Source organism: Garra rufa, chromosome 19, assembly GCF_049309525.1.
Source record: "Garra rufa chromosome 19, GarRuf1.0, whole genome shotgun sequence".
Taxonomy (NCBI): Eukaryota; Metazoa; Chordata; class Actinopteri; order Cypriniformes; family Cyprinidae; genus Garra; species Garra rufa.
This window is the reverse complement of record NC_133379.1, coordinates 29,115,691-29,229,086: the sequence shown is the minus strand read 5'-3', so window position 1 is coordinate 29,229,086 and position 113,396 is coordinate 29,115,691. Positions and strand designations below refer to the sequence as shown.

Below are 113,396 nucleotides of genomic sequence, written 5' to 3'. Positions count from 1 at the left end.
TGATAAATAGTTATCACACTCTTTCCCAACTAAATTTGCACAGCAGGTTTTGATTACACAATCTGTTTGTCTGAAGACAAAAATACTGATAGTATTTCACAAACAAGAAAGAATGGAATTTGATTAAATATGTAGCATAGAAACAATATTTTCTAAATTAGCAATTGTAGTAACATTAATTTTGATAAACACTTAAAGGAACACTCCACTTTTTTTGGAAATAGGCTCATTCTCCAACTCCCCCCGAGTTAATAAGTTGAGTTTTACCGTTTTGAAATCCGTTCTCCTGTTCTGGCGATATCACTTTTAGCATAGCTTAGCATAGATCATTGAATCCTATTAGACCAATAGCATCGCGTTCAAAAATGACCAACGAGTTTCCATATTTGTTGTATTTAAAACTTAACTCTTCTGTAGTTATATCGTGTACTAAGACCGGTGGAAATGCAAAGCTGCGAGTTTCTAGGCCGATAAGATTAGGAACTACACTTCCATTCCGGCGTAATAGTCAAGGAAGTTTGCTGCCGTAATAAGGCTGAAGCAGGAGCAGTAATACCACGCAGCACATGTGCAAATGCTAAACTAGTTGGGAACTCATTTCTGATAATACTCCGCCTGCTTCGGCCATATTAAGGCAGCAAACTTCCTTGACTATTACGCCGGAATGGGAGTGTAGTTCCTAATCTTATCAGCCTAGAAACTCGCAGCTTTGCATTTCCACCGGTCTTAGTACACGATATAACTACAGAAGAGTCAAGTTTTAAGTACAACAAATATGGAAACTCGTTGGTCATTTTTGAACGCGATGCTATTGGTCTAATAGGATTCAATGATCTATGCTAAGCTATGCTAAAAGTGATATCGCCAGAACAGGAGAACGGCTGAATGGATTTCAAAATGGTAAAACTCAATTTATTAATTCGGGGGGAGTTGGAGAATGAGAATATTCCCCAAAAAAGTGGAGTGTTCCTTTAATTCAACCTCTAATAATATTGCCGAAAGCTCAAGAGGCGTGAAAGGAATTCAGCACGCTGACCAATCACCGAGCTCGGTCAACAGGCGTCTCTGTCTTTCAACCAATCAAAGAAAGCGGTTTTTCACAGGGAAGCAGAGCCACAACGGGACATTCTCACACTGGTCAGCAGCAGTAACAGTTAGAATGCCGTTCATAAATGTAGAAACCAATTTACCTAAAAGCAAGTTCCCAGAAGACTTACTGAAAAGACTATGTACTACGTTGGCTGCAGCTTTGGGGAAACCGGAAGACGTGAGTATTGTAGCATTAGCTAGTCTATGCAATAGTTTTCTCTTTACGTTAAATGACCTTGATCATCTCAGAGTTCCGCTGTGGTGTAATGCAATGGTTCATGTCTTCAGAGGATGAATCTGGTGGTGAAGACTGACCTGCCGATGATGATCGCGGGATCCAGCTCCCCGTGTTTGCAGATGTCCTTGTCAGCCATAGGAGTGACTGATACCGCGGAGAAAAACAAGGAGCATAGCGCCAAAATCTTCCAATTTCTGACAAAGGAGCTTGGACTAAGCGATGACCGGTAAATGAATAAAATAAAAACACAGGGTTGAATACACTTTGAATGTACTGGTTGCTTACCTATCTCAATATATGGTGACTTGGTTGAAAGTTATAATGATGTGCTTAAAATCTAGTGAACAAAAAGTAAACATACACATTTAAAAGTTAGTCTTTCTGTTTTAAAGACAGACCAAAATATAGAGGGTTTGCACTCAAACTTGGAGATACTCGGATGTAAACAACAGCATGGATTGCACAGTTAATCTACTACTGAATATGTTGTAATGCTAATTTCTGCTGTCTAAACCACAGAAAAAAAAGACTTGTGTAAGCTGCTAAATCATGTAGAGAATGACTTAGTAAGCAGGAAAGGTTGTGATATTTTGACAAACTGATGTTAGTAGATGGTAGAGATTCTTATGAGAAGTATTAAGGTATTAGCCTAATATTTCAGCTACCTGACCAGAAATGCTAAGAACAAACACGAATGTTGTCGACATTCTTGCCCTTAAAATCCTTTTTTGAGTTTGGCCAACCACAAACGTTTTGTTCCTCAGACAGTTTTTTACACTCTTCTCCTTTATTGGTTATTCTTTTTTGCATTCTATAGTACACCACTTTTTTTTTTTTTCCTGGTCCGATCGATCAGTACAGCCCAAAACATGACAATAATTGATCATTTTCAGGAGCAATAATCCGCAAAATTTGCACGTTCTGTTCAGTTCAATGGTATTGTTTACGTTCTGTGCCACCAATATGGTTGATTGATGACGCGTCATGAAAACACTCTGTTGTTGATGATTGACTTTACAAATAATGGACGTGCTTTTTGTCCAATAAAACACCTAATGGAATGATAACGTCTCTCCCCTTTAAAGGTTGTATCAGCGATTTCTAGCCTGAAACATAAAGTGTCAATTTCAGCTGACCTTTCATCACGATCCGCTCGCTGCCTGCCCCATAAATAGTCTGTGAAAAAACCGCGTCTCTCTGGTCAGCCTAGGGTCCGAGATATGCCAAAAAAACAATCGGCACTACCAACCTTTCCACAGATAAACAAACAGTGTTCCAACCAATCAGCGTCAGGGGTTTGGTGTTGTGGACTTTCGCTCCGCCTCCCTCACATCCCTGCACCAGTAGGAAAGTCCACAACACCAAACCCCTGACGCTGATTGGTTGGAACACTTGTTTGTTTATGTGTGGAAAGGTTGGTAGTGCCGATTGTTTTTTTGGCATATCTCGGACCCTAGGCTGACCAGAGAGACGCGTTTTTTTCACAGACAATTTATGGGGCAGGCAGCGAGCGGATCGTGAAGAAAGGTCAGCTGAAATTGACACTTTATGTTTTAGGCTAGAAATCGCTGATACAACCTTTAATTATAAATCCCACCTGGCACTGTAGCAAATCTGCATTCGTTTTTTCATAGAGGCATTGCCTCAAAATGGGCATGAAATGGCTTAATTTGCTTGACATGGCACCTGTGATCAAGCCATTTTTTGTGTTATAAAATGCAGTCCTCTGATTTTCTTTCTCTTCTGTCTTCTGTTGCAGTATTCTGATATTGTTCTACGCTCTGGAGCCATCGCAGATTGGAAAGAAAGGAACCGTGATGAGCTTCTTATAAGACGCCACATTCTTTTTTGAAAGTGAATTTTCAAAAATGTTTGGGATTCAACCATTTTGTTCTCATAGGATTAAGAATATTTCCTGATTTTCTTGAATAGTATTCTTTGATTCAAAAATAATCACTTTACTAAAATGAATATGAAATGCATTTTGATAGCAAATCATATAGTGGTTTGGATGTGTCTATTTTTAGACAGTACGGAAAATAATAAGTTGTAAGAGTTAATTGTATGAATTGAATGATGTATTACTTTAGCTCGGTATTTGTCACTTAATCTTAATCAGGTTATCTACAGGTCAAATCAGACCATAATCACCAGCTTACAAAAGCCATAGAAAATATCCATAACCAATGTGAGTGAGTTTTGATTTGCACAGATATAAGTTGCATAGCACAGAGTATACAAATTGCTTTTTTTAACTAATTGTTTTTATCATCAACTGTGTCAAGTATATTGATTTAGAAATTTGCTTAAAAAAAAATTAATGGGAAAAACAATAAAAATGCTTGAGTAAAGCATCTGTGTAATTCATTCAGGGGGTTTGGAGTGATGTAAAGGGGCAGTAGACACAGTTTGGATCTATATGTTTCATGGTTCAAGAAGAAACTATTACAGAAGGTTCAAACGCTCACTGATGCTTTAGAAAGGAAAAAATTACGCATTAAGTGCCGGGGGTGAAAACTTTTTGAATTTGAAGATCAGGGAACATGTAAGTATCTTCTGTAACTTCTGAAGGGCAGTACTAAATGGAAAAATATATATGATATTTAGGCAAAATAAGAAAAATATACACTCTTTCCATTCAAAAGTTTACACCCCTAGCTCTTAATGCATTGTTTTTTCTTCTGAAGCATCGGTGAGCATTTCAACCTTCTGTAATAGTTGCATGAGTCTCTCAGTTGTCTTCAGTGTGAAAAGACGGATCTCAAAATCATACAGCCATTTTTGGGAAAAAAAAAAAAAAATGCTAAAAACCCAAAGAATCTGTGGGACCTGAAGGACTTTTAATGAAGAACAGCGGGTTCATGAACAACTATCACTAAACAAAAAAAAAAAAAAAGAAGGTATTAAAAATCACTTTTGAACAGGGTCACTGTTATGAATTCAACTATTATTTTCTTGTGTAGATATGTAAACGCCTTTAATGTGAATTATCTTATTCAGGTCAGTATTACATAACATGCATTTTGTATGATCCCTCTTATTTTTGGTAAAATAATTAACGTTTTGCAGATTCTGCAAGGTGTATTTTAACTTTTGACTTAAACTGTGATACGTTAATTATTGTTAAATCATACAAATCATTAGTGTATACTATAAAATGATTATTTTGAAGATTACGGATTATCTTTCACACAAAAAATGTGATTAACTCAGTGTGGTACTTGCTGGTTATTTGTAATATGTGAAGTTTGCTATCAGTTTCTGAAAATCCTACACATTTATTTTTCAATGTATAGATAATTTCACCACCAAGCACGTTTTCTGAAGACTTTTTAAAGTCAATATCAGTATAATATTACGCGTATGTATGTCTTTGTTTTAGAGAAAAAAAATACTGATAAAACATGATCTGTCACAATTAAAATACCCTCAAGTTCCGAAAGATGGCGCTAATTGCATAAGAGAAGAATGAAGAAAAAATGATTTAAAGTTTATGGCAAAACACAAAGTTGTCATTTCATACTCGCTTTGTAGTGCGTAAAATCCTGATTAATTTGATCAATCAAACAATATTAGGTAATCCCGTGTCCTTTGTAATAAAATTCCACCCACTCACGATGAGATCAACCTATTTTCCCCCAGTTGGCTCAGGGTTTTAGGAACAGAGTTCAGCGGGGTGTGGTATAGTAGCGATACTTGTGAAACAGTGCACGGTCATTTCATTGCAGTTTTCACTGGGTTTTGTTTTAGTACAGAAGTCTGGTACTTGAAAGAAAATGTCTTTGGAAATGTACTTGGATCTTTTCTCGCAGCCATGTCGCTCGGTTTACATCTTTGCCAAGAAAAACAACATCCAGTTCGACTACAAGAAGATTTCGCTTTTTGAAGGTATAATATCGTGTTATCTATAACCGTGAGAAGTGTAAGTGGTTTACTTTGATTTTTGCAGCTTCTTCGAAAGCTTAAAGACTTTATATTGGAAGTTCTCCATTTTATAATAAAATGCAACTGTTTTTTCCCCTTTTTCTTATACTTCTGTTACGTGTGAGGAAGTTGTGGTCAGAATACAGAATGCAAACCTTTATTGATGTAGGCAGATTTGGCTACATGATTTAATGCTGAGAGTCACGCTAATCTGGCAGACTTATGTTTCTGCTAACTGTTTAAAAGATCACCCTAATATTATCATGTGTGTTGTCCAAAACGTAAATATGACATCTGTCCCTCAGGCTATCAATATAGTGAAGAGTTTGGGAAAATCAACCTGCTACGAAAAGCACCAGCAATCAAAGATGGAGACTTTTGCTTGGCTGAAAGGTATGTGGTCTATGGACAGCAAGTTCAATTTCAAAGTAGTTTTAAGAGTTTTCCTTTGATTTGTCCACAACAGTATTCTAAAGTCCCTTAGTCCTATTTGTTATGTATTGTGTAACAAGTAACTAAAATAATTTAAATATACATTAGTTTTTTTGCTGTTGTTTATTTAAGAACGACTAATATGTATTTTAATTAAACCCAATTTAAGTGTTTTTAAGCTGTTTTAGTTTATTTTTTGCATTTAAATTAAGTAATTTTAAAGGAGTAGTTCACTTTCAGAACAAAAATGTATAGATAATGTACTCACCCCCTTGTCATCCAAGATGTTCATGTATTTCTTTCTTCAGTTGTAAAGAAATTATGTTTTTTGAGGAAAACATTTCAGGATTTCTCTCCATATAATTGACTTCTATGGTGCTTCTATGGTTTGAACTTCCAAAATGCAGTTTAAATGCAGCTTCAAAGGGCTCTAAATGATCCCAGCCGAGGAAGAAGGGTCTTCTCTAGCGAAACTATCAGTTATTTTCTACAAACATTTAGAATTTATATACTTTTTCATCTCTACAAAGAGTACACACAGAGCTAGACAAGACAAGCAATTGAGATTTAAAAAGTATATAAATTGTCTTTTTTTTTTTTTTTTTTTTAGAAGATAACTGATTGTTTTGATAAATAAGACCTTTTTTACTCAGCTGTGAACGTTTAGAGCCATTTGAACCTGCGTTTTGGAAGTTCAAACTCGGGGGCACCATAGAAGTTCATTATATGGAGAGAAATCCTGAAATGTTTTCCTCAAAAAACATAATTTCCTTATGACTGAAGAAAAAAAGACATGTTGTACATCTTGGATGACAAGGGGCTGAGTAAATTATCTGTAACTTTTTGTTCTGCAAGTGAACTACTCCTTCAAGTCCCGATAGAAATTTGCTAAATAAATATGAGTGTAAGAATCGAGTTTCACCTGTTTGTTTTGTGCCTCTTGTGAAACTGTTCATTGTGTAAACGAACTGTTATTTCCTGTAGTGTTGCGATTATGATGTACCTGGCTGAGAAGTTCCGCACTCCAGACCACTGGTACCCAGCTGACTTGCAGAAGCGTGCTAGAGTAAATGAATATCTATCCTGGCAACACTCTGCCATACGGATACATGGATCCAAGATGCTCTGGTTCAAGGTGAGGGAAGTGTATTCATTCAGTGACAAACAGAATGATCCTTGTGTGTTGCACCTTTTTTTGGGATTGTAGCCTGCCTAGTCTTTAGAATTGCTACACAGTTGACAGTGTAATTCTTTATAAATGCAACTAAATAGTTTTCTTGTATTGCTATAGCTCTTGATTCCAAAAGCTTTAGGAGTTGAGGTCCCAAAGGAAAAGATGGACAATGCAATAGAGGATCTTAATGCATCCCTGAACATTTTTGAGGAGAAGTTTCTGCAAGACAGACCGTTCATTGTTGGTGATCAGATCTCCTTGGCCGACTTGGTAGCTATTGTGGAAATCATGCAGGTATTTATGCAGATTATTCTGTTTTGGATGAAGCAATATTATTACCAGAGATAATATCTGACAGTCGATTTCTACTTGATGACACCTTTCTGTTTCAGCCTGTAGGTGCTGGTATGGATGTGTTTGAGAACCGACCCAAGCTCAAGGCATGGAAGGACAGAGTCAGAGAAGAAATTGGGGCTGAGCTTTTTGATGAGGCCCACCAGGGAATCCTCTATTGCCAGGAGGCAGTAAAAGCCATGGATCCCAAAAAGCTAGAGCACTTTAAACCCAAAATTTTGAGATATTTCCTATCATAAATAAACTGGCACATGTTGTTGGTTAAAACAGCCAGTTATTCACTTTACATTATTTTGTTTAACCACTTTGAATTAAATCAGCTTAAATTGTTTATGACATTTTAGTCTTTCTCTTATTTCACTGAATGAATGCAATAATCATCGATGTTTCAGTGTGTGCGTGACCTCGTAAAAAAGCAAACTGTGAAATAGCACGTTTCCAACTGTGTTCGCTATCAAATTCTGAATTGCTGTGCTCACTGTGACCACACAGACACTCAATACAGCATTGTTTCAGAACATTACTTAACACCCATGGGAAGGAGCTGGGAGGAATGTTTCCTCCCTCTGTTTATGCAGTGTAATCAGATATTGTATGGTTTCCTGCAGAATACTTTGCACGATAAGGAGTGGCACGTTTTGTTAACTTCTTGTAGAGGAAAAGGGTACATTCAGTTTCTATTAAATCTCTCTAATACTGTCAATAAAGATATCTTTTGTCAACAGTCTCTGTGGTGTCATTTCTTGTTTTTAGATTTATTTATCATTTTTTTTATGCTTTTCATTTCATGTTTATATAGTACTACATTCAAATTAACTCTTGGGCTTTGTGGTTTTCTGTTAAGAGGAACAGATTCAGTTGAAATCAAAAGTTTACTTAAGTTTAATGTTAATTATTTTACCAAAATAAGAGGGATCATACACAATGCATGTTATTTTTTTTATTTAGGACTGACTTGAATAAGATATTTCACCTAAAAGATGTTTACATATAGTCCACAAAAGAAAATAATAGTTGAATTTATAAAAATGACCCTGTTCAAAAGCTTACCTACACTTAATTATTAATACTGTGTTGTTGGCTGAATAATCCACAGCTGTGTTTTTTATTAAGTGATAGTTGTTCATGAGTCCCTTGTTTGTCAGTTAAACTGCCTGCTGTTCTTCAGGAAAATTCTTCAGGTCCCAGAAATTCTTTGGTTTTTCAGCATTTTTGTGCATTTTAACCCTTTCCAACAATGACTATGATTTTGAGATCCATCTTTTCACACTAAGGACAACTGAGGGACTCAAATGCAACCATTAAAGAAGGTTCAAATGCTCACCGATGGTCCAGAAGGAAAAACGATGCATTAAGAGCCAAGGGTATAAACTTTTGAACAGAACGAAGATGTGTACTTCTTTTGCCTAAACATCATATTTTTTTAATTTAGTACATCCCTTCAGAAGCTACAGAAGATACTTGCATGTTTCCTAGAAATCAAAATAATAAGTAAAATATTTACCCTGATCTTCAAGAATCAAGTATATGTAAACTTTTGAAGGGGGTAATTTTTGTAAATTGAACATACACCTCTTTTATGTGAATTATCTTATTCAGGTCAGTACTAAATAAAAATAACATGCATTTTGAGTATGATCCCTCTTATTTTTGCTAAAGTCTTGCAGATTCTGTAAGGTGTACGTAAACTTTTTCAACTGTACTTGAACAATAACTTTTTTTACTCAATTTCCTTCACAACGCTATCGTATAGCATCAGAAAAGCTAAAATAATAAGCTGTAAATAATAGTTGGATTTCTTCTTGCTATTATATTGTTTAACTTTGAGAAGTAAAACACAGCATGTCTATACAAAAATGGGTTGAATTCATTTGTGGGCAGTTTCTGCGGTAAAATGATGTTAAGTTTGAGAGCTTCAAAACCTTGATTCGATAGACCAAAACATCAACTTTTTCCTCTGGAAACCGTTCACTTTCGTTGTGTGGAAAACTAGCAGCGTCATTATTCCACTAAACGTGTTTCATGGAACCAAGGAAAAATCTGGAACCACCTTAAATGTAAAACGTGGCCAGAAACCAACTGTTCCTTTAAAAGTGTTCTTATGAACTCAAATCTCAGAAAGTGAAACGACAATTCAGCGGGAAGAGTTTGGACCGCACTGCGGCGTCGTGGGAAGTTAATAACCTACAACACTTGTGACTGAGTGACTAGGAAGGGAAATAAAACTTTTGTTTGTTTTAACTATTTCTTTTCGAGCGATCAAAATGGTCGAAAGGGGTTGCTGTGTTTCAGTAGGTGAGTGTTTTTTCGACTACTACACGTCAAAAATATTGGTGATAAGAAGCAAGAAAGTGGGAACGCTGAATCGCTTCACTCAAGCTTTAGTTATAGCCTATGTCATCGGGTAAGTTGCTGGTAAAATAAATACATAAAGAGCAATGTTTACACTCCAGTATAATGAAACTGTATTCTTAGATAGCTTCCTTATTTGATTACAGGTATGTGTGTGTTCTCAAGAAGGGCTACCAGGACACAGACACCGTCCTCAGCTCTGTCACGACCAAAGTGAAAGGCATTGCTCTTACAAACACCACTGAGTTGGGGGAACGGATCTGGGATGTGGCTGACTATATCATCCCACCTCAGGTAGTCCGTCGATTTGACGAAGAGGAGGTACAGGCTAGATAATTTAAATGGCCATACATCACTGGTGCCACAACCACTTTCCTGGGTTATGAGGAGGATATGACTTCACCTGCATGCTCATACTCATTGTATTGTGTTCACTGTTTCGTTTACTCAAGGGCTATGTGCAGTCTTTGGCATTAATATAACAATGTCTCTTGGACAATCAGTGATGGGTGTAGTTTGCTTTGAACTTAAACAAGTGGTTTTCAACCTTTATAGGTCCAAAGTCATTCAGACTTGTTATAGTCAATATTCAAAGCCTCTCTACACAGGCTGTGATATTTTCTCTTATGCTGCAACGTAAAGTATACTTATTTAATGACAGAACTAGGGCTGATTAACCTAGAGTCATTTCAAATAGAAAACTAAATGAATATATACTTACAATGTTTTCTTCATTTTCTGAAAGCAGACTTTTATTCAAAAACTGGTCACACTGGTTGACTAGTAATTAACATTTCAAAAGAAACATAATACGAGTAAATAGGTTGTTTCTGAAGAGTAGCCTACGGAAACCACAGAATTTGTTTACACAAATTTGTTAACAGTTGTACGCTGCATTAATAATGTCAACACAGTGGTGCTGAGTTTCTCCTAATCTTCAGATTTAGCGTTTGAATGACTACATTATTAAAATAATCAAAAAAATTTTTATTTGAACTAAGGATAGACATTTGTTTGAGAAATGTTCTATAAACATTTTTTTAATCAAAACTGCACAATAAACATGTGACCATACTGTTTGCTTAACAGCGATGAACGTGATTTGCCAGTTTACACTGTCTCTAAGGAAATTAACAGTGTTCGTGCCTCTGGCATTATTCAATTATGAGGAAGTATATTTTTAGGTATTACTTGAAATCACATGCTTTTTGAATGTTTCAGGAGGATGGATCATTCTTTGTGCTGACCAATATGATCATCACCCCAAATCAAACACAGTCAAAATGTGCTGAGGTAAGTCATTTAGAGAGACATAATTCCTTTTTTTCACTTAGTAAAAAAGAAAGTGATTAAAACAAACTTTCCTTGCTGAAATCAAACACCGAATACTTGATACTACTGATTTTAATGTAATTGTACTTTTTTTTTTAATAATAGAGAAAAAGCTGAATTAATAAATAGCAGAATTAGAAAATGTTGCTTGGTCAGTATCTTGTATCATGTATCTAATTTTATTTTAACTTGTGTAACTTAGAATCCGAGCCCAGCATCCATATGCCATTCTCACAAGGACTGCAAAAGAGGCTTCAATGATGCTCGTGGAGATGGTATGGGTCAAAACGTACATTAAATGCAAGACGACACTAAAGCCTGGAATACACTACATGATTTTTGCCCCGATTTCCTCCGATTTAGAGTCTGAAGAAGGTGATGCTAGTTGCTGAAAGTCAGAGCCAGTCTGCAGATTTCATTGAAAATGCGTAGTGTATGATGGTCAGACTGATTTTTTGCTTTAGACTCTGATTCCACCCAGTCGGAGGATATCAAACAGCATATTTTCAGCCGATTTTAGAACATGTCTTCTAGCAAAAAAGTGCACGTTTCTGCATGAGTTTGTTGTGATCGAAACAACATACAAAGCCTGCTAGTGTATGATCCTCAGTCATCTGTAGTGATCCTCTGTCACTATTTACAAAGTCGGTAAGTCTATGATGCCTAGTGTTTTCAAAATCTGTTCAGACTTTAAAAGTTGTGTAGTGTATTCCAGCCTTAAATGTGACTTGTCATATGTGACCCTGGACCACAAAACCAGTCATAAGGTTAAATTTTACAAAACTGAGATGTATACATCATTTGAAAGCTCAATAAATAAGCTTTCTATTGATGTATGGTTTGTTAGGATATGACAATATTTGGCCGAGATACATCTATTTGAAAATCTGGAATCTGAGGGTGCAAAAAAATCAAAATACTGAGAAAATCACCTTTAAAGTTGTCCAAATTAAGTTCTTAACAATGCATATTACTAATCAAAAATTACATTTTGATATATTTACAGTAGGAATTTTACAAAAAAATCTTCATGGAACATGATCTTTACTTAATTTCCTAATGATTTTTGGCATAAAATAAAAAACGATAATTTTGACCCATACAATGTATTTTTGGCTATTGCTACAAATATACCCCAGCGACTTAAGACTGGTTTTGTGGTCCAGGGTCACATATTTGCAATCCTATCGGTTTGACAGCAAACACCATCTTTTTATATACATAAAACAATGCATTTAATTTTTTTCAGGTGTTCGGACAGGCAGATGTGTCACTTACAATGAAACAATGAAAACTTGTGAAGTTCTCTCCTGGTGTCCTTTAGAGAAGATTGTTGAACCCCCAAGGTAAAATCCTATATATGTATATATTATACATATGTGTGTCATAAATGTGTCATTTTTAGGGGTTCAAGCACGGATCAGTGATCTTCACCTAAAACTGACAGCGCAGTTGGCGCCGATAGCCTTGTGGGCCGTTGCGCTCCAGGCGTCCCGTGTTCGAATCCCGACTTGAGGACCTTTTCCGATCCCACCCCCTATCTCTCCCGCTTCGCTTCCTGTCATTACTGATCTGTCCTATCACAATAAAAGCAAAAATGCCAAAAAAACAAATCTTAAAAAAAAAACTGACAGTGCAGACCAAACCATAAGTCGTAGAAACTTGAAACTTTGAGGGATGTAGTACTCACACCGCCTACAACGTGACCAAGTCTCGCCACTATCAGCCTGAGGGGGGCGCTACAACAAACAAAAGTATGAAATCGCTTGTAACTCCTAAACCAGGGTTCCCCAAATCTTACCCTGGAGGTCCAATGCACTGCAGAGTTTAGCTCCAACCCTGATCACACTCACCTACCTGTTATTCTCTAAGGATCCTGAAGACCTTGATTAGCATGCTCAGGTGTGTTTGATTAGGGCAAGAGCTAAACTCTGCAGGAAAATGGATCTCGAGGTCCAGATTTGGTGATCCCTGTCCTAAACCATCGGTCGCAGGCTCAAGTGTCTTATGTTGTTGGAACTAGTCCTAGGTGCAGAAAGATTCTGTGGTTAGTGAATATCAATAATTATCAAAAAAGTTGAACTTTCGACTCACCATCGCAAAGGGACTTTCGAAACTTTCGCAGGGTCACTTTTTAGTAAAATGCCTGTGACTCCTAAACCGAGTGAGATGTCTTCACCAAATTCAGAAAACTTAAATAAGAGCTTAATCTGAGGTCACAGCAAAAAAATCGCTGAGCTTGGCCACTTGGTAGAGCAGTTAGAGAGAAAAAAACATAAAAATGGCTATAACTGCACAACCATTTGTCTTTTCAACATGAAAATCGGTGTGCATGGTCTTGGTCCAAAGTGGCGCAAGTGTCTTTAAGGACATTTGCCTATCGCAAAAAACAGAATTGGCTGACGAAGTCCAATTCTCTGAAATATATAATAATAAAAAAAAATGTTGGTATTTACCCTTTGGAAGCTTTAACGGGGTAGTTTAGAAAAGGGGCCTGTCCAAATATACCCAAACTTAAAACTTCACAAAACCTGGTGAGCACATGAGATAGGTGATTCTAAACAAGCATGCAACGTTTTAAGGAGATCGGACCACAGCTGGCGCTTTAACAGTCATAAATGTTAAAAACACAATATTTCTTTGGTAAATTACCTGGATTTGCCAAAACTGCTTTTTTAAATCATTGATTTAGGTTTACAAGCTGGCTAAATATTGTCTTTTTTTATGTGCTCACATGCCTTAAAGCACTTGAAACCTGGTTATCACTGCTTGCATCTATATTTTTCTTTATATGCCTTTAAAAGCCTTAAAAGCGCTTGAACCCTGGATATCACTGTTTGCAACTATATTTTTCTTTATATTTGATGGTAACTATGTTGGTAATTATGTTTTTTTTTTCTTCTTGACATCTCAGTCCACCACTTCTGGCAGATGCTGAAAACTTCACTGTGCTCATAAAGAATAACATTCGTTATCCCAAATTTAACTTCAACAAGTAAGCTTTTTTCCATTTTACTTTAAATTTTACTTAGATGGCTGCAAGAAAGTGAACTGAAAAGTGAATTGTCTGCCAATGTTTTAACTGAATGAAACCTGCTCCTTATGTCCTTACAGAAGGAATATTCTACCAAATATAAATAGCTCCTACTTGACGCAGTGTGTGTTCAGCCGTAAGACAGACATTGACTGCCCGATCTTCAGACTCAAAGACATTGTCGAAGAGGCTGAAGAGGATTTTCAGACCATGGCAGTCCATGTAAGAGACTTAATTTATGTTTATCTGACATTGCTGTTTTAAGAATTAAAATACACTTAATGCCAATATTAGGAAATGTTTTAATTGTCATTTCTCATTTTGTGCATTTTTTGCTTCTTAGGGGGGAGTGATGGGAGTGCAGATCCGGTGGGACTGTGACTTAGACATGCCACAGAGCTGGTGTGTGCCTCGCTACACTTTTCGCAGACTGGACAACAAAGATCCTGAAAACAACGTGGCCCCTGGGTACAACTTCAGGTAGGAGGTGTTTGCAGTTAGTAAAAGTGATTAAAGGTTGCATTAAATGAATGTGGTTTGATTAAAACTTTACAGATTTGCTAAATATTACAAGGAAAGTGATGGCACAGAGACAAGGACGCTTATCAAGGGTTATGGTATTCGCTTTGATGTCTTGGTATTTGGCCAGGTGAGACACTTTAACCTTTCTAATGTTATAAGTTATGTAGGTTAGCATTAACAGTCGTTTAACACATACTAAGTACTTTTGTTTCTGATACAGGCAGGAAAATTCAATATCATACCAACGCTTTTGAATATTGGTGCAGGCTTGGCACTTTTAGGCTTGGTAAGTATGTCTGTTAATCATTGGAATACAATCATTTTAAAAAATTACAGCTGACATGGTAAACATTAATTTAAAAAAAATGGGAAATCCCATGGTGTATACCGTCAGGAATATACCGTTGAAGTCAAAGTTTACATTCACCTTACAGAATCTGCAAAATGTTAATTATTTTACAAAAATAAGTTGGATCGTATAAAATGCATGTTTGTTTGTTTTTTAGTACTGACCTGAATAACAACTTCCACAAGAGAAAATAGTTGAATTTATAAAAATGACCTAGCTCAAAAGTTTACTTACACTTGATTCTTAATACGGTGTTGTTACCTGAATGATTCACAGCTGTTTTTTTTTTTTTGTTTAGTGATAGTTGTTCATGAGTCCCTTGTTTGTCCTGAATAGTTAAACTGTCCCACATTTTTTTTTTTGTTATTTTAGCATGAACCCTTTCCAACAATAACTATATGATTTTGAGGTCCATCTTTTCACAATGAGGACAATTGAGGGACTCTCATGCAACTATCACTAAACAAAAAAATAGCTGTGGATCATTCAGGTAACAACACAGTATTAAGAATCAAGCGTATGTAAACTTTTGAACGGAGTCATTTTTGTAAATTCAACTATAATTTTCTCTTGTGAACTATCTTTTATGTGAAATATCTTATTCAGGTCAGTACTAAATAAAAAATAACATGCATTTTCTATGATAATTTTAGTAAAATTAACATTTTACAGATGTAAAAGTTTGACTTCAACTGTATTACATTGTAAAATATATTCAAATGGGAAAAAAAAATCATTTTAAATTCTAATAATATTTCACAACATAACTGGTTTGGTGAGGATAACAGACTTGTGGTCCATTTCAGGTAAATGTTATCTGTGATTGGATTGTCCTGACATTTATGACAAGAAAACACCACTACAAAGATCAGAAATATACATATGTTGATGACTTTGGACTTGTGAGTATTTATGGCCTCATTGAACATCCAAATTCTTGCTACTTACTTCTTAATAAATGTATTTGCTATTTTAACATCATCCTAGTTTGTAAAAAAGTAGTTGTTTTGCTAATAAAAAACTAACATGAGATATTTTCTTCAATTAGTTATCCAATGAAGAATCATAGAAGATCTCCAGGCTACCGATTCAACGCTAATTCTATGCAAAATTCATCATGAATTTAATGTATTTCTCAGGTTTACAAATACAGTTACAAATTAACAATTCAAGTAATTCAGTGAATAAAAAATATATTTGGATAAAATTATAATTGTGGTTTATTTACTCACTAGCTTTGGGGTCATCTGTGTTCTGTTTGCTTAAAAAAGACGGTCAAAAAAAATAAATTCGATTTTATGCTATATATTACGACGTTTGTTCACCCTTGGAAGTTTACCGAGGACCCCTGGTGTTGGTCGACAGACACTACGGGTAAAGCTTTCATCCAGTAGGGGTCAGTAGAGAAACACACACCTCACTATTCCACGTTCAGGAGGAAGATCACTGCGACCTTTTTCCTCCCGTTAGTTCATGATAGCGGCCGCGTTGAGAGGGAGTCTGGTAACATTGGCCAAGGTGAGTCTTAAAAAACGATTCTGTCATTTGCTCATAGTTTACAATGACATATCCCTAATTTGTTTATCTGCGTCTCACGGCCAAATACAAAGATTAACTGGGAAACGAACAGCGTTGCTTAGATGTGTAAGGCAAGTCTAAACTAGAACACATTGGGTGTAACAATGATACATGGAAAAACATGAAATATCAGCTGACATCTCACAGGAGAGGTCCGTTAGAAGTTGTCTGGATGTAGTTGCTTTAAACAATTTACATAGGCTTTCATTATATCCCTTACACAGTGGTAGTACCGTGGTGAACTGTTGATATGTGGTAATACTTTGATATGTCATTGAACATGTTACATATATTATTATTTTCCATTTCGGATATACCTGGATGAGCAGAATGTACTCTTCACGTTGAGGAAGCTTAAAAAACTCGAAAAAAATCATATATTGTAAGAGCTGCCAATAGTTTTGGGAATTGATGCAATGTTTTCTGTTTACTAGTAAACTTACTTTTTTTAATATTGCCTGATTTATTGGCTTGGTCGACATATTTTGAACTCTCACCATCTGTATAGTTAGAAAAAGAGCTTTACTGGTGGTTAGAGTTCAAAATATGTAAACATGTTTGTTCACACAAACCTATTTCCAATGACTGGATAGTCTTTAAACTGTCATGTGTATGAAAAGTATCTGTGACACTCCAGAAACTAGAGTTTTGAGTTAGTAGCCTATAATAGTACTTGACCTTTGACATTTTTGACCCCTCAGGGTCTGAGTGGTGCCCGGTTGCAGCCGTTGTGCGCCCGCTCCCTAAGTTTGACCTCCAGTCAGAATTTTTCAGAGTCTCCCCCGGCACGGGCTGACAGTACCTTCAAGGTTACCATGGTCCCTGGAGATGGGGTTGGACCTGAGCTGATGACTGCTGTCAAAGAGGTTTTCAAGGTACTGATGCGCTTTCTCCGTCTTTTTTTCAGATGCGAGTAAACTTAACCCGCAATATGACGTAATAGGCTTTATAGGGTTAAACATCTAGGCTTTAGTGGCCACCGCCTTTTGCTTGTTCATGCCTTATACCTTGTTCATCATTACCACTTGTTTCTAATACCTTTTTTACCTCGCCCTCTAGGCAGCTGATGTTCCTGTGGAGTTTGAGGAGTTTCATCTGAGTGAGGTGCAGAACATGGCCAGCGAGGAGAAACTGGAAGAGGTGTTGTCCTCCATGAAGAACAACAGAGTCGCCATCAAGGGTAACTTTTCTAACTGCTGATCATGCTTTAATATTTTGGCTGTCAATTTAACACGTTAAAGAGATAGGTTACCCAAAAAAGAAATGTCATTAATTACACAACCTCTTGTCGTTCCAAACCTGTAAGACTTTTTTTTTTTTTTTTTTTTTTTTTTTTTCCTTCGGAAGTCAAATTAAGACATTTATGATGAAATCCGAGAGCTTTCTGACACTGCATTAACAGTAATGCAACTGATATGTTCAAGACCCAGAAAGTTAGAAAGAACATTGTTAAAAGAGTCCATGTCACATCGTTGGTTCAACTTTACTTTTATGAAGCTGCGAATAAAGTCATTATTTTTGTTTTCTTTGTGAACAAAAAGCTTCATAAAATTAAGGTTGAACTACTGATGTGACATGGACTGTTTTAATAATGTATTTACTACCTTTCTGGGCCTTGAACGTGGTAGTTGCATTGCTGTCTATGCAGGGTCAGAAATATCTCAGATTTCGTCAAAAATATCCTTATTTCTGTTCTGAAGATGAGCAAATGTCATACAGGTTTGAAACGACACGAGGGTGAGCGATTAATGACAGAAATTTCCTTTTTGGGTCAACTATCCCTTTAAATAAGTGCAGGCTTATTAGCATATTGATGTAATGACAAATACTAATTTGGCATTTAAAATTAATTCTCTCTGTGCTTAGGAAAGATTCACACTCCTATGGAGTACAAGGGTGAACTGGCATCATATGAGATGAGACTGAGGTACTTCTTTAACATATAATTGCTGCTTTGTGCTGGTCATGATTCTCCTGCTAGTTTTTGATTGATCGATTATTTCTTCTGTTATGATGTACAGGAGAAAGCTGGACCTGTTTGCCAATGTGGTTCATGTGAACAGCCTGCCTGGATACAGCACCCGCCACAATAACCTGGATCTGGTCATCATACGGGAGCAGACAGAGGGAGAATACAGCTCTCTGGAGCATGAGGTACATGCTGTGCTCACATCGTTTATTTCTGATTGAGGTAGACCTTTTACGGTATTCAAATGATTGATTATCTCTTTCTGTTGGATGTTGACTAGATATTTGAGACATTGAGTTGAACTTGAGAATCTGTGTTAATTTCTTGAATTAAACTTTATTTTGAGCCAGTTGTTCTCAATGAAATAGTTGATCCCATTCACATATTGGGCTGAAAGAATCAACATCTGGAAGAGCATTTATATTTAGGCCTGTCACTTACACACAGCTGACAATTTGCTTTGAAATATAAAAAGCCTCATGTTCTCAATGTTGAACACAGTTGAGCTGCCTTATATTTTTCTGGAAAGTGTAAGATTTTTTTCAGGATGGTTTTGATGAATTGAAAGAACAGCATTTGTTTGAAATGTGTGACCCTGGACCTTAAGTAGAAGGGGTGTATTTGTAGCAGTAGCCAAAAAAAAGCAGTAGTCAAAATTATTGATTTTTTCCTTTATGCCAAAAATCATTAGGATATTGAGTAAAGATCATGTTCCGTGAAAATATTTTCTACCGTAAATATATCAAAACATAATTTTTGATTAGTAATATGCAATGCTAAGAACTTCATTCGACAACATTAAAGGCGATTTTCTTAATATTTTCAAATAGTTGTATCTCGGCCAAATATTATCTTATCCTAACAAATGATACATCAATGGAAAGATTGTTTGTTCAGTGTATAAATCTCAATTTCCAAAAATGGACCCTTATGATTGTTTTTTTGGTCCAGGGTAACATAACTTTTTTGTAACTTTTTAAATGTTTTTACTGTCACTTTTGATCAATTTAATGCATTTTTATTATTGCTTTAATGCATTAAAGGGATAGTTCACCCAAAAATGAAACTTTGATGTTTATCTGCTTACCCCCAGGGCATCCAAGATGTAGGTGACTTTGTTTCCTCAGCAGAACACAAACGAAGATTTTTAGCGAAAACCGGTGCAGTCTGTCAGCCAAATAATGGCAGTGGATGGGCAGCAGACCTTTAAAAGTAAAAAAAATAAAAATACCAAGACAAATCCAAATTACACCCTGCGGCTTGTGATGATACTTTGATGTCCTAAGACACGAAACGATTGGTTTTTGTGAAAAACAGTATTTATATCAATTTTTACCTTTGATAAACAGCCACGTCCATCCGGCTCATTACACGTGTATGCGCTCTGGCGTAGTATACGCAAACGCCATAAGCGATCTGTCGCTTGAATACAACACTCATTGTTTACACAGTGCACAGAGATTGTGGGTATAGCGGCTATTCAAAATGGTAATTACTTGCGCTTATCCTGATTGTTCAAACCGATTTAAAGCTAAAAGATTACGTTTACTTGCACAAACTCATCCGGGACTTTTCACCGATTTCCCCTTACGGCGTTTGCGTATATTACTCCAGAGCGCGTACACGTGTAACGAGTCGGATGATAAACTCGTGCTCAGAACAGATGGACGTGGCTGTGTGGCTGTTTCTCGCAAAAAACGATCGTTTCGTGTCTTAGGACATCAATGTATCGTCACGAGCCGCAGGGTGTAATTTGGATTTGTCTGTGTATTTTTTATTTTATTTTTAAAGGTCTGCTGCCCATCCACTTCCATTATTTGGCTGTCAGACTGCACCGTTTTTTGTTAAAAATCTTTGTTTGTGTTCTGCTGAGGAAACAAAGTCACCTACATCTTGGATGCCCTGGGGGTAAGCAGATTAACATCAAATTTTCATTTTTGGGTGAACTATCCCTTTAATAAGAGTATTAATTTCTTAAAACTCTAGTGTACATCTGCATTATGAGCACCTTTGTGTTTGTAGAGTGTTTCCGGAGTGGTTGAGTGCCTGAAGATCATCACCAGGGAGAAATCTCGCCGCATTGCTAAATTTGCATTCGACTATGCCACCAAGAAAGGCCGCAGCAAAGTGACCGCTGTCCACAAAGCAAACATTATGTAAGTGTGACAGAATTATTCCATCATACAGTTTTGAAGCTAAACACATAGACTCACTCACCTTGGATTATCTTCACAGGAAACTTGCGGATGGTCTCTTCCTGCAGAGCTGTGCGGAACTAGCTGAACTTTACCCTAAGATTAAATATGAAAACATCATTATTGATAACTGCTGCATGCAGGTATAGTTTTCAGTCTTTTATTATCAATGACTAGCATTAAGAATTTTGCCTATATATATATATATATATATATATATATATATATATATATAATTAAAATATTTTCCTGTGGCCCACAGCTGGTGCAGAATCCTTATCAGTTTGATGTGCTGGTGATGCCAAATCTCTATGGCAACATCATTGATAACCTGGCAGCAGGGCTGGTGGGCGGAGCCGGTGTAGTTCCAGGCGAGAGTTACAGCGCAGAATATGCTGTGTTTGAAACGGTTGGTGTATAAAATCTTCATTCATTATACAGTTGAAGTCAAAAGTTTACATACACCTTGCAGAATCTTCAAAAAGGTAATTATTTTACAAGAAATGGGAGGAATCTTGCAAAAAGCATGTTATTTTTTTATTTAGTACAGACTTGAATAAGATATCACACATAAAAGACATTTACATATAGTCCACAAGAGAAAATAATAGTTGAATTTATAAAAATGACCCTGTTCAAAAGTTTACATACACTTGATTCTTAATACTGTGTTGTTACCTGAATGATCCACAGCTGCTTTGTTTTTGTTTAGTAATAGTTGTACATGAGTCCCTTATCGGTCCTGACTAGTTAAACTGCCCGCGGTTCTTCAGAAAAATCCTTCAGGTCCCGCAAACTCTTGGTTTTTCAGCATTTTTGTGTATTTGAACCCTTTCCAACAATGACTGTATGGTTTTGACATTGACTTTTCACACTGAGGACAACTGAGGGACTCGTGTGCAACTATTACAGAAGGTTTAGGTTTCACTGATGCTCCAGAAGGAAACACGATGCGTTAAGTGCCAGGGGGTGAAAACTTTTTGAACTTGAAGTATCTTCTGTAGCTTCTAAAAGGCAGTGCTAAATGAAAAAAAAATATATATTTTGGAAAAATAAGAAAAAATGTACAATGTTCAAAAGTTTACACCCCTGGCTCCTTAATGCATCGTGTTTCCTTCTGAAGCATCAATGTGAATTGCTATGCAGTCTTCATGATGACTTAACATTTGATTTATGTCTTGTATTTACAATCATTATGTCTTGAATTTACAATCAGGGTGCCAGACATCCCTTCGCTCAGGCTGTTGGCAGGAATATCGCAAACCCTACTGCTATGCTTCTCAGTGCATCCAACATGTTGAGACACCTCAAGTGAGTCTTCCACTGTTATTCAGCATTGATATTCTGTATTTAATTTCTTTCACAGTCATATCTTGTGTTTAACCTTTAAATCGCTATGTTTAGATTTTATGTTCACATTAAACATGGTTTTCAGATCTAATTCAGGCAATTTGTCATCTGAGTTTGCCTTTTAAATAACATCCTTTTACATTACAATTACATTAAAACATCTATTTAAATAAAAGTGGTAATATTTCACAATACTACTATTTTAACTTCATTTTGATCAAATAAATGCAACCTTGGTGAGCATTAGAGACTTAAACATTAAAATAATCTAAATTATGCTAAACTTTTAACCAGCTTTAGTGATTGTACTGATGCAAGTGTTTTTTTTTTCTTTCAGTCTTGAGTATCATTCAAACATGGTGTCTGAGTCTGTCAAGAAAGTCATTAAGCAGGGCAAGGTAAGAGATGATTGTGTGTGTGTTGATGTCTGAATGGAAGAGAAAGGTGTAATGTGTGGCTGATAGAACCTCATGCATCTTACATGCTATATAGAGAATGTGAGTATGAGTGTTAGTGTGTTTCAATGTTTTTCTATGAGTTCAAGATGCACAATTTGTTGTTGATGGACATTAATGCATAAAAGTCTGTATCGTCCTGGTGGCATTGGTTTTCATCCTAATTGGTAGTTTCCCTTTGCACAACTGGGTTTGGATGAATGACTCTAATCACAACATGGCACTATATCTTGAAAGGGATAGCTCACACAAAAATGAGAATTCTAGCAAAAACCTGCATGTTGTTCTTGTTCCAAACCCATAAACCCACCTTCAGAACACAAATTAAGATATCTTTGATGAAATCCGAGAGCTTCTACCACGTTCAAAGGCCAGAAAGGTAGTAAGTAGTCTATGTGATATCAGTGGTTCAACTTTAATGTTATGAAGCTACAAGAATACTTTTTGTGCGCAAAGAAAACAAAAACAATATTTCTGTCTATGCAGGGTAAGAAAGCTCTCGGATTTCATCTAAAATATCTTAATTTGTGGTCCAAAGATGAACAAAGGTCTTACTGGTTTAGAATGACATGAGGGAACTGAGAGTAATTAATGACAGAATTTGCATTTTTGGGTGAACTATCCCTTAAACCATGAAACACTTTTAATAAATAAATAGCTTTAGCCCTTCCAGTTTTGTTTCTGCATTACACTTTTGTTGAAGCCTTCTGTGTTTCATGTGGATAGTTTGGGCTTTTTGGTTAGTTTTGTGGGTTGAAGTTCCGCTAACTATCAAACTTCATCTTTTCTTATATTTTATGACTGTCATCTTATTTAAAGACCTCGTGAAATAGTCTGACTAGGGCCGTTTCCTTTTACGTCATGACACTTTTGTTAAAAGTATGTTTAGGTGGAACGTATCAAAGGGCTTGTCCCTTTTTTTTTTTGGTGAAAATACATCATCCTTTAGTTTATGTAAATAAAAAAATAAAACGCTTTACAATAAGATCTAATTTGTTTACTATGAATAACTACATAAGTTATCAAAAATGATGATACTTCAGTATTTTTTTAGTTTAATGTTAAATTAAGCTTAATAAAGTTCATGTTAGCTAATGCATAACTAATGTTACCTTTTTGTAAAGCACAACTGAAGAGATGTATGGTTTGCCGTTAAGCTAGCCTAAAGCACATGGTATTTATAATGGAGGAATTGCGCTGCGTTGAACAGACAAGAACTACACGTTTACCAAATCTTATTTCATGGGGTCTTGAATTCATTATCATCATACGTTCATTTCACTGACACAATGTCCCTCGGTGTATACATTCAGCTTCAGCTTTGGCTCAGTCTAGCCAGCTCTAGGCTTCAAGTTTGTGCTTGTCCATAAATTCTGATGTGGTCTTCACCTTCCCTTTCTCCACTTTTCCTCCTCCGCCGTCACATCCCGTTCCGGGTGTTGTGACCGTCTGTGTGTATTTGTCTGTGTGTCCCAGGTGAGGACTCGAGACCTAGGGGGTTACAGCACCACTGGTGACTTTGTCCGTGCAGTTGTGGCCAACCTGCGCCATCGAGCTGTTTGAAGATGCTTGCCAATATCTATCCAGGATCACCCTATATGTGCCACTTCTGAGCTAAATGTGTTTAAAGACAGCTTTGTCATATCCTACTATAATTTTCTCTCATTTTTCTGGCAGTTTATTTATTTTTCTTTTAATGCATCCATGTACATTTATATTCATTTCTGTTTGTCACCGAATGCATCTTTAACCTGACTTACACTTTTGTTTAAAAGTTTGGGTCGGTATGATTTTTTTTAAAAATGTTTTTTCTTATGCTCACCAAGGCTGGATTTATTTAATCAAAAATACATTTAAAAAAGTGAAATACTAATACAATCAAACATAACTTCTAATTTTAAAGGAAAAAGAATTTCTGTGATGCAAAGTTGAATATCCTTCATAAATCACATGTTCCTCCATAAATGGTTCTAATATGCTGATTCGGTGCTTAAGAAACATTTCTTTGTATCATTTTTAAAAACTGTTATGCTGCTTGATATTTTTCTGGAAACTGATAGTTTTGTCCAGGATTCTTTGCTGAATAACAAGTTCATTTATTTGAAATAGATGTTCATGTGACATTGTAAGGTCACTTTTGGTCAAAATAATGTGCCCTGGCTCAATAAAAGTATTAATTTGTTTCAAAAAAGAAGAAAAAAAAGCTTACCCGAACCTTTTGAACGGTAGTGTATGTCTGATCATCAGTGCTTCACTGAAGTTTTATAGTTAACTTTAGTTTCTGTATGGCTCAGTTTTATTCCTGCTTTTATATAATTTCTGTTTGGGGCTGGTCCTCGTTGAATTGCCTTCGTGATTCCAGGACCTCAGTGAATTTGGTTATAAACACTTTTTCAGAAGCTATTTTTCATATTGAGACTGAAGTGCCAGCAGCGATACCTAATGATGTTTTTCCCCCTTCTTCATGTTACTAATGCAAACATCACTAATCAAATGCTGTTGTCGTATCTCAGGTGGGGAATTATTGGTTTCATTTCATGATGCAAATGTTCATTGCAGGAAGTCTGCTCCGTGCCATTGCTGACTAACTGTGGAAATAATGACTGATTGATATCAAAGGCAAATGATATCGCTCTGCCTCTCAGGCATTTTTGAACGTACCTCAGTCATTGCGGTACTAATCTAGTTGTCTTCATATTTTTCTAAACTCATCACCTGCAGTATTAGTATTTTCACTCATACCTCTTATCTTGGTTTGGGAAGGTGGAAACCACATTGCAAGTTACACAGATTTCTCAAGATGTATTCATGCTTTAAATGAACTGACTGACCAATGTTTTGTCAAAATGTGAATTTTTATTTCTTTTCAATGGCAAAATAAATATGTAAAACCAAAATGATTGGAAAGTGTCACTTTGTAGTCACTGGTATTATGTGGAATGCTTGCATTGTAAATGTTTGCATTTAACATTCTCAAAATCAGTATAAGAAACATGAACTGAATGTTTGAGAAGTGTGTATGTGTGAAGAAAACCTTTTTTTTTTTTCTTAGGTGCACCATATATCCTTGAAAATCAGAATATATTATATTTAATAGGTAAAGTGCATAAATTAATATATAAATTATTCTATGTTCTCTTTGGTGTAGGTTCGCACCCCAGACCTGGGAGGATACGCGACATGCGATGAGTTCACCAGGGCTGTCATCTCTAATCTGGCTGTCTAGACCAATACCAGAACTCCACAAATATCATTTTAAGCACAATCTGCAGCACTGGTTGTCCAGTGTCAAACTCCAATTGTTCAGTATTTCTCAAGCCTTGCTACTGGCTTTTAGTTTATCACATAGTCTACAATAGAGCACAAGCGTTAGAAGAGTCCTATGTTGTCTCTGTCCAGAACCAGTGACATTCCAGACAGTACTGCTTTGATGCTGCTTCAAAAAAAGGTGTATTTATTCAGCTATTTATTGCTTAATTGCAATTGCAACTTGTTCGTTACCATTAATAAAATGTTATATATTATTCTGGCAAGTGTGTTGTCTTTTTAAGTAATATTAAATAAAAACTGCTAAACATTGTGGTGACCCTGCAGGAACAGAAATGTTCTATTAGTCAACCACTATGACCATACATGAAAAAATGAAATAAGAATGAGAATGCCACTTATTTAACAAAATAATATACCTACTTTGTAAAATTACAGGTTCTTATCCACCACCTTCTTTATACCTCCATGTTAAAGAACAAGGTGGATAGCTTTTATCTTTCAAAGAATCAGGCTACTTCTTTTTAAAAATGTCCTTATTGTTATAAACAATCAGAAAACTTTATAGTAAGATTCCATTGTAAGTTAATGTATTAACTAAAATTAACAATGTGCCATTATTTCAGTATTTATGATGTTAGTTAATAAAAATACAGGTGTTTATTTTTTGTCAGCTCAGGTCCATAAATAATGTTAACTTGCAACTTTTGATTTTCATTATGTATTAGTAAATGTTCGAATTAACATTAAGATCAATAAATGTTTTAAAATTGTTTAACAAATATTAATTGTTAATTTTCTGTAATAGAAAGCCTAAGATGTTTTGCTGATTTTTGAGGTGTTTGGAGTAATTTTACCACATTGCGTAGGTTGAAGAACACCTTAAACCAGTTAAACCAGCAAAACATCTATAAAGACTGGGATGATTCAGATTAATACATTAACGTGTTTCTTTTTTCAAGAGTGATCTTTACAATGTTTGGGTTAAATGAGATGAAATACATTTCATAAAACAGACATAAATTCCTGAACACTGAAGCGAACCTAAATGAACTTCCTGCAGTTGTCATAATCTACAGTTACAAATTACAAATGTTAATTATTTTACCAAAATAAGAGAGGCCATACAAAATGTATGTTATTGTTTATTTAGTACTGCCCTAAATAAAATATTTTACGTAAAATGTTTACATATAGTCCACAAGAAAAAATAGTAGCTGAATTTATAAAACAAATACTCGGTTCAAAAGTTTACAACCCCTTGATTCTTAATACTGTATTCTTACACGAATAATCCACAGCTGTTTCGTTTGTTTGTTTGTTTAGAGATAGTTGTTCATGAGTCCCTTGTTTGTCCTGAACAGTTAAACTGTCTGCTGTTCTTCAAAAAAAAATCCTTCAGGTCCCATAAATTCTTTGGTTCTCCAGCATTTTTGTGTATTTCCAACAACAACTATGATTTTGAGAACCATCTTTTCACACTGAGGACAACTGAGGGAATCATATGCAACTATTACAGAAGGTTCAAACACTCACTGATACTCCAGAAGGAAAAGCCATGCATTAAGAGCTGGGGGTGAAAACTTTTGAACCGAATGGAGATGGTACATTTTTCTTATTTTGCCTAAATATATTTTTTCATTTAGTACTGCCCTTCAGAGGCTATAGAAGTAGTTACATGACGATAGTTATTTATTTTGGTAAAACTATTACAATTTTTAATGATTCTGAAAGGGGGATGTAAACTTTTGACTTGAACTGTGCAGTCTCTCCAACACGCAACACCACAACCGGCCGCAGGGTGGCGCATTGCACCTAAGCGCCTCCTGCACATTCCCCTTTCCTGGAAGCAAGTCGTCCGCCAGATGTCGCGGCGTCTCTGCGTGGGAAGAGGAGAGGAGGGGCCTGGCCTGGGAATCTGCTGCTTCCCATTCCAGGCGCAGGGGCACAACATGGCGGATTAGGAGGTGAGCGACGCGCCCGGATACAACGAACAAATCGTGGGATTCTGATTCCCCGTGTCGCGGAGAAGGCAGGAATACAGGCTTTTCGGAAAGCTTACGCACGCCTTCAAGACTTCCCGAGACATGCATTTTGGATATCAGTAAGCGCCTTCGTCGCTTTGCCCCACTCCAAATTGGCTGTCTGTCCGAGATCATTCCTATCACCCAGGCCCCCCACCCCGAACACACTCTTGGTTCCTGGGGTGTGGAGACAGGGGCCGGGGAAGTGGAAAACAATCGCACTTTATCTGGAACATCAAGCTCCGTGGTGCGGGACAGGGCTGTCAAGGTAAGTTACATCGCTGCTTCTCTGAGTATATTAACAGCGCAAACTTCTGTTCATCGCCTCAGTTTGATATCTAACCCTTGTGTCACTCAGGTTTTGTCACGTTAGTGGGTCGTCTAGCCAAAGAAAGCAAAGCCCTTTGTGGCACATCCGAGACCCAGGCGCAGATTTATGTAACGTTTACGCACCGCGCACGGGTGTCTTGGGAGCGCACCCAATAATGTTTGAAGCAACGCGAACATTTGCCGAACTAGCTGGGAGGCAAGGAGGGAAAAATGAGGGGGTGGGGTGGGGGTCTGCCGAGAAAAGGGAGGGGGAGAGGAAGAGAGACACGCATAGCTTTTAGTGGAAGTCAGGGAGATTGTGCGCCAGAACGCAGGCGTGATTTCTGACTGGACACAATGAGACGTTATGAAAGATTATTCACTTGATACATCGTGTCAGTGTTAGTAGAAACTGGATACGCTATGAAAATAAAAGTGATGTCTGACAGAATTTTTAAAAAATTATCCCAAACGGAGTACTTGGTAGCAATCTTATTTCTAACTTAGTACATAGTAGCAACTGGACTAGATACATTGTAACAAAATAAACGTTTCTAGGCTGGATACATAGTAAAATAGTAATGCCTTTGAAATGTATATTTTACTAATATTATTAATTTACAACTTGATACATTGTAACAGGATACATGATTTCGGTCTCGGTAAATAGTAATATTGGATATTTCTAGAATGGATGCACCAGTATTTATTTCTGACTGGATATATTTCTGGACACCTAGCAATATCAGTGTTCACAGATTGGATATATTGTAACAGTATAAATGAATTCAGGCCGGATACAGGTTTCAATATCACTAATTTGTTATTGGATATATTCTGTAACATTAATTGTCTCAAACTGGATGCAATAGCAAATAATTTCAGAAATAATTCTGACCGAGTATATTGTAACAACATAAATATTTTCTGGCTGGATAAATTACTACTGATGATTCCAGATTGGATAAATTGTGGCTATGTGAATGTTTTCTGACTGGAAAAATTGCGACTATTTATGGTTCCAGACTGGTAATCTGTAGCTATGTTAATGATATCTAACTGGATGCATTATAATGTTAGGAGTGAGTAACACTGTTTATGTTGTAGCAACATGACTGATTTCTGACAGGATAAATTTGAACTATTAATCCCTCCAGACTAGATACATTGTAGCTATGCATATTATTTCTGTCTAGATACATTGTAGCAATATTAATCGTCCCAGACTGGATACATTCTAAACATTGTAACAGTAACGGATGGGAAGACAATGGGAGTCCAGTGCGTTCGCGTCACGCGCTGTGGTCGCTGAAAGTGAACATATTGATCAGCGCTTTGTCGCTACATGTTTTTAAAGGGTGGGCTGTGTGGAGGGGAGGAAAGGGGGAACGCGAGGGAGCTTTTGTGGACACAAACACAGGAATTATGCCGCTCAGACGTCCAGTCAATTGCCCTATCCATTGTCTGCACTTGCTAACAAGTTGTCATGCGAATCCGTCCGTTTTTTACATTATAAATCGGAGTTTGGCTTCATCTCGATCGCCACTGCAGTGTTAGCATGCCTGGAGAATACTAAATTGAGAATCTAGTCACTCACTACACTAGCTTTATAGCCTCTCTTTCACTGGTTATGTGCTTTGTATGAATGCTCACATGACAAATTATTTAAGGAGCTTATTATTTAAGAGACTTTCTGTATTGTTTTTGCGTTTTGAATGTGAGAGAACGTTTGGTTAGGTGATGCAGTGCACCTAACCATGTGATACATTGAGGTATTTGCTGGTTATTGTTAAAGCATGTAGAATGTGTTGTACATGGTAAAATTAGACTGTTAAAAGATGAGTATTGATGCAACATTGTGACTATAGTCCAGTCACTTTTATTAGCTTTATAGCAGCTTTACAGTAATAAGCAGGAAGGTGTTAATGTTGCGAAATTCATCAAATTTCAAAACATCTTGAATTTTGTCTTTAAAGCAGCTCTACGGAAGACAATTGTGTCATTATGAAACTCCAGCGGTTTAAGTTTTTGTGTTCTCAACTGAGTACAGTACAGTCGGATAATTAAGATTTTCTGAATATTAATTATCTTTTAAGTCTGAGTATGCCAAAGGTGGCTTGGACACACAGATGTCCAAAACCTGTCTAGAATTTAATCAGTTAGCTCCAAATCTGCAAAATATATTTTGTACATTTTGTTCTCTGCATTCTTAACTATTCAGCTGGTGTCATTATATATTTGATGTCATCGGTCTAGCCTCACTCGGCTTGGGTTTCTCTATCGACTCGTCCTGTTTGGACCTGTTATTACTTCTTCCTGAAAGCAATGAGGTTATGAAATAGACCTGCACCTTCGGCAACCAGAGAAACTAGAGATGACGCCCTGTAGTTCTCCCACAGCTTAACTTTGTGATGATCCAGTGGTCTAAGTGAGTAGTTAAATGGCATTACAGCACCTGCAATACCTGTGTGGGTTTTTGCAGTGTAATTATCACAGGCATTAGATGTTTTTTTGCATACAGTCTGACACAATTTAAACAAAGTGCATTTCTAAAGAGATTATTTTGCAACAGTATGAATATGCCCATTTTTGGTATGTATTTTGTGTGTAGTGTCATCATCATAATCATAATGCGTCCATTTAACATGCACTGTCAAGTAAAGCAAAGTAGAAATGAATGCACTTGTGTTATGTTCTCATTCCACTGGTTGCAATGATTTGTGTTGTGTAATAATCCAGTCAAGGCGTCTTAAAGGTATGCTGAAAATTTATGATCAGGCTATTCAAGATGTAGATGAGTTTGTTTCTTCATCAGAACAGATTTGGAGAAATTTAGCCTGGATGGACTAGAGTTGTCTGCATACTTGTGGATTATTGTGTTTGGGCTCTCATTGTGATGGCACCCATTCACTGCAGAGAATCCGTTGGAAAGCAAATGATGTAATTTTGTAAAATTTGTCTAAATATTTTATGATGAAGAACTCATCTATATCTTGGATGGCCTGAGAGTGAGTAATTTTTTAGTAAATTAACATTTTTGGGTGAACTCTTCCTTTAATAAGCTATATTTTTGTTAGTTTTTTTGCAAAAAAAAAAATTTGACCCTGGACCACAAAACTAGTCTTAAGTAGCAAAATGATTGATTCTTCTTTTATGCCAAAAATCATTAGGATATTAAGTAAAGATCATGTTGCATGAAGATATTTAGTAAATTTCCTAACATAAATATATCAAAACTTAATTTTTATTAGTAATAGACATTGCTAAGTACTTCATTCGGACAATATTTATAATTTTTTGCGCCTTCAGATTCCAGATTTTTCAAAAGTTGGATCTCTGCCAAATACCATTAAAAATGTACCCTTATGACTGGTTTTGTTGTCACATTTGATAAACATTGCAAATTATATTAAGTTTGTTTGCAGCATAATAATGTGTTCTATAAGTCCCGCAGGCTTTTTCTGCTATGATGAACTTCTGATCCAGTTTCTGTGATTAGTAATTTTTCATCTGCTTTTTGATGCGAGACTTTTGAAGTCCTGTCCTCAGAAGCAGTTTAGCCAATTACAGATGTCAGAGAGGATAAGCCATTGGATCAGTGGAGAGGGTGGCGTCTTGGGCGTTGTTTTCCTCCTAACTTTCAGTAAGCACAAGGGCCTGGGCAGAATGCATGCCAGTTTATATTAGCAAAGGATCCTGGGAGTTTTTGAGGCTGACAGGTTTGATGACTTGATATGAAGTGAATTCTGTTGCTTTAAGTAATGAAGTCAATCAAGTTTGTTTTCTTAAAGGGACAGTTCACCAAAAAAAGTCATTTACTCAAACTATCTTTCTTTCATGTAACTGAAAAGATTTTGAAGTTTTAAAAAAATCAAACTATTGTTTACAAATCAGACAGAAACGTTAACAGATCACCGAAAGTGAAGATTGGCAATGAATATCACACAGAAAACCTGAAATATAAGTCCTGGGAACCACTTTTATGATATGTATATGGTGATTTAATGTCCTCTTTGAAGCTTGACAGCCCTAGTTCTCATTCACTTTAATTATGTTGAAAACCGAGCCAGGATATTGTACCTTTTGTTTAAGAAAGCATGTCATACAGGTTTAAAATGACATGAGGGAGAGTAAATCATGACAGATTGTTTTCACATACGTTTTTTCCCCCTCAGATTCTGTGTCAAATTCGAGAGAGAAACACATGAGTTGTGAGAGAGTGTGCTTTTTCGGATGTCCACTGTATGTGTGGACTCACTGTGTGGCTCAGTCTGACTGTGTGCTAAATACTGACCTCATCTTTGCCACTTCCTGCCCTCTGTGTGTGATGTGGCTAGACCAGAGCATTCTCTGGGAAACCCTGACACAAGACTGCTGGCAATAGACCACACCATCCCCTTCCCCCCTAGATGGGTTAAAGTTATCCTTTTAACCTAATTTCAGTTCTTGGCACAGAATTTCTCAAGTCATATTGTGGGAATGATGAAGTATTTCTATCTCTAGATACTGTTTGTGACATTCAAATATTAAGATATGATATTTATAGGAAATTAGGCCTAGGAACTAGAAAACAGTTGTACAAAATCTAGGGCTGTCACGATTCCTCAAATCAAAAATACCGGAAGTGGTGCATTCCACGGATGAGAATCCATGAAATGCATTATTAGACCGTTTTCAAAGGCTGCATAATATATTAAACCCATTTAAAAATCATAATAAAACATAATGCTGGTCTGAATTCATAAACGCTATGATTCGATTTGGGTAAATATATGCAATGCATGTTTATAAGATGAGCTTTAATTTTTTATATGAGTGTAGGTTATGTACGTGTGTGAAGCGTCTGTGATTATTATATTATTATGTTATTATTTATTATATTATGTTCGTATGGGAACGCAGCGTGTGACATTTCATCAGATTTGTAAGGTAAATAATTTATAGACCTATGCAAACACATAAGAATAGTGTTTTCACAACGCCTCATCAGTCGGCCATATTGGCGGCAATAAATGTAAACAGTGCCACTGAACCGTACGAAACTCACATATTTTGCTGATTATTGCTGCTGAAAATGGTCAATTATCATCATGTTTTGGGCTGTACTAATCGGTCGGACTGGGAAAAACATTTGGAGTATTATAGACTGCCAAAAGTTATAACAAATCAAGGAGAAGAGTGGAAAAAACTGTCTGTGGAACAAAAGGCATTTACGGTTGGCCAAACTGAAGCAGCATAACCAGGGCAAGAATCTTGACAACATTTGTGTCTGTTCTTATCATTTTCGATCAGGTAGGTGAAAACATTAGGCTAATATCTTAATACTGCTTGTACATATCTTTACCACCCATTAACTTTAGTTGGTCAAAATATTGCGCCCTTTTCTGCTTACTAAGTCCTTCTCTATATGATTTAGCAGCTTCCACACATTTCTTCCGTGGTTTTGACAGCATAAATTAGCAGGAAAACATATTCAGTAGTATGTTAACCGTGCGATCCATGCTGTTGTTTACATCCGAGTATTGCTACTATGACCACGCATCCAGGTAACTGATCAAATCGTGACATAAGTGCAAACCCTCTATACATCCCTCTATATCTTTTTCAATATGCTAACTGTTCACCATGATTTCAAAATTAAAGCTCAAAGCCTCACTCTGAGTTTGCATGTTTTGATGTCCACATATTCAAGAAATTACAACAGCTGTAGCATTTCTGTCGAAAAATAATGGCCAAATATTAAAGATTATGTGGACATTTGGATTAAATGTTGTTTAGTCAATATTAAACAAAGATAAGATTGTGCAGTAAAGTGTAAAAAGAATTGTCAGGCCGTTGGCACCATCTGCAGTCATTTGTCATAATGCCTAATGTACATTAGCTCTTTTGTTAATAATACATTATGTATTTTAACAGTTTTGTTCAATAAAACCATATGATTACTTGCTTTTGACACTTTATTTGAATTACTTATAATCACCACATTGCTATTATATATGTATTTTTAGGGCTGCACGATTAAATACATGATATTGTGAGGCGCGCTTAGTCAATGAAGCCGGTACTTGTGATTAGTAGTAAATCTCCATCACGTGCGTTCAGCTGGAGCGGCAATTAATATACAGCGCCGTAAATCACTGACAAGCTAAGCACTGACTAAGCACGCCTCACAATATCATGAGATTAATCATGCAGCCCTATGTATTTTAAGTCATTTTAAAGGCTATTGCTCAGGTCTGTTTTTATTACCGCAAAAAAAATAATTAGACTACTCGATTAATCGTCAAAATATCCAACTGATTACTCGATTACCAAAATAATCGTTAGTGATAGCCTTACAAACATCATGCTAAGCCATCATGCTGATATCTTATGTGAGCATCTCAAACAATTGCATCCAACTGTTCGATTAATCATCAAAATAATCGACCGATTACTCGATTACCAAAATAATGGTCAGTGACAGCCCTACAGACATCCTGCTATCCCATGTCAGTATCTTAAAAAAATTTAATCCGACTACTCAATTAATCATCAGAATAATTGACCGATTACTCGATTACCAAAATAATCATTAGTGACAGCCCTACAAACATGATGCTAAACCATCATAATGACATCTCATGTCAGCAAAAAATAAAAATAAAAAAATGCATCCGACTACTCAATTAATCATCAGAACAGTTTTGTTCAATAAAAGCATATGATTACTTGCTTTTGACACTTTATTTGAATTACTTCTAATTGCCACAGTTGCTATTATATATGTATTTTAAATCATTTTAAAGGCTATTGTTCAGGTCTGTTTTTTACGTTGGCCGACAGAGGCCAAACGCGCTGCAATCAAGAAAACACATGCAAACAGAAAAAAACGACAACAAATTAAGAAAACATCTTCATCAGTTTGACAACACAGGCGCTGCAAATCCTCGCAACGCAAACACAAATACGGAAACGCGCTGCAAATTCTCACAACACAACCAAACTCAGAAACGTGCTGCGAACACACGAACGCGCTGCATATAGCTCGGTCCACAACGGAAATGTTTCAGGGGGACCTCAAAAAGTGACGAACCCATCTGGGACCTGATTATTTTTTCAGTGGCTGTTGGTCAGAGCAGAGGTGTTATCGGTGAACTATCACCTTTTAGTGATAGTATCACTTAAATGTGATAGTGATATAAATAATCAGGTAATATAGTGATATAAATAATCAGGTCCCAGATGAGTTCGTCACTTTTTGAGGTCCCCCTGAAACATTTCCGTTGTGGACCGAGCTATGTGCAGCGCGTTTGTTAGTTTGCAGCGCCCTCGTGTGTTCGCAGCGCGTTTCTGAGTTTGGTTGTGTTGTGAGAATTTGCAGCACGTTTCCGTATTTGTGTTTGCGTTGCGAGGATTTGCAGCGTCTGTGTTGTCAAACTGATGAAGATGTTTTCTTAATTTGTTGTAGTTTTTTTCTGTTTGATGTGTTTTCTTGTTTGCAGCGCGTTGGCCTCTCTCGGCCACCGTAGTTTTTATTACCCCCCAAAAATTAATCAGACTACTCGATTAATCGTCAACATAACCGTCTTGATTACCAAAATAATCGTTAGTGACAGCCCTACAAACATCATGCTATACCATCATGCTGACATCTCATGTCACCATCTCAACAAAAAAATGCATCCAACTACTTAAATTAATCGTCAGAATAATCGACCGATTACTCGATTACCAAAGTAATCATTAGTGACAGCCCTACAGACATCATGCAGTAGTTGGATGCAATTTTTTTAAGATGCTGACATAACATATCAATCTTATATCAGCATCTCAAAAAATTGCATCCAACTACTCGATTAATCATCAAAATAATCTACTAATTACTCGATTACCAAAATAATTGTCATTGACAGCCCTACAGACATCATGCTAAACTGTCATACTGACATACCATGTCAGAAAAAAAGTAATCCAGCTACTCAATTAATTGTCAGAATAATTGACCGATTACTCGATTACCAAAATAATCATCAGTGGCATCCCTGCAAACATCATGTTAAACCATCATACTGACATCTCATGTCAGCATCTAAAAAAAAAAAAAAATGCATCAGACTACTCGATTAATCGTCAGAATACTTGACCGATTACTTGATTACCAAAATAATTGTTAGTGACAGCCCTGCAAACATCTCGCATAGGTCGAATTTTTGTCAACTGGTCAACAAAAGTAACTTTTTTTGCATTTTCTATTCTGATATTGGCAGGGCGTATGTAAATTAGAAGTAAACATGGTAAATATAGCATTAAATCAAAGCTGAAAGTTGATTCTGTGTTTTATGAGATCAGCATTTTTTGGTTTTGGTTTACCAGAGAATGGAAATTCGCCATTAGCTATTTTATAATCAAGTAACTTGAGTAATCATTCGATCCCTCTTCTGAATGAGTTGCTGGAAGCGGTGCACAGGATGTTATGCAGGAATGGTGGGTTATGTGTGTGTTGTGAAACACCATCAGGGTTCTTCTTGTGACGGCGGCAGATGCAGTGTCATCTTGCCTGTCCGCTGGGCTGTCCCAGTTTGAGGGAGATGAAGAGGGGCATTGAGATTATTCCTGTCACACTGCACACTCCTCCAGGGTGCAGAGCAGCGTATTAATAAACTGTGAATGGGGACAGACAGATACCCATTATCTCTCCTTAGGAAATGCCCTCCGGCTACAGAAAGGACCTCCATTGCATTGATGTAGGACCAGTTTCCCTGACCCGAACTCAACTGCAGTGTACACTGAAAAACAAATTAGTGTAGAAACAGTTTTCACTTAAAAATTGCTGGGAAGTTTAACAAAAGAACTTGCAAGTAACACATTGTATTCAATGTGAAATAGAAGTATAAAGACAGATTTTCTTGTAAAATGTACTCCAATAATCCTTGTATTGATTTAGTTTGCAACTCTTTATTTTCTAAAAAGTTGTGGTTTCTAAAGGCATACAGAAAGAACACTACACCTGTTTAAGGCCTAGCAGGTTGGTAGTTCATAAATAGCTGTACTGTTTATTGTGATGGTTTTGCCGTACTATAGAGGATATAGTAAAGAGGAAAATGGCTGGTTTATTTTCTTTTGAGATGCCCTTAGGCTTGAGAGTTAGACAGATAAAGAGAGCAGAAGTGTGTGCTAGTGTGGCTGTATTTAAAGTCTGACTCCTCTGGTATGTGTTTAGGACTGTACAATCACAGTCATCAGTTTTGGCCATTGCAAGATAGAGGAAGTGCACATGGATTGTCACTGTGGTGTTAGCATGTTGCTGTGTGGTTAAGGTTTTCTGGTAAGAACACCTGGTTCGAAGAACCTCAAAGTGTTCTTTCTTGCCTCAAGATGTTCCTCTGGTTTCTCATTGTATCCACTTTATTGCATGTTTTTATAATTCCTATAGTAGAAAAACAGGGAGAGTAGTGCACTAAAGGGATCTGAACAAAACTTTCAACAAAATTGTCCATCTACATTCAGATCTAATTGAGCTAAAATGACTTTGCAGTGTTTTTTCCTTCCTCATTTCAACCGTAGGATGCATTCTTGTTGCTCAAACAGTCAACCTTTGCACTGGCAATGCCAAGATCATGGGTTTGATTCCAAGGTAATGCATAACTGTTTAAATGTAGTATTTTTAATAAAATACCACAGCTGAGGTGAGTCCCTTGAGCAAGGCACCGAACCCCCAACTGCTCCCAGGGCGCCACAGCAATGGCTGCCCACTGCTCCGGGTGTGTGTTCACGGTGTGTGTGTGTGTGTGTGTGTGTGTGTGTGTGTGTGTGTACCTGGTATTCATCACGTTGTGGGGACCCAATGTCCCCACAAGGATAGGAATACCAGTAGATTTTGACCTTGTGGGGACATTTCTTAGGTCCCCATGAGGAAACAGGCTTATAAATCATGCACAATGAGTTTTTTTGAGGAAGTAAAAGTATGCACAATCTCCTGTGAGGGCTAGGTTTAGGTGTAGGGTAGGTGTAGGGCCATAGAAAATACGGTTTGTACAGTATGAAAACCATTACGCCTATGGAATGTCCCCATAAAACATGTAAACCCAACGTGTGTGTGTGTGTGTGTGTGTGTGTGTGTGTGTGTGTGTGTGTGTGTGTGTGTGTGTGTGTTCACTACTGTGTGTGTGCACTTGGCAGAGCACGAATTCCTAGTATGGGTCACCATACTTGGCCTCACGTCACCTTTCCTTTCCTTTCCTTTCCTTTCTTTTCTTTTCCTTTCCTTTCCTTTTATGAATGAAATTAAAACTTTATTCACCAAGGATGCGTTAAATTTATTTAGTGACAGTAAAGGCATTCTGTTACACCTTCTGTTTATCAAAGAATCCTAAAACATTGTTTTATGGTTTCCACAAAAATAGTAAGCTTAACAGCTTTTCCCAACATTGATAAAAATATGTTTTTGAGTTCCAAATCCGCATAATAGAATGATTTCTGAAGGATAATGTGATACACAGGGTCTTATGAAATTTGTTGTATTTATTTTTCCCCGTTTTAATTTTTTTTTCTAGACTCCGTTTTGATGGTTACATAACATTTTATTATTCAAAAAGCAAAGTCTAATTAATTGAAATGATGACAATTACACAGTTTAACATAAATGTATTTATAGTTTAGCAAAAATTAAAAAAAAAAATGTTAAGGTCCTATGAAATGTTTTATTTTTTTCTCAAATTCAAACTTTATTTTTTACCTAGTTAATCTAAATCATCTATAAATAATTGATTTTATTACAAAAATTGTGTATTTATATATTTTTGGTAAATAAATCCTAGTAAATACATTTTCTGGTAAATATTCTGTGAAAATTTTAATAAGTCTTAATTTTATTATTAGTAGTAGTGCTATCTTTAATTAATATATTTTTGTCACAGATTCTTCAAGATAAATCAAACCTTTATTTTGACCGGTTTCTGTGAAGAACTTTAAATTAATGTTTGTATAATATGATTTTTTTTCTCTAAAGAAATAGTAAAATGTAAAACGTAAAATGCTCATTAAGTGACTCAAAACTATGGAAGCCCGTTTCCGCCACTGAATAAAAAATAAAAACTTATTGCAACTTACCTCACAATTCTGACTTTTTTTTTCTCAGAATTGCGTGATACAAACTCGCAATTCTGACTTTATAACTTAAAGAAATAAAGTTGCAATTGCATGATAAAAACTAGCAATTGTGAGAAATATAGTTGCAATTGTGTGATATAAACTCCCAATTGTGAGAAATAAAGTCAGAATTGTGTGATATAAATTCACTATTGCGAGTTAAGTCATAATTCTGAGATATAAACTCGCAATTCTGTGAACATATCAGTCTTTTTTTTTCTCCTCAGAACTGAACTTTATAACTTGTAATTGCGAGTTTATATCTCACAATTCTGAGAAAAAGTCAGAATTGCAATATGTAAACTTGAAATTGCAAGAAAAAGTCAGAACTGTCATATAAAAAGTCGCAATTACCTTTTTTATTTGTATTCAGTGGCGATAACAGGCTTCCATACAGAACAGTTCTAGATATCATGTTCATGTACTTGTATATTTTGAGGCGACAGATTCTGAAAACACCGTAGTAAATGAAACTGCGCTTCTGTGCCGCTCATTCACACAGAAGTGTAGTATTAGTATAGTATTTTTGATGCTTAATATTCACAGACACTAGTCCATATCGCATTTTGATTTAAGTGTACTGACCTACTTTTAATTTTTTTTATTTATCCAAAATTCCCTAACATTCTGCATTGTACAGTAAATTCCATTTTTATGACTGGATTTTGTGATTCTGTCCACGTTGTCCACATTATAAATTTTTGCGTGAACTGTTTCTTTAACAGCAAGATAAAGGTCAAGAAACGTTATCTGGACTCAAATCTGCTGCAACGTTTAACAGGAACCGTTTGTGCAAGAAAGGAACGTGCAGCCTCTGCGGTATTATGTTTTCGTGTTATGAAAACCCTCTTTGACTGCGAGGTGCGATTTAATGCAGTTGAGATGTAACTCTCCCTATAGGATGCAGATATTCTGCACACGCCCAACTCTGTGTTTTGATTTGCCTGGAGAACGTGAGACTCCTTGCAGGCTCGTCCTTAAGGAACAAGCCTCTTGGTGGAGCTGGAGACGGGCCATTTGTGCACTTAAAAATAAATGATGTCAGATCTCAGAGGAAAACCCCTATTATGGGTGTCATCTATTAGAGGTGCGCCATTTCCTCTGTAATGCAAGATAATAGCTAGGCCTGACTCATCGGTCTTAAAACAAGTAGCCGGGCCAGTTTGCATATGCATATTTGACTGATTCAACAAAAAAACGAAAATTATGCAACAGCCTGGCACTTTTCCCAAAATACCGTTTTGCTTTCAGTGATGTGTTAGTTAGGTGAGGGTGTGGCGGCGTTTGCGCTGAATGACGGATCTGGCAGGCAATCAGACAGGCGGCGAAGGAAGGAAGGAAGCAATGTGCTCTCTTGGGTTTACGGCTTTCCTGCCAACTCCAGAAAGGGAGATGGGAACAGATAGAGGCCGACGATGAATGTATAGAGAGCGGGAAAGGAGAGACCAGACCATCTGTCCCTCCCATCTGAAGGATTTCTGCAGGCTCAGCCAAAAACAGCTCAAATCGTTGCAGATTTGCCCTCCACCTGAAGAATGCTCAGCCATGTGCATGCTCAGCCTTTAAACAAATTATATTTGACAACGAGCTTCTAGAATTCGTGCGGTTGGCAGTAGAATAACGGGCCTGTGAACAGGCGCTGTGGTGAGGCTGATTTGATTAAATTGTCAGAGATGGATGTGACTGTGAGTGTAACTTCTTTGTATGGAAATGGTCAGCTGTTTGCATTACCTAACTGCAGACTTCCATCCCAATTAACACGGGAGGGACACAGATTTACATGTAGCCATTCATAGCTCAAAATGAGCTAAGGCAGCATGACGAAATGAAATGATAGCTGACAAACAAAGACACTGTTTGGGAAAAATCACTGACGTGATGCTATCACGCTATTTGTGGTTGCCAGGGCATTGATGCTCAGGTGTTCTGAGTTGTTTCTAGGTTACTTCTAGCAGCCTCAGGTTCCTCCTTCAGTATACACTAATGTTCAATGTCAAAGTAATACTTTTATTTACTCTTAAAACAGAAATTGTATCACATTTTTCGAAAAGTATAATATAATATAAAGTAATAGTTCACCCAAAAATGAAAATTCTGTCATTAATCATGTCGTTCCAAATCTGTTCATCTTCAGAACATAAATTAAGATGTTTTTGATGAAATCTGAGAGCTTTCTGACCCTGGATAGACAGCAACGCATCTATGTTCAAGGCCCAGAAAGGTAGTAAGGACATTGTTAAAATAGTCCATGTGACCAACCGTAATGTTAGAATACTGTGAGAATACTTTTGTGAGCAAAGAAAACTAAAATAATGACTTTATTCCACAATTTAATTAAAAGGCGTTTGACGTAGAACTCAGATGCGCTGCGCCTTGTTTACAACTTATCTTTGAGTAATATATTTCAAACTTTTATTTTGATGGGTTGCTGTGGAGAACTTTAAATTTCTGTTTGTGATATGACAATGTTTTTTCCTCAAAAGAAACAGTAAAATGCTCATGAAGTGGAAGCCTGTTTCCGCCACTGAATAAAAAATAAAAACTTAATGCAACTTACCTCACAATTCAGACTTTTTTTCTCAGAATTGTGAGATATAAACTCACAATTGCGAGTTATAAAGTCATAACTCACAATTGTGAGATATAAAGTCGCAATTGCATGATATAAACTTGCAATTGAGAGTTATAAATCGGAATTGTGGGATATGCAATCCTGAGAACTTAAGTCAGAATTGAGTGATATAAACTTACAATTGCGAGTTAAGTCAGAATTCTGAGATATAAACTTGCAATTCTTTGAACATATCAGTCTCATATCAGTCAGAATTGCAAGATACAAAGTTGCAGCTGTGCGAAAAAAAAGAATCGTGAGAAAAAAAAGAATCATGAGTTTATATCTCGCAGTTCTGACTTTATTTCTTGCAATTGTGCGTTTATATCTCACAGTTCTGAGAAAAAAGTCAGAATAGCGATATGTAAACTTGAAATTGCAAGAAAAAAAGTCCGAATTGTCATATAAAAAGTCACAATTACTTTTAAAATTTTTATTCAGTGGCGAAAACGGGCTTCCATACAGAATAGTTCTAGATATCATGTTCATGTACTCATATTTTGAGGCGGCAGATTCTGAAAACACCGTAGTAAATGAAACCGCACTTCTGTGCCGCTCATTCACACAGAAGTGTAGTATTTGTATAGTATTTTTGATGCTTAATATTCACAGACACTAGTCCATATCGCATTTTGATTTAAGCGTACTGACCTACTTTTGATTTTTTTTTATCCAAAATTCTGTAACATTCCGTGTTGTACAGTAAATTCCATTTTTATGACTGGATTATGACAATTTAATTAAAATCCGGCGTTCTGACGTAGAACTCAGATGCGCTGCACCTTGTTTACAAGCAGAAGAAGACACACGCTGTACATAAAACAGTGTTCGTAAACATGTCTGAAGATTTCGACAGAGAGGATGACTTGCAATTTTTTCTTAAGCTTTCTTATTTGAAAGCTACAGAAGATGAACTAGTGTTGTTGGTACTGAAATGTAAAAAATGTAACAATACCACCATTTCCCACAAGCATTTTAAGTGCTGTTGCACAGATTTTTAGGCACCTCTGAATAGGTTTGGGCGATATAGGCTAAAAAATTTATCACAATAATTTTATGGTATTTATTGCGATAACTATATCAATTACGATAATTCAGAGAATTCTGTTTCTTTAAAGAAAAGTATTATCTTTCCTATTTTTACCCAAAATAGGGTGTTGAACATTACTGAGTACACAGGTTATGTAATGACTGTTTAATTCATACTTGAACTCCACATGTGCATAGCAGAAGTAATTGCACTGACGACGCTCCTGAAAATCTCAAATCCATTTATCACTTTTGCTGAATAAAATGCAGATAGAGAAATTTTGACTGAGGAAACTTGAAGACAATAAACATACGATTGCTACAATATATGGTTTGTCTGGGTTCTTCAAGCAATCATATTATCACAGAAAGAATAATTCTTATCGTGGGGTGAAGTTTTACCGGTATATCGCAAACGATAATATATCGCCCATCCCTACTTCTGATTGGCTGTTGTTTTCAAACGCTCAGCAGAAATGTCTGTGATTGGCTACAAAGATTATTGCTTCACGCTCTTCACCGAGCACTTTAGGGCTGTCAAATAAAAATTTGAATTTTGAATATTCATCAAATTTAAAATAAAAGTCGAAAAACTAAAATAAGAATGCAAAAATCTTGCATACGAATTTTAGGTGTGCGTTAAGGCAGCCTCATCGTCATCAGTGGTGCGCGATGACGATTTAAGTGTTGTTGCATAATTATAATGTTTTTGTTAGTCTATCGAGTTAAATCCGCTAGACATGGTGTTACTGCGTTGTTCATTTGAAATATTGCAGAAAAAGAGAGCATCGATGCGAAGAAGATCTTGTTTACGTCAAACCTGAAACCAAGCTGTTCATGCAGAACACATTTTTTGCACATTTCCTACAGGGACATCTATCACCGTTGCTGTTTAGAAAGCCATGTAAAATTAATGAAAGTTCAACTTTGGAAAAAAAAAACATCTTGAGGCTTTATGGCGGGTTTGTTTCTTAACCCATGTTTTTACATGAAAAAAGTACTCGTGTGTTTGGCTTGTTTATAGTTGTTTAAGCAACTTATGTTTGGTTTATAAACATTATACGTGCACTTTTCTTTTTCACAGATAGTCATGTTATTGTATTGCTTTGAATTATTGCGCATTATTAATATTTTGCTTGATGCGTCCTCTTGTAGCCTCAGGAGAGAAGACAAAAGCTTTTTTCACCCTAACTGAAATTCTGCCTTTTAAATTTGAATATAATTTAGGGATGCTCATTTCGGTTAATTTTCCTGACCGACAACCGCTGCTCGTTATCCGAACATTAACCGTTAACTGATAAAATTAGAATAATAATAATTTAAAATAAAAATAGAATGCACGAGTATCTGTGATGATACATTAAAAATACAAGCAAATGTTTTATTTTAACGTGCAAACAGCAGCATACAGAGCAACAACAAAAACTGTATTGACATATACTCAAATTATCACGCAGCGGTTCTGAGAACAGAGAAAATCTGAATGAAAAAAAAAGAAGAATATAAATAGGCCTACACTAAATATGTATAAATTAAATAACTACCTAATTAAGATGACAAAACTAAAACACACTGAATCCTTTTATGCGCTTTGAAGAACTGTACCGGTCTTATTCTTCTCGTCGGACATAAAAATATATAGCAGGCCAGCCAATACCTCAGTGTGCCTAGTTTTTAACATGTCCACATGCTGTACGGATAGGCAGGACCGCTGCCTGTTAACTTTTAGATCCGCGAAAAAAACACCATCACAAAAACCCTTTCAAATTGCGGTTCGGGACTTCCATCCACTGTCATATGCGTGTGGAGAAGCGCGTGTTTTACAGCGTTCAGCAATAGCCAATCACAGACATGTATGTTGATTTGATTATCACTGTGGCCAATCAGAGGAGGCTATGTTACAATCCACTCACCAACCAAAGTGCCGGTTTCAGTTTTGCTGACTTCTACACTTTCGCGAACTCTCTTATTAAAACAAAGTGTTGGCATTATATAAATAAGAGATTAATTGTGCAGTCTAAAGGTTATTTTATTACTTTTTAATAACTTTATGAGATTGCGATGAACTACTCTAGGATGAGCGATAGCTTTCCAGTGATTGTAATGGGAGCGCCTATTGCGCACTTTCTAGACTATAATTCATTCAGAATTTGAATACATTCACTCACGGATTCACTCTCTGATAACCCAATAACGCCACTTGCCATTGAGTTGCATATACTACATCAGTTTACTAAGTAAAGGTGAAGCGAAATATGTCTGTACAGCCACACTGCACGTGTCGACACGCGCGCGTGAGTAAACAGATAACTTACAAATAGCATTATTTCTTTCACCATGCAGCAAACATAAAAAAAAAAAAAAAAAGAATAGAAAAAAAACCTTTTAAACCGTTTAACTGATAGTAATAATCGGTTAAAATTCTTACTGTCGGTTAACGGTTAAACGGTCAATATGAGCATCCCTAATATAATTCAAATATTGATGCTATTTAAGTACAAAATTCAAATTTAGTTTTTCAGCCATTTGACAGCCCTAGAGCACTTACACAGATACACAAAGCCATGTCTATCAGCGGGAAATGCTGGTATCATGACGTTTTTAAATTTCAATTCCGACTGTTGGTACTTTTGACAACGTTACAATGAACTTAAGAGTGATTGAAAAAAAAAATTGTTGAATAAAGCTGTTTTCTTTATGCACAAAAATGTCGTTACTACTTTTCTGGGCCTTGAACGTGGTAGTTGCATAGCTGTCTATGCAAGGTCAGGAAGCTCTCAGATTTCATCAAAAATATCTTAATTTGTGTTCCGAAACACAATGTCTTACAGATTTGGAATGACATGAGGGTGAGTAATTTTTGGGTGAACTATGCCTTTAAGCAGCACAAATGCTTTCAATTTTGATAACAGGAAAGTTTCTTGTGCACCAAATCCGCATAGTAGAATGATTTCTGAAGGATCATGTGACACATGTGAAATGTATTCAAATAGAAATCCGTTATTTTAAATTGTAGTATTATTTCACAATTTTACAGTACTGTGACTTTCTTCAAAACATAAAAATAGTCACTTTTTTTGCCCCTTATTTGACATTTGTTCAAATCCTTAACACCAAGTAAGAATGATACTAAGAGTTTTTAGCAAGAACCACAAATGAGTAGGAAAAATATCATTGGAAGGATCAAACATGGTTTAAAAATTTGCCATCACACAATTAACTATGACAACCAATTAAGTTGGTCGGTTTACATGGCTTGTTCCCCAGAAAACTGGGTTGTGATTGTGGACATCTTGACACCAGTGATTATATGGATGCTATGTAGATGTACGGAAAAACAGAAGCGAGAACCATATTTTTTATAAATTCACAGTTTTAGTTACTTCAAACAAAAATTCTAAAATAAGTATTTTTATTACTATCATTTTTGATAAAGGAAAGCTTTAGGTATATCGAAATATTTATTGAAACTTATAAATATTAAAGGGTTAGTTCGCCCAAAAATGACAATTCTGTCATTGATTACTCACCCTCATGTCGTTCCAAACCCATAAGACCTTTGTTCATCTTCAGAACACAAATTAAGATACTTTTGATGAAATCCGAGAGCGACAAATATTCCATGAAGCTACGAGAATACATTTTGGGTGCAAAAATAATGACTTTATTCAACAATTCTGGTTTGTAACGACATGAGTTGGGAGTAAATAATGACAAAATGTTCATTTTTGGGTGAACTATCTCTTTAATTATAAACATTTTCAGATACATATAATATGGTAAAAATATCATGGTAATTGAAAATACATACTATAAACATAATGAATCATTTTTCGTACAAGGGCCAATGACAATGTTGGCAGGGTATGTATAAATCTGAACTACTGACTCGCATGGGCCGGCAGACAAAACTCTCATTGTTGAGCCCTGTAAGACTTTCGAACAACATGAGGGTGAGCAAATAACACAATTTTCATATTTTGGATGAGCTATTCCCCATATGAAAGGTTTCTTTATACAAGTCGGCGCAATGTCATTTTTTGAATTGCAATGCAATTATAAAAATTCTCTTGTAAGCAGCTCAGACTGACTCTTGATGATCCACTAAAAGCTCTTGGCGGATTATTGGGCGGAGCCTGCTGATGATGTTTGGATGCTCATTGGAAGCTGATTGGCTCGACTAAACACCAGTGGTACCACGGATGCTCTTGTTTGATGAGTGACAGACGGGCTGGATTATTTCAAGGCCTGACCCTTTAGAGTGGCACGAGGATTATCATGGTTTAGTCATGGAGACAGCGTTGAGATTACAGCACGGGTTAGTGGTCAAACTGCCACCCTCTGGATCTTGGCTTCAGATGCTGTGATTATATTTTCACTCCTCACATCAAACCATCTCACAGCTAAGAGCTTAATCCCTTCGGACCAAATCTGCAGGCAATCTGCTGGATGAATAAAGACACTTGGACGTTGCCTGTCTAGTATCTGTTGCTCACGTCTATGTGGCCATGTTTGGCTCGCATTGATATAATGACAGATATAATGTATATCTTTTCCAAATCGTCTAATCTTTGTCAGATTTTTGTTGTTGTTTTAAAAAGAGGGTGTTTGTTTTCATGAATCTAAAACCCAGTCTAATCCGAATGTATCACATTGACAGCATGTGCTTCACATCTCTGCTTGATGTGTTAGTCTGAGAGCAGTGACTCATTTTCTGTCTCAATTTAGAGGTTGTGCGCACAATTATGAATGGACGGAATGTGTTCATTTATGATTGGCCGAACAGTAGGGTTGTAACGATACTAAAAATCACTTGTTGATACTACTGCTAAAAAAAAGAATTAAAAGGTGATTCATTATTATTATCCTGTTATATTATAATATTTCCCAGATTAAAAGTTAATGTAACAGGGGTGTTTCCTCTGAGGAGGCATGAGAGGCAGTGCCAGTAGTTATTCTATATATAAAAAAAAACTTCTCCAACAGCGACACCAGCAGATAAAGTTATAGTTGGAGTCCACGTCTCTCTTGTCTCCCCTGAGCCCGTTGATTTTTAACAGACCCCCTAAAGCATGCGGTGGGTTTGGTGGGGGGTAATTAAGAATAAATAGGGGAAAGTCAACCGTAGATATAACTACTTTGTTACATCAAAATGAGATTTTGGGATGAGGGAATGATCTGTGTGAGTGTTTAGTAAGTAATAAGCTTGGTGAAATTTAAAGTAAATCTCTATCTCTGTGACCAGTGTTTACCAAGCATCAAAACTAGTTAACTACTAAAATGAGTAGCTGAACATAAATTCACAAATAAAATATATTGTTTAAATTGTTACTGACATGAATTGGGACATTAATTTACATTTGATGAAAAATAAAAACTCAATTTCAGAAAACCACATCACACCACTGTAATTTAAATATTAAAAAACAAACAGTTGCGATATTATTTTTAGGTAAACAATTAGTAGTAAAGACTTTTTTTTCTTTTACATTCCTATGTGAACAATATCCTAAATATATGTGTAAATGTTAATGTTGTTGCTGAGTTTTAACAACAAATTCTCTTTTTCTTTTTTCATCTACAGGAGATCATTGTGCGAATGAGTGAGTGATGCAGGTTTCGTTTCTCCAGGTAAGTGTATTAATTTGATCCTTGACAAGCGCATTAGTCTTATGGGGACAAACCTTTCTTAAAAATACTTTTTGGATTTTGGAAGCACTGGATGATTAACCCGAAAATGAAAAATTGCTTTTGCACCCTCAAGCCATTCAAAATGTAGGTCCTTAGCGATATATTGAGGCACTTATAAAGTGAAATAAAAATTCACTGCAAGAAATTAAACATTATTTACAACATTATTAAAGTCTGATTTGGTGAACTGGTTCATCCAGTTCACTGAAAAAAAAGAAAAGAATGATTCGTTCGTAAACCAGAAAACACTCAGGGAGAAACAAACCTTTTTGAAGCTTCGAATCAATTAAAACAATTGCTTCGCAAAATGATTCACTGTTTCGAAGCTCTCAAAACATCACACGCTAGTGATGCCTGCTGGTCAAAAGTGTGTAAATGCAAATGTTTTATTGAAAGTATAATACATTATATGCATTAAATATAATAAAATACCATTATATATCAAATGTAGGTAATGTGTGATTTTAATTTAATTAATTTGCAGAACTTGTTTTATGGAGAGCTTGTATTTAGAGTCCAGTAAGAGACAATTAACTAACTCTCATCCTTTTAATTACACAAATGCCTGGTAAAAAATGTCTATAAAATGATGAAAGTGATCCGAGAACAGGTAAAAACCATAGACGCTGGTTTAGTGGTTCGCAGGTGGGGGGCAATCTCAATGAACTCCCATAATTCACAGGTTTACAGAGATCGCCCCCCAAAGGCAAACCATTGAAATTTCTAAACAGTTAGGACATAATGTAGCCTCATTTTACTGAAATCACATGACTTTGGGAGTTTAATACGTGCTCTGAACCACTGTTTCGAAACAGTTGATTCACAAAAGTTTCGAAGCTTCACGAAGCAGTGCTTAGAAAGCACCCATCACTTGCACAGACTGATTGTTTCACTTTATAAGAGCTTAATATATTGTCAGGATAAATACAGATTCTCTGTATATTGTTTTTTGACCCTCAAGCGGGGCCTAAAATTAACAATCGCCAAATGCAAGTAAAATTAGCTGTTTCTGATGTAAGCGAATAAAAGAACCTTTTCCGAACATAAGATCATTGTGATTAGCTGTTCTGTCTGTCATAAGCGTCAAGAGCGAATCAAATGATGGAATACAAATGGGCTGATAAGGTCAGAGCAGTGTGATGGCCAGCTTGTTCCTAAGGTTCTAATAACTTTTAACGGAGTAGATATTGCTGCTTCGTTCCAGAAGATGAAATATTGAACTTTTCCTTTCTTTATTCTTTATAACCTGAGAATGTGGCGACACATACCTGGGATTACGCCACCTAAACAGTGCAGTAAAGTATAGTTTGAAAGGTTGCGCGTTCGGCTGTACACATAGGCTGAGCCACTTGAGACAGTGCACCAGTAGCGCTTCTACAGACGAAAACACAATTATGTCAAAATCAAGCGGCGACCTCCTGCTCTCTCTATTGAAACCAACACGGAAGTGACTTAAACTGCAATTCATGAACTGGCCGCTAGAGACTGGCTGCAGAAGAGAGTCAGTCCCATTGACTCCCCATGTTAAAATGCCCAACTTTACAGCAGAAAAAAACATGTTTACAGCCTGGTTCAAAAAGTGGTTTTAGACTATATAGCTAATTTCGCCCTTCATGTCAACTGTGAGGGGGGTGAATTTTTTTATAACTCATCCGTTTAAGTTATATTAAGCCGTGAAGTTCTGCATAATTAAGGGCGCGGCTACTTGAGTGACAGGGGGATTGCCGCTGCTGTCACCACTGGTACGCTAAGTGGGTGTGGTTTCAGCACCCAGCTCCACCCACGTCCTGCCTCTTTGCCCATTTTCGATTATCTGGGAGTGACGCGCGATGACGCGATTCCAAGATGGCGATGGGGAATCCCGCCCACTATAGGCTTCAAAATCACTCTGCAGAAACCTACGGGTGACGTCATGGACACTACGTCCATATTTTTTTTACAGTCTATGGTCAAAATGCGCAGTTTTGGCGAGTTACCTTGTAAACATAGTCTTAAATGACCGTAAAGAGTTGTGAGAAAATCGGATGTGTGTCAGATCCGCGTCATGTGCATCAGGTTTTAAAGAGACCGTGCTGCTTTTAAAGTGAAACTTGCTGAAGTCTGTCATAGATGTACATAAAAAAAAGAGAGAGAAGTCATCACTCGACTGCTTTAGTCTAGTCTAATTTTGTGTCTTAAATAAAGATTAATCTGTACAGTTTATACATATACAATTTATAGTTTAGGTGAAGATTGTTTTAAAATCACTTAAATCTTGTTATACTGTATATGTCAGTGCCTAAATATTAGAAATAATAGCTTTCAATTATACTGGAATGTTGAATGGCTATAATTAATAAGTAAAATTGAGGAAAAATGCATTTAATAGACACCAGTAGCAGGACAAATGAAAAATATTATTTTACAAATTAAAAACAATGTAAATATGTTTAGTCATTGTAGTAGTAATAACTGCCTGTTTTCAAAATTTTGGCCGGTAAATTTTGTCACGCCACCGGCCATTGGCAGGTGTGGCAAAACGTTACTTTAAGGCCCTGCCCTTAAGTGATGGTAGCTGTTGACTTGCATTTAATGAATCACTAAGTTTAACATTACGCAAGTTCAACTAAAACCCAAACATTTCATCAGATTCCTATTTTGTGCTTCTGTAACCGAATCTGAATTTCTTTTCCCATGTATCGCATCAGCCATGATCCCACACTGGTTTAACACTTTCTGGCTCATCCTGCTACAGTAGTTATGCCCCAAACTCTCGATATCCACTTTATTTTACCCGTAAGAGCGGACACGGCCATTTGTACATTTTATGGGTCTGGCATCTGGTCTCATCCGCATCCAGCTATTTTTATTTTGCTGCTTGTTATTGCAAATTGGTGTGTTTTATCATATTATTTTAATGTATTATCTTAATTATGAACACACTGGTATGTAGTGCAAACAGTTTCCAGTTTACTGCATGTTGTTATTCTTCTCATTTATTTCTTACCACAGCTAATGAAATGAAAGGCTTGCCCATAGGATTACTTATAAGGTGGATAGGTTGAGTTGGACAGAGATTGGAATTTGGATTGCTAAATGTTTTGAAGCTCAATTTACACTTTTAGGGGAGATACAGCCATGAATGGTGTACTTGTTGTAGTCAATGGACAATAAAATGGGTTAAGAGAAACTTCAAACTTCAAATTTAAATAGTGCTCGTTTATGAGACTGAAACATGGCATAGATTGTTTTGGCTCATGTTTTGTTTACTCTGTTTCAGGGCAGTATGGGTGTGTATCCCCTGCTCCTGCTGCTCCACGTGGCCTTTGTGGCCCTCAGCACGGCCCAGACACTCCCTGACCCTTCAGGTAAGGCACCGTTATGGAACACAAAAGCCTTGGTTAATGCAGTCGCCTTGCCTCCATTAGAAAAAACAAACTAATTACTCTTACAAGGTCTAGTTATTCTTTGGCAGTGATGCATTTCCTGCAGAGTCACTTTTACCCCAGACTGGCCTTGGCTGGTGATACTTTCAGTAACCTGTTATGTCAGCTTCTTAAAGGAGTAGTTCACTTTGAGAACAAAAATTTACAGATATTGTACTCACCCCTTCTTTCTTCAGTCATAAAGAAATGATGTTTTTTGAGGAAACCATTTCAGGATTTCTCTCCATATAATGGACTTCGATGGTGCCCCAGAGTTTGCAGTTTAAATGCAGCTACAAAGTGCTCTAAATGATCCCAGCTGAGGAAGAAGGGTCTTATCTAGCGAAACGATTGGTTATTTTCTAAAAACATTTACAATTTATATACTTTTTAATCTCTAAACAGAGCACACACAGAGCTATACAAGACAAGCATTTGAGGTTAAATAGTTTATAAATTCTATTTTTCTTTTTTTAGAAAATAATCAGTCGTTTTTCTAGATAAGACCCTTCTTTCCTCGGCTGTGATCGTTTAGAGCCCTTTGAAGCTGCATTTTGGAAGTTCAAACTCGGGGGCACCATAGAAGTCCATTATATGGAGAGAAATCCTGAACCTAGTTTCCTTACGACTGAAGAAAGAAAGACATGAACATCTTGGATGACAAGGGGGTGAGTACATTATCTGTAAACTCCTTTAAACGTAGGTAAATTGTTTATAACCTGGAATATACCTATACAGGAGGAAAAAGACAAGCCTACTTTGAAAGTATGTAAAAGTAAAGTTGTACCGTTGCAGTCCATCTACTCCCACTGAAAAATGTAAAACATTTAGAGGCCCAGAAAATTACCCAGGAATTGCCTGGAGGAAATGGCATTTCCTCACACGCCTAATTTTGTTTTGTGGGATACTCAACGTTCACCTGTTAGCGTCCCAAACTTCCTTTAAACATAGACTACTATTTGAAAGTCTGAGGTTGGTAGGAATTTTAAAATGTTGAAAGAAGTCTCTTATGCTCACCTAGGCTGCATTTATTTGATCATAAATGCAGTAAAAGCAGTAATATTTTAAAATATTTTAGTATATTTAAAAAGTAATTTATGTAATGCAAAGATGAACTTTCAGCAGCCATTACTCCAGTCTTCAGTGTCACATGATCCTTCAGAAATCATTCTCATATTTTCTCATAGTTGCTGCTTTAAAATCTCTCTCTCAGGTGCAGTCCTGACCGCCAAACCTACACACCCTCCTCCCACACCACCCTCTATAGTCACCCAGGCACCCCCGTCATCCACCCCATCTACGGCACCGTCCCCTGAACTTGTTGTCACAACAGGACTCAATGACACTGTGGGCGTGGTGACCCCAGAGGTTCCTATAGCCCCTCCTGTCGTCACCCCTCCTACTGTGGTGGTCCTTACCGAGGCACCGCCCGTGCCCCCAACCCCATCTGTCGCGTCCCCGTCCCTCACCACACACAAAGCTGGAGATGGCGAGACTACAGTTTCGGCTACAGCAGAGCCCCCTACACCTGATCCAACACCCACTCAGTCCACTGTAGAGCCTGAGACGGACACTCCGTCTGTCCCTACAGATACCACCATAGCTGATATCAGCAAGCCTCCAGGTACCATTTGAGTTCATTTCGAAGTAGATAGAACTGTTCTTTTATCCTAGTCGTAAAAGAGTTGTTTACACTTTCCAGTTTTTTCATTCTAATCGATTGCTGTTGTCTTTATTTCATGTAATGAAGATGATGGTGGGCAAGGTAAGTTTCCGTTACCCTTATCACCCTCATCACCCTCATCAACTTTCCATGCAGAATAAAGCTTTTTTTTTTTTTTTTTAAACAGTTTACTAGTAGCCATCTATTACATATGGAAGCCTGTTTCCAGTACTGAATACAAAAAAAGTGCACTTGCAACTATATTTCACAGTTCTGACTTTTTTTTTCTTGCAATTGTAAGTTACATCTTGTAACTCAGAACTCTTTGATATAAAATCGCAATTCTGAGAAATAAAGTCGCAATTGTGAGTTATAAAGTCAATTTTTGATTATTATTAAGTCAGTTGTTATAAAGTCAGAATTGCATGATATAAAGTCACAATTGTGAGTTATTAAGTCAGAATTGGGAGATATAAACTCACAATTCTGAGAACATATATATTTTCCCCCTCAAATTTGGACTATAATGTTTTGTATCTCATAATTCACAATTCAATATTCTCAGAATTTGCAAGATATTCTCAGAATTGTGAAAAATAAACAATTTTGAACAATTTTAAAGTTCAGTTTTGAGTAGGAAAAAAAGACTGATATGTTCTCAGAACTGCACCATTATATCTCACAATTCTCGCAATTGTGAGTTTATATCATGCAATTCTTACTTTATAACTTTATAGACTTTATAACACCCAATTGTGAGTTTATATCTCACAATTCTGAGAACTTTTTAACTCATTAGTCAAAAAATAGTCAAAATTGTAAGTTTTATGAAATTCTGACTATAATTCACAATTTTGAGTTTGTATCACGCAATTCTGACTATAAATTGCAACCGAGTTTATAGACTTTATAACTCACAATTGTGAGTTTATATCGCACAATTCTGAGAAAATAGTCAAAATTGTCTGTTTATCTCGCAGTTCTGACTTTATAACTCACAACTGTTTATATCTCAATTCTGAGAAAAAAAATCAAAATTGTAAGGTTGTTACGCAATTCTGACTTTATAACTCACAATTTTGAGTTTATATCACGCAATTTTGACTATAACTCACAATTGTGAGTTTATATCTCGCAATTCTGACTTTATAATTCACAATTGTGAGTTTATAGACTTTATAACTTGCACTTGTGAGTTTATATCTCACAATCCTGAGAAAATAGTCAAAATTGTCATTTATCTCGCAGTTCTGACTTTATAACTCACAATTGTTTATATCTAAATTCTGAGAAAAAAGTCAAAATTGTAAGTTTATATTACGCAATTCTGACTTTATAACTCACAGTTTTGAGTTTGAATCACGCAATTCTGACTTTATAAATTTCAACTGTTTATATCATGCAATTTCGACTTTAACTCGCAATTGTGAGTTTATATCACGCAATTCTGCCTTTATAACTCGCAGTTGTAAGTTTATATCACAATTTTGACTTTAGAACTCACAATTGTGAGTTTATATCACACAATTGACTGTAACTCAATTGTGCCTTTATATCACACAATTTTGACCTTATAACTCGCAGTTGCAAGAAAAAGTCAGAATTGTCAATTTATATCTCACAATTCTGACTTTAGAACTCGTAATTGAGTTTCTATCTCGCAATTCTGATTTTACAACTCACAGTTGTAAGTCTTTATCTTTAATCTTTATTCTGACTTTGGAACAGTTGCGAGTTTATACCTCAATTTAAAAAAAAAAAAATTTAAATGGCCATTGCCAATATATTAAGGCAGCCGTAAGTTTTAACTACACTTTAACAACTCGTTTTGTCCTCAATGCAGATGACACTGCGATCATGGCGGTGATGGTTGCCCTGTCCTCTCTGCTAGTCATTGTCTTTATCATCATCGTCCTGTACATGCTCAGGTGAGTCCCAGTATTCAGACATTTCAGCTGTTCATTAAGTACAAGTGGTCACAACATAGACTCCAGCTCAAAAAACTACATAAAGACAAAGTTATAAGTTACAAGCAAAGCATAGAAGAACCTGCAAACACGAGAACACTCATAATAGAACAGATGAGAAAAAGCGTTCAGAAAGCTCCATTCATCAGGAAACCTACAACGGCAGCAGGGGGCCACGGGCCTGAATTGTCCAGTTACCATGGTAATGATTGGCTTTTTGTTCCGCTCCGTTGTGGCAGGTTTAAGAAGTACAAGCAGGCAGGGAGCCACTCCAATTCCTTCCGCCTGACCAATGGCAGAGCTGACGACACAGGTAGGAATAAGAGACAGTGTGTGTCTCTCTATGACCGTTCTTGGGAATTTTTGTCCTTTTGAAAGTAGCAAATTGAAGTTAACATTAAAAGACAGTGGTGGATGCAATACTAGCATCAGCTTTTTATTTAATATTTTGACTGAGTGATTTGTGAATTGTACTGTGTTGCCCCCTACTGGTTGTCCCGAACACAACATTGATGAAGGACAGATTGCAAGTCATTCCTTAAATATATGTATTTTTTAATTTTTTTATGTTTAACATATATCTTTAATTTTTTTTCTATTTACACACGCCTCCCTTCCTTGCACCATCTCAAAGAACTTCAAAGTGTGCCGCTATTGGCTCGCTCGCCTAGTACCAACAGGAAGTACCCGCCCCTTCCTGTCGACAAGCTGGAAGAGGAAATGAACCGCCGAATGGCTGATGACAATAAACTCTTCCGGGAAGAATTCAACGTAGGTGCACAAACAAACACAGAGGAGCTATATGGCACAAAAACAAAAAATGGCATCTAAAATACATAAAATTTCTCAAAAAGACTACATTCAGGCAGATACCTTTGTGGTGTTGGTGTGTTTCTCACCGTCATATTCTCGGCCCATGTGAACTTGTAGGATTGACTGTTTCTTTGCTCTGCAGGCGTTGCCTGTATGTCCCATTCAGGCCTCATGTGATGCTGCCTCGAAGGAGGAGAATAAGGAGAAGAACAGATATGTCAACATCCTGCCCTGTAAGACTTTCCCACAACTTATCTCCAAACCAGAGCTGATAAAGCATGCTTTTACCAGAGCTACAAGGCCTACAAAGAAGTTTATTATGTGAAAATGGCTGTAATAAAAGTAGCGATAGTGCTGAGCGTTATAATCTTGTTTTAGTTTATTTGTCTTTTTTCTTTTTCTCACCTGTGTTTTGTTTTTCATACCTTTTCTCAGATGATCATTCTAGGGTGCACTTGACATCTCTGGAGGGTGTTCCTGACTCGGACTACATCAATGCGTCCTACATAAATGTAAGACCCCAAATGCTAGTAATTGTAGGAGTGTACAGTTAAACAATTTCTAGTTGATTATTTTCATTTTATTGTCAATATTAAAATTTGATACAATTTTGTTAAGAAAAATAAATACATAAACTAATACATTTTAGAACTTTATTTACTTTGTTTTTAATATATATACTATTACAGTACTATTAAGGCTTTGAATTGAATTTTTGTTTTATATATTTAGTTTTAAATTTTTATTTAATTTTAAATCTAAATAATTTTGTAATGTTCTCATTACAATTCCTTAGTTTTTGTTTTCTAGTTTTCTTTCATTTATTTTTATTTGAGTTTTAGTTTTAGAAACGTTACTACTTAAACTTAAATCAGTTCATTGCCAAAGCAGCCTTTTTAGTTTTCATTTAAATTAAACTTTAAAGTTTTTATTTTATTTTATTTTCAGCTTTATTTCAATTGACACAAATCATTTTTATTATTTTAGCTTTTAGTTTAGTTAATAATAACAGCATTGAATGTGGGCATCACAACATTATAATGTAAAGGAAAAGAAAAAAATATATTTTTAGATTTGTTAAAATTGCAATTAACTTTTTATTACTAGTTTTAGTGTTTTTAAAGATTATTTTAAGTTAGCATTAGATGAAAAGTCATCAAAATGTAAAAAAGTTGATATGAGAATGTACACTACAAGTCAAAAGTTTTTGAACAGTAAGATTTTTTTTAAAGAAGTCTCTTTTGCTCACCAAGCCTGCATTTATTTGATCCAAAGTAAAGCAAAACAGTAAAATTTGAGCTTACTTTTATTTCTATTTGAATATATTTTAAAATGTAATTTATTCCTGTGATTTAAAAGCTGAATTTTTAGCATTGTTAATCCAGTCACATGATCCTTCAGAAATCATTCTAATATTCTGATTTGTGCTCAAAAAAGTTTTTTTTATTATGTTGAAAACAGCTGAGTAGAATTTTTTCAGGTTTCTTTGATGAATAGAAAGTTCAGAAGAACAGCATTTATCTGAAATAGAAATCTTTTGTAGCATTATAAATGTCTTTGTCATCTTTTAAAGAATCTTTGCCAAAAAAAGTAAGAATTTCTATAATTTCACTCCCAAAAAAAAGATAAATTCTGATCTTTGAATATTTTTATTCACCAAGGAATCCTGAAAAAAATACTCAACTGTTTTAAATATTGATGATAATGATAATAATAATAATAAATGTTTCTTGAACAGCAATTCAGCATATTAGAATGATTTCTGAAGTATCGTGACAATGAAGACTGGAGTAAAGATGCTGAAAATGTAGCTTTGGTCACAGGAATAAATTACTTTTGACTGGTACTGTATGCTTAAATTTCTAACAAGAATCCCTTGTAAGAAGCGTTAATTCTCTAATAAATAGGACTTTTTTTTACAACTTTTTCAGCTTTTTTTAATCTTTCAGGGATACCAGGAGAAAAACAAATTTATTGCCGCACAAGGTAAAAATGTCTTTAATTATTGACTTAAATACTTTATGCAACTTTATTAATCCACATATAAGCTAAACTCAAGGTTTTTCATTGCAGGACCAAAAGAGGAAACGGTCAATGACTTCTGGAGGATGATCTGGGAACAGAACACTGCCACCATCGTCATGGTAACCAATCTGAAAGAGAGGAAAGAGGTAAATGCCACAAGAAATCTATTAGATGTAGTCTAGTGTCAAAGGAGAAGTAAGCTGATCTTTGATTTTACAGCCTCAGCTCTTATCGTGGTCTCGCATAATGGATTTAGAGTGCAACTTTGAGGAGGATGGCCATTAATAAAGATGTATGATCACTGCGGCGATGATGATTATGATAAATTGTGCTTCATATCCGCAGTGTAAATGCGCTCAGTACTGGCCTGATCAGGGATGCTGGACCTATGGAAATATCCGCGTGTCAGTGGAGGACACGATGGTTCTGGTGGACTATACCATCCGCAAGTTCTGCATTCAGCAGGTAGGCAGAAGAAAAAATGACAATCGTTAGTGGTTGACCAATATTAGACAGGTTGATTAATAAGTTATCAGATTTTTTTTTAAATAATTGGAACTTCAGTGATAAATGTGCTTATTTGGCCAATTAAAAGAAGTGTTAGCTCCCTCTTGTGTCAAAATATACCAACAGTCTTAAAGGAATAGTTCCCACAAAAATGAAATTTCTGTCAATAATTACTCACACTCATGTTGTTCCAAACACATAAGACCTTTGTTCATTTTAGGAGGCTTAGATTAACATAGCATGAGCCACATTAGATATCAGATTATAACATTTAAAAAGGCCTTTTCTTGTAACCGAAGAGAGCGCTGTTATTTCAAAGATTATTGTTGAAATTTTGTTCATGACAGACTTTTTTGTGTGTGTTTCTGTATTTAGGTGGGTGATGTGTCTGGAAAGAAGCCCCAGAGGCTGGTCACACAGTTTCACTTCACCAGCTGGCCTGATTTCGGGGTTCCTTTTACTCCTATTGGCATGCTGAAGTTCCTTAAAAAGGTCAAGACCTGCAACCCACAGTATGCTGGAGCCATAGTGGTTCACTGCAGGTAACGGGCTTTATTATCTAATGTGTATGTGCATGACAGAGTAAAGAAGTTTGGGGTTTTATGTTTGTTTAGCAAAGATGCATTGAATTAAGACAAAAAGTTACAGTAAAGACATTTATAATGCTCCAAAAGATTTCTATTTCTATGATTTCCATAAAAATATCAAGCAGCACAACTGTTCTAAATATTGATGATAACAAGAAGCATTCTTGAGCACCAAATTAACATATCAGAATGATTTCTGAAAGGATCATGTGATCATGTTTACATATAGTCCACAAGAGAAAATAGTAGTTGAATTTATAAAAAATGACCCCGTTCAAAAGTTTACATACTCTTGATTCCTAATACTGTTGTTACGTGAATGATCCACAGCTTTGTGGGGGGTTTTTTGTGATAGTTGTTCTTGAACTTGTCCTGAACAGTTAAACTGCCTGCTGTTCTTCAGAAAAATCCTTTAGGTCTCATAAATTCTTTGGTTTTTCAGCATTTTTGTGTATTTGAACCCTTTCCAACGACTGTATGATTTTGAGATCCATTTTGTCACACTGAGGGAACTATCACAGAAGGTTCAAAAGCTCACTGATGCTCCAGAAGGAAAGACGATGCATTAGGAGCTGGGGGTGAAAACTTTTTGAATGTGAAGATCATGTTAAATTTAACTTATTTTTGTCTTCTGGGAAACATGTAGCTATCTTCTATAGCCTCTGTAGGGCACTACTAAATGAAAATATATGATATTTAGGCAAAATAAGAAAAAATTACACATCTCCATTCTGTTCAAAACTTTTCACCCCCCGGCTCTTAATGCATTGTTTTTCCTTCTGAAGCATCAGTGAGCGTTTGAACCTTCTGTAATAGTTACATATGAGTCCCTTAGTTGTCCTCAGTGTGAAAAAGTGGGTTTTAAAAACATAGTGTCATTGTTGGAAAGGGTTGAAATACACAAAAAATGCTGTAAACCAAAGAATTTGTGGGACCCAAAGGATTTATCTGAAGATCAGGAGGCAGTTTAAATGTTCAGAACAAACAAGGGACTCATGGAAAAACTATTACTAAATGAAAAGCTGTGGATCATTCAGGTAACAACACAATATTAAGAATCAAGGGGATGTAAACTTTTGAACCAGGTCGTTTTTTTTTTTATAAATTAAATTACAAAACTATTATTTTCTCTTGTGGACCATATCTTTTTTGTAAAATATATTATTCAGGTCAGTACTTAATAAACAATAACACGCATTTTGTATGACCCTTTTAACATTTAGCAGATTCTAAAAGGGGGATTCAAATGTATATGTAGCATAAATGAGCAGTTTTTCTGAAGGTCTAAGATTTCCAGTAACTGATTCTCATCTGTTTGTCTCAGTGCGGGTGTTGGCAGGACAGGGACCTTCATCGTGATCGATGCTATGCTGGACATGATGGGGGCAGAGAGAAAGGTTGACGTCTTCGGATTTGTCACACGGATCAGAGCCCAGCGCTGTCAGATGGTCCAGACCGATGTGAGCTCATACAAAACGTCTCATTAAAGTCATAATACAGCTGTATTAAGTATTTTGTCTCAAAATACTCATCTCCGACCATCCCCTTCTCCCTACAGATGCAGTATGTGTTTATATTCCAAGCTTTGCTAGAGCACTACCTGTACGGGGACACAGAGTTAGAAGTGACGTCTCTGGAGTCTCACCTGAATAAGCTGTACGCTCCTTTACCTGGAGCCGGCTGTGGAGGCCTGGAGGCTGAGTTTAAGGTAGCACAAACAGCTTTTTTGATGTCTTTTTTTCTTATTTGTGGGGTTTTTGGAAAGTATGTTGTTCTAGAACTATCTTAAAGTGTAATAAATGTTCTGTTTATTTATTATCCTTTTCTCTCTTTTAGAAACTAACCTCCATTAAAATCCAGAATGACAAGATGAGAACAGGGAACCTGCCTGCCAACATGAAGAAAAACCGTGTTTTGCAAATCATTCCATGTGAGTTGTGTATCAGTGTTTAATAATCAGACTGAATTGTGAGAATATCTTTTGAATATTTATTTTAATTTAAACATTGATGATAAATATTTGAGCATCAAATCAGTATATTAAAATGATTTCTAAAGGATCATTTGACATTGAAGACTGGAGTAATGATTCTAAAAATTCAGGAATAAATTACATTTTAAAATATATTAAAATAGAAAACCGTTATTTTAAAATTGTAAAAATATTTCACAACATTACTGTTTTATTACTGTAGTTTTCTAAAATAAATGCAGCCTTGATGAGCAGAATTTTAGGCATTTTGAAAATCTTACTGACCCCAAGCTTTTAAACGGTAGTATAATAATTGCTAACATGTTCTCTGCTGGAAAAAAACATTTATCTAGTTTATACTTTTGCTATTATATAATACGTTATACTTTTGTTATTTGGCAGCTGCTTTAAATTTAAGGTGTATGTTCCCTGTGTCTTCCAGATGAGTTTAACAGAGTGATCATCCCTGTAAAACGAGGGGAGGAGAACACAGACTACATCAACGCCTCTTTTATAGATGTGAGTAAAATCTGTCTTGACCTCAGCCAACATTTACTCCCAACTAGCCGAGATATTGTTTAGTGAAGCCTGGAGGTAATGCTACGATATTCCACGCTCTGCTGAAAGACCACACAGCATGCTTTTCTTTTCTTTCGGGAGTGGTGTAAACACATTTTTCTGTCATGAAGTTATAGGGACGCCCATACTGAGATTAGGAGCCTGGGACGGTAACCATTTCTCTGTTCCAAAACCTAGCGACAAGCTCACTGGAAAAAAAAATATACTAAATGAAGATTATAAATATATTTCTTTTTATTCTGTACTAAGTTTAGATCTGTCACTTATGAGATTGCATAACGATTAGGATGTCGCCTTAGAAGAAAGCTGCATAAGTAAGCAGTAGGCAGTGAGGCAGCTCACTAGGTTTTGGAACAGACCTCATGTGTTCATTCCCCCCAGTCGCAGATCAGTGAGAGTGGGGGCAGCTTTGTTTTGGCTAAATGCCCTTTCACTTCCTCTTCTTTTTGTGTGGCTAAAGCACTTAATCAAAAGGAAATCAAACTTCTTCAGGGCTGCTATAATGGAAAGTCGCTTTGCACTCTGGGAGATAACTGTACTGATGAACAAAAGCCTGTTTTGTTGTACGTTTTGTGCCTTCTCGGTGTACTTGCCCACCAGCAAAAGTAAATCCACTTAGTACAGCTTAGTACTTAGTTGCAGCTGGAAAAATGCCTGGTGTATACACCTGTAGCAGGTTTGTTTCCTCCTAACTTGATAAGTTGGTAAGACTTGATGGGATTCATACTTGGCTTTAATAAATAGAATATTTTTTTTTTCTTCTTTTTCTGATAGTGTAAGTAATGTTTAACCAATAAAATGTGACTGGGATATAAATTTACTTTTGATTCAAAAACTTTGCCTCCTCATTTCAGAACACCACCGCACACCACTGAAATGTAGACATACTTTGTGTGTTTGTGCAGGGTTATAGGCAAAAGGACTCGTACATGGCATGTCAGGGGCCACTGCAGCACACCATTGAAGACTTCTGGAGAATGATCTGGGAGTGGAGAAGCTGCTCTATTGTTATGCTGACTGAGCTGGAGGAGAGAGGACAGGTAAGTTCACCTGCTTTCTGTTCTCTTTGTTTGTAGCATCTGTGAACTTGCTAAATCTAATTTAAGTGTTGTCTTGACAATTTTGTGGTATAGCCTTGAAGTTAAGATATGTGCTAGTTACAGAAACATATTGTTAATAAAAAGCATATTCAACCCCGCCTGCTGGGGCAATATAAAAACCTCTTTTCCATCTATCTGCAGGAGAAGTGTGCTCAATATTGGCCTAGTGATGGTGTGATGGTTTGTGGGGACATGTCCATTGAGTTGAAGAGGGAGGAGGAAAATGAAAGCTATACTGTTAGGGACCTTCTCGTCACCAATAACAGAGTATGTCTACTTCAGAAATGTGATTTCTATCTGTTTTAGCCCTGTATTTTCATGTTTGCCATCGATGTAATTGACATTTACCTTTCTCTTTGTCTCTGCAGGAAAATAAGTCTCGTGCTGTGAGGCTGTTTCATTTCCACGGCTGGCCAGAGGTGGGCATCCCATCTGATGGGAAGGGTATGATTAACATCATCGCTGCAGTTCAGAAACAGCAACAGCAGTCTGGAAATCACCCGATCACTGTGCACTGCAGGTAAGCCACTCCTACTCTTCCAGCGAACCAGGAACTTGAAACATATTAATATATATTTGTACATTAAAGGGATAGTTCGGCCAAAAATGAAAATTCTGTCATTAATTACTCATCCTTATGTCGTTTCAAACATCTAAGAACTCAAATTTAGGGTGTGTTCACAATTGTCATGTTTGCTTTGATTAAAACGAACTCTGTTAGTGCAGTTCATTTGAGTCGGTGTGAACGCTGCCATCTGAACCCTGGGGTGCACCAAGCAAGTATTTGGTCAATGTTGCATTCATATTTCGTTCAAACCGCACCAGAGTTCGCATGGAAGTGGACTGAGACCCATCTTTTTAGTGGCCTCGGTCTGCTTCCAAGTGAACGCTGGTGCGGTTCGAATGAAATATGAATGCAACATGGACCAAATACTTCTAAATGAACCAAAAATGGGATGTAATGACAAGATGTGATTCTGTGCAACATGATTTCACAAAGGGAACAAGCGGTGTATCCAAAACAAAACAAGCAGAGGGCAAACATGGAGCAACGAGGAGGTAAAGTGCCTTTTATGAGCTCTTTGTGAGTTTGCAAGTGGTAGGGATGCACCGATACGAATCGGCCGATCATGCTTGCGCGTTTTGTCAGTAAAGCCGGTTCTGTAATCAGCGGTAAATGCCATCAGGTGCGTGATTTCACGTTGAGCCGTATATACTACACACAGCCGTTGTTTACCGACGAGCTGCGCAAATCAATGTTCATTATCAGTGTGAATGTGCGCAGCTCGTCAGTGAACAACGGCTGTGTGTAGTATATACGGCTCAACGTGAAATCACGCACCTGATGGCATTTACCGCTGCTTACAGAACCGGCTTTACTGACAAAACGCGCAAGTGATCGGCCGATACGGATCGGTGCATCCCTAGCAGGTGGTGAAAATAAAATGATATGCACGCAACAAGTGAGCGTGCTTAGTCCTGCAAACGGCATTGTGGGTATTCGACTTAAAGCGACGATCAGCAAACCGATCATTGAATGTCATACACCTGCAATGCCGCTTTAAGTCGAACACACCTTTTGTTTGGAGTGTTCGGTGAGTTCGTCACAAAATATACGTCATTCAGCCTGATTAATCAGGTTGTGAATGTATTACTAGTCCTTTAGGTTCGCTGTCAAAAATTCAAGTGTGGACGCTAAGCGGACCAGGATCAAATGTATCATTTTCCTAACCATAGTGTGAACACACCCTAAGATACTTTTGATGAAATCCGAGAGCTTTCTGACCCTGCATAGACAGCAGCACAATTGACATGTTCAAGGCCCAGAAAGCTAGTAAGGACATCATTAAAAAAATGTCCATGTGACATCTGTTTCAACTGTAATGTTATAATGCTAAGAGAATACTTTTTAATGCATTTAAATGCATTTAAATCTTAATGACCCCTTTGAAAGGTAGTGTATTTTTAACTTGAAAGTCTTTAGGCTTGTCCTCTTTTGCTCCAAAGGGAACCTATAAAACAAAAACAGGAAATAAGTTATTTAATGCTTTTGTGGTTGTTACAGCAGCTTATTACATAAGTTATTCAACCTTACCATAAATCTTCTAGTGTGGATACAGGACATATTGGTTAGTCAGGAATGCCAACTTTAATGGGTTTCACTGGTTTGGCAGCTCAAGTAAGGTTTAGTGGTTTTGTAATGCTGGAAGGAATCCACGAGTGCTTGGTATGACCAGAACCTGTCCATAATTGCATCTCCAAAGCACTCGGTAATGATCAAACAGAGATAGAGTTGCTGTGTCCATTGGGATTTCAGGGTCAGCCAATTAAAAAAAGTAGAAACAGACTCATTAATGTCCACAGAGCGGTGGGTAATTGATGTTTGTGTGTTAACAGTGCCGGAGCAGGCCGCACAGGGACATTCTGTGCTCTGAGCACGGTCCTGGAGCGGGTGAAGGCGGAGGGCATTCTGGACGTTTTTCAGACGGTGAAGAGTCTAAGACTACAGAGACCGCACATGGTGCAGACACTGGTGAGAAAACAAGTGGCTTACGATGCAGTGTTACTACATGTCAAGTAACGCAAGTTACATAATCAGATTACTTTTTTCAAGTAATTAGCAAAGTAATGCATTACTTTTTAATTTACAAGAAAATATCTGAGTTACTTTTTCAAATATTATAAATATTATTCACTGACAGCTGTCGCCATGTTGAGAGAAATCTATGTTCTCATTAATTTCACTTTTTGGTGTAAAAGGGTTTTTACATTTACCAAAAATATAACTTTTTATATTAAAAACAAACAAACAAGCCCTACCGAGATTTGAAAAGTAACACAAAAGTAATTTAACAATTACTTTTCATAAAAAGTAATTTAGTACCTTTTTTTCTGGTTACTTTTTAGGGAGTAACGCAATATTGTAATGCATTACTTTTAAAACTGTTTTGGTCTTGTTTTGGTTTTAAAGTGGACATCGAATGGCCATTTTCCACAAGTTGGTATGATTCTTCTAGGATCTATTGTCTTCATAAAATGTCAGCAGAATACTTTGGTTAAAATTCCTCAGTGGTCGTATAAAAAAACAACAACACCCTTTTTACCTTTGTCAAAAACAACTCTGTTCACAGCGACCCATTTCGGTGCATAGCTCTTTAAATGATAATGAGCTCTGCTCACCCTGCCTCTCTCTTCATTTTTTTGTGTATTTGGTGGTGCACCATTAAAAACAAAACTAATCCACTGCGTCCTCAGTGGCTCTGATGTCGGGAGAAAATTAAGACTCTTAAGTTCACTTTTACATCCAACTACAAAACACCTACATTGCTTACGGGACGTTGTTGTCGCTACAGCTACTCGAGCATGGGGAAAAAGGCGGACAGTGGACAACTGGCTGAGGGGAGAAATATGCTAATATGGAGGTCATGGGTGGGGTCTAAGCAGTATGGCATCATACTGCTTAAAGAATCAAAACGCCTTGACAATTGAGACTGTTTAGGTTTTTTGGGGATTAAAAAATGGAGTGAGGATTTTTATTATTTTATCACACACATGTAAAAGTGAATTACGCATCCGATGTCTCCTTTGATACTTTAATCCAAACATCTCAAGTCCATCTCAACTCATTACATCTTGCTTTTCTCACAGGAGCAGTATGAGTTCTGCTACAAAGTGGTCCAGGAATACATCGATGCCTTCTCTGACTACGCCAACTTCAAGTAAAGCCACGCCCACCTGCAGAAGATCAGACAAACTTTCCCAGTCATGCACTCACGTCCACACTTTCACAAAAACACAGCCGAACGAAATGGACTGCCAGCGCAAAGCAAAAGGGAATGAAAATCCTTTGGCCGGCAAGCACGAGAACACGGTGCTGAAGATGGAAAGAAAACAAGCAAAGAAAACACCATTAGAGATGCCTTCTTGAATATTTTGTAATATTGCTCTTGTTAATAAGGCCCTTACCCATTTTTCTCAGTGTAAATATGCTCTTAAATGTGTTTCCGTTTTGTTTCATTAGTTTGGTTTTAGAAGCCATTCTGTTGCGGTTTTTAGAGTGACCTTAATATAGTTTACTGGTATATAAACGCATACATGAATGGCGCTATAGAGACAGATGTGAAAGAGCGGTAGCAAGATGAGGGTGCTTTTTACTGGGTGTTTTAACAAGAACTTCCTTCTTTCTCTGCAGTTGAATGACTGAAACCTTTTTGAATGGCAGCTCAATCCTACTATGCTGTTGCCTGTAGCTACATAACGCACAACGTGGCAAAATCAACCAATCGTGGCGCATCAACGTCTGAAAACGCGTGCGTTCGCAGAAAACACTTCACTGTGCTTTTCGATTGTGTTTACTGGAGTGACAGATTTAATTTTGAGTGTTTTGACACTCTCATTGAGTCCAGGTTTTGGGGTGCGACTAAGGCGTTCTTTAGAATTCCTTAGATGTTAAGTATGTCTTTGGTGTCAGTTTTGTTATAGTGTTCCAGGCCCAACTTGGTCCAAACTAGACAATGGTAGAGGAAGAGACAACTTAAAGAGATAGTTCGCCCTAAAATGAAAAAATTCTGTCATTAATTACTCATCCTCATGTCCATCCAAACCCATAAGATCTTTGTTAATCCTCAGAACACAATGAAGATATTTTGATGCTATCTGAGAGCTTTCTGACTCTCCATAGCAATGTAACAACTGTGTTCAAGGGCCAGAAAGGTAGTAACTACATCGTTAAAATAGTTCATGTGGCGTCAGTGGTTCAAGCCTAATTTTATGAAGCTGTTTGTGCGCAAAAAAAACTAAAATAACTTTATTTAACAATTCATGCATGCATTGTGATATTCTCGTCAATAGGAGGCATGGACTGACAACGAAGAGAAGATGTTTTTGAATAAAGTTATTTTTGTTTTCTTTGTGCACAAAAAGTATTCTTGTAGCTTCATAATATTGTCACATGAGCCATTTTATCGAATTCCTTACTACCTTTCTGAGCCTTAAACAAGTCAGCGTTGCTGTCTATGCAGGGTCTGAAAGCTGTCAGATTTCTTTAAAAATATCTTAATTTGTGTTCCAAAGATGAATGAAAGTTTAACAGGTTTGAAATTACATAAAAGTGAGCAATTAATGACAGAATTTTCATTTCTAGATGAACTATCCCTTTAAAAAGAGAGTTAAGACTGGAGAAATTCAGTGCAGCAGATTCTTCACTTTTTCTTTTGTGTTTTGTCCCCTTTTTGAATCCCATGTAGTTTCATTCCATGCTTTTTTCCCCAAACATCTTTTCAAGATCGCTCTAAAAGCACCTTCTCTATTTGCGATTGTAAGTGATGTTTACTTTCCCGGATGTCGGATAATTGGCCTTAAAACTGTGCTTGACAAAAAGGTTTCATAAGGTACAGGCAGTTACTTTTCTTTCATTCGAAGTATAGTTATCTCGCCAGTCCGTTTGCTTGCAAGGTACTGGTGCAAACTTGATCCAGAAAGTTCTAGTAGAAATGACACATGATCATCCAATCATCTGTTCCTGCCCATGTAAAGGACTTCAGCCGATGTGCCGAAGTCAACGAGCCCTTTCCAGCTCCACTGAGCCAGATCGATATGTAACGCTTTCAGCCCTTAGTGGTGAGTACTTTTGACTTCTCAAAGCAAAAAAAGAAAAGGTAGATGGTATAAATAAGGACATTTTAAGTGGTGAAAACATCTAAAGCTTATTGTCAGTGGTAAGCGAATGTTTCATGTAGGTCAAGCCCTCATTCCATACTGCCTTGTGTTAGGAAATGTAAGTTTTATGAACTGTATGTAAACTCAATAGGTGTCGTTTAAAATCGCTCACCCATCTGTCATTCCATGTTAACAGGGTTCTCGATGGAAACTGTTTTTATATATATTATTTCAAATCCACGATGTTCCGAATGATGAATTACGGATTACAGCTTCATCTTAAAATATTCCATGAAATGCTGTCGGATTTGCTTGAATATTGTGTGAGTCGACTCTTGTGATTTGCTTAAAGTCACACTAACCCTTTCCACGTGAGACACTGTGCCAATAGCAGCCTCTCAGGGGCAGGATCCTTCTTCAGAGGTGGGAAAGTGCCTCATTACGTTCCTGTAGCTTCAAGCATATTCCCGCCTGCTCTTTTGTAGCCCATGTTCTCCAAGTCAATGGGATGTTGTGGCCTGTATGGCGTATGATAATCTATAACGGAACCCAAATGGTTACTGGTTGGTTGCTCTTCTTTTTTTGGTGTGTTTTTAAGCTGTTTTTTTTTTTTTTTTTTGCTCACATACCATATAAAAGCATACTGGAGGAAGCACCAGACTTCAGGTCAAGACCCTCAAAACCCAAGCTCTTAATGTACGGAGAGCAGTCTAGTTCTTCTGGTCAGGAAGGAAAGCCACATGTCTGGAGGCTCACTTCATTCTTCTGTTGAATGTCGAAAGGACAAAGACTGAAAAGTAAAGACTCTGCTCTCCAAAAAACCCTAAATTGTTTCTAAATTTCAGACCATCTTGTTTTCTGCTCTATAAATCCAAAAAATGTTCCCCTTTCTGATTTTTCTTCTGTTTATGCACCCTTCTGTACATAATGTAAGGTTATTTATATTTCATTCCTATCTGTTGCCTTGCTTATATTTTATTTTCATCCTTCTCTCGCTTTTTTTAATACTTGTATATTAAACTGTACTGGGACCATTTTGAAATGTATTAGATTTTTTTTCTGTTTTTAATTCGGTATTATTGTCTTAAAATCTTATTTTTTAATTTACATCTGTTTTTTGTTTTTTCTAGTGTTTTGTTATTCAAATTTGAGTATATATGTATATATAATTATATATATGATGCAAATTATATATAATTATATAATGCCAAACGGCCTTTCTAAACAAGATACTGTTCAAACCTAATAAAAGTGCTTAAGATTTTATCTATGGTTATTTACTTGTTTTTACAGTTGAAGTCAAAAGTTTACATACACCTTGCAGAATCTGCAAAGTGTTAAGTATTTTACCATAATTAGAGGGATCATACAAAATGCATGTTATTTTTTTTATTTAGTACTGACCTGAATAAGATATTTGACATAAAAGATGTTTACATATAGTCCACAAGAGAAAATATTGGTTAAATTTATAAAAATTACCCTGTTCAAAAGTTTACATACACTTGATTCTCAATTTTTTTAATGATGGTTGTTTAATGAGTCCCTTGTTTGTCCTGAATGATTTAATTGCCCGCTGTTCTTCAGAAAAATCCTTCAGGTCCCACAGATTCTTTAGTTTTTCAGCATTTTTGTGTATCTGAACCCTTTCCAACAATGACTGTATGATTTTGAGATCCATCTTTTCACACTGAGGACAACTGAGGGTCTCATATGCAACTATTGCAGTAGGTTCAAACACTCACTTATGCTTCAGAAGGAAAAACTATGCATTAAGAGTAAGCGTAAACCTTTGAATGGAAATGAGGATATGTACATTTTACATATTTTGCCTAAATATATATTTTTTCATTTAATACTGCCCTTCAGAAGCTACAGAAGATGCTTACATGTTCCCCAGAAGACAAAATAAGTTACATTTACCCTGATTTTCAAATTCGAAAAGTTTTCACCCCCCGGCGTTTAATGCATCGCTTTTTATCAGCATACCCGAATGATTTCTGAAGGGTTATGTGACACTAAAGACTGAAAATTCATTACAGTAATAAATTACATTTTAAAATATATTAAAACAGTAAACAGTAATTTTAAACTGTAATGATGTTTTACAATATTACTATTTTGACTGCATTTTAAACAAATGCAAATTTAGTAAGACTTCTATCTTGGTAAGACATTCAGGGAGAGACTCACGTCACAATGTGTCACCTTGTCTCCTATCCTTCCTGGCCCTTTAGACCGGGTGTCAGACCTGAGATGTGGATGGATTATCGCCAGAGACCCCTGTGCGTGTTTAAACACCATTTGACAGGAACTCAATCAGAACTTGAAACTCTGCGATGAGTCAGTCGTACGTCGTCCGTCACATTCTCTGCTCCGATCACCCCGAGGGAGAACTTCTTTGTAATTAAGACCACAGTCAGGCTGGAGTGTTTGCACAGTGCTTTCCTCTCTGGGGCAGCGTGCATTTTGTGTGGGTCAGGGGGTCACAAACAACAAATGTGAGGTCACGCTGGCCACTTTTTACAGCTTAGAGGAAATGAGCTAGACATTTGCTTTTTTAATAAAACATGCTCATCAAGAATAGGAGATATTGGGGTCACTGGAGTTGACATGTTTGCAAAAAAAAAAGAAAAATTACAGAATTATATACATGTTCAATAAATATCGACAATGATCCAATTTAGATGTAGAAAAATGTATTATTCCTTGAAAATACAAATAGATATACATTATTTTAGTATTTACAGCAGTTCTTTCTGGTCCTCGAATCTGATTGAATGAGAGGAGTGTGATATGCTAGTGATATCAGAACCGTTTCACAGTTTGTATCACTCTCACAGCGAGCGTCATGGGAGATGCCCAAATCCATTATAATTTTATAAATAATACTGTTTTTGTGTCACGACATGTAGGTTTTTGGTTGAGAATGTACTTGTTTACACTTTAAATATGTGGTTTGTTAATAAAAATAACGCAAATTTGAGAATTTGCTTCAATGTTTTCTGAGATGTGAGCTCAAGCTGCCGTTCAGCACTCATGAACCTGCCTATATCAGCCTCACCTCGGCCAGATCTTCTGTAATTTACAGCTGGCTCTAATGTTTCTATAGTGGTTAAACATGATATGTGACCCTGGACCACAAAACCAGTCTTAAGTCGCTGGGGTATATTTGTAGCAATAGCCAAAAATACATTGCATGGGTCAAAATTTTAGATTTTTCTTTTATGCCAAAAATCATTAGGAAATTAAGTAAAGATCATGTTCCATGAAGATTTTTTGTAAAATTCCTACTGTAAATATATCAAAATGTAATTTTTGATTTGTAAAATGCATTGTTAAGAACCTAATTTGGACAACTTTAAAGGTGATTTTCTCAGCATTTTGATTTTTTTGCACCCTCAGATTCCTGATTTTCAAATAGATGTATCTCGGTCAAATATTGTTCTATCATAACAAACTATGCATCAATAGAAAGCTTATTTATTGAGCTTTCATATGATGTATAAATCTCAGTTTTGTAAAATTTTACCTTATGACTGGTTTTGTGGTCCAGGGTCACATATATAAATAGCTTTTTGTAAAATAAATAAATAATATCACATATTTGGTGCTTATTTTCATCTCTTTTTTTAATTAGCACTTCGGCACATGTTTGTCCATTGTTTTGAAGCTGAAAATCCGAATAGCGTCAAATTTACGCACATGTGACGTAGTTGCCAAATGTGTCTGGGTGTAACCTGTGATGTGTACATCTACATGTTTTTTTGGAAAAAAGGACATTATCTCGTGGGGGTCAACAGTGTTTGGAGATGATAATTGGAATTGAGCACATCTTCTACATGCTCTGCTCCCAGTGGAACCGCAATGACCAGGCGAAGTGTTTGAGAACTGGGGAGGTCAGTGTGTGCGTGTGTATTTAGGCAGGGAGGGGAGATCTGGTGTGAGACATAAATTGTGAGGAAGAGGAGGAGGAAGATTTCAGAGAATGAGTGGCAGACGTATCACAGAAGCTCACTGAACCATTCACTTGAGGGAAAGGAGACCATATCAGGATTAACGAGAGCAAGACTTCACAGTAGAGGAACTACTTCAGAAGATCCTTCGAGAAAAGACGTGCCAGTTGATACAAGGTAAAAATAAAGCTTTGATTTGTTTAGTTTTGTATCGATAATTCTGAGATAACTCTTTAAACTTCATGGTGTCCATTGTGCTTGATTGTCTCCTAAACATCATCGCCATCATGCTTTTCAGTCAGACATTTGTCCTGAAATCGTTAGGCTGGTAAACCTAAGACCTGACTGACTTTTAGACGTGTCAATGTACCTACTTGCTCTTTGTTTGTCTTATCAGTCTTTGTCCTGTTCCCTCAGTTATGGTGCACATCTGCAGGCTGTTTGTGGTGATGGGGATGTTGCTGTGTCTAAGTGCCCACTTTGCCAGCTCTCAGCACTGGTCTCATGGCTGGTACCCTGGAGGAAAGAGAGAAATAGACGTTTACGATACCTCAGAGGTGTGTGAATATTAGCTACTAAAAAAAATAAGTCTGTCAGAAAGAACAATACTCCCAGTGAAGAACTGTCTTTTTGCAATGTGATGCACAATGGATTTAAGAAAAAAGAAACAACAGCATTTATTTGAAGTAAAAAGTGTATGCAACATTATAAATGTATTTATGGTCGCTTAGGTTATGCTGTTTAAATTTGACCCTTGACAACAAAACCAGTCGTAAGTAGCACGGGTAACGTTATATTTGTAGCAATAGATTAGCCAACAATACATTGTATGGGTCAAAATGATCAATTTTTCTTTTAGGCCAAAAATCATATGGACATTAAATAAAAATCATGTTCCAATAAGATATTTTGTAAATTTCCTATCGTAAATATATCAAAACTTATTTTTTGATTAGTAATATGCATTGCTAAGACCTTCATTTGGACAACTTTAAAGGCGATTATCAATATTTAGTTTTTTTTAGCACCCTCAGATTCCAGATTTTCAAACCGTCGTAGCCTATCTCGGCCAATATATTGTCCTATCCTAACAAACCATACATCAATGGCAAGCTTATTTATTCAGCTTTCAGTATGTATAAACCTCAATTTAAAAAAAAAACCTTATAACTGGTTTGTGGTCCAGGGTCACAAATGTGAATTGCTTTATTTTAGCGTCGTGTTTCGTTTATTATTGTGTTTGCGTATAAGCACCGTACTGTCTTTACGTGTTTATTAGCATTTGTTTACGAAAAGGTCTATTTTTATGTGCTTCAAGCCATCATGTTACTTTCTATTTTACTTTAAAATCAGGTTTCAGAGGAAATTAAACTTTGTGAGGCAGGAAAATGCAGTTACCTGAGACCGCAGGGGAGAAACATTCTGAAGACAATACTGGTGAGTACAGGTGTTGTTTTGGCTCGATTTTCCCGTCAGTCGTTACATAAGCTAGTCATGACGGGATATTGTGAATATTTCTCTGAAACTTGACTTACTTAACTAACTTAATGGCTTCAACAGCTGGATGCCATCATACGGGATTTCCAGAAGAGAAAGTGACACCAAGATGACGCAACAACAGCCTGTGTCCAAAGAAACATCCTTTCCAGCAAACACATTAGGCCTGCATATCCTTCCAAATTATATCTATTTTTGTTATTCTGTGATTTTTTTTTTTTTAAATGTTCTGGATTTTGTTCTGTTCTCATACTCATTGTGACTGTACTGCCAACACTATGTAACCATTTGCAGCAGTTCATACAATAAAGGCTTTATTTTAGTATTTTGTTTTAATTGTTCAGTGTCTTTTTTAATTAGTTATAGGTATATTCATTCGTTTCGCATAAGACAAGGGAGAAACTGTTTCTAAACTACGTTTACACATTAAAAATTAAACTTTTTGTTCGATTCGGCCGTATTTTTATTTAGCCACGAGATGGCGCAAATGTATATGCTTATCAAAATTCATTAAGCCCAGGAGGAAAGTTAATTGTATTGTAACAGTATTGTAAAAACTAAAGAGTGCAAGACATACGTTTTTAACGCTGAAGCAAATGTGAACTTGGACCACAAAACCAGTCGGGTCACTTTGAAACCGAGAATAAATAAGCTTTCCATCGATGTATGGTTTGTTAGATAGGACAATATTTGCCTGATACACAACTATTTGAAAATCTGGAATTTGTGGGTGCAAAGAAATCATAATATCGAGAAAATCGCCTTTAAAGTTGTCCAAATTAAGTTCTTGGCAATGCATATTACTAATCAAAAATGTAGTTTTAATGTATTTATGGTAGGAGATTTACAAAATATTTTCATGGAACATGATCTTAATATCCTAATAATTTTTGGCGTAAAAGAAAAATCGATAATGTTGACCCATGCAATGTATTTTTGGTTATTGCTACAAATATAGCCTATACAGTGCCTTGCAAAAGTATTCATACCCCTTCATTTTTGTTGCAGCATTATGTTAAACTGCTTTAAATTAGTTTTTCCCCACATCAATTCACACTCCATACACCATAATAAAAATTTTACAAATTTATTAAAAATAAAACACTGAAATAAGTACATTGCATAAGTATTCATACCCTTAACTCAGTACATAGTTGAAGCACCTTTACAGCCTCAGCCTTAATTCTCAAATGACCCTGGTACTGAGGATGTTGCTATTAGGAGATCAAGGATGTCGTGTAATGGTTTGGAGGAAAAAATATCCACTAATCCAGACAAGTTCCTCTCAGAGAAAGAGACGGCTGAGACCTCAGTCAATTCCTCAAGTTATTCTGAGCGTGAAAGCACAATGAAGCTGTTATTCGCCATCATGTTCTCTCTCTCTCTCTCTTGAGCACACATACACACAGTAATTTGTGACGGCCTACAGGGCCCACATTCACATAGAATATAATGTATGTTCTCTTCTAATCTAGAAAACAGCACTGAACACAACTTGGACAAAGGCATATTAAGTTTACATAAATGTTTTTGTCTGTTTAGGCGGTTCTCCAATCAATGATTCAAGCAACTGATGACATTCCCTAAAGGAATAAAGATCATGCAGCACAAGACAAAATGTGCATATTTTCTTATTCATCTAATAACTGTACAATCAGTCATTATTTTTGTAATACAAGTGTAACTCTGTATGACAGAATGAAAAATGAAATAAGCAGGAATTAGTCACTTTAGACGTGGCAAGCACTCAGCTTTCATTTCTGCTGGCTGCAGGCACAGACCTTGAAAAATGAAAGAGCGTTTTGTTCACTGCTGGTAACTAGAATTATTATTGCAGTAACACATATGATGTTTCTATTTTTTCTTGTGTTGTATGTGTGTGTGTGTGTGTGTGTGTGTGTGTGTGTGTGTATATATATATATACATTTTTTCTCAAAAAAAATGGGTGCAGCTGTCTGTTAATGTTCGGGTGTGGCTTTCGATCACATCTGCCTCCAGCTATTTTCATTTTGCAAATTGGTGTGTCATAACATATTATATTTAGGGATTTGGGGTTTAACTATTTCACAATTAAAGATTTAATGGTTTGAAGTTTAAAAAACGTATTACTTATGGCTGTTTTTATCAGCTGTTCAGACTCTCATTCTCACTTACTGGTGAGCAAGTGATAGTGCAAAATTTCTCCAAATCTGTTCTGATGAAGAAACAAACTAATCTACATCTTGGATAGCCTGAGTGTGAGTAAATTTTTTAGCAAATTTTCATTTTTGGTTTAACTATTTCGTTAAACATCCTAAGTCATAGTATTTCTTTTTTATTTGTGACGCTGGACCTCAAAACCAGTCGTAAGTAGCATAGTAGAAATAGCCAACAAAATGATCGATTTTTGACAAAAAACATTAGAATATTAAGTAAAAATCGTGTTCCATGAAGATATTTAGTAAATTTCCTAATGTAAATTTATCAAAACTTAATTTTTGATTAGTAAGATGCATCGCTAAGTTCATTTGGATAACTTTAAAGCCGATTTTCTCAATAATTTAGATTTTGTTGGCACCCTCAGATTTTAGATTTTCAAATAGTTATATTTCAGCCAAATATTGTCCTGCATCAATGGAAAGCTTATTCAGTTTTCAGATAATGTAAAATTCTCAATTTTCAAAACTCACCCTTATGACTGGTTTTGTGGTCCAGGGTCACATTTATTTATATAAGCTTCACCTCCTGAACCATAACTCAAATTTGTATGGTTTAATTCATCCTCCAGGTTTATCAAATCCAAATACATTTACCCATAGCTACCAGAACAATCAAAACAGTCAAGCTAAAGCTGTTTAGCTAGATACTATTCTTGTGTGTAAGACTTATGTCAAACACCACATGTGGTTAATCAAGTGGAATAAGTGGGAGGGACCAAAAAGCAATGACAGAAGAACTAACCTCTCATTTATTGTTCTACATGCTATTACACCATCAAACAGATGTTGAACAGTTGTCATTTAGCTTGCGTTCTTGCTATAGCTTTTGCCAAAGAGGTGAGTTGCAAGGCCAGAGATTTTCTTCCAGCTTGCTGAAACTTGGTTATAGATCACAAACATAGTGTCTAAATGAAACTAAAATAATTGCTGATGTTTTACAGCGATAATTTTCCATAATAGCAAAGCCATTCTGAACTAAGTTCGTGGCATCGTTGGGGAATTTGTGTCTGCATTTAGCGTTGTGTTTTAAATAGATTTGGAAAGGGGAAGCCTTGTGTGAGATGTCAGCTCACCGAGTAGACTAGGTCCACTTGAATAGCTTTTTCTTGGGCTGCACTGTGTTTTTTTGGGATTTATGTCAATCCTTTCTTTCATCAGCATCAAATCTCCAGATTTATCTTCCTCGCGGATGACATCCATGTAACAGCATAACTAGGTAAGTACTGTAGTTTAGTTATATATCCATTTGTTTACACGTTTGAAACTAGAAGTACGCTAGTAATAACGTTTCATGTAAAGAAATGTGTGATTGTGACACTAAAGTCAAGTAAAAGTTTTCATACTTTTCCTCCGACTACATTTTAAGTGTGCGAATTCGATCAAATGTAGCCTATATACTGATATAGAGTTTCCGGTTTCTTTTTAATGAAGCACTTTTCCTAAAGGAGCATTGGGGTTGTCATGGGAGAACAGATCGATATTACGTCAATGATGAAATTAAAACCACATGAAACTGTTAAATTAGGCAATAGAGATAACTGAGTCACTTATGATTAGTGTGAACTTCTGATGTGGGTGTGCGAGCTGTAAAACGTTTTCTCAATAGTTATGCACGAACATTACAGAAATAATTAACCATGAACGAGAAATCTTGTCAGCATGTTCACACCCTCGTGTGGTTCCCTGCCCGTACGACTTTCGTTCTCCGAGACAAAAGGCAGGATTTTAAGGAATGACAGCCGTTCTGAGAGAAGCTTTACCTGTTTTACATACGATATGAATGAATGATGGAAGAAGGAAAGTCAGACGGGGTTTGAAGAACGACGACAGAAGTTTCATTTCCGAACGAACTATGCAACATGACCAAGCCAAATCAATCTGGATTATATACTGTCAAATTATAAAACCGGATTCGCATAAACTGCATGGATTCTCACAGACTCTGACTCAGTGGCAAAAGAATGTGTGGTAACTTACATTTTTTAATCATAAAATACTTGTTATGATAAATTAGGGCGCTAATAGTTTACAATAGTAAATTCCGATTGTTAATCTCTTGTTTTTGTTTTTAACGCATTCACTTAACTAGTGACTCAATAATAAAAGGATGTCTTGTGACTAACATTTAAAAAGACTTACATTAAGATTAAATCATAAAATACTTGTTATAAAAGCCTAAATTAGGGTTCTTGTAGTTTATAAGAATAAATTGCGATTGTTAATCTCTTGTTTTTGTTCTTAACGCATTCACTTCCTTTTGAGGAAAACAACAGTGTCTAAATATTAGTTTCAATGTTTGTGTTGAATCTGATTACACAAAAATATGCAGGTTCACTTCGTATATTTTTACACAGAACAAAACAATATTCATTATGCATTTTGGAATATTTGAAAACTTGAATATTGACCAAAGTATTAACATTTTTGTCTATTTTTTATGCAGATAGCTGACAAACTCATGTTTGTTCAGAGGATAATGTCTATGCTGCTGAAAAAGGTTCATCTTAATACCTCAAAGCATTGTGAAGGTATGGCTGCACTTTCTGTATGGCGCATTCACCATCAAATTTTTAGATACATCGCAGTTGCATGAAATACTAACATGAGCTATCATTTCTCTTTACAGAATGAAACGCTTGCGGCTCCACCTCAAACTAAGAAATGTGATATTTCTCTTTTTAGCACTGGTCCTTCTGGCATGTTGCTTCCTGATCACACTTTTAATAGTAAATGAAATAGGACTCTCTGAGAGTCCGCGGCTGACAGAGAGATATGGCATTAATTGCAAAGCAATATATGAAATGGAACCAGTGGAACTGGGCAAAACTTTAGTCATTCGCAAGGAAAAAACCTACGTAGGGCCAACCGATGAGGCTGTTGTGAATGCCACCTCTGATTGTGAGCAATTTGTGTCACAAGGTTATGCTGCGATACAAGGCTCTGAGTTTGAGCGTGAATTTCCCCTTGCTTATTCTTTAGTTGTTCACCAGGATGCGGCTCTTGTGGAGAGGATGCTAAGGGCCGTTTATATGCCGCACAACATATACTGCATACATTATGATCTGAAGTCCTCGGATGAATTTATTTCAGCAATGAAAGGTCTGGCCCGCTGCATCCCCAACGTCTTCATTGCCTCAAAACTGGAGAGGGTGCAGTACGCAGGCATCTCACGACTTAAAGCGGATCTCAATTGCCTGTCTGACCTCCTAGATTCTGAGGTCAAATGGAAGTATGTTATCAACCTGTGTGGTCAGGACTTTCCACTGAGGACAAACGCTGAGCTGGTTTCGGAACTAAAAGATCTGAAAGGCGGGAACATGGTGGAGAGCAAGTGGCCTGGAGGAAAGAATGAACGCTGGACTTATCAGCATTTACTCAAAGATAGTAATTCAGTTTACTATGAGGCTCCTGTAAGCACTTCTGAGGTGAAATCTCCACCTCCTCATGACATAGAAATGTTTGTGGGCAGCGCATACTTTACACTCTCAAGAGAATTTGTGGTTTTTGTTAACCAAAGTTCCCTAGCCAGAGATTTCCTGGCTTGGTCCGAGGATACATACTCACCTGATGAACATTTCTGGGCGACTCTGGTTCGTGTGCCTGGAGTGCCAGGGGAAGTGCCAAGATCTGATCCTGAGATCACAGAGCTAAAAAGTAAAACCCACCTGGTGAAGTGGTCATATTTAGAAGGGTATCTTTACCCACCATGCACTGGAGTCAGTATACGAGCTGTGTGTATTTATGGTGCTGCTGAGCTCAGATGGCTCCTAAACTACGGCCACTGGTTTGCTAATAAAGTGGATCCAAAAGTGGATCCTATTCTTATGGAGTGTTTAGAAGAGATACTTTCAGAAAAACAACTGAGGCCAAAACTGTAGTGTAAAGGTGTTTTAAAAAATACTGTGCTGTTTTTAAAAGGGAAATCAATATTAAGTAATTTATTTGGGGTTTCTAGTAAAAATTTTATACTTTGAAAATGCACTTTTTTTTTAAATGTATGTGATCTAGAATGAAGTTAAATCCTTTGGCAATAGTTTTAATAGTTTTTATAGCTGACATGCCAGTCTTCTAAATCTCGTAAGTGAACACTTGTTTCTATTGTTTATGAGACATGCAGTAACATAATGTGAGACAAAATGTGAATTTTATTAGAGCAAAGTGAAGAATCACAAATATATTTGCCCGGTTTATAAGAATAACGTGACTAAAAAACTATTTTTTTTATCTCTCTAAGCAAAAGTTTTGAAGGAATAGTACATTTGTACTCACCCTTAGGCCATCCAAGATGTAGATGAGCTTGATTTTTACTCTGAACAGATTTGGAAAAAAAAGAGCATTACATCACTTCAGTGGATCCACTTCAGTGAATGGGTGCCCTCCAAACAGCTGATAAAAACATCACAATAATCCACATATAATTCACATAAAGAAATGAAAAGCTAAGTGTTTTTGAGAAACAAATCCATCATTAAGGCATTTTAACTTGAAACCATTGCTTCTATTATCCATAATAACATTTCCTCCAGTGAAAAAGTTTGTCCAATGTTGTCTTCCCACATTAAAAACCACTGTTATATTTTTCTGTTATACATTTTCACTTGCTTGATTTGTGTATATTTCTCTTTTGATTCAGATGAGATTGCTTTTTTACTGGAGAAAGCAATATTTTGGATAGGGGACTTTTTATTTTAACTGAAAAGTGGAGAAATTTTAACTGGAAACAACAGTTTGAAGTTAAAAACGTCTTAATGATGGATAGATTTTGATCAGCTATTTGAATTCTTATTCTGATGGCACCCATTCACCACAGAGGATTCTTTGGTAATTTGTTCTGATGAAGCGACAAATTTTCAGCAAAAGTTAATTTTTACGTGAACATTTCCTTTTAAAAATATTCTAGAATGGCAGGGGGAAAAATCTGTATATTTTTTAAGCCTCATGTTCTTCTCAAATGAAGAAGACTTTATATTGGCTCAGAGCAATGACTCAGAGAAACGTAATAATTTACTGAGAATTAATTTACATGTGGTTGCCACTGGTCCAGATTCACAAAAGGAAACATGCAAATCAAGTAAACACAACCCCAAAAGGAGCTAGACACTATTTGCATGTTGCAGTTTCTCATCTTGCAGGCCAGTTTTGAAGGATTGTAAGAATGCAGACGACGTCCCATGATTTACTCTACTGGGGTTAGTGAGTAAGTTCCAGGTTTTGTTGAAAAACCTGTAAAACCATATGCAAACTCTTGGGAACTTGCCCCTGAGTGTGAAACGGTTTATGATGATTGTATCAGAATGTAAATACTGAAGAATTTCCTCTCGTAGAGTAAAATAATGTATTCTTTATTCTCACTTTGCTTCCTAAAATGTGTATTTTTATACATTTTATACCTAATTTTTGCACACAAAGTGAAGCGTGGGTTTACAGTTCACAAGTTTTTATTATTTTTAATCCATTTAATAATCATCTGTGGTTTATTGATGTATTAATTTAATTCCATATTTCATACTGTCTTTTTTTAATTTAATGGTAATCACTTTTCACCGTGCATTAACCATTATTACATTTTTTGTCATATGTCATGCTTTGTTTGTTACATGCAATGTGTGTTTTTGAGTAGTAACTGAAATGCAGTAGCTGTTTAGTTCTTTAGTCTGGCTTTGGAGAAAAGACATGCACTGAATAAATATATGTATTGTTTAACTGTTAAACCTGTTACACCCGTATTCTAGATCCTAATAAGACTCAAGATTAAAGAGGGAAGATATGGTGTGATTACACAGAATATTTAGAGCAATAGGATTCCAGAGTGATTCCACATTTATGACCAACATATACAAATGAACATTATTCTTCTTTTACCATGTGAGTCAACTTGTCCGTGTAGGCATTTGCTTACTTGAATGTGTACCAAAATGAAGTGCATTATCAGATGCAAAATCTTTAGCAATATCAACACAAGCAATGCAGTGCCATTTCTTATTTGTATTATTTGCAGTTAGGATTGTTTTTACCGGATGTCCAGGAACCTACATGCAACTCATTTTTGAGGTTGTGACCCACTTGTTAAACCATGCACATAAAGCACCCAGTCATGTGTAGTCTGTGTCTAAATCAAATGTATTTATTGTGTTTCAAGTTTGGGAATAGCACTTGAGACTTGCTGAGGCTTCAGTTCCTTTTTCGTACTTCTCCTTTATTGTTCTTTCTATTGCTGCTTCAGGAAAACAGTGCACAGATGGCTCATGCATTTAACCCTCTGGTAGTCTGGTTTACGGTAACATCAATGAAAGAGTTTTTCAAGAACATGAAGAGTGTAAAACAGATACACACACACACAAAGGAAACACACTTTGGTAACATTACAGTTTAATTTGTTAACATTATTTATAAGAGTGTTTATATAGCATTTATTATTGTTAGTTAATATTAAGTTTCAAATTTACTAACACGTTCAAATTTAAAGTTGTTTGTGTTAATATTAGTTAATGTAATGTGTAACGTTAATAAAGATTAATAAATACTGTAAATAATATAGTTGATTGTTAGTTCATGTTAATTAATGCATTAACTGATGTATAAGGAGATCATATTGTAAATTCTTACCAAAACGTTTAATGATCTTTAAGAAATTGTGAAATAATTATATAAACCTATATATGGTGCGTATTAACTGATCCTACCTATTTATTTGTCATGCTAACTGATGAAAACTGAGTAGTAAAGTATTAGTCTTAATAGATTTCTTATGATATGTTATAGTGGACAGACTTAAACTTATAATTAGTATTACAGTCTTTATCTGTCAGCTAAAAGCATCAGAAATGCATGAAATTAAGCATGTTTCCTCAGAATGACTTGTTCTTTGTTACTTTAACAATTTGCCATGGCATATCCAACATCCGTTTGCAATTTAGCATTCTCAGTGTCTTAAAATTACATTGACAAAATTTGGTGAATTGCATGAATCCCTAAGGAGGAGAATGCAATTTTTCAAAAAATCAAACCAAAATAGCAGACTTCCTGTTGGTTGTAGCTAATGACTGTAAATTAGAAAGTTGTCTGGCTTCATGAGAAGAATATATGTCCCGAGTTTGGTGACTGTAGCTAAAACTAACCCCCCAACTTTTGTCAAAAAATGGTACTTTAGAGCCCCTCCTCCACACCCATTTGGGAGCTTTTGCCAGTGTCATCATTAATACTGATGTGTGTCGAAATTCAAAGCATGTTAAGTGCCTCAAAACACCTAAAAAGAATCTTAAAATTGAACACATTGTTATGGCAACACTATTTAAAGGGATAGTTCACCCAAAAATGAAAATTTGATGTTTATCTGCTTACCCCCAGGCCAAGATTTTTAACTCAAACCGCTGCAGTCTGTTAGTGATCTAATGGCAGTGGATGGGCACCAAACCTTTGAAAGTAAAGAAAAACATGCACAGACAAATCCAAATTACACCCTGTGGCTCGTGACGATACACTGATGTCCTAAGACACGAAACGATCGGTTTGTGCAAGAAACTGAACAGTATTTATATCATTTTTTACCTTTGATATACACCAATGTCCAACTCAGCTCGAACCTGTGTACACGCTCTTGCGTAGTATACGCAAACGGCAGAAGGGGAAAACGGTGAAAAGTCAACAGTCCCGGATCAGTTCGCGCAAGTAAACGTAATCTTTTAGCTTTAAATCGGTTTGAACAATCAGGATAAGCGCAAGTAATTACCATTTTGAATAGCCGCTATACCCTTAATCTCTGTGCACTGTGTAAACAATGAGTGTCGTACACACGCGACACATCGCTTCCGACGTTTGCGTATACTACGCCAGAGCATGTACACATGTAACGCGCCGGATGATGAGCACGCACTCGGGACAGTTGTTGGACATTGCTGTATATCAAATTTTCATTTTTGGGTGAACTATCCCTTTAAGATATCAATAATCTTTTCGCAGTTTTACTCTACCCATGTCTTGATTATTCAGATGAAGTATGAAGCAAATTGAGTAAACATAAAAGGGTGATTTTTAATCATTTTAAAATGACACACTTCCTGCTGCCAGCAACTTTGACTCGTAATAGCGACTTCTATGTGATCAGACTCCTTCATCAAACAAACCACTGAAGTTTGATTAAAATCAGTCACTGCATGCAAAAGTTATCACACACTTCCTGTTTCTCATTTTTCACAAGTTTATCGCCTCGCCACAGCCAAACCGTTCAGAAATCATTGTAATTTTGCATCCTGAATGTCTTGAGATCATGTTTACTGAGTTTGTTACCAACGAGTGAAAACCCTAGAAGGGAATGCATTACATTCCACAGCAAAATGTAATGCAACAAAACCCAAAACCCTGAATAGTTGACTTCCTGTGAAAGTTGTTCAGCCTGATGAGATCTATGTTTGTATGAGTTTTGGTGACTGTAGCTGAAGTGGTGTGCGCTACTGAGCCCTTTGAAAATATCCTTTTAAAAGATGTACCATGGAACTTCTTAAGCTACTTTTTTACAAATAGCGTTTAACATCATCTTTTGACATTTAGTGACTTTTCAAGCTGGCTCTAGCAACAGTGCCTGGAACAACAAAGTGGCCATCAAACTTGTTTCTTTTCCTGCCTCAAAGTAAATCAGCCAATCAAGACATTCTACAATTCCTCACAAATAAATCAGCAAGTCAGGATTTACCTACACAGAAACATTCATTCAGAAAGTTGCTGTTAAACAAGTTTCTCATGTTTTATGCCATTCAACATGTTATGCCGCACCTCTCTTCTATCTGATCAAATAGATCTAACTCAAGTAAAAAAAAATAAAGAGGTGGGAATGGCCACATTCCATAAGTATGACTACAAGATAAGAATGATTCCACCATCCCTTCAAATATAATAAAAGCAGACATGACTACAAAGGAGTGCCAGTGGGTACATCCCAATGAATAGCCAAATCTGCCACAAACTATGATGCTGTAGGCTTCCTATATTACTCCCAGACTTTGAGAGTGCAATTATATATATATATATATATTTATTTATGTAACTATACCTTAATATTTGTTTTGATTTTGGGTATTGTGTTATGTTTATTGAATTTATTAGCCTAATCTAGTTTACTAATCTAGTTAAAGTCCACCCAAAAATTAAAATTCTGTCCTTGTGTACTCACCTTCATGTCGTTCCAAACCTATAACACCTTTGTTCATCTTCGGAACACAAGTTAAGATATTTTTTGATGAAATCCGAGAGCTTTCTGACCCTGCATAGACAGCAACTTCATGTGACATCAGTGCTTCAACCGTAATTTCATAAAGCGTCGAGGATAATTTTTGTGCACAAAGAAAACAAAAATAATTACTTTATTAAATTTCTTCTCTTGCATGACAGTCTCTGACGCACGTTCATAAGAGACCCACAATGAAAAATCCTTTAGGTCTCACAAATGTTTTGGTTTTTCAGCATTTTTGTGTATTTGAATTCTTTCCAACAATGACTATATGATTTTGAGATCCATCTCTTCACACTGAGGACAACTGAGAGACTCATATGCAACTATTATAGAAGGTTCAAATGCTCACTGATGCTCCAGAAGTAAATTGAGCCGGAGGGTGAAAACTTTCGAACAGAATGAAAATGTGAAAATTTTTCTTATCTTGCTTGAATATCATATTTTTTCATTTAATAGTGCCATTCGTAAGCTACAGAAGATACATACATGTTTTCTAGAAGACAAAATAAGTCAAATTTAAGTTTTCATCTCCCAACTCTGAAAGCCTTGTTTCCTTCTGGAGCATCAAATCATACACCTTTTATGTGAAATATCTTATTCAGGTCAGTACTAAATAAAAAATAACATGCATTTTGTATGATCCCACTTATTTAGGTAGAATAACTAACATTTTGCAGATTCTGCAAGGTGTATGTAAACTTGCATGATGCATGTGTGTAGTGCTGCTGACGCAGAAAAGTATTCTCGTAGCTTCATAAGATATCACATGGACTATTTTAACAATGTCTGGTCCTTGACGCAATGTTTCAGTTGCATTACTGTCTATGCAGGGTCAGAAAGCTCTCGGATTTCATCCAAAAAATCTTAATTTGTGTTTCGAAGATGAACGAAGGTCTTACGGGTTTGGAACGACATGAAAGTGAGTATACAAGGACAGAATTTTTAGGAGAACTATCCCTTTAACTAGATTAGTTAAGTTTAACAGAGTTGAAGCTACTTTATTTACTAAATTGTCCCAATCCACAGCCCAAAGTCCTGAAAAGTGTCTTTTGATCAAACCAATAACTCATATTCCAAAAATGTTTTGATGTCAGTCCAGCATAGACCTGAGTGCAAAACAAGCGCAAACCACAAATACCTGTCACATCAACCAAAGCAATGTATTAAAAAAGTCCTATAGCCCTGCACTTAAAGCTTGTCAACCTTTTCTTTGCGAAGTGAAAGCGGAAATGGCTTGAAACCCAAACTCAGATAGCACTAAACTATGGTCAAAGGTTTTCTAATAAAGTGAATCCTGTTCTTATAAAATGTTTAGAGAAGAAGCTTTTAAAAAACTTTGACAAAAATGGAGAAGGTAAAAATGGCTTTGGCAATCTTCTCTACTTCGCTATTATATTACAACTTGACTTAGTTCGAAACTCTATTTTCCTGATTTTTACACTACTCTCCACTCTTACTGTGTCAACTTCTCACTATAAAGAACCTTTTGTGTAATATTTAGGTTGCATGCATGTTAAAGGTTCTTTATTTAACCATAGGTGCCAATAAACAGTGTACACATATTACATGGCTTAGATGTAGCAGCTGAAATTTAATTTAATACATATTTATGACATAAATATTTATCACTAGTCAAATAGCCTATTTAAATCAGCCATTTTCCAACTCATTTCAAACAGCTTTGGTGGTAACTTGAGAGACAACAACATCTCTGATTTCAATGACAGAAATTAGTAAAGCGTATCTGTGGTAAGCCTTAAATCATACTTGTACCTATTAATCACAGGGCTCATATTCTTCATTTGTTCCGTCATATCTGCTGAAAAAACCAGCATATGCTGGTTAGGTATGTTTTGGTGCTGGGATGCTGGTTTTAGCTGGTATATGCTGGTCCTTTGCTGGTTTATGCTGGTCCCTTGCTGGTTTTTGCTGGTTTATGCTGGTCATGTTGCTGGTTAATGCTGGTCCTTTACCAGCATTAACCAGCTAAGGACCAGCATAAACCAGCAAGGGACCAGCATAAACCAGCAAAGGACCAGCATTAACCAGCTAAAACCAGCATCCCAGCACCAAAACATACCTAACCAGCATATGCTGTTTTTTTCAGCAGGGAGTTTAGCTGAAACATCATACACACCAGCATAATGAGTGAATGACAAATGGCTTTATTGAGAAAGTACTTATGTTTATGTTTCACATATGTCTCCATTATTTGAAAGACAAAAGAAATTTAAACATTGTGTGTTCATGCCGTTCTGTCTGGGACACACCTGAAATCTTTTATGCTCCCACACACTGGGCTGTTTGTTATGCCTAGCCTATTACATTCGGTGCCCTAAATTCTATGGTGTGAACAAATCTTTTAATTCCTTTAGATTGTAGGAATGTCTTTAGAAAGCTTGATATTTAAAAAGTTGTACTGTAATGTAATAGCAAAGGAAGCTGAATGAATGCAAACAACATGGTTTCGGTCTCTTAACAATAAGGGTATGGCACAATAGGCTCAAAAGAACACTAACCCTTTTTTGTAAAAAGAAATGTTTTGTCTGAAATCACAAGATCACATTATCTTTTAAATCGCTATACGAACCATATGAAATCTGGAGTAGGGCGTTGTGGTTCATGAATAAACTAATTATATGTTTGCAAGGTTACTGGAGGACTGGTTGTACAAGGTAGGCTACTCTTTGTCGCCTACTGCAGGATGAAAAAGAATAGAGCATGAGTTGGTTCATATAACTACAGATTAAAATAAATGCTTAAAATAGTTTACCCGAATGATCCACAGCAGTGTTTTTTGTTTGTTTGTTTGTTTGTTTAGTGATAGTGGTTCATGAGTCCCTTGTTTGTCCTGAACAGTAACTGTACGCTGTTCTTCAGAAAAATCCTTCACGTCCCAAATGTTATTTTTTTTTTTTAGCATTTTTGTCTATTTGAATCCTTTCCAACAATAACTATATGATTTTGAGATCCATCTCTTCACACTGAGGACAACTGAGAGACTCATATGCAACTATTACAAAAGGTTAAGATGCTCACTGATGCTTTTAAAGTAAATTGAGTCGGAGGGTGAAAACTTTTTAACAGAATGAAAATGTGCATATCTTTCTTATCTTGCTTAAATATCATATTTTTTCATTTAGCACTGCCATTCATAAGCTACAGAAGAAACATACATGTTTCCTAGAAGACAAAATAAATCAAATTTAAGTTTTCACCTCCCAGCTCTGAAAGCTTTTTTTCCTTCTGAAGCATCAATAAGCATTTGAACCTTATGTAATAATTGCATATGAGTCCCTCAGCTGTCCTTAGTGTAAAAAGATGGATCTCAAAATCATTCACCTTTTATGTGAAATATCTTATTCAGATAACATTCACATGCATTTTGTATGATCCCTCTTATTTAGGTAAAATAACTAACATTTTGCAGATTCTGCAAGGTGTATGTAAACTTTTGACTTCAGCTGTAAAAACAAAACAAAGCATTCTTTTTTTTTTTTTTTCTTCAGGTCAGTGCTCAAAAGGTGGGACTGACAGTTAACAGGTCAGGCATTTCTGATGATCACATCCATTCATAAAGAAACTGTTAAACAAGTTTTCTGAGTTTTGCCACGCAAAGTGTAATGACTAATGGTAGACATTACCATGAGAGTGACACTAGGGTGATATTCATTATGAAAAAAGTTCAGCCGGAAGGACCTGGTTAAAAATTCCAGCTCAGTTGCTTTAAGTTAAAAAAGTTTACATTCTTCAAACACTTCATTAAGACCATACAATCCTATACCTTACTCCACTTTACTCAAGTCATCATCTCAACAGAAATTAATATAGGCCTAAGTACAGTAAATTATTCTGATGCGGGAAGGAAATACATTATAGACTTAACTGTACAATTAGTAGTGAGGATATTTGCATTTCATTTGGTGATTTTATTGACCTACATATCCTGTATGACACTATTAACATAAATTCCATTCCTTTGACCCGTTTGGCCTCTATTAAAAAGAGAGTTTTAACATTAATGCCACAAAAGAACAATTCCCAAAGAACCTTTCAGCGAAAAGTTCCTTAAATGATCATTTTTACTTGTGGTGTGTGATGGGAAAAAATGTTTTCAACTATGAATAACCTATTGTGGACTGGAAATGTTTCATGGATGTTAAAAGTTATTTTTGAGTGTGGGCTGTTGAAGAAAAAAGGAAAAAGAATGGCAGCTCCAGTAAAGCAGGTTGTAAATAAAGGACCTTTGTGCATTTGGTAACTGTGTACATACATTATCTGTCACTGTGATAAAAGTACTGCCTGCCTACTGGAAAGTTGCATCTGGACTGTTCAGTTGAGTATATAATTTACAGTTTAAGTCAAAAGTTTACATACACCTTGCAGAATCTGCAAAATGTTAATTATTTTACCAGAATAAGAGGGATCATACAAAATGCATGTGTTTTTTTTTATTTAGTACTGATCTGAATAGGATATTTCACATAAAGATATTTACATATAGTAAACAAGAGAAAATAATAGTTGAATTTATAAACCGAGCCTGTTCAAAAGTTTACATACACTTGATTCTTAATACTGTGTTGTTACCTGAATGATCCACAGTTGTGTTTTTTTTTTTTTTTGTTTAGTGATAGTTGTTCATGAGTCCCTTGTTTGTCCTGAACAGTTCAACTGCCTGCTGTTCTTCAGAAAAATTCTTCTGGTCCCACAGATTCTTTGTTTTTTTCAGCATTTTTTGTTTATTTGAACCTTTCCAACCATGACTGTTTGATTTTGAGATCAATCTTTTCACACTGAGGACAACTGAGGGACTCATATGCAACTATTACAGAAGGTTCAAACGCTCACTGATGCTCCAGAAGGAAACACAATAAATTAAGAGCCGAGAGGTGAAAACCTTTTGAATTTGAGGATCAGGGTAAATTTAACTTATTTTGTCTTCTGAGAAACATGTAAGTATCTTCTGTAGCTTCCGAAGGGCAGAACTAAATGGAAAAAAAAAATATATATATTTAGGCAAAATAAGAAAAATGTACACATCTTTATTCTGTTCAAAAGTTTACACCCCTAGCTATTAATGCATTGTGTTTCAATGTGTGTAGCATCAGTGAGCATTTGAACCTTGTTGTAATAGTTGCATATGAGTCCCTCAAAACACAGCTGTGGATCATTCAGGTAACACAGTGTTAAGAATCAAGTGTATGTAAACTTCTGAACAGGGTTATTTTTTATAAAATTTAGCTATTATTTTCTCTTGTGGACTATGCAAACATCTTTTATGTAAAATATCTTATTCAGGTCAGTACTAAATAAAAAAAAATAACATGCATTTTGTATGACCCCTCTTATTTTGGTAAAATAATTAACATTTTGCAGATTCAACTGTAAGGAAAAGTTTATTTTGTGATGGTGTAAGTTTGTATTTGAGGCAGTTGTTTACATTGCACAAGGAAAAAGCCTGCTCAGAGTGGAATAATGAGAATTTTTGTTAAATAGAAAGGTTTAATCTTATAGGGTAAGCATTTGTTTCTCTTTGTTAGAATTAATTACAATGTACAACTTTAAATATGATGTAAGTTAAATCAGCAGACAATAACATTTGACAATGATATGTTAAAGAAATAACCATTTTAATCATGATACTTTGAAATGGAACAAAAGCTTGTTAAAGATATGAATCTTTCCTGTGAGAAGATCAAGTGTTACGTTTTGCTGTTTATTTTGTAACTGATGTTAACACATCCTCGCCCTGTTATATTTTTATGTGAGCAAATAACACTTTTTTTAAGGTGCAATTAAATATACTACCAAAGGTCAAAGGGTTGGACACACTTGCCCATTCTCTTTGATGGGTATGTGTGTCCAAACTTTTGACTGGTAGTGTAAATGATAATGGAAATTTAACTTATCAAATGATATTTAAAGAAGATTATTAAATGCATAAATAATATAAGGAAATATAACTTTCTAATCTTTATCTTTTTTTCTTTCTGGTTTTAGCTTTAACAATCTGGGATTGTGAGTGAATGTTTTTTGACTCCTCCTCTTGACTTCTAACATTCGAGGTGTGGCACTAGCATCTTAAAAAAAGACTATTGTCTTTATGAGGAATTCACTGAAAACATTATTTGTTAGAAAGACACCACTACACCACCACGTTCTGAGACTGGACTGAACTGTGGGTTTGCTTGAAACTATTTGTTTTTGTTGACGGAGCCAATACAGGCAAAGTGACTAGGAATACATGTGTGTAAGATGTAAGTTAACTTTTTTCTTTGAAAAAAACATTTGTTTTATGAATGCAGCATAATACTAAATTGTGCTGTACTGTAGTTTGAAATTTGTTGGTGAAATGTTCATGTGTAACACAAGCCTTTCTTTCTTCCTACAGAATGTAAAACTTGGGGAAAATCAAACTGAAAAACATCTTTTTTTCTCTTTTAGCATTTGCACTACTTAGCGCATGTTTTGTCACACTTTTAAGTGTAAATGAAAAAGGAAGACAGATAAACAGAGTGTTTGACAGGCCACGGCTGACAGTACAATATGACATTAATTGCACAGCAGTATATGAAATGGAACCAGTGGAACTGGGCAAAACTTTAGTCATTCGCAAGGAAAAAACCTACGTAGGGCCAACCGATGAGGCTGTTGTGAATGCCACCTCTGATTGTGAGCAATTTGTGTCACAAGGTTATGGTGCCATTCAAGGCTCTGAGTTTGAGCGTGAATTTCCCCTTGCTTATTCTTTGGTTGTTCACCAGGATGCGGCTCTTGTGGAGAGGATGCTAAGGGCCGTTTATATGCCCACAACATATACTGCATACATTATGATCTGAAGTCTTCGGATGATTTTATTTCTGCAATGAAAGGTCTGGCCCGCTGCATCCCCAACGTCTTTATTGCCTCAAAGCTGGAGAGGGTGCAGTACGCAGGCATCTCACGACTCAAAGCGGATCTCAATTGCCTGTCTGACCTCCTAGATTCTGAGGTCAAATGGAAGTATGTTATCAACCTGGGTGGTCAGGACTTTCCACTGCGGACAAATGCTGAGCTGGTGTTGGATCTAAAAGAGCTAAAAGGCAGGAACATGGTGGAGAGCAAGTGGCCTCGAGGAAAGCAATGGCGCTGGACTTATCATCATGTACTGAAAGATAATAATTCAGAGTACTATGGCTCACCTGTCACCACTTCTGAGATGAAATCTCCACCTCCTCACAACATAGCCTTGTTTGTGGGCAGCGCATACTTTACACTCTCAAGGGAATTTGTGCTTTTTGTTAACCAGAGCTCCCAAGCCAGGGATTTCTTAGCTTGGTCTGAGGATACATACTCACCTGATGAACATTTCTGGGCGTCTCTGATACGTGTGTCTGGAGCGCCAGGGGAAGTGCCAAGCTCTGATCCTGAAATCTCAGAACAAGTAACTAAAACCCGCCTGGTGAAGTGGTGGTCTTTTGAAGAGAGACTTTATCCACCGTGCACTGGGGTCCGTGTTCGAGAAGTGTGTATTTATGGTGCTGGTGAGCTCAGATGGCTTCTAAACTACGGCCATTGGTTTGCTAATAAAGTGGATCCAAAAGTGGATCCTATTCTTATTGAATGTTTAGAAGAAAAGCTTGAGGAAAAACGGCTTTTTCTACAGAATTCCCAGTCTGGAGTTTACTAAATTGACGGCTGTTGTATGTTGTAAATTAGTCTCTGTCGCCCCCTGCTGTGTACAAAAGAATGGCGCAGGAGTTGGTTCATTGATGCATTACAAAATAAGTACAAATTGAAATCAGTGCTTTAAGTTAAAGTAATACTAATGAAATTGTGTGTAATTTCGTTTTTAATTCATGTTGTGTTCATTAAGCAGATCTATAATTTTAATGAGATATACACTACCAGTCAAATGTTTTTGAACAGTAAGAGTTTTTATTTTTTTTAATCTCTTCTGCTCATCAAGCCTGTGTTTATTTGATCCAAAATACAGCGAAAGCAGTAATATTGTGGAATATTTTTAGTATTTGAAATAACCGCTTTTAATTTTGAACATATTTTAAACTGTAATTTATTTCTGTGATTTCAAATCTGAATTTTCAGCATCATTACTCCAGTCTTTAATGTCACATGATCGTTCAAATCATTCTAATATGCTGATTTGCTGATTGAAAAACATTATCAATATTTTACAGTTAAGTACTTTTTTCAGTATTCTTTGAGGAATAAAATGATCAGAAGATCAGCATTTATCTGAAATAAAAAGCTTTTATTTTTAATTGATTTATTTGGGAAAGAATTTATATATTTAAATTAATACTTTTATTTAGCAAGGATGCTTTAAATTTAAAGTGATGATAAAGACATTTATAATGTTACAAAAGATTTATGTTTCAGATAAATACTGTTCTTCTAAACTTTCTATCAATCAAAGAAGCCTGAAAAGATTCTACTCGGCTGTTTTCAACGTAATAATAATAATAATAATAATAATAATAATAATAATAATAAATGTTTTTGAGCAGCAAATCTGAATATTAGAATGATTTCTGAAAGATCATGTGACACTGAAGTAATGATGCCAAAAATTCAGCTTTGAAATCACAGGAATAAATTACATTTTAATATATATTTAAATAGTAAAAACATTTCAAAATGTCTGTATTGCATTTTTTTACCTTAACGCAGCTCAGCGTGAATGTACAAATATTTGTCATGCCAATAAAGTATCTTAAAACTAAAATTGTATGTAACTTTCTTATTCTGAGGGATGAATAGACTTAAGACACCCAGTTAAGACTGTAATGTACACAGGGGAAAAAAGTGTGCTATACGTGCACTTTTCAGCACATTCCTATTTCCTATATCTTATATCTGTATTTTTTGTGTTATTTTAGGATTGTTTTTATTATACAGTATTTTTAGTATTTTAGTATAGTATTATACACTATATTGCCAAAAGTATTGGGACACCCCCTTCTAATAAACAGGTTTGACTATTTTAGTCATTTCCATGAATACAAATCTTAATGATTAAGCATATAATGGTATTCTAGGGAAATGTGTGCTTCTAATTTTATAGCAACAGTTTCTATTCTAACATGACAACTCTGTGCATAAGGCAATGTTTATAGAGAAATGACTGATTCAGTCAGTGTGGAAGAACTTGACTGGCTACATAAAGCCAATTCCTAATCCCGGCTAAGCACCTCTGGTGTGACTTTAAATACAAACCTTGAGCTAAAAACTCATCACCAAACACCAATGACTTGTATGTATGTGTCATTTTAGACTAATACAAAACTGTTGCAACAGAGATGGAAATACAGTTTTTAATAAGTATGTTTCCATATTAGTTTTGGAAGTGCCTTTTTCTGTTCTAAAGAAGGGGGTGTCCCAATACTTTTGTCCCATGTAGTGTGTACAAGTCATTGGTGTTTGGTGATGAGTTTTTGATTCAAGGTCTGCATTTAAAGTCACACCAGAGGTGTTCAGCCAGGATTAGGACTTGTCTTTATACAGACCAGTCAAGTTCTTCCACACTGACTGAATCAATCATTTCTCTATAAACATTGCCTTATGCACAGAGTTGTCATGTTAGAATAGAAAAGACTCCTATCCAATAGAATAGAATAGCATAGAAAAGGGTCCTGTACAAATTGTTACTATAAAATTTGAAGCATTCCCTAGAATATCATTATATGCTTAAACTTATTTTTACATTGGTTTTATTTGTAAGAACTGTTTCCACAATTTAGCTTTCTTGACTTTTTAATAACCTAAACTACATCTATAATAATAATAAAAAGTAGGCTACCTAAATGTAACTCTAAATTATTTAGAAACGTTTCTACAGCTTGTTTGAACTAATTCTGTTAAATTTATTTTTAACACTTTATTTTTTTGTGCAGCTTAACTCCATGTTTTTCAGCAATTACTCCCTTTTATATTGTCTAGTGACTGTCTACTGCCTAGTGAGTTAAACCTTAAACCATTTGCATGCCCTGTGTTAACACATTTCTTGGAATAATCAATTTCTCAATCCAAGACTGCCATCTACTGTATAGGCTAGCTATTTTTATACAAATGTTTTTAGCCTGATAGCCAATGCAATACTTAAGTCTATTTTTACAACTCCACTGACGAACTTATCCTCTTGCCCCTATACGTCACATTCTACACATGACACCCTATGAAAGATGACTGTTCCTCACCTAGTGGACTTCAGTCTTCAAAGATTGCCTTTTGTCACAATTTTATCTCTGTTTATCAGCACTTCTTGGAATTTTGAATAATCGCAATATAGCTGGCTTCTCATGATACTTTAACATAAGAAAAATATAGTAATCTTCTCAAATCCTTTACTTTAGAGATATTTGAGTCCTCTCACATCCCGTAGAAAGCAGCTCCACGGGTGCGCGCGCAGGGTTGACCGCGTTCCCGAGCTGACGCTATTAACAACAAGCGGAGGATCCGTGATATATCGGCTACTGGTTAAATAACCCGGTTAACGGAAAATACAAAACACATAAAAACCACACCATCAGGCGGCTTAAGGTGAGTCAACAGTTTTCCTCCAGTCGCGTACGCGCATTATTGATAGTTTCTTGCGTGTTGCGAAAGCAAACTGAACTGGCACGGCCCAGTACAGGGGAGATGCAGTTTATTTAGATGTTTGAGATTAAATCTACTGCTGTTTAAGATTTGATATTTCATAATCTGTAAGGTGTGGTCGTATCTGAGACGTTGTGCTGAAATGCTGCATTACAATTGTGGCCATTTAATAAAAATAATAAAAATCAAAGAGCGATTGAGATGTTCATGCGACTTCAGGTGAGGCGCACAAATATTAGGTAAAATATGAGCGTGCGCGTTCACGCACTTTTCGAAACTCATGTTCACTTTCGAATTCCTGGATCTGCCTGCATTTTTAATAACTGATGTTAGTAAGTGATTGGCAGGCCTGAACTTCAGCATTTATTCTTTATTATTTAGACTTGTTTTACTTTTGGTTTTATTTGGATAGTTTGGATTCCTCCGTTTTCACCTTCTTTTTTTAATGTTATAAATATATTAAAGTAGACGTTTTATTAATGCTTTATGATGAGTTTTGTTTATCACATAGATCAGCATGATGTGGACACGTTTTCTGACACACCCCCTCAGCTTGACTCGTTTCCTTCACTTTGTATAAATGTGACTGACAGAACAAATGTGCTTCATTTATAATCCTAAACATTTTAAAAACAAATTGTCGCTTATTTTGGATAAAGTACTTTTAGTTAGTGGAGTTCATAAACTGGCATCTAGCGACGTCCAATTCGTAAACGAATCGTCACTTTAGACGGATCTTTTAGATGATTCGATTGAATCGGTTCAATAAAAACGATTTGTTCTCGAAACGGTCCGAGCGCTTGAACTGATCCAACTAGAGAACTGGTAAGTTAACCAAATTATTTACTTTAATACAAAATGTTAACGTAAACATGCTTGGCATATGTTGAATATTGTACAGGGCTTGATGAATCATTTTTTAAATCGGTTCTTCAGAACGAACTGTTCGAAAGAACCGATTCGCGACTTCGGAGCTTGTTGTGAGGTGGTATATATAGGCTGTGTCCAAATTCAGGGTCTGCATCCTCCTTAGGATCCTTCCTACCAGGTTGAAGGAGGAGGGGTCCTCCGAAGACCGCAAAACCTGGAAGTAGGTGTCAGTGAATTTGGACAGCCTACACTTCTTTCAGTTCCCTCCCTTCCCCGTTGCTCATATCCTGTCGCCTAGCAACCGTGACAGCGCTAAGCAAGAAGTAAGGTTATCTGTACTGCACAAAACAAAATAACTACTCTTTCATCCCTAAAAGCGTTAAAAACATCTTCAATCACTAACAAGAAATTAGCTGTGTGTAAGGGGATATTCACACAGGCAGTAAGAAAGAAGCTAGTTTACGAAAGTGATGTTTTTTAACATATATACATACAAAAGTAAAAAAAAAAGCTTAACGCTAAAACCAAAGGCCAAACTAGACAACCGCTGTAAAAAAATATTTTTTGAAACGGCAGTTTTTTTTTAAACTTCCATCATTACTACCGCTTGCTTCGTCCGCCATTATTTGAAAATACTGGAAGCACTCTGCCGAAAGGAATTATGGGATAGGTAGGACGGGAAAGGATCCACCAGACCCATCCTTCAAATTCGGGGAAAAGGAGGACGCATTTGAAGGATCCTATGAATTTGGACAGCCTTCGTCGCGGCGCTGTGACGTAACATCCTTCAAATGAGTCCTCCGAAGGATGTAGACCCTGAATTTGGACACAGCCATAGTGTATCCACCTTCCGCGGAAAGAGAACTCTGTGTTCTGTTTGAACGAGAAAGAGAAGGAGTTCTGTTAAAAGATTCAGGCATTGGTTTTGAAATTCAGACCATGAACTGAGAATGAAATGCTTTTGCTGACATAATTGAATGTAGTTTGATGTGTTAACCAATAACTGTGTCTGTAAATGTGTTAGCTACATATGACCAATTAATTAGTCTCTAGAAAATGTGTTAAATATATTTTCTTTTGCATTTAGGCCCTCAGAGTTCAACCAATGTCTTGACTTTCATCTCCAAGTTATTGTGTAGTTTGCTTTCCTGTCATGTCGTTTTTGACTAAACCAGTTCAATCCAGCACCAGAAATCAAACAGCTCACCCTCCCCTCAGAAACTTCACAATCTCACACACGCCTCCTTGTTTTTATGAGCACAGCGTCTCTCCTCCACCAGTGATGTTTCTCTTGTGAGTTATCTTTGACTCTAGTTTGAGTTGTCATCTTTCACTGTCAGTTCCTAATTAAATCGCCCAACAAGTTGGAAAGCATTTAGGAGCGTGTGAGACATGTTTTGCATTGTCTTGCTAGCCTTTCACCGTAATTATGCTGAGTCGACTATCAATGAGAAAATGCCATTGCCTCCAGAATTTTCTTTTTGTGCTTGACTGCTAATTCTAGTTGACAATGTGTGAATATTAGAGAATGAGGGAACTGGCTTATTTGTTATATAAGGAGAGCTGTGGTGACCACATACATGTTCACACAGGCGTACTGTCCACCAGTGAGTGTTATGCCAGCCGTTCCCTGTTCAAGCCAGATGACTAGGCCTCTGTACTGTCATAGCTGCTTGTTTTTATATAAAATATACTGAGGCTAGTTGTCAACTGTAAAGTTTTTATATGAGCCTTAGATCAACCTGACTTCACTTCCACGTGTAGCATTTGTAATGCACTAACAACGCCCCCTGCTGATTTTGGCCTCGGATTTATTAAGTTAATTGGCTTTATCTGATCTGCTTGCGTGATACTACAACAGAGGCAATAATAGATTTAAAAGCCCTTGGTGAACCATGCCTGTGTGGACTCAGGATATGGGATTTCGGATCGCTAGCTTTGCTCAGAGTGGGGGTTGCCTTTGTTTTGGCCAGAACGGGACCACTGGTATTTTGGAATGCTGTACTCCATATGTGCTTAGTAGCAAACATAAAGCATGTATTTTAAAGAGAAAGAAGAAAACAGCATAGTATTTCAATAGCAGTCCTTGTGATTGTGAATTACATATGAGGGTGGAAGATTTCCGCACATAGATGACTGGTTCAAGTTTGTTGCATGGATTTGTCACACTGACCAACAGAAAGTTGGTTACTTAGAAAGTGATATATATATCGCTACACTGTTGACAAATTAAACCCTTTTGCATGTGAAATTTTGCAGGAAATTTGCTAATGTGACCACACCTTGAGAGACTTCTTTCAAAAACATAAAAAAAATGTACCTGCATCTTCTGAATGGTAGTGTACTGTGAATGATTATGCTTAGATGTACTTATTAGGCTCTTTAGATATGATATAGATACAGGTATTAGGTTCCAGCTGACAAAACTCTTTCTTCCTGCATATTAGAGCACGACCCCAGACGTTTATTTCCGACTTTTCCTGTAGACAGCTGTTATGCAACTTGTGCCGCTGCACAACATGCTATTGATGTTTTTGCCTTCAGCTATAGCATGCTCACAAAGCTACATTTTATCTCATGCTTAAGTTGCTGTTAACATTTAACAGCAAGCAAATCAAAAGTAAAAGCATTTTTAAAAATTAATGTTATGTCTTTTGTTTATATGATGTTAGTTGGATAATGCAAATGCATCTATATTACATTAACAAAACATGCATCAAGCAAAGGGTTTATAGGCTAAAACTAGTTTTATTTAAAGATGTGGAATGTATTTTCTCCGCCGTTAAAGGTGACATATCATGAAAATATGGCTTTTTCCATGTTTAAGTGCTATAATCGGGTCCCCAGGGCATGTACCCCCAGAAAACTTGGTTTTGGTAAGCCTTTTTCTGCAAGCATGTAAAAAAACTAGCGTGTCAGATTTTGCTCCCATAGTGACGTGGTAAAGTGATCTTATTGTAAAACTACTGCCCCTTAATCTGCACGTTTCCACCCACAGTGCTGTCCTTTTGTTTTTGCATGCAACACAGACAATTACAGAACGCCATTTAAAGTCCTATTTAGAGCCTCAGAGGTGACGAGAGCAGTGGATTTATTGATTTATTTACTGTATAATACATTGCTGCCACATAGATCTAATATAAACATGCTATTTCTCACCCAGCTGTTTACCTTCACAGACATAACTGACTGTTTTTGTAACTCCTGTGTGTTTTTAACATAAACTTGTGTGTATTTGACTGTTTAAGCGCAATAAGACTTGAAAGAGTCTAGTAGTTTAGTACTTACATGCCATGTGACAGCTGCTTTCTTTGCGCGTTCTTTGAATGTGTGTGCTCAGAAAAGTTTAAACTAATATGGTATAAATTGCATAGTTTCAGCACGATAGACAGGATAATCAAAACCAAACAGATGTTTTTAGCAGAGTATCTGAGGTACAAGCTTTAAAGGCACAGCCCTATTCTGAAAAAAGGGGGCGGGGAACAGCAGCTCTTTTGCATTTATCCTTCATGTTTTTGCAAAACATAAAAGTTGTTTTCCCTCAGGTCCTGTGGTGTGACCCTCTGGCACATGTAAAGAGATCATGCATTCCACTGAAAGAATGTAGGATGTCATGGGGGGTGTTTTGGTGGCTGGTTAGGTTTTTGTGGCTTAAGGCTGTTGTCTATTGCTGTGTGGGTGTGCTTGTATGGACAGACGTAATATTGATTTCTTGTGTGTGCCGTGTCCTTAAAATTCATGTCTAGAAGAACATTTTAACAATGCAACGACATGGCCATGTTAGCGGTCATAATTTTATTAGCGACCATCGATAGATCTCCATTTCAAAGATCACATCAGTATAAAGTATAACAACAGCTTTGAAGAATTTGAAACTTTCAATTATAATTTTTATGTTAAATTTCACAAAAAACCCTTCCTGACCCCTGGACACTAAAAAAATGGTGATATGTTGAACTCCTTTACTCATTCCAGCCTTTTTAGATTTGCAGTGAAGCAGTGAAGCTTGGCTGTTTGTGTATATGTGTGTGTGTGTGTGTGTGTGTGTGTGTGTGTGTGTGTGCGCACGCTACTGTTCGGTCTGATTGTCAGCATGACACAGATAGTTGTTGACAGTAGGGGATTCATTGAGGCCAGCTGAGGATGGACAGCAGCCAACTATGATGTTTAGGATAGTGTTGGAACAGAGATTGTGTATTTATGAATATGTGTTTTGTCTCAGCTTTGTGTGCATATCATGTAATTTTTGGTTTTCTTTAAATGGTTAGTTTTATTATATGGTTGACATTGAATGTGCAGGGATTTAGTGTGTGTGAGAACTGTTTTTTTTTAGCGTTGAAGTGTCAAGTTTTAATGAAGCGAAACCTTGACTCCAATATATAGTTGGTTAATAGAGATCTTAGGTAACATCCTTTATTACTATTGAATTTTTCTGCACCCAAATTCTGTGAGTTTAAGATTTCATCTTGCAAAGTCCAATATTTTTGTATGCTTACTAAGCTCAATGTTGACTCCAGAATTTCTGTCAGACAGAATATTCATGCAGTTCCCTCTCAACCTTTTTGGCTTCTATTGTCTCATATAAACCACCTTCTTTTCCTATCTAATGGCAACAATTTAGCTTTCAACTGACTCCTCTGTGGTTACGTAGCCAAAAAACACTTTTCAGGTGACCATATACTGAATCATCTGTATAACCCCAAAGGTAGACTTGAAGAACCCAAATATATATATTTTTTGTCATTAGGGGTTTTATAAAGTGACCACTAAAACAAATGACATTGTGTTAAGTTGAAAAGGCTATACAATCTGCAAGACCTTTTTCATATGAAATTGAAGCATGTGAGGGGTGTTTGTTGCAGATACTGGTGTATTAAAAGATATTTGGTCAGGCGAAGATGAAACAAGAGGCAAAAGCAGAAAGGTCAAACCTTTTTTTGAACAAACTGAGATGGAGCAAGGAATTTGCATTTTGGTGTTTCTTACTCATCAGTATGCTTGAAATTACTCATTAATTTTCTGGGATAATTTGACAGAGTTATTAATTAAAAAACAAACTATTGAATTTATTTTTGTGGCCTCTGACCCATGCAGGGATGGAGTTCCCTGTAGATGTGTTGGTGTCTGGCAGGCATGAGGACTTGGAAAGTTCAGCCCAGAGCTACATGAACAAACTGCTCTACAGCAACCCAGATAACACACAGTACCTTACCCTGCCCAGCACGAGAAAGGTAAAACACACGCACGCACACGCACACACCCACACGCACACACCCACACACACACACACACACACACACACACACACACACACACACACACACACACACAGCAGAGCTCAGATGAGCTTCAGAATATCGGATGATACTGAGCCCTATCCAATTTTACAGTTTCGCATTTGTAATATAACATCTAAAAATGATCATAATGAGTCATTTTTAATTCACTGAAGAATCTAGATTTTACTAAAACTTAAAAATTTGCCCCAGTTCACTTTCTTTGTGCCTCACCAGTGATTAAATTGTAAACTAGAATGTTCCTTTAAGAATCCTGTTCTGGCTCTTTTAGATCCGGATCAGTCCTGCCAATGTTGGGTTTGTTCCTCTTTATGGAGCCGATCTCAAACACAAAGTCCTGGCTCTGTTTGCTCCTGAGGACCAGTTTACAGGTAGCCCACTTTCCTGCCCCTATTACTTATGAAAATAACATTATGAGTTGATTATATGACAATAACAATCATTGATGTATGGAAGCCCGTTTCTGCGACTGACTAAAAAATAAAAAAGGCAATTGCCACTTTTTATCTCACAATTTTGACTTTTTTGTCATATAAACTCGCAATTCTGACTTTTTTTCTCAAACTGTGAGATTTAAATGCACAATTGTAAGTTTTAAAGTCAGAATTGCGCGATATAAATTTACATTTGCACGAAATAAAGTCAGAATTGCAAGATATAAACTCGCAATTTTGACTTTTTTTCTTGCAATTGCAAGTTTGTATCTTTTTTGCAAGTTATAAAGTCCAGTTCTGAGAAAAAAAGACTGATATGTTTATATCACACAATTCTGACTTAAGTTCTCAGAATTGTGAGTTTATATCTTGCAATTCTGACTTTATAACTCACAGTTGCAAGTTTATATCATGCAATTGCAACTCTATTTCTCAGAATTGCGAATTTATATCTTGCAATTCTGACTTTATAATTTGCAATTGTAAGTTTATATCTCACAGTTTTGAGAAAAAAAGAATTGCGTTTGTATCATGCAGTTCTGAGAAAAAGAGTCAGAATTGTGAGATAACTAGTCGCAATAACCTTTATTTTTAATTCAGTGGCAGAAACAGGCTTCTATATGGATGAACTTATAGGGAAGTCAGGTTGGAATTTTTTCAGTGTCTTATTTACCTTTATTTCTCTTCTTTGCCTTTCTCTTTTTTATTCTAGCTGTGGCGTTGTTTTTGGCTGATCAGTGGTACGCAGTGGAAGATATTCTTAGAACGTCAAACCCTGCAAGAGAAGGCCTTGTGAAGGTAATCTTGGGCATTGAACTTTTTTAATGAAATTATTCAGACACATTTTTGTACTTTGTGTCTAATCAGAATGTCGCTTCTTTGCCAAGTCAATAAAAAAGCAGAAATCTGGCATTTTCTTCGAGGCCTTGTTAAGGACTTGCAAATGTTCTCAAGCACTCCTACAATGATCTTGTGTTATTTTTTTTAATTTTATAAACGCATTTTGGTATGTGTGTGAATGTTTAATTGTAGAGAGAGAGGAAACAAACAAGATGTTTGAGCAGTAAAATGTAGTGGTTTGGCCAAGCAAATAATTGCTAACAGACAGTAGTTTGTGGCTGATCAGTGAGAGGTGTTTTTGCCTCTTTGCATACATAGTCTTGCTTTTATTAGAACACAGTCCTGAAATATTTTTAAATGTACACAGGGACTCTTTCTCTCACTTACGCAAAAATACTCAGTGCAACCATTTCTTTATGCTTGCACATGTTCATTTCACTGGAACGTGTAGCACAACACACTCCATGTGTTGTAATATCCTGTGAGACGGTCTGGATTTCCTCTGCAGGAATATCATCTTTATATCTCGACCATTGCATTATGTTGTGCACCTCTTGTTTAAAGTCACCATGAAATGAACATTCAACTTATTTAATTTCTAAATGCATGTAACTGATCTTATAGTCAATTCATCCTTTACATTTATTTATTTATTTGTAATTTTTAATCAAAATGTCAAAACTCAATCTCCCAATGAAATGTCACATTTATTGTCTCTTGTGTATAATTGTATTTGGGCAGGTAAGGTCTGTGGGCGAGAGGATTGTATTATACGTGCTGAACCGCATCATTTACCGGACTGTAGAAATGGGTTCTAATGAGGTTCCGTTCTTGTGCCACGGAGAAGATGTCTTTGCCAAAATCCTCTGGAAGAATGGAGAGGCAGTGGGGTTCTACTCGGTCAAATCTAAAGGTTGGTCCTTCTCCTTGGAGAGTCTGGCAGTGCAGTAGATGCATTGCTCATTCTGCCCACTGTCTTATAAGTTTATATCACAATATAAATTACAATGTCTTTGTTAAAAGGTGAGTGAGAGATGAAACTAAGCCTTGCCTAGTTTGTAGGAAAACTTGCACGTAAAGGCTGTTAATTCAGACTGCAAAAAAAAATTTTTTTTACACATTATTATTATTATAATAATCCTGAGAACGATTTGATAGACACAGAAAGTTGTGCCATATGGAAGCCCACATAAGAAATAAAATCATGCTTAAATCATTATGATTAAATCATTAAATCATTAAGTTATTATGATGTGTGAGTCAGTCATTAGAGAAATAGTCAATTATGACAAAAAATTTTTATTACAGTTGCTAGAGTTAAAATAGAAATGGCGCCTCGTTAAAACGAGGACTTTAATTGTAATTATGACCCATTTCATCTTTTTCTTTTGATCTCAAAATTATGACTTGGTATGCCATGTTTTTTATTTTTTTATATTATTCTTTTAGAATATTTGTTATATTACTTCATGACATAGTATCTTAGTTTTGACTTGTGTCATAATTATGAAGTTCGTAATTTAGTTTGACATATTTCTTAAATGATATATAAAAAATTGGACTTTGTCATAATTTTTCTTGAATTTTTTTTTCTCATAATTGACTCGGTATGTCATAGTTATAACCATTATAATTTAGTTATATTATCTTAATTATTACTCATAATTTTAGATTTTTTATCTCAATTATAACATTGATAATTTTGACTCGCATCATGCTGACATTTGAATGTCATAATTATGACTTGCATAATTTAAATTTATTTTATGTCATAATTCTGAATTTTTATCTCAAGAATTTGACTTTTTTTTTTGTCATTTTGACTTATCTCATAATTTTGATTTACCAGAGCACATTTATTTCTTAAGTAGTGGAACAGCTACGACTTTCTGTAAGTAATTATATAGGTTAATAATAATAAATAATAATAATAATTGTTATCCAGTATAATTGTAACTAATTTTAACAGTAAGTTATCACTGTTCAAGATAAAAAGGTAACACTTTATAATAAGTTATTATAATTAGTTAACATGAACTAAGAATGAACAATACTTCTACAGCATTTATTAATCTTAATGTTAATTTCAGCATTTACTAATGCATTATTGTAATCACAAGTTGTGTTTGTTAGCATTAGTTAATACACTAACTTGAACAAACAATGAATGATTGTATTTTTATTAACTAACATAAACAAAGATTTAAAAATTGTGTTGAATTGTTCATCGTTCAGTCATGTTAGTTAATACATTATCTAATGTTAACAAATACTTTTTACTAGGAAGCCAATGTAACTTTTTTTTACTTTTAAATGGAAGCCAATGTAACATGTAGTGTTTTTGCACCAGAAGTTTCCTCCATCTGCTGTGCTTTTTCTCTCCTACAGGTAGCTTGTGTAATAGCTTTGTGAGCCAGTGCTACCTACTTCCTGTCATGGACTCTATATTTGTGCGAAAGGATCACCGTGGTAACAGTCATGGCTTGCAGATGTTGGAGGACTTCGTGGACTCCTTTAAAGATGATGAACTGGGCGTGAAATACCCTTTAACACCAGCAATGCAAAAAGGTCAGATTTCTGCTTACTAGTTTGTAACCTTATGCTCACAAGGAAGGAAAAAAAAAACATTTGAATGAGGTGATGGTAAGAAAATGACTTGCAAATGCCTGTCCTCCACTGGCCTGTACAATGTTATTTTATAGAAAAGATGTTTTGAGACTGTAGTGAAATATTAGAAAATCTGTATTATTAAATACTAAGCAGCACAACTGTTTTTTTAGCATTGATAAAACAACAGTAAATGTTTCTTGAGCACCAAAATTGGCATTTTAGAATGAGTTCTGAAGGATCATATGACACAGAAGACTGGAGTAATGATGCTGAAAATTCAGCTTTGTATCACCAGAATAAATACATTTCATTGTTTACTTGTTTACTTTTACTATATGTTATGAAATTAGACTGTAAATAAATATAAAAGGATACATACAGTCAAGCCTGAAATTATTCATACCCCTGGCAAATTCTGACTTAAAGTTATTTTTATTCAACCAGCAAGTTTTTTTTTGGACTGGAAATGACACAGGATTCTCCCAAAAGATAATAAGATGGTGTACAAGAAACATCATTGTGGAAAAAATATTTCTCAGCTATTTACATATGAACAAAAAGTGTCATGTCCAAAATTATTCTTACCTATTGCAAACTGTCACAGTCTATGGGAAAATCCAAAGTTCTATACCATTCCAAATAGTCCAAGCTGTTCTAAAGCATCGTAATTACCCTGATTCATTGGGAACAGCTGTTTTAATCAACTCAACAGGTGAAAAACAGAAGCTCTCTGCTGTTGGTTTGTGGACAGTCATGGCTAAGACAAAGGAGCTCACTGAGGACCTGCGGCTGCGCATTGTGGCTGCTCACAAATCAGGAAAGAGCTTTAAGACTTTTGAAGTTCCAGTGGCTACAGTGCAAAGTATTATTAAAAAATACAAGACGTTCTGCACTGTGAAAAATCAACGACCCAAAACACACAGCAAAAGTGGTCAAGAAATGGTTAGCAGACAAAAACATAAGCGTTTTGCAGTTGCCCAGACAGAGTCCTGATTTAAATCCAATTGAGAATCTGGAGGGAGCTAAAGATCAGGGTGATGGCAAGGAGACCCTCCAACCTGAAAGAGTTGGAGCTCATCGCTAAAGATGAATGGCCAAAAATACCAGCGGAAACATGCAAAAAGCTGGTCAGCACTCATAGGAAGCGTTTCATTGCTGTAATAGCCAATAAAGGCTTTTCCATTGATTATCGAGAAGGGTATGAATAATTTTGGACATGCCACTTTTTGTTCAAATATAAATAAAAGATAAGTAATCGTTTTTTCCACAATGATGCCTCTTGTACATCGTCTTATTGAATGGTTGAATAAAAGTTACTTTTAAGTCAGAATTTGCCAGGGGTATGAATAATTTCGGGCTTGACTGTATATGTAAATGTGTATATAAAGAGTAATTTTACATTTTTTGCTCCAGTATGCAGACAATATCTGAGCACATACCCTGCTGATGTGGACCTGCTATGGGAGGTGGAAGGAGTTGGAGGTCCCTATCAGAAAGTGAAAGTGGCAAGCAAACTTGGCTCCATGACACTACAATGTAAGTTTTTGCACTGGTTCTTTCAAGGTCATAACTGTCGCTAACCTTTCCGAAACTCCTGCTAAAATTCTAAAATTTAACAGTTACAGGGTTATTTCTCAATATGGCAGCTTTTAACAGTATATATATCATTGTTCATTGCAAGTGACATAACACTGTCAGCTCAATTTCACATCTTTACTTGATTTATAGGTTAGATTTTAGATTTGTTGTGTCCATCTCCATACAGCCAACCACAGCACATGGACAGAGGAAAGCAAGAATGGAGAGGTTGCGGTTAATCAGGTGGAGATGACTGAGGGGAGCTGCCTGGACATCACGGTAAATTTGATCCTGTCTTTATTTAGTATAGATGTTTTTCTTAGTGTTTTTAGAATTAGCTTTAATATCTCAGAAGTGGAGCTAAAGTTATCGAAGCTCATTTCTCCCACTGAATAAAAAATTACAAAAGGTAATTTTATCTCACAATTATGCCTTTTTAAACTCGTAATTGCGAGTAAAAACAAATGTTTTTGACACATAATTGCGAGTTAAGTCAGAATTGCGAGATACAAACTCGCAATTGCAAGAAAATCTGAATTGCACGTTTTTATCTCGCAGTTTCAAACTTTCTATCTTGCAATTGCAAGTTTATATCTCACAATTCTGACTTTATTTCTCAGAATTGCAAGTTTGAGAAGAAAAGTTCTACAGGAGGATGTGGTGGTAATCAACAAACATCTCAAAGTAGCTTTTTATGTCAGAATTCTGACTTTTTTCTGAGAATTGCTTGATACAAACTCGAAATTCTGAGATAAAAAGTTTTGGAAATTGCCTTTTTTAAATTATTTATTCAGTGGCGAAAAAAGGCTTCCATATAAAAGTTTAATTTAGAGACACTTCTCAGAAAAGTATTTGGACACTTACTGTACCATTTTAAATGTACAGTATATCTTCAAAAAGCAAAAAAAAAAGTTTTTTTTGATAAATCATCACCTTAATAAAAGATGATTGCTATCTGACTAAAAATCATTTACTCATAAATCACTTATTTTTTGAGTACTTTAATAATTTTCTTAACATTAAATTATTATTTAACCTAATGTTTACATAGTATCTGTCAATTGAAGGTTTAATTTTTAGCTTCAGTTTAATTTTTTGAAAATATGTAGTTTTGCACATGCTTGCTTCATTTTGTTTTTTTGAATGTGAAATATTTGTATGTAGATATTTATAGATTCTGTTAATCCTTGACTGAGTAAAGTGAATTGTTTTCATTTCGGTTTTACAGGAGGATGTAGTAGTAGTCAACAAACATCTCAAAGTAGCAGGTGGTTTGAATTTTTCTTCAATTTATCATTTTAAAAACACCCTTTCCTGCCAAATCAGGCAGTTTAAGTGGGTGTTAAAGCCTTTTTTTCTTTCATTCTTTGCTGTAGAAATTAGTGACTTGCCCATTTCCACACGCACACGAAGCAGCGAACGAAGACAAAAGAAAAGGCCGCGGGAAGAACCAGAAGAGAGTACTGGGGAAAACCAACCTGAAAAAATCAACAGGTCTTTAAAAACTCTTCACATATGACACCTCATTGACTGATTGCTTTTAGAGGTTATTTTTTATTTAGTACTGACCTGAATAAGATATTTTACATAAAAGACATTTACATATAGTCCACAAGAGAAAAAAATAGTTGAATTTATAAAAAATGACCCTGTTCAAAAGTTTACATATGCTTGATTCTTAATACTGGGTTGTTATTTGAATGATCCACAGCTGTTTCTAAGAAAAAACCTTTAGGTCCCACAAAAGGATTTTTGTGTATTTGAACCTATTCCAACAATGACTGTATGATTTTGAGTTCCATCTTTTCACACTGAGGACAACTGAGGGACTCATATGCGACTATTACAGAAGGTTCAAATGCTCACTGATGCTCCAGAAGGAAAAAACTATGCATTATGAACAAAATAAATATGTGTACATTTTTCTTATTTTGCTTAAATATCATATCATGTATATATTTTTTATTTGAGGATGTCCTTCAGAAGCTACAGACGATACTGTCATGTTTCCCAGAAGACAAAATAAGTTAAATTTACCCTAATCTTCAAAAGCTCCTAATGGATTGTGTTTCCTTCTGGAGCATCAGTGAGCGTTTGAACCTTCTGTAATATCAAGTGTGTGTAAACTTTTGAACGGGGTCATTTTTATAAATTCAACTATTATTTTCTCTTGTGGACTATATGTAAATGTCTTTTATGTGAAATATCTTATTTAGGTCAGTACTAAATAAAAAAATAACATCCATTTTGTATGGTTCCTTTAATTTTGTTAAAATAATTAACATTTAGCAGATTCTGCAAGGTGTATGTAAACTATTGACTTCAACTGCATGTAAAGCTTATTAAATTAGGTAAAAACCCCATAGACCCAATGGAGTGACCCAAACCATATCTAAAGACCAGAACACCCTAGAAATCATATATAAACACTAGGAATTTGTTATAGTATTTATTATAAATTCTTTTTTTTATAATACAACAACTAATGCTAAATTAGTATTAATATTGCAGTGTGGAATGTTAACATGTTAACATATTCATACTCCTCATTATTTCTAATCTGTAATTTGAATTTAGAGTGGTCGAACCAGAAGCAGACACAGAACCTGATGCCGTTGTGCCAGAGACTAAAGAACACACGGATGGAGAAAGTGGTGGAGAACAAGAAGAAATAGCAACCTCGGTCCAGGTGGAGGAGGCTGCAACCACTGAGGCTTCTGCAGATACAGAAATTCTGGTAAGAGACACAGCAGCATCCTTTGTTGGTTGTCTCATCACTGGTTTAGTATGAGGGCAAACAAGTTAGCTTACAACAGTTGCCAATGTAAATTCATGTCTGTGGTTCATAAACCAGTATATTCTGTGTGCCAGAGGTGCAAATTTTGTCAGTTCACACACACAAATATGTACACACCCAAACCCATTATTGAATTTTCTCTCTCTGTGAAGGTGGCAGAAGTCAATGGAGAAATGATTGACAGTCAGGAAGAGGAGAATGAGGGGTCAGCAATCATAACAGAGGACGCACAGGCCACACAAGAGCTCCCTCTAGAGGCTGAATCTATCATCCAAAATGGTACTGTTGAGGCGATGGAAGCAGAGGAAGAAGCACAGGTAAACATTTTAGTTTGGTTAAAGGTGAAGGCTGTACTGTTACATGATTTGAGCAATCTGTATAAAGATATCTCTTATGCTCACCAAGGCTGGATATATAAAATATTTGATAAAATAAATACCATAAAAACAGTAATATTGTGAAATATGTTTACAATTTCATATAACTGTTTTTCTGTTGTAATATATTTTAAAACGCAATTTATTCCTGTGTTTGCAAAGCTTAATATACAGCAGCCATTACTCCAGTCTTCAGTATCACATGATGCTTAAGAAATTTTGTGGAAAGCGTGATACACTACCAGTCAAAGGTTTTTGAACATAAATAAATGCTAAAAAGTTTTTAAAATAAATGCCCTTCTGTTGAACCCCTTTTTGAGCTCAAAAAATCCTGAAAAAATATATATATTACCAGTCAAAAGTTTTTGAACAGTAAGATTTTTAATGTTTTTTAAAGAAGTCTCTTCTGCTCAGCAAACCTGCATTTATTTGATCCAAAGTACAGAAAAACAGTACCATTTTTAAATATGTTACTATTTAAAATAACTGTTTTCTATTTCAATACATTTTACAAATACATTCATGTAATTTATTACTGTAATTTCAAAGATCCATTATAAATAAATATATATTTATAAATAAATATATATTAAGCTTGTAATACTTTTTTTTATTATTAGTATTATGTTAAAATAGCTTAGTATAATTCTTTTAGGTTTCTTTGATGAAAAGAAAGTTCAAAACAACAGCATTTATGTGAAATAAAAAATCATTTGTAACATTATAAATGTCTTTATCATTGCTTTTGATCAATTTAAAGCATCCTTGCTTAATAAAAGTATTAATTTCTATCATTTCTTTCCCCAAAAAAATGCTGCCTTTAAGCTTTCGAATGGTATAGTATATAATGTTATAAAAGCTTTTTTACTTCAGATAAAAAAATGTACTCAACTGTTTTAAATATTAATAATAGTAATAATAATGAATGTTTCTTGAACAACAAATCAGCATATTAGAATGATTTCTGTGGCACTAAAGGCTGGAGTAATGATGCTGAAAATTTAACTTTGATCACAGGAATAAAGAAAGCTTTAAAATCTATTCAAATAAAAAAGCAGTTATTTTAAATAGTATTTTGTATTGCTGTATTTTAGATTTTTAAAAAAAGAGTTCAAAAGTAGAGCATTTATTTAAAATAGAAATCTGTAACATAATGCAGTTTTTTGGTCATTTTGATGCATTTTTGCTGAATAAAAGTATTGATTTTTAAAAAAGAAATCTTACTCACCTCAAACTTTTGATTGGTATTGTGTGTGTGTATATATATAATATAAATAATAAAAATTGCATCAACCATGCACCCAAAATAACATTTTTAAATAAAATTCTACATTTTAACAAAGAATACTGTTAATATTGTTACAACCATGTCTAGTGTTACAAAGGTGCTGAAAATTATGGAAATTTTCCAGAAGTTTCCAAAAATTCCCGAAAATTTCCAAAAATTCAATGAAGTTTACAAAATTTCTGTAAAGTGTCGGGAAGTTTCTGGAAGTTTTCCACCTTTCTGCAACCCTAATCAGATCTGTGGCATAGTGGTCAGTGTGCTCAAACATGTTGAGCTGTGGTGCTAACATGAACAATACAAGTTCAAACCCTACGTTTTCCAATCTTTTTTTGGAAAATTTTAGGAAAAATGAAATGCATAGTAGAATTAACAGATTCATTATCTGATTTGTCTTGTTAAGGATGCCATCACTGAGATTCCTGAAAAGTCTGAAGTAGAGCAAATCGACCAAGAACTTGTTACTGAGGAGAAACAGGAAGCAGAAGCAGAAGTTGCTTCGCCAGTTGAGGAGGAAGCGGAAGTTCAACAGGATCAGGAAGAGGAAGTAACTCCTTCAGTTGAGGACGTAGCTTCAGCAGTTGAGAAAACCGAAGACACGGATCGTCCACTGGCTGTTTCTGAGGCACCAGTCATTCATGTCGACCTGGTTGAGTGTGTTTCCTCTGTGCAGGATAGTGATACAGTAGAGGAACCATCTGCTTCTGAGCTAGAAACTTCACAGGAGGAGACAGCTGCTTCTCCGAGTGCAGCAGGTGAAGAAGAGGTCATTATAGAGACAGAGGAGCCAGCTGTGAATAAACAAGATGACTTCGACAAGCCACTGGAGACAGAGGAAAGCCAACCTACAACAGAGGACTCTGAAAAAGAAGAGCCAGAGGAAGAGAAATTACCTGAGACGGGTGAAAATGTTGAACAGAAAGAAGAGGAGGACACTGCCACCACTGAAGATGATGATGATGAGTGGAAAAGCTCAGACGAAACTCCCGATTCTCCTCCTGGAGTTCGAGTTCTTCGAGGAGGCAGGATTAAACCCGTTCCACCAACACCCAAACGCACATCCAGCAGACTGAGCAAACCTGTCATCATACCGGTAGTTGATGAGGATTTTGATGATGAAGAAGAAGAGGAGGAGGAAAAGCTCACAA

The 113,396-nt window shown here is 36.0% G+C and overlaps 8 protein-coding genes and 1 pseudogene across 10 annotated transcripts in view; all 9 read left to right on the top strand.

Annotated features, from left to right (window-relative positions):
* The first annotated feature begins 1,100 nt into the window (after window positions 1-1,100).
* Window positions 1,101-3,678, top strand: ddt (D-dopachrome tautomerase). Its single transcript, XM_073825035.1, has 3 exons — window positions 1,101-1,267; window positions 1,378-1,553; window positions 3,087-3,678. Exons 1-3 carry the CDS (start codon window positions 1,160-1,162, stop codon window positions 3,157-3,159), a joined length of 357 nt encoding a protein of 118 aa, XP_073681136.1. The 5' UTR covers window positions 1,101-1,159; the 3' UTR covers window positions 3,160-3,678.
* A 1,318-nt stretch (window positions 3,679-4,996) lies between these two features.
* Window positions 4,997-7,938, top strand: gstt1b (glutathione S-transferase theta 1b). Its single transcript, XM_073824327.1, has 5 exons — window positions 4,997-5,215; window positions 5,557-5,644; window positions 6,668-6,818; window positions 6,975-7,151; window positions 7,250-7,938. The coding sequence occupies exons 1-5, from the start codon at window positions 5,104-5,106 to the stop codon at window positions 7,448-7,450; spliced, it is 729 nt and encodes a 242-aa protein (XP_073680428.1). The 5' UTR covers window positions 4,997-5,103; the 3' UTR covers window positions 7,451-7,938.
* Window positions 7,939-9,319: 1,381 nt separating this feature from the next.
* Window positions 9,320-16,013, top strand: p2rx4a (purinergic receptor P2X, ligand-gated ion channel, 4a). The gene is made up of 12 exons (XM_073823922.1): window positions 9,320-9,615; window positions 9,710-9,857; window positions 10,785-10,856; window positions 11,098-11,170; window positions 12,145-12,241; window positions 13,810-13,890; window positions 14,010-14,151; window positions 14,273-14,409; window positions 14,485-14,578; window positions 14,672-14,737; window positions 15,607-15,702; window positions 15,849-16,013. Exons 1-12 carry the CDS (start codon window positions 9,476-9,478, stop codon window positions 15,867-15,869), a joined length of 1,167 nt encoding a protein of 388 aa, XP_073680023.1. The 5' UTR covers window positions 9,320-9,475; the 3' UTR covers window positions 15,870-16,013.
* A 198-nt stretch (window positions 16,014-16,211) lies between these two features.
* Window positions 16,212-25,871, top strand: idh3b (isocitrate dehydrogenase (NAD(+)) 3 non-catalytic subunit beta). 2 transcript variants are annotated; one of them, XM_073823924.1, is made up of 11 exons: window positions 16,212-16,318; window positions 17,080-17,253; window positions 17,438-17,558; window positions 18,245-18,305; window positions 18,400-18,532; window positions 20,370-20,503; window positions 20,583-20,685; window positions 20,805-20,951; window positions 21,759-21,853; window positions 22,230-22,290; window positions 25,496-25,871. In XM_073823924.1, exons 1-11 carry the CDS (start codon window positions 16,274-16,276, stop codon window positions 25,571-25,573), a joined length of 1,152 nt encoding a protein of 383 aa, XP_073680025.1. In that variant the 5' UTR covers window positions 16,212-16,273; the 3' UTR covers window positions 25,574-25,871. The 2 variants fall into 2 exon arrangements, with proteins under 2 accessions (XP_073680025.1, XP_073680024.1); XM_073823923.1 differs by lacking the exon at window positions 25,496-25,871 and adding an exon at window positions 23,824-25,244.
* A 1,689-nt stretch (window positions 25,872-27,560) lies between these two features.
* Window positions 27,561-69,949, top strand: ptpra (protein tyrosine phosphatase receptor type A). Its single transcript, XM_073824204.1, has 23 exons — window positions 27,561-27,906; window positions 48,302-48,348; window positions 51,668-51,755; window positions 53,026-53,436; window positions 53,563-53,577; window positions 55,319-55,403; window positions 55,682-55,755; window positions 56,077-56,213; window positions 56,398-56,488; window positions 56,691-56,767; window positions 58,205-58,241; window positions 58,329-58,426; window positions 58,626-58,745; window positions 59,163-59,329; window positions 60,699-60,834; window positions 60,933-61,082; window positions 61,211-61,304; window positions 61,789-61,865; window positions 62,831-62,965; window positions 63,167-63,292; window positions 63,394-63,545; window positions 65,423-65,558; window positions 66,674-69,949. Exons 2-23 carry the CDS (start codon window positions 48,328-48,330, stop codon window positions 66,746-66,748), a joined length of 2,502 nt encoding a protein of 833 aa, XP_073680305.1. The 5' UTR covers window positions 27,561-27,906; window positions 48,302-48,327; the 3' UTR covers window positions 66,749-69,949.
* Window positions 69,950-72,686: 2,737 nt separating this feature from the next.
* LOC141292519 (progonadoliberin IIA) lies at window positions 72,687-74,370 on the top strand. The gene is made up of 4 exons (XM_073824547.1): window positions 72,687-72,816; window positions 73,057-73,196; window positions 73,993-74,076; window positions 74,200-74,370. The coding sequence occupies exons 2-4, from the start codon at window positions 73,059-73,061 to the stop codon at window positions 74,236-74,238; spliced, it is 261 nt and encodes an 86-aa protein (XP_073680648.1). The 5' UTR covers window positions 72,687-72,816; window positions 73,057-73,058; the 3' UTR covers window positions 74,239-74,370.
* Window positions 74,371-77,420: 3,050 nt separating this feature from the next.
* LOC141292650 (beta-1,3-galactosyl-O-glycosyl-glycoprotein beta-1,6-N-acetylglucosaminyltransferase 4-like) lies at window positions 77,421-82,546 on the top strand. Of its 2 annotated transcripts, none has more exons than XM_073824683.1 (3): window positions 77,421-77,551; window positions 78,779-78,863; window positions 78,962-82,546. In XM_073824683.1, the coding sequence occupies exon 3, from the start codon at window positions 78,963-78,965 to the stop codon at window positions 80,211-80,213; it is 1,251 nt and encodes a 416-aa protein (XP_073680784.1). In that variant the 5' UTR covers window positions 77,421-77,551; window positions 78,779-78,863; window position 78,962; the 3' UTR covers window positions 80,214-82,546. The 2 variants fall into 2 exon arrangements, with proteins under 2 accessions (XP_073680784.1, XP_073680785.1); XM_073824684.1 differs by lacking the exon at window positions 77,421-77,551 and adding an exon at window positions 78,034-78,303.
* Window positions 82,547-91,808: 9,262 nt separating this feature from the next.
* LOC141292052 (beta-1,3-galactosyl-O-glycosyl-glycoprotein beta-1,6-N-acetylglucosaminyltransferase 4-like) lies at window positions 91,809-93,233 on the top strand (annotated as a pseudogene).
* A 2,538-nt stretch (window positions 93,234-95,771) lies between these two features.
* fam169ab (family with sequence similarity 169 member Ab) overlaps window positions 95,772-113,396 on the top strand; it is a 19,182-nt gene continuing 1,557 nt past the window's right edge. The window contains exons 1-13 of the mRNA XM_073824618.1: window positions 95,772-96,103; window positions 102,125-102,261; window positions 102,599-102,698; window positions 103,474-103,559; window positions 104,343-104,514; window positions 105,990-106,169; window positions 107,625-107,747; window positions 107,977-108,068; window positions 109,018-109,057; window positions 109,166-109,283; window positions 110,367-110,526; window positions 110,739-110,903; window positions 112,652-113,396. The exon at window positions 112,652-113,396 is cut by the window's right edge and continues 1,557 nt beyond it. Coding sequence (XP_073680719.1) covers window positions 102,127-102,261; window positions 102,599-102,698; window positions 103,474-103,559; window positions 104,343-104,514; window positions 105,990-106,169; window positions 107,625-107,747; window positions 107,977-108,068; window positions 109,018-109,057; window positions 109,166-109,283; window positions 110,367-110,526; window positions 110,739-110,903; window positions 112,652-113,396 — 2,116 coding nt within the window. The 5' untranslated portion in view covers window positions 95,772-96,103; window positions 102,125-102,126. The remainder of the gene's footprint in view (window positions 96,104-102,124; window positions 102,262-102,598; window positions 102,699-103,473; window positions 103,560-104,342; window positions 104,515-105,989; window positions 106,170-107,624; window positions 107,748-107,976; window positions 108,069-109,017; window positions 109,058-109,165; window positions 109,284-110,366; window positions 110,527-110,738; window positions 110,904-112,651) is intronic.

Bases quoted from the DNA above. Each gene is read 5' to 3' on its own strand.
- ddt (XM_073825035.1), top strand. From the start codon at position 1,160: ATGCCGTTCATAAATGTAGAAACCAATTTACCTAAAAGCAAGTTCCCA. The intron at 1,268-1,377 runs GTGAGTATTGTA...TCATGTCTTCAG, and splicing joins CTTTGGGGAAACCGGAAGAC to AGGATGAATCTGGTGGTGAA. The intron at 1,554-3,086 runs GTAAATGAATAA...CTTCTGTTGCAG, and splicing joins CTTGGACTAAGCGATGACCG to TATTCTGATATTGTTCTACG.
- p2rx4a (XM_073823922.1), top strand. From the start codon at position 9,476: ATGGTCGAAAGGGGTTGCTGTGTTTCAGTAGGTGAGTGTTTTTTCGAC. The intron at 14,410-14,484 runs GTAGGAGGTGTT...AAAACTTTACAG, and splicing joins GCCCCTGGGTACAACTTCAG to ATTTGCTAAATATTACAAGG. The intron at 14,738-15,606 runs GTAAGTATGTCT...GGTCCATTTCAG, and splicing joins GCTTGGCACTTTTAGGCTTG to GTAAATGTTATCTGTGATTG.
- ptpra (XM_073824204.1), top strand. From the start codon at position 48,328: ATGCAGGTTTCGTTTCTCCAG. The intron at 61,305-61,788 runs GTGAGTTGTGTA...TGTGTCTTCCAG, and splicing joins TGTTTTGCAAATCATTCCAT to ATGAGTTTAACAGAGTGATC. The intron at 65,559-66,673 runs GTGAGAAAACAA...CTTTTCTCACAG, and splicing joins CGCACATGGTGCAGACACTG to GAGCAGTATGAGTTCTGCTA.
- gstt1b (XM_073824327.1), top strand. From the start codon at position 5,104: ATGTCTTTGGAAATGTACTTGGATCTTTTCTCGCAGCCATGTCGCTCG. The intron at 5,216-5,556 runs GTATAATATCGT...TCTGTCCCTCAG, and splicing joins GAAGATTTCGCTTTTTGAAG to GCTATCAATATAGTGAAGAG. The intron at 5,645-6,667 runs GTATGTGGTCTA...TATTTCCTGTAG, and splicing joins GACTTTTGCTTGGCTGAAAG to TGTTGCGATTATGATGTACC.
- idh3b (XM_073823923.1), top strand. From the start codon at position 16,274: ATGATAGCGGCCGCGTTGAGAGGGAGTCTGGTAACATTGGCCAAG. The intron at 18,306-18,399 runs GTACTTCTTTAA...TATGATGTACAG, and splicing joins TCATATGAGATGAGACTGAG to GAGAAAGCTGGACCTGTTTG. The intron at 20,952-21,758 runs GTTGGTGTATAA...ATTTACAATCAG, and splicing joins AATATGCTGTGTTTGAAACG to GGTGCCAGACATCCCTTCGC.
- LOC141292519 (XM_073824547.1), top strand. From the start codon at position 73,059: ATGGTGCACATCTGCAGGCTGTTTGTGGTGATGGGGATGTTGCTGTGT. The intron at 73,197-73,992 runs GTGTGTGAATAT...CTTTAAAATCAG, and splicing joins ACGTTTACGATACCTCAGAG to GTTTCAGAGGAAATTAAACT. The intron at 74,077-74,199 runs GTGAGTACAGGT...TGGCTTCAACAG, and splicing joins ACATTCTGAAGACAATACTG to CTGGATGCCATCATACGGGA.
- LOC141292650 (XM_073824683.1), top strand. From the start codon at position 78,963: ATGAAACGCTTGCGGCTCCACCTCAAACTAAGAAATGTGATATTTCTC.